This window comes from Schistocerca americana, chromosome 2, assembly GCF_021461395.2.
Source record: "Schistocerca americana isolate TAMUIC-IGC-003095 chromosome 2, iqSchAmer2.1, whole genome shotgun sequence".
Classification (NCBI taxonomy): domain Eukaryota; kingdom Metazoa; phylum Arthropoda; class Insecta; order Orthoptera; family Acrididae; genus Schistocerca; species Schistocerca americana.
Window position 1 is genome coordinate 373,469,366 of NC_060120.1, and position 144,179 is coordinate 373,613,544.

Here is a 144,179-nt window from a genome sequence, read left to right on the forward strand (position 1 = left end):
ACAAGGATCCCAATGCAATTAGACATTAGTTCTCTATATGTTAATTTGCACATGTTTGATGAATTTTATGTTTCAATGACATAGGTATGGAGGCTAAACGGAAAAGTAACGAAAAAAAGCAATGACTAGAACCAGCGATAAGCCTCGACATCTACAATTTTTTTTTTCATCTCGATGCACTTGACGCTCCACGGAAATGCTTGTTACAGGTGTGCCTTCGTTGATGCACTTCACGGATATGCAGACGGGTATCATCGACCTGACGGCACGACATTTCGGCGGTCCTGCTGGCCGCCATCTTCAGGTGATATTGCAGATGCACATTCACGCTGGAACTGAGGTGACATCAGAATCGGCGGCTACTTTATACATAGGGAACAGGCAACTGCACATGCGCGTGAATCTTAAAGGCTTGGACTGTTATAGTGCCGTATCGCCAGGACAATGAAACCCAGCTGCATATCCGTGAATATCGTCAACAGTCATAACGCCGGAAAAATCTACGTAATCACACTCGCCTTTGTTTGTAGATTTACACGGGTATCGAACACAGAAAAACAACATAGCAAGCGAGCAACATACCAAGCAGCTACGCAGCCCGTCGAAAATACGACAGTCGTAACATAAATGAATCACAGATGCCAGGAAAAACTTGAAAGACTTTTTTATCAAGATTTTTGAGTATTGTATCGACATGCTTTCGAGCACTGAAATTTTAGTTCTGAACTTCATGTCCCCCAAATATATTAAATTACAAAAATTATCTGTCGTGTGGTCTCCTTGTAAGACATACACCTATATCTGTAACTCATTTTTATTAGGTTAGCAGGAACAGTGAATGCTACACAGTCCAATCTTTAGTAAGGCACAATTGAAAATTTTGCGTTAACAATAATAACAGGAAAAATATTAGCTGGTAATGACTCACAATGTGCATCAGGAGGGCGACAGAAAATGAGTGTTCAATAGGTGCAGACATCAACCTTCTATGGGATGTGTGTGTTACACTTCACAAAATGGACGTCATCAGCATTCCACAAATGTTCAAAACAAATCATTAACTTGCATGATGCACCGAATGAAAACTGAAACGTCACACTGATCACAAAGGTTCGCACCATCAAGATCGAAAGCTAACTCCTTATGAATTACTAACTGTAAAGGAATTTCAGCTAGGTATCCACTTTTAAGAATGCATAGAGAATCAGATTGGTGTAACGGAGTGATGGGAACTGATGAAATGTGATGCCACGTAACCGAATGCTAAACATTCTGTCGTGGAGCTTATCGTGAAACCAGCTATCTTTTAAGACGTAGCTGCAGATAGTGTGGTAGTATCTTTTATAAATACGAAAATGAAAAACATCCAGGGGCTGAATTTTTTCTTTGGATCCAGATGGTATTAATTGCAATGTCACACACTTTACAGGAGGAATAGTTTGCTTGAAAAGAGTGTGGTTTTTATACGTAGACCAGGAATGAAGCAAAAGCAAGTTGTTTTGATAATCTACTGCCGAACAGCAGTGCTCACACCATTGTTGTAGTTCTCTTACGCCCATTTTCTACTCTTGCTTGCTGTGACGTAAATATTCTCTACTGTCCTTGCAAGATCACAAAAATGGTTCAAATGACTCTAAGCACTATGGGACTTAACATCTGAGGTCATCAGTCCACAAGACTTAGAACTACTTAAGCCTAAATAACCTCAGGACATCACACACATTCAGGCTCGAGGCAGGATTCGAACCTGCGACCGAAGCAGCAGTGCGGTACCGGACTGAAGCGCCTAAAACCGCTCGGCCACAGCGGCCGGCTGCAAGATCACACACACGAGAAATAACCTTCAACTTCTCGCAGCACAATAAATAACTTTCCATCCAATTTACCATCCAGATTAACAGTCGGCATAAATGTTTACTAATACGTTAACTCATTGACGTTGTTAGATCTTGGTGCAGCTGTCTAGGCACCTCTAATTTCCAGGTTCATTTCCTATGCATTTCCTCCCTAATTCCCTTTTGGTTGGATTTGATAATAAATTCTTAACTGAATCATGCGGTAAGTTTGTCTATTTAAACTACAAATTTTAGGATGATTCCTCAGCCTGCTGTGCGTCGTCAAGTTTATGCGTTGTTTGAAATTTTGTTATCATACGTCTTCCATTTCGTAGCGTCGTTTCAAGTTATGCAATTATCCACTGCCTGCCTTGAAGTCACGGCCATCTACACTGAAACCCCAAAGAAACTGGTACAGGCAAGCGTATTCTACTACAGGGACATGTAAACAGGCAGATAGGGCGCTGCGGACGGCAACGCCTATATAAGGTAACAAGCATCTGGCGCAATTGTTAGATCGGTTATTGCTGCTACAATGGCAATTTAAGTGAATCTGAAAGTTACAGTCGGCGCACGAGCTATGGGACACAGCATCTCCGAGGTAGCAGTGAAGTGGGCATTTTCCCGTACGACTACTTCACGAGTGTACCGTGAATATCAGGAATCCGGTAAAACAAAAAATCTCCGACATTGTTGCGGCCGGAAAAGATCCTGCAAGAATGGGATCAACGACGACTGAAGAGTTCAACGTGACAGAAGTGCAATCTTCCCGCAAATTGCTATAGATTTTAATGGTGGCCTATCAACAAGTGCGTGCGTGCGAACCGCTCAGCGAAACATCATCGAGATGGGCCCACTCGTGTACCCGTGATGACTACATCACACAAAGCCTTACTCTTCGCCTGGGCCCGTCAACATCGACATTGGACTGACGATGACTGGAAACACGTTGCCTGGTCGGACGAGTATCGTTTCAAATTGTATTGAGCGGATGGATGTCTAAGGCTATGGAGACAACCTCATAAATACATGTACCCTGCATGTCAACAGGGAATTGTTCAAACTGGTGGAGGCTCTGTAATTGTGTGGGGCGTGTGCAGTAGGAGTGATATGGGACCCCTGACACGCTAGGTACAACTCTGTCAGGTGAAACGTCCGTGAGCACCCTGGCTGATCAGCTGCATACATTCATGTCCATTGTGCATTCCGACAGACTTAGGCAATTCAGATGGACAATACGACACCCGACACGTCCGGAATTCAAAAATGGTTCAAATGGCTCTGAGCACTATGGGACTTAACATTTATGGTCATCAGTCCCCTAGAACGTAGAACTACTTAAACCTAACTAACCTAAGGACATCACACAACACCCAGCCATCACGAGGCAGAGAAAATCCCTGACCCCGCCGGGAATCGAACCCGGGAACCCGGACGTGGGAGCGAGAACGCTACCGCACGACCACGAGCTGCGGGCCGTCCGGAATTGGTACAGAGTGGCTCCAGGAACACTCTTCTGTGTTTAAACACTTCCGCTGGTCACCAAACTCCCCAGACGTAAACATTATTGAGCATATCTGGGGTGCCTTGCAAGGTGCTGTTTAGAAGAGATCTCCACTCCTCGTACTCACGGATTTATGGACAGCCTTGTAGGATTCATGGTGTCAGTTCCCTCCAGCACTGCTTCTGTCATTAGTTGAGTCCATGCCACGTCGTGTTGCGGCACTTCTGCATGCTCGCGGGGGCCCTGCACGATGTTAGGCAGGTATACAGTTTCTTTGGCTCTTCTGTGTTCGTCGCGCGCAATTTTATGTGCGTAACGTCGTAGGTCACTAACACGCATATTCTGTAAATTGTATCGAGCATCTTTGAAACATGCAAACACGACTTTTTGCGCGACTGCTCCGGTCGCAGGTTCGAATCCTGCTTCGGGCATGGATGTGTGTTACGTCCTTAGGTTAGTTAGGTTTAAGTAGTTCTAGGTTCTAGGAGACTGATGACCTCAGATGTTAAGTCCCATAGTGCTCGGTGCCATTTGAACCATTTTGAACGACTTTTTGTAACAAATGCTCTCGTTCCTCCCTTGAATATACGTAGCTTTTCTTGTGCACTATGCGTTCATATTGTTGCGGATTTATTCGGTATCTGCTAATAAGTGTTTTTTCTACTATTCTCCGGATGGTCTTTCATGTACGTAGTTATGTTTAGTACCCGCTCCTTGGACAACGGTGGCCTTTACCGCGGGATTTGTGACTCCCTGTCCGACAAAGATAAGATATTACTTGGCTCGACACCTGTTAGAATGTCACTTTCCCTTGCTAAACAAGTAGCGTCATCATTGTAGTGCTTATGTACGTTCCCCGCGCATTGTAGCATATAGGAGCCGGCCGGTGTGGCCGAGCGGTTTTAGGTGCTTCAGTATGGAACCGCGCTACCGCTACGTCGCAGGTTCGTATCCTGTCTTGGACATGGACCTATGTGATGTCCTTAGGTTAGTTAGGTATACGTAGTTCTAAGTTCTAGGCGACTGATGACCTCAGATGTTAAGTCCCATAGTGCTCGGTGCCATTTTTAGCATATACGATGAAACACATTGGACTGACTCATCTTGCCGAAAGGCAAATATTTCATTCTCTACTGCCCTTGCAAGATGACACACACGAGAAATAACAATAGGGTGTAGAAGTCCTCCAACTTCTCGTAGGACAATAAATAGCTTTCCTCTCTGGTGAAATGTCAACTTCGGCGACTGTTGTTGAACATAAAATTACTCGCCGACTAAGGAGTTCCACTTCGCTCCGTAGCGTCCTGCTTCGTTCACCATTGTATACCTTCAGTTCCGCCACGTGTTGCCATTAGAGGCAATATTGGATCGTAGTCAATATGTGGGGCGTCGAGAGCCGTAAACATCTACATCTACATTTACATCTAGATTTATACTCCGCAATCCACCCAAAGGTGAGTGGCGGAGGGAACTTTACGTGCCGCTGTCATTACCTCCATTTCCTGTTCCAGTCGTGTATGGATCGCGGGAAGAACGACTGCCGGAAAGCCTCCGTGCGGACTCGAATCTCTCTAATTTTACATTCGTGATCTCCTCGGGAGGTGTAAGTAGGGGGAAGCAGTATATTCGATACCCCATCCAGAAAAGCACCCTCTCGAAACCTGGCCAGCAAGCCACACTGCGATGCAGAGCACCTCTCTTGTAGAGTCTGCCACTTGAGTTTGCTAAACATCTCCGTAACGCTATCACGCTTACCAAATAACCCTGTAACGAAACGCGCCGCTCTTCTTTGGATCTTCTCTATCTCCTCCGTCAACCCGACCTGGTACGGATCACACACTAATGAGCAATACTCAAGTATAGGTCGAAGGAGTATTACGTAAGCCACCTCCTTTGCTGATGGACTACATTTTCTAAGGACTCTCCCAATGAATCTCAACCTGGTACCCGCCTTACCAACAATTAATTTTATATGATCATTCCACTTCAAATCGTTCCGTACGCATACTCCCAGATATTTTACAGGAGTAACTGGTACCAGCGTTTGTTCCGCTATCATATAATCATACAATAAAGGATCCTTCTTTCAATGTATTCGTAATACATTACATATGTCTATGTTAAGGGTCAGTTGCCACTCCCTCTACCAAGTGCCTATCCGCTGCAGATCTTCCTGCATTTCGGTGCAATTTTATAATGGTGCAACTTCTCTGTATACTACAGATCATCCGCGAAAAGCCACATGGATCTTCCGACACTATCGAACATCGTTGACCTTTCCCGAGCTCGCACTTAAAGTTCCTTGTCAGTTTCTTTGCTGTCGTTTGTGAAATGACTACGGGAGCCGTAAGTCTTTTAGCAACATAGCGAGCAGTTTGCAGCCACTTGTGCGTGACGTACTGCAAATTTGTACGCCGCCGATACTGGAGGCGAGACCCGCTCCTCGCCCGGCAGCAGCCGGTGGCAGCGGCACTCCGGCCTGCGACACGTGTCTAGTGTGACGCGAAGCCCGGGATCTGCGAGGGCGCAGTAATCTGTGTCCGCGGCAGGCGCGCCGCTGACAGCGGATGGATTAAAAACGGGCCGGCCGAGCCGGCGCTTTACAAGTGACGCCCGCGCAGCACAGTGGAGCCCGCCCGCCCGCCTGCCAGCGCCGCGCAAAGTAATTTGCTGCCGTTGCCGCTGCCGCCGCCACTGTGCGTATAGGCTACGGCCTCTGCGGCCCTCGTTATTTTTCACTTCGTTCATTAAGCGCTGCCGCGAGAGGCGACAACTCCCATTCTTGTGGCGCCTACCAATTGCATCGTGATTCAATACAGCACTATAAAAGAGGGACCGCGTTCTCTGCTTGCCTGGGACATACCGTACGCTGGTTTGTTTGGAAATTACAGCCGGAGAGATGATCAGCAATTAAAAATCGTCACATTATTGTAATACCAAGTGACGCTATGTAGTTCAGTCAATCAAGAAAGCAAACAGAATAAGTAGGCAAACAGTTATATTCGCTTTCAGATTTATCCCCATTGATAAGAATACAAACATTGCCAATGTACACATAGCTATCGGAAACGATCAGCGACGACTTTGACTTTTCATAACAGCGGTGTACTAATGCATAGTACAGCGGAATGTTTCAGTATATTCGAACGAAATGCATTTCAAATAACGGTACCATTGGCATATTTTGAGCTTGCTTTTCGAGGAGGACTGTTACTTGTCGATGATGCAAGCTTCTGAGCTTCGCCCGGCGTATACAATATTCAAATATTAGGAGCTCAAACAGACCTAGGAGCCCGGACAACAGGCATAATTTGTTCCAATTTGTGACACAATCTGCAGTTGGTTGCACCCTGCTCCCTCAATGGCTGCTGGAACAGCCTCCTCAACATGTTGAATGAAATCCACAGGGACATATATTGAGTGGACCTGGTGTCCGTTTCTGTCCTTTGCTGTCATTTCCCTAAAGGATACCATGATTCGCCGTATGTTTGAACTGCCGACGACTAATAGAACCCTATTTTTTGTGTTTTCCTCGTCCAAACACGCAGATGATGTGAGTCCCACTACCTCAGTTTCAGTTTCACGGAGGGACAGCACCTCAAACTTGCTGGTTAGGGGGATCAATATAACACCTAAGTTCTCCCTGGTCCCCGTCCATCCTGTACAAGAGGCGTGGAACTACCACTGACACCCCACTCGCAGTCAAGTAGACAAGTAATGACAGATCCTGTACTTTGTGGACGAGTAATGACAGATCCTGCACTTTATGCAGAGGAGACAAGATCCGCAGGAGAGGATAGTACTTCAGATACCTCTAGTATCGGTATCACAGGTACACTATTCTCGGGAACTCTCCCAAGACACTAATTCGTAGCAGTATCCTATCGTTTGACAGTAGTCATGGCGGTTTACGGCTGCTTACAAACATAAACCGCTGTTTGGGGCTACTCCTCTTTACGGGAAAACTAGATTAACACCATATGTTAGTTGGAATATCAGTCGTAATAAATAAATCACAAAACCGAGTCGTCCCTGATTAGCCGAGCAGTCTAGGGCGCTGCAGTCATGGGCTGTGCGGCTGGTCCCGGCGGAGGTTCGAGTCCTCCCTCGGGCATGGGTGTGTGTGTTTCTGCTTAGGATAATTTAGGTTAAGTCGAGTGTAAGCTTAGGGACTGATGACTTTAGCAGTTAAGTCCCGTAAGATTTCACACACATTTGAACATTTTGAACAAAACCAATTTTGTACGTATTACTCACAGATTTTGCAAAAGATAATGACAGCTCAAGAAAATCCTCAAAAACGCACGTTTATTTGCGCTTATATACAATGAGATTCAGGGGTGATATATTCTTTGGCAGTAAATATGAACCACAATCGCTGACATCTTATGAAATAAATTACGTATCTAAAGCACTTAGGACAGTAACTTACGAAAGTAGCTTACGAAAATATAAATTTGTAAGCGGCAGAAAATTCTCAAACGTATCCTCTTTCTCACGTAATTACAGAATGAAATTACTGAACGATTGTTTTGCACGAGGATAGACCTACTGTCCTCAAAAATTGCAAAAGAGCACAGTTAAGTTCAAGCCTACCACTGACAGTAACAGTGTCTCAAATATGGTCCGAGACTCGGTAAGTTCGTATATTATCATTAAACTGTATGAGATACCCTTATGATCTCAAGCAACAGGTCTTCAACCTGGATGCTAATGTTCGTGGCGCTCTGAATGTCGTGGACGAACAGAGAGTTTTGAAAGAAATCTGTTTGCGGAACTCATATTCATTTTTTTAGAGGAGATATTCGTCCTTCATAAAATTACTAGTACTATACGAGTAAGGTACGTTGTCTTGTTGTCTTGAGTGCACGTGTGACTAATTCGAGAGGCTGCTGTTTTAGTGTCAGTGAAGGAGACGGCCCAGTTAGGGGAGCGGTTGCCTCGGGTTCTTTCATAGGCAGACAGGAATTCGGTATGCGGCCGGTCTGGAGGCAGAGGAAGAGGTAGAGGAAGAGGCAGACGTCAGCGCGGCTCTCCAGAGAGCTTTTGGCAGTCCCGAGTTGAGATGTGCTCGCGCGGCCCGCCGTAGGCGGAAGAGATCGGAGTAAGGGGGGGGGGGGGGGGTGGAGAGGGCGGAAGAGGAAGAGGGGGAGGCGGAGGCCTGTGCTGTCCTGGCTGTGCTGTCCAAGGGGCGGCTCTGTCATCTCCAGGGGCGCCTGGTGGCTCCTCGCCGCTGTATTGGACCACTCCTTTCTGCTCCTGCTGGAGGCTCCAGGTAGCAGTAACGAGATACTGACTACCCTTCTCACCAGCCACGACGACTCTCTCCCTCCACACACACACACCGCACTACACCACACTCATGACACGGTGTAGTCTGGTGTGCCAATTCGGAGAAAGCGAGGTAATTATAGCTGCTTGAGCCGTGCGTGGCTCGTGTTCGTGCCATCTCTTATTTCACACCCTGTTTTTACCGTACTGCTGCCTCGTTATGTTAATTTTCAGTTACTGGTGTCACTGAGTTGCTGCCTTGCCTGCCCGTGAGCGGCAGCAGCAGCGCTTATCAATATAGGCCCTGCCGTTTTATCGTTGGGACTGATATTACTTCCTGGTCGTCGTGTGTCGTCGAAAGGGTTGTAACACACCAGCAGTGCAGTTCGGATCGGGCTATGAAGTCAGTTGGATCGCGCCAGCAGTGGAGTTCGGTCCTGGCAGTCGGACAGTTGGGACGCCGCCGAAGTTCGGTCGGATTGGAGTGACAGTGAGGTTCGGATAGCCATGACTCGCCCGACCGTTGCCTGCACGCATGGCTGGGGATGGTCTTGGTTGATCGTCGGTTGGTCGTCTTACCGAACGACGTGTATTTGCTCGCCGATGTCTTATTGGTTGGCAGTGTGTGTGTCAACCCGTGGTTCGTCCTGTTGATTGCACAGTCACTGCTTTTAGCATAGGTCGCGTTCTTCGTGCTGATGTGTAGCAGTTGGTCGGTTGGCACAGTAGCGTTGTAGCACCAGTGGAGCATGCAGCGCCAGGGAGGCGCGGATAGCCATCACTTGCCGGTGTTTGCCGACACACATGATTTGAGTGGGGACGACTTTGGTTGATCGTCGGTCGGTCGTCTTGTCGGGCGACGTATATTTGGCCGGCGATCGCTTATGGGTTGGCTGTGTGTGTCAACTCGTGATTCGTCCTTGTTTTGCTCAGTCAGCTGCCGTTAGCATTGTCTTCTTCGTGCAAGTGTTCATGAAACTGTGTGAAGTTTATGTGGTTTGACTGACAAGTTATTTAAAAGGTTGTCGGCGTACTGGCTCTGAATTGGTCGGTTGGCATCGAATAGCGAGGAAGGACAGGATAGCCATCACTCACCCGACGATTGCCGACACACATGTTTGAGTGGCAACGACCTTGCTTGTCCGTTTGGGTCCGTTTGGTCGGTCGTCTGATTAGACGACGTGTATTTGGGTCGTCCATCTCTGATGGGTTATCTGTGATCCGTTCTGGTTGTTGTTCCAGTCTCCGCTGTTAGCATCGTTTGAGTTTTGATGCAAGTGTGGAGCGGAACTGATCTTGATCATTGGTCTGTTACTGTCTGTCGGTTGGGTTGTCGTCGGATCGTGAATGGTTGGCCGACTGCCTGTCTCACCTAAGCGAGCGTTAGTGTTTGAATTACAGGCCGACCCTCGAACATCTGAGAGTCTTGGGTCTTGAGCCGATTTTTAGTTTTTCTTTTGTTCTTACGGCCTTCAGTCTAAATTAAAGAACTGTTTCACGTAAGGTCATTGGTATTTTTAAAAAAATTAATGTTATGGAGTTTTAAGTGTTAGGCCTTCAAAATGGTTCAAATGGCTCTGAGAACTATGGGACTTAACAGCTGAGGTCATCAGTCCCCTAGAACTTAGAACTACTTAAACCTAAGTAACCTAAGGACAGCACACACATCCATGCCCGAGGCAGGATTCGAACCTGCGACCGTTGCGGTCACGCCGTAGTGGCCATGCGGTTCTAGGCGCTTCAGTCTTGAACCGCGAGACCGTTACGGTCGCAGGTTCGAATCCTGCCTCGGGCATGGATGTGTGTGATGTCCTTAGGTTAGTTAGGTTTAATTAGTTCTAAGTTCTACGGGACTGATGACCTCAGATGTTAAGTCCCATAGTGCTCAGAGCCATTTCTTGTTTTTTAAAGCCACATTTGGACAACTAGGGCCCTCCACCTGATAAATTTTGTGTGGGTCGTAATTCTCCACTCAATCACTTATCCGGTACCCATGGCCCCGACCGGGCAGCGAAATTTAACAAGCAATTGAGGTCAAAGGCACCGTTATCCAAACAGCACCACGTGGAGGAGGGGCTGCGAGACCTTTTGTCCTTTTTGTATAAGATACAGCTGTGATTACTTCTTGAAAATATATTCATGACATTTCGAAACAGAAAATCATAAATTTTCAATTTTTTGCGAAGAGAGTGAAAAAAGAACGGTAAAGTTAGTGTTGGATATAGTTGTACCTTCACTAGTGCTCCTCGTGGAGATGGTCTCTGAATGTGTCCTCGGAACAGACGTCCCTGGGCAGCGCACTGCATTCTTAGTTTATTACACGAGATAACTTAAGTCGCGGACGTCATGAGTCAATTCACTTCTCGCACAATTGTTCTAATATCTAAGCTTTGCTAGCATTTGTATTTCTTATGAGTATTGATTAATAGACTACTTGAGTTGCGTACCTCTGCGTTAATGTAGTCTAATTACTACTAAGTGGCGTCTAACACTATAACTAGCCACGACCTACATTCTACTTAATAGTTTAAAAGGTTTCTGTTATATTTTTTGTGTGTTACTATTTCATTACTTTGTGAGTATATGTTATGTACGTGTTATTCTTCGTTTGTTTCGTTGTTGGTGTTAGTGTCAGAAGGTTCGTTGTGCTGGAGCCTTCATATGAACTAAACCATTCGTCTCGCTGTTGTCCAACTCGATGTCGACATGGTGTCGTTTATTTGTAGGTAGTGCAACCATATCGGTAGCATATTGGCGAGGCAGCAGCAGTTATGGTGGACTGTGGTGGTGCTCTTCATTACGACATGGCGCAGAGATAATATTAGGATGACTTCACTCTGGAAAGAATCATCGGGAAACTGGAAGAAGGACAAAGTGTGATAAGTGTAGCCCAGGAGTTTGGTATTACACGCAGCACCGTTTCACGTCCGTCGGTAGTACTGTGAATCAGAAGCACTGTGCCCGAAGAGAGGAGCTGGTCGAACCCGATACACTACAGCAGCCACTGACCGTTACACTGTGCAACAGCTAAGAAAGGACTCATGTCAGACTGCACGTGCAGCTGCAACCACATGAAGATGACTCTACTTTCCGAGTCTATCTAATATATTCATAGGCGATTTTATTCAGTTTCGTGATTTTCGAGTTAATAAAATTTCTCACGTCTTAGTCCAGAAACGCAGTATAGTTCTCCTCATGCGTCGTACCTTGTAGTGCTCTTCCAAGAGTCTGTTTTGTAACAGAGATAAATCCAGTTTTAGTGACATTTGTCGAAATCACGTACAAATGATCGTTTTTCTGCTGTGGACCGGGATTATGTGTCACCATGTGCCTATCTTGGAATCCCCGATGCAGTGCAGTACCTCGAATAATTACGCTCAACTAAGAGTGCCAACACTGAGCGTTACTGGAAAGATCATTAATCACCCGTTGCTCATACGGATAACACTCGTCATCCACATGATTTCGCCGCTCTATTTTGTCTGACTAGGCTGGACTGAGTTCGGGGCATTTTCAGTAAATTTCCGTTAATTCTTCATCCGGTAGCTTCAGCCATCATTGGGTTCCAGTTGCGCAGGGTTGTACTATTATTGAAAAATTATTAAGCTTGGAGGGCGCTGGTCATCCGCGTGAGCACTATTGTTACAATAGGAAACAAAGTAAGTGTATCTTGCTTATTGTTTTCCTACATTCAATCCAAATTTCTTGTGTGTACTTTTATGTTTGTCGAAACAAGTTACAGTTAATTTGCTTTTTACCTACAATACTTACCTACTAAAAGTAAAATTCTCTGTACTTTTAGTTCGTGTAACGAATGTCAAAGGTAAAAGAATCTAGCACAGAGATTAGCGGAGACGCTGAAGTATGGCTGGAATGGTTCCATTATCTGAGTGATGAAGATCCTGACAGTTGTATTACTGACTAAGAGAACGAGGACTGTGTACATGAAAGTGGTCATATTCGGAAACAAAACAAGAAGTGTCGTGTGTGTGTGTGTGTGTGTGTGTGGTGTGTGTGTGTGGTGTGTGTGTGTGTGTGTGTGTGTGTGTGTGTGTGTGTGTGTGTGTGTGTGCGTGTGTGTGAGTGTGTGTGTGTGTGTGTGTGTGTGTGTGTGTGTGTGTGTGTGGTTTTGGGATTTTATGGGCGCTCAACGGCGAGGTTATCAGCGCCCTAACAATGATTCAAACACGAAATGACTAACAATTATAAAATGATCAATATGAATCTCAGGAAGAAGTATTTTAAGAGAACTTATTTCCTTTAGGAAAAGTTGGAGTTGGTGAATGGAGAGAAAGTAAATATTCTACCACTGTTAGAGCAAGATCTTCTAGTATTATTACTCATTTATCTGGGCCCAGAAATGAAGCTCGTATAACAAAGATAAAAATGTGTATCATTATTTTATTTTTGTCTGAACATCAAATACGCATTATTCCAACATTTATTAAAATATACACTCATCAAAAAAAGTTTTGAATCAACTCGCTTCCGAGAGTTCTGGAACCTGAACAGAAAACTGGAATAGAGATCAACATAAACATCATAGCCGCCCTTTTTATTGCCCATGAAAACCAAACATTGCATGTTGTACCACCATACAGCTAGACCTTCAGAGGTGGTGGTCCAGATTTCTGTACACACCAGTACCTCTAATACCCAGTAGCACGTCCTCTTGCATTGATGCATGCCTGTATTCGTCGTGGCACACTATTCACAAGTTGGTCCAGATTGTCCCACTCCTCAATGGCACTACAGTGTAGATCCCTCAGAGTGGTTGGTGGGTCACGTCGTCCTTAAACAGTCGTTTTCAATGTATCCCAGGCATGTGCGATAGGGTTCATGTCTGGAGAATATACTGGCCACCCTAGTCGAGCGATGTCGTTATCCTGAAGGAAGTCATTCACAAGACGTGCACGATGGGGATACGAATTGTCGTCCATGAAGACGGATGCCTCGCGATTATGCTGCCGATATGGTTGCACTATCGGACGGAGGATGGAATTCACATATCGTACATCCGTTACGGCGTCTTCCATGACCACCAGCGGTGACGTCGGCCTCACATAATGCCACCCCAAAACAACAGGGAACCTCCACCTAGCTGCACTCGCTGGACAGTTTGTCTAGGGCGATCAGCCTGACAGGGTTGCCTCCAAACACATCTCCAACGAATGTCTAGTTGAAGGCATATACGACACTCATCAGTGAAGAGAACGCGATGCCAATCCTTAGCGGTCCATTCGACATGTTGTTGGGCCCATCTGCACCGCGCTGCATGGAGTCGTGGTTGCAAATATGGACCTCGCCATGGACGTCGGGAATGAAGTTTGCGCGTCATTGCTCACAGTTTGATCGTGACACGACGTCCTGTGGCTGCACGAAAAGCATTATTCGACATGGTGACGTTGTTGTCAGGGTTCCTCCGATCCATAATCCGAAGGCAGCGGTCATCCAGAGCAGTAGTAGTGGGGGGCTGAGCGAGGCATGTCATCGACAGTTCCTGTCTCTCTGTATCTATTCCATGTCCGAATAACATCGCTTTGGTTCACTCTGAGACGCCTGGACACTTCCATTGTTGAGAGCAGTACCTGGCACAGAGTAACAATGCGGACGCGATCGAACCGCGGTATTGACGGTCTAGGCATGGTTGAACTACGGACAACACGAGCTGCGTACCCCTTCCTGGTGGAATGACTGGAACTGACCGGCTGTCGGACGCCCTCCGTCCCATAGGCGCTGCTCGTGCATGGTTTTTTACATCTTTGGGCGGACTGAACAGTCAAAGAGACTGTGTCTGTGATACATTACCCACAGTCAACGTCTATCTTCACAATTTCTGCGAACTGGGGTGATGTAAAACTATTTTTGATTTGTGTACTTCAGCGAAATTCGTGACAACTTATCTAGAGAAAGGAATGACAAAGAAACAGGTGTTAGAGAGACCAGAGCTGTCATTGGTTTATAATATCTGTGTGGATGGGTGAGACATTCTAGGAAACATTTATAAAAGCTGTGGAAAAATGGACTTCAATCATGCTGCTCATGCATGAGTGAAAACCGATTCAGATTGCACTTCACATGGCTGAAGTCCGATAGTATCCTAGACAGAGGTGTTCGCAGAGAGAATGACAAGTCGGTTGCTGTCATAGACGTACTGGAGGTATTTACGAGAAGTTGCAAAAACATTCATCACCTAGTGTATACCTCACTATACTTATGTGTTAAGTATATTATATTGAGATTTAAATAAAACACTCCTAAAGTCATTCATATGCACCCTTCAAAGTGTTCAGATACACCGTTCTTGTTGTGAATGACACCTGTCATCCGCGCGCGTGACTGTCAGAAAATATCACGCGAGTAATGGAGCGTTAAAGAAGTGACTTCAAACACGATTATGAGGACCCCTGTCAAATACTGCTGAGCAGTATGAGGCCCTTAACAGGGTGGATTAGCAGAAGGCGTATAGGAGACTAAGAAGAAATGCACGCTTCGTCACGGGATAGTTTAGCTGGCGCGAGAGCATTACGAAAATGCTCAAAGAGCTGCAGTGACACACGCTACGAGAGAGACGATGTACTTCAAAGAGAATTTCCCAGAGTGCACATTCAGAGGAGCATATTCCTTCCAGCTGCATACGTTTCGCAAAATAACAATGCCGTTTTTCGACGGTGTTTACCCCAATGCACCAACGTTGTGGTTTAACGTAGTGTCAACAACGTCATGAGAACGATTTCAGGATGGATAATAGAATCAGCTGTATTCGTCTCAAGCGATTTGGTGATGACGGACTGAGACAGGGTGGAGAACCACAGAAAAGTGTCGAAGGGGGATGTAAACGGTCGTCCCGCCGAATGCTAGTTCAGTGACTTCCCGTTGTTCTGATATTAATAATAATGTATTGACGGTTACGTATTAATCCATCATGCTGTAGACGACAGTTTCAGTGACGCAGAATGGTTTAAACGTTTATTTTCCGTCACAGTAAGAACACTACCATACTGGCTGACGTAAATAATTATATGTTATCTGGTGTTGGTGACCAGTTGATCTAAACTGGTAGTGAGTAAAGGTTAATTTCATCAATAGTTCTTGGTGGCTCTTAAACGCAACTTTTTTCGAATATTTATAAACCGTCGGATTCCACCTGCACAAAATACGTAAACAAAATGACCGCTACAACGCAGACGTCTGCGCGCATACATCAAGCAGTATCGCCCCATCCATGGAGTCCTCAGTAACCCTGCTTTTCACTGCTGACTGGTCCGCCCCTGGCAGCTGAGTGGTCAGCGCGACGAAATGTCATACTTAATGGTCCGGGTTCGATTCCCGTCTGGGTCGGAGATGTTCTCCGGTCAGGGGCTGGGTGTTGTGTTATCCTTATCATCATCTTTTCATTCACATCGACACGCAAGTCGCCGAAGTGGCGTCAACTTGAAAGACTTGCACCAGGCGAACGGTCTACCCGACGGGAGGCCCTAGCCATACGGCATTTCCATTACTGGCGACTGACGATTCGACACAGGTATTTCTGCATGAAATGTAAGCCGTGGCTCATGGCAGATGTAAGTAAAACAGCCATCACTGCACACTGTCCGTCTTTGTCATTCTTGGCTAAGAAAATGTTACGCTTGTGTATGACGAATACTTGACCACCTTACAATCTCTCCCTACCGACAGCCACTGTCACTGTCTGTCACAGTTCTCCCAATAATGGATGCCTCTCCGGCACTCGAATAATCTACCTGTGCCTTCTGATCACTCTCACAGGACGAACTATCCTCACACTTTCATACGCTCGCACCTACATAGGGTGCAAGAGAATTGCATAATGTGTGTTGTGGCAGATAGAAACGAATGTACACTATATCGCTAGCCTTTTACATTATCAAATAACTTCTTTGCACAACAGTATCCTGCACTGGACAAACAGAGTGGGATAGCACCGTTTTAAACAGACTGGCCTTGTATTGGAGGCCTCAGTCATCATCTTCCCATTCCGAAATAGGTTTTCCGCGAGTTCCCTGAATTACTTCAGGCAAATGGCAGGATGGTTCCTAGTATATCACGGCGGAATATTTACCTCACTCTTGTGAAGTTATACTTGTAGTATGTAAATATCTGTATATATGAATCACATTACTTTTGTTGTTCTTACGAAGATGTGCTGGAAAGTAGTGCCTCCGATTTTTTATGTGGTAACTCTTAAACCTTCTTAAACAAAACAATCTTTATTAACATTCTACGGCTTCATTCTTTATGTTTACGTATTTATTTCCCAATACAGTCACCCTGGCAACGAACATATTTCTCCCAATGGGAGGACATTTCCCTTTGTTGTCGGAGTCACAACCTCACCTCTGCTTGCACCGCTTTATCGATAGCAAAGTGTAGTCTTCGAACGTATTCTTTAGCCCTTCAGTAGACACCCGTTAACGTCGTTTCTTTGACGTTTATAATCAGTCCTGAAGCTGGAGATGCACACAGTGCACCCCAGTGGATAGTCCTTACTGGTGCTGTGTCCGGTGTGCTTTTTCAGCTTTACGACTGATTAAAAATGCCAGAGAAACGACGTTAACAACTGTCCACTGCAGTGAACAGGTGCCACACAGAGTAAAGTTTCGGAAACAGACGAAAATCGGCTCGGGCGAAAGTCGGGACAGTATGGAGGATGATCAGTGACAGTGAACGCAAGACGTCGAATTGTTGCCTCCGTGCCGGCCGGAGTGGCCGAGCGGTTAAAGGCGCTACAGTCTGGAACCGCACGGCCGCTACGGTCGCAGGTTCGAATCCTGCCTCGGGCATGGATGTGTGTGATGTCCTTAGGTTAGTTAGGTTTAAGTAGTTCTAAGTTCTAGGGGACTTATGACCACAGCAGTTGAGTCCCATAGTGCTCAGAGCCATTTGAACCATTTGAACCATCTTCAACCATAATGTTAATCCTTCCCTCACGTCAGCAGCTGTATTTTATGACACGTTCTTCTCTAACACTGCAGCGCCATTTTTTCACGGGCGATGTTTACACTTAAGGCATCTGTGACACGAAAATATAGTATATTTTCCTAGGAGCATGCAAAGTCAAAACAGTCTACGATGATGTACTCTTATGGAAATTCAGACATACACTACGTTGAGATTATCACTGTTGTGTTACGAAACAAGACCATCTGCATACAAGAGGAACAATGCTTCTGCTTACATACTGAAAATAAAAAGATTAACAAACCTCCTCCAGCTATCATTAATTCATGAGACATATTAAATTACTGCGATTTCCCTTATATCCTTGACCATTTCAGTTCTTAACATACGACAGTGTGACAACATGAGAGCTAATGATAGCTTTAAGGATGCTTTTAGGATAAAGTTTATTCAATGTTGATCCATAACAACTTTCGTATTCCATACACATGTGCTTATATCCGAAACCACACACATGCGTGCGCACACATACACACAACAAACACACACACATGGCAGACAGGTAATGAAGGTAAGAAAAAAATCAGAAATTTTTCAATAAAATCATTTTAAGTGTGTCACTTTGACATTATGTATTACGAAAACCGATGTAAACGAAGTATAGTGGAAAATACAGAGCCATTGTTGGGGGTTTGCCACTCACACCAGTACCGTTACTGTTCAAGAGGAGTTCCCACTGCCCGCCATTCTACTGCCGACGAAATTGTACTTTTATTCCACAGTAATTAAATTTTTGAAATAATATGAACAATCTACCCTTTACCACCACCTCTGTCAACAGCTGCTCAATATACAATTTAAGAAAGAAAACTCAGAAAACAGGAAACAGTCCAACGGATGATATTTCTCTGGAAACCAGCAGGATGCACAACGCTAGGCTATAAAGGAAATGTATATGTTGAAAAGGATTTGGAAGTATTTGCTACAAACGTAATGATTGAGAAAAACAAGCAAAAATCGATGTCCCGTCTGTTGCGAATGGAGGAGTCAAGATTACCACTGCATTACCGCCCGACAAGAGGATGCCCTTAAAGACCAACGAAAAGGTGGGAGGACCAAATGTTGTTGCAACAGGTCGAGCAAACTCAAACTGACGACAGAAGGAAAAAAAGAAGAGGGAAAAGAAGAAGAACAAGAAGAAGACGGAGAAGTAGAAAGAGCGTCCTTCAAACATTTTTTCGGAAACAAAGAAATATTGAGATATAGCAAATTGTGTCCTATGATCGCCATATGTCAAACACTTTACGAAGAACTCAGTATAATTACCAAGTATTCCTACACATTCCTCCGGCCTACACAGAGAATCACGAACACTTACGAACAGTCACGTCTAATCTTGGGTTTGGTAACATGCGTGGAATGTGGAATACGCCAGTGCCTTTAAAGATCCCTTTGGCGGGCAAACTCTCATACGTTGACCTTGTACAAGGATAGCGCTCTTAAATAACGCAGATGTCCAGTAGAAGTAAAATCCACCTGCTAATTTGTGTGGTACAGTGGATAGCCCGATTAGTCTGTATGCCACAATTCCTGCCGATACTTTGGAAATAAAGTGTACATGTTGTATCCAACGATTCGCAAAACCCAAACCCTCCCATGGTATTTCCACAAGGTGTAGCGTGAATAATCACTGCAAATCATTTGTTTCCAGTCATCCATTGTCCAGCGGCTTCGCTCTATGCACCACCGCAAGGATCGCTTAGCATTGGATACAGATATATGAGGCTTATGAAGAGCTACTCAACCACTGAACCCCATTCTTTGTAACTCCCTAAACATATTGAGCTCGCTGGACTGCTGGTAACTGTTTGGAAATCGTGAGTGATTCCTTTCGTTGATTTCATGCGACTTTTTTACAACCACCTTCAGCGGTGCTCCGTCAGTATGTGATGTTTGCCTTATTCTGGTTTAGCTGTGCTTTTGCCTGCGCATATCCACTTCATCATCACATCACGAACTGTCGACATGGGCAGCTTCAGAGGAGATGTTTTACGTCTACTTTCTCACAAGGAAAAATAGGCAAAATTCTTTATCGGTACTTCCTCCATGTTAACAAATAATTGACGACGTTAGCCGTGTTTTTCTAAGGTATTAGAAAATTCCTAAGGTATTAGGTCCTTTTTCTTGTCTGCGTCATCTTCACTTTAAGACAGCTAGGCAGCAAGGTGGCCTTTCAAATTCTTCCTCTGCAAGGTCATCTTCCTGATAAGGTTCCAGGGCCATTATACCTTTTGTAGCGATACGTCGGTATCTGTATCTAACGTAAAAACAAAATTGTACAACCGTTGTGGCAGTCTGTTTCAACAATCCTATCTGCAAACCTACTAGGCGAATTTTCAAGGGGTTTTCACAGGTTACTTGAGCGTACTTGGGGTAAGATACAGGCTTTATTTCATCAAAAACGGAAAGCGGAAAAAATACCGTAATTTAATGTTTTATCTAAAATCGCCTGCTTGTCTTTGTAGTTCGGATTTTAATCACCACAACATAGTACACCAAAGAAACAAAAGATGACGCTGTTAGCTCTGTTGCAGACTTAAGACCCAGTATGTAGTACCATTAGGTTTTTAATTCGGTGACAGATGTATTTCCCGAAGTTTACGCCAGTGCCAGAATTAACCACCCCAGTCAAATACAAACTAAAAGCGAATTTACTAGCTTAGGATATATGGATTTACTGATTTGACTTTGCAGACTAAAACGTTATCGACATTGGTTTGCATTCTTTGCTAGAAAAAAAGAAATTATTAGGTTTACTTTGTTTTTTAGGTTCCTACTCATTGTATATTCATTTCGAGGCCTGTTATGTAGTCGAGTCTTTATGAATACACCAGACCGGCTAAAAGACTGAGGACATCGTGGTTTCAAGAATGAAGATCGTGAGGTGAGACTTGCTGCAACGCAAGAACATCTGCAAGCTTACGGGTTCTATTAGTTGCAAGATTTTGTCAGTTATTGCCAATTGTAAGATGGTGGTTGTTTTCGTCAGCAACTGCAAGCTGTTACTTGGTGTGTAAAAGAAAAGGATCTGACTGACAGGGTACCACTGAAAACTAATCCCTGGCATAAATGAAATATTCTTGCATATTGAAACTTCCTGGGAGATTAAAACTGTGTGCCCGACCGAGACTCGAACTAGGGACCTTTGCCTTTCGCGGGCAAATGCTCTACCACTTTTTTTTAATCTCATTTTGTTCGCTGTTTTTCGTTGCATCTGCTCGGGGCGGACGTCGTAAGACATCCGCTGAAGTTCGTTTTTGATCGATTAGCTCAGTTTTTTTTATTACAGAGGGCAGCTAACCCTCTGACCGAACACGCTGAGCTACCGTGCCGGCTGCCATCTGAGCTACCGAAGCACGACTCACGCCCGGTACTCACAGCTTTACTTCTGCAAGGTTCGCTGGAGAGCTTCTGTAAAGTTTGGAAGGTAGGAGACGAGATACTGGCAGAAGTAAAGCTGTGAGTACCGGGCCCGAGTCGTGCTTCGGTAGCTCAGATGATACAGTCTGCGTTCGGCAGGGCAGCAGTGCGCACCGCGCTCGGCCGTCCACGCCGCTGCGCGCGGAGTGTTTTGTTTACTTCCTCGTCAAAGCGTTTCTCAGTCGAACAAGCTGTAATGGCCAACTCTTACAGGAAGAATTAAGTTCACCTTCTCAAACGAATACGCACGACCCAATGCACTGGCCGTCGAACGCTTCCTACGCGAAGACGTGAAGATCCCGCGTGACGAACTCATCGGCATACACCTATCGATCATTAGCAGCGTCGTTTATGTTAAGATGACTTCCGACGCTGCCTGCAACGAGATCATTCAAAGGACGCTACATGGACTAAAATTTCGGCACTCAGACGAAAACGTCAGGCCTGTGGATGTCGACCATGCAGGACTTGGTCTTCGGACGATCCGTGTATTCGAACTGCCTTTCGAGGTGAATGAAGATGACGTCATCGCGGCGCTAAGCCCGTTCGGAAAAGTCCAGAGCCACGTAGCCGAGACATGGGCACAGTTTACGACGTATCCGGTGCTTAATGGTGTGAGACAAGTCCGAATCGATCTCAAACGGCACGTTCCGTCGTACATTTCTATCGGCGGCTGCCGTGCGGTGGTCATTTCCGACGGACAACCTCGAACATGTTCCGGTTGTGGAAAAGAAGGCCACGTCCGTAATGAATGCCTGCAACGCCGCATCACACAACTAAGGCCCGACGATACGAACACCGACAGAACCACGACCACCCTTCCAGTCACCTACGCGGCGACACTGCACGTCCAGCCCTCACAAGGCACCATTCATGAGCGTCTCTCTGATCCGATACACCCGGAGGCGTCCCAGCACCTTGACACCGGCGATGCTGCCCGTGAACATGTCCAACAGCCGGACACACCCACGCTAGAAGATCACAAGGATACCAATGCGAGTGTTCTGGAGAATGAAGACCGCATCATAGCACCCGCGGCTTTTGTACCTGAACGACGTGAATCTCTTCCTTCCTCAGACACCGAAACTCATTGCCGAAAGCAGAAGTCGCCCAAACGACGAAAAAAACGCCGCAAGACATCAGACTCGACCATTGAGCCCCCTCCGCAGGACGAAGAGACGCCACATCACTCCGACGGAGAACACGATAACACTTTCTCCTCTGCCACGGAGAAGAGTCATCCACAAGACGGTGAACCGCCCAACAGAGATCGTGCGCAAGCCCCGCGCCCAGAAGCCATGGAACATAGCACGCCTGTTGTCACCGACGCCATTGAGCCGACTCGGCCAGCGCTGCCACCTCTCGCCGATGTCAAACCTGTCGGACACCTTTCATGGGCGGATGACACGGATTTCCCACCTCCATCTGATGCGGAAATGAGATCTGTTTCTCCGTTAGACCAAAACTAACATGGGGGAAGTTTCTACGGCGTATCCTGCGACTTCTATGGACTTCCAGCATCCACCATAACAATCTTCACCAGCTACGAACCTATCAGCAGCACGGATCTCCCATCAGGCGTACCGCATAGCTACTATCAATACTAATAATATCGGCTCCCACGCTAAACTTCAACTGCTCCGTGGCGCGCTAAGAGCAGCGGACATCGACATCGCCCTGTTGCAAGAACTGAGGACAGCGATTTGGACTGGGTGTTATGGATATGAGACGTACTCCGCCCCTGCAGCTATGGAACACACAGGCGCAGCCATCCTCCTCCGAGAAGGAATTGCAGTTTCCGATGTCGCATACCTCCCAACAGCGCGAGGGGTGGCCATAACAGTTGAAGGACTCAAAATCATAAATCTCTACGCCCCATCGGGCACTGATAAACGGAGGGATCGCTCCCAGTTCTACGCAGAATATATCACGCCTTTATTCCTCGGTCGATACGATCATCTCATCGTAGGTGGAGATTTCAACTGTGTTCTCGAGCGCACAGACCAATACCTCCATTTCACCACATGTCCCGAACTTCGCTTCCTCGTCCGCCGCCTTCGTCTCCTCGACACTTGGCGAGTGGTACACGGCGACCGCCCGGGGTATACACACATCACGAGCCACTCCGCCAGCCGACTTGATAGAATATACATCTCTAACGCTCTAAAATCAGTTCTCCTCGACGCGGAATGTTGGCCGTCTGCCGTTTCGGATCATGACATCTATATCTGTACCATGAACCTACGTCGACAATCTATATGGCGCAGTGCAGGACCTTGGAAACTCAATGTCGCGCTACTGCGGGACCCTGAATGTCGACAACAGGTCACCGACACGTGGCACACCTGTGTTCAAAGCATTATGCGTTACGAGACCACACTGCAGTGGTGGTTGCTATGCGCCAAACCGGCCATCCGACGCACATTGAAACCCAATGCAGAGCCAAAGCCAGGTGGAATCACCATACAAATGATTTCTACTACAGCGCTCTACGTGAACTCAAGGATGATCCTCCATCCCCGGATCGCCTCAAAGAAGCTCAACGGATCAAGGCAAAGATTTTATCCTTGACCAGATGCCGTCTAGAGGGAGCCATTGTACGAGCCCGCAGCCAAGACAGGATTAATGGTGAAGAACCTTCTATGCATCATATTGTTCAAAATGTTCGTCGACGCCGACAGACTTTAATGACAACTTTAGACTTACCTGATGGACGACGGCTGACTTCGCAAGCTACCATTGCGGATGCATTCACAACGCACTATAGACTTTTCTAAACAGAAGTACCTGCCGGTGCAGAGGCCATTTCTGAGGTTGCCCATGAGACACTTGGTACTCTAAACGCAGCAGCTGCAACCCTCCTGACTGCAGAAGTGACCACCGACGACGTCCAAGGCGCTGTGGCCAAGGGGTCTCTGAATCGATCTCCCGGCCCGGATGGTTTACCTCTCGAATTTTACAAAACCTTCCAAGGTTTGATGATGCCACGATGGAGGGACATGTACTGGGAACTTTAGTCCGGCGCGGCGAACCCGCCACCTATGTTCATGGAAGGCTTACTTGTACCAGTCCCGAAACCCGCAGGAGGAACACGACTCGACAGTTATCGGCCGATCACGTTACTCAATTCGGACTTCAAGATTTTCACACGCCTTCTAGCAGTGCGACTCAAACGTGTCTTACGGGACATTGTTTCCCACGAACAAACATTCTTAGGCGGCGATCGTAATATACAGACGGCCCTCAGTGAATATCGAGATGTGATCGCTGCGGCAACACACTCGCGACTGCCAAGCGCTTTAATCTCCATCGACTTCAAACAAGCGTTTGACCGCGTCAATCACGCATTCCTCAACGCAGTGATGGACCGAATGGCAATTCCCCTGACGTTCACGCAAATGATTATGCGGCTCCTTCGTGGAGCAACGTCCAGACTTCTCGTCAACGGCAGACTTACAGAACCTATACGGATTGAACGCTCAGTACGGCAGGGTTGCCCTTTGTCGACGGTGCTTTATGCCACTGCGATGGAACCACTCATTTGCGGATTACGGCGACGTTTGACAGGTATTCCACTCCGGGATCATATGTTCCGCTGCCGAGCTTACGCGGACGACTTGGCCCTCGTCGTACGTTCAGCGGCTGACGTACAAGTTGCGATGCAGTGGATTACCCGTTACAGTGCAGGGGCAGGGAGCGCTATGAACGTGGCAAAATCATGCGCCATGAAGATCGGCCGCGGCCTTCCCGCAGACAGCGTAGTTCCATTTCAACTGGTGGACACCATTCGTTGTCTCGGATTGGTGTACACGCGAGACATTCGCCGCACCTCGGCGATCAATTTTCGGGCGCTGCTGCAACGCATCCGGGCCAACATACAAAATCACCTACTACGTCCGCTGAATATGTGCCAGAGAGTCACCTTCGTCAATACCCATCTGGCAGCTCGGATACCCCATATAGCGCAGATTTTGCCCATCACTGAGACAATGGCGTCCAGGTTAAAGGCGGCATTCGGCTATTTCATTTGTTCTAGACACATCTTCAAAGCCCAGTATAAAGCTCTCACCTTACCGAAGCGGGATGGTGGCCTCGATCTGGTTAATGTGAGAGCCAGGACTACGGCACTTTACACCAATACTACGCTCCGGTTATGGAAAAGCCAAAATGCTAGTTTTACTGGAATGTTGACCACAGCTCGCACCTGTTTCGAGACGCCCACCGACGTCTTTGGCACACATCCCACCTCCGATGTCACATATCGGCCGTTTCTTTTTGGAGTACAGCTACATATGCACCGAGCTCCCCAGGACCAGGAAGACGACCACCCGCGACATCTACCGCCTTCTCCGAAAGTCTCCACCCCGCAACCCCGTCGAAACACATCACCCCCAGGTTTCATGGCCTACAGTTTGGAAAACGATCCACCAACCATATCACACCACTGACACCACCTCTATGTGGTACCTTCTCGTCAACGGCAAGACAGAAACTGCATCGCATCGCACTGGTGGACTCACCCCTGTACCTTAAGTGCAATGTCGAAGATACAGATTTACATCGTTTTGAGTGTGGGCCAGCAGCAGCTGTCTGGACCCTCGTACAGAAGATTATGGCTTTCTACCTCCGAGTACCACCACATCACTTTTCTCCAAAAATGGTTCAAATGGCTCTGAGCATTATGGGACTTAACTACTGTGGTCATCAGTCCCCTAGAACTTAGAACTACTTAAACCTAACTAACCTAAGGACATCACACACATCCATGCCCGAGGCAGGATTCGAACCTGCGACCGTAGCAGTCGCGCGGTTCCGGACTGAGGCGCCTAGAACCGCTAGACCACCGCGGCCGGCCACTTTTCTCCCACTATGATGATATATCCCGACACGACCTATTTTCCATCGGCTAAGTGGCATGCCATCACATGGATCAGTGGCATGGCTGTCAACTACCTCTTCCGGGACGACATCGTCGATCCGGCGGACTTTTGGACACGCCTCCAAGTACATCACCACACCCTTCGCCGGCATCGACACTATCGGGCCACTTTCGCGAACTATTTACAGAGCATTTTCACCAACCCGCCTCAAAGCTGGAATCTCAACGAACCGTGCCAGCCAAGACTGGACGATCCCACGTTCTCCTTCAATGGTCAATGATAGAATGCATTTTGTTCTGCTGGCGCTCCAAAGTGGAGCATGGCGCGGAAAGTATTCCTATTTTATTTCAGTTCTCTTTTCTCCTCCTCTCCTAAGTTTTTTTCTCCTTACACATGTTTATCCTTTTCACACATAGCTCTCTATCTGCAGCAGCCTATTTATTTTCTTTCTCTTGTGCTCCCAAAAAAAAAAAAAAAAATGCTGCTGATGGTGAGACTGTATACTCATTTATGTTAGCAAAAAACATACAAATACAAAAGAAGGCTGTTGCGGAAATATAGCTACCTTTTATGTTTTACGTTTTCAAAGGATATTGTGTTATTTTATGAAGAACGTCGTCTTTTATTTTCATACCCAAGAGGTTTTTATTTGTTTTCTTAAAAAAAATTAGTAGAGCACTTATAAAAAAAGAAAAAAAAAGAAAAAAATGTTGGTAGAAAACATGCCCAAAAAAAAGTGGTAGGAAAAGAAAAAGATGGTAGAACACTTGCCCGCGAAAGGCAAAGGTCCCGAGTTCGAGTCTCGGTCGGGCACACAGTTTTAATCTGCCAGGAAGTTTCATATCAGCGCACACTCCGCTGCAGAGTGAAAATCTCATTCTGGATTCTTGCATATTAATCAAAATACCAAAAAATCTTAATGAGTATATTCAATTTTATTATGATTGAATGTTGATTTTAAACATATCCATGACTTTAATAAGGTGGCAAAGATAATGTAAATCAGAACAATGGGAGGTGTTGCGGTGTAAATAAGAACAGATTTATTCTTTCTTGATATCACATGACAAATAATGGCTAAAGAAATGCCACGCAAACATTTTATCTGACAATCGCCTTCAATTATATGCGGTCTACGGTTAACAAAGTGATCAACTGCACCACACTAACCAGGACTAATTTCTTTATCTGACTTCATTTATGTGAATCTGAAGTATGGTCCAAAAACTACGGTACTATCAAGCATCTACAGTCAACTATTGCACAAAGAAAAATATGATTCCAAATAACAGGGTGCTGAGGAGCATATATTGGAGACCTGCGCCATAGCAGTTGACACTTAACCCTTCTGCGGGTGAGGGCGGCACGCGCTCCCTGAGTGCGGTCACGGACAGTGGTAGCATGTTATTAATGGCGCGTACCCGGAAATATGCAAGTACGCCGTCTCGTGTTTGGCTGATTCGTAACGCAGATACTTCCCTAAGAGCCTCTGAAATCCCAGTGGATTCCAGTGTCCAGGTGGACCCATTTGCTGGTCTGCTAAACTAGTATGACTCCGTGACACGACAACTATGTGTGACGGAATATGTCAAACGTTTAGGCAGCCGACTCAGAACAAATAAGTACACTCACGCACAATTCGTTGCGTGCGTGATGCAAGAAGCAGTACCTCTGATGATTCAGATGATGACTGGCACAGACTCTAATTGGCACACTAGCAAAGGAGAGAAGTCTCACTATCTAGGTATATACCTGACGTTTTCACCAGCGAAGCGCCAGCACAAAAGTCATCTCTTTTCCCACAGCTTTCCTCCGCGGCTTGGTAGCTTAGCACATTTGCATGCTTAGACCACACCCACTTCAGCAGAAGCAAACCACGAGCTAGAGCTCGGCAGTCGAAGGTGGGAGATCGCCTCCCTGCTCTGCATACACAGTTTTCACCAACCAGTGACTTTAAAAATTAAATGGGGGAAAAGGAAAAAAGATTCAACTTTTACGCCATGTCTTTGCTAAAAGCTTGACTCGGATAGAACCACAGCCCTCCATAAAAAAATCGATATCACCACTGTTGCGTCCATTTAGAACTTTCTACAGAACGGCCATAAACGCGCTAAAAGCCTCATACCTTCACAGGTATGTTTTATAACAGAGTCTGGGCACCTGGACACTTCGGCACCACTGCCCTGTCCCATGGAATTCGCAAAAATTCTCAGCGCTCTCATGCACTTTCTACTTAAAAATGGCCCATAATCTGCTTTATTGCTGGCCATCATCTCATACAGTGCGCCGGTCAAACCTGCAGCGATTCCTTGGCCCTAGTCAGCATACCTGGACGCAGCCACCAGCGGATCGGTGCTACACAATCTGTCTGCACTTTGACACCGGGGAACTTGGCTGTCAGTAAACATTTTCAACGGAGTAAGCCCGTCCGTTCCACAGAAAATGGCACCCCTCGGCCCTTAGCCGCCATATGCTTTTACTGCTATCAATTAACTCGACTCAGCATACTCTTCCTATGAACGCAGGTAAAGCCTTCACTAGAGCACACAAGAAAGAGCATTAACTACTGCCAACCATTTTATCATATGAATGAATTCAAATTGTATCAAATGTAGAAACCAAGTAATGAAGATAACCTTCCTTATGAATATTAAGCAGCATGACAAAGTGAGAGAGCCCTGCAATCTCTCACAACCTCACCATTCCTCTCAAATTTATTCTTAGGAAGTGTCACACTTGAAAATGCTTAGCGCGACACAGAACAGTATAAATTGTGACTCTTTAGTTGGGTCATTATCAATGAAATAAACATTAATCAATCTTTGTTCACCATAAACCCCAGCACAATTTTATACCTTGTCTTTACCACATTCAACGAGGGGTCATACATACAATCTCTGCTGGATGCCTGAAACTACTGTCTGTTTACTTATTTCTATCATTTCAACAATGGCCTGCAGAATTTTCCCTGACAAAGGCAACTCAAACTTGTCCTGTTCATTTATTACCCACAATATACAAACCCAACGCAATCTGACTGCTATCCAGTGACAACTTGGTTTCAAATAATTAACGCGAAAGAATGGCCATGAATTGCAAGATATCCTAACAATAAGCCATACTTTTCGTAAGTCACTTACCTCGCAGAAAATTTTCATGACACGAACAACAGGAATTACATCAAGCAGCAACTGCAGTCAGCTAAATAAAAATTTTGTATCTGCTATATACTCTAGCTACCGGGAGGCATTTAGCAAAAAAAAGATTTTGCTGAAGAGCAAAAAAAAAAAAAAAAAAAAAAACCGAGTTTGGTTCAAATGGCTGGTAGCACTATGGGACTTAACTTCTGAGGTCATCAGTCCCCTAGGCAGGATTCGAACCTGCGATCGTAGTGGTCGCGCGGTTCCAGACTGTAGCGCCTAGAACCGCTCGGCCACCGCGGCCGGCACAACGAAGTTTCCGTCGTGAGATCGGCACATTTCTACTCTCAATAATTGTAATTAATCAGCTCTGGGATGAACATCTGTACATCTATAAACTTGATACATGTGACGAAGAAATACTCGTATAGTGAAATTCTATCAATGCCTAACACTGACGACTAGCAGTAATGGGAGAATTACCATAGTGAGTCACAAAAATATCTAAAAAATTGATTGTTGTCTTTAATACTATTATAACTAAACAAAACTTATTCTACTATGCTTATGTTCGGCTGTCACCGACCATTAAACGGTCTGAAGCTGGTTCAGAATAGGAATCTTCCAGCAACGTACCTTCAATATCTTCGTATCTAATATTCTAATATCACTGATGAGACTAGGTCCGAATTCAGTTGCAGATGCGTTTTGTGCCTCTTCTGCTTTTTCAACTAGTCATTGACGTTGGTTGTCATTTCCTCGTCCTGGGTTCGGTCCCCGAATCTCAATTTCTTCGGCCTGTCTTCCGTTTCCTCCGTTGATCATTTGTTCACGTCTTCCATCGTCATTGAAATCGGATCCATGGTTTCGCCATCCGTTGTTTTGTGGTCCGTATCCTTCATTCCTCCTTCCATTTCAGCCTCTGTTGCGTAGAACATAACCATTGCTGTTCCCATTGCAGTCTCTTCGTTGTTCCATTTCATTACTCCCGGAATTTCCCGACCGTGAATGGTTTCCGTAAGGCGTTCCATTTCGTACATTTCCATTCCCTTTCTCTGCCTCGTGATGACTGGGTGTTGTGTGATGTCCTTAGGTTAGTTAGGTTTAAGTAGTTCTAAGTTCTAGGGGACTGATGACCATAGATGTTAAGTCCCATAGTGCTCAGAGCCATTTGAACCATTTCCATTCCTATTATTATAATTTTTATGTTATGGACGTGACATAGGGCCTGCGACGTATCTGTCAAAGTTTCTTTTGTGTTCCCTGATATTCTCTGCTCAGAATGCGTACTGTAATTCGTAAAGAGTGTTACGGAAAGTACTGAGTTCCATATTACACCTGCCAGCTACAACTTGTTGATATGTTGACGGAAATCTGATGTAACAGTGGCGTATGATTTCACCGGAAGAGCATGGTACGTCAAGATACTCCTTCCTGTCGATCATTGCATCAAGGAACTTGACAGGGATTTTGTAGCCTGAACTCTCGAAATCTTTGCCAGAAATCATCTCATACTTTATGCGGTCTTGCGTCTCCTTGGAACCGTAGATATTTAGGAAGCTGTCCCTGATCTCCTGATAACTTCTACACGTCGCTAGTATTCCAGGCATTTTCTCCGCAACTGATCTTTGCAGGTGTCCGCAGATAAAGTCTAATCTTTATTTTAGAGGCCAATTTGGAGGTAAAGAGAGGTCAAATTACGATATACAAATGCATGGTGAGTAAAATTACCCTCATCTCGGAAAATGTCGAATTTTCGGACTTGTAAGAAATGTTGAAAGTCGAATGGATGTGCCGCGCGGGTTTAGCCGAGCGGTCTCAGGCGCTACAGTCATGGACTGTGCGGCTGGTCCCGGCGGAGTTTCGAGTCCTCCCGCAGGCATGGGTGTGTGTGTTTGTCCATAGGATAATTTAGGTTAAGTAGAGTGTAAGCTTAGGGACTGATGACCTTAGCAGTTAAGTCCCATAAGATTTCACACACATTTTTTTCGAATGGATGTGCTCGTTCGACGTCCCCTCATCTGTGCTGCCTCCAGGACTTCGAGATAATGCAACGTTTGTATCACCCAGTCCTCTGCTTGCTGCTAACGGTATGCAGTTACCGTGTCTTCCGAAGATATTTCTGGTTTTGTTTGCATCAAGATATTTCTGGTTTTGTTTGCATCCACGCTGGGCCGCATTTGAAAATGTTTCCATAGCGCCTCCGCTAATTTCTTCTCCATAGGCGTTTTGATAGCTTCCTATTGAGATTTGAGCGAGAGAAGAGTGTGTACTTCTTCAGTCTCGCTCACTGGAGTTGCATTTGTCACGTCCGAACCAGTCCCTAATTTGCGCAACTCAGACTCTAATACGTCCATGGCCGCTGTCGCATGAACATCCGTAGCTTCACGTATTTTCGTGTCTATGCGCTGCTCCGCGTCGTTTTGCTGCGTTTCCACGCTTTCGACCTTCTTGTTCAAATTGATCACTGCAAATTCGTCCTTGCTGTTGTGAGCGTTTACTCGTTTCGATGCTTCAGCCGCTACTAGTTGCTACTGTCTTGGCGTCCTCTGCCGTCTTATTAGCACTATTTGCAATCTTTACAGTTTTGATTGCTTTGGTGTTTACTTTACGTAGGTTTTCCTGTAGTTGATTTCCCCATGACTTGTGTTCCTGTCGCATCTGATTCACCTGAGCACCGATATTTTGATAACTGTTCTCGTCTCGTTATTATCTAGTACTAACTCATTAATTTTCTCCACCATTCGTTTTAGTCTATTAATCTTCCCTTCCATTCCTTTTAATCCATTAATCTCCTCCATTCCTTTTAGTGCATTATCTTCTCCTCCACTCCTTTTAGTCCAGTCTCCATTTCCTTTAGTCCTTCAATTTTCTTCCCCATTCCCGTTAAAAATGCCACCAGATTGAAGGCCTCTTCTTTTTCCTCAGTATTCTGATCGACTGAACTCAGACTTGATTTCTGCAGTGTTGTTTCTGCATCACTGCGTTCTGATACCACCCTGTCTTCTCTGTCCAGATTTCGAATAATCACCTCTGCTTCGATATGTTGTGGTACGCTCACATCTTCTATCACATACAAGCTGACACTGTCCGTCCCCTAAAGATAAACCATATCGCATTCGTCTCCCTGATTTCCTTGCTGCACGACCGATCAGCGCCACCCAATGTGTCTGCACAATGCGACCGGGGGATCTGACTGTCGGCAAACGTTATCACCCAGGTATGCCCGTCTGTCCTGCAGAAAAAAGCTCCCCTCAGCTCTCTGCCGCCATACGCTTTTACTGCTATCAACTGACTCGACTCGGCACACTTTTCCCTTGAATACAAGTAAAGCCTACTGCTACACCTTCACTAGAGGACACAAGCAAGAGCGTTAACTACTACCTACCATTTCATCATATGAATGATGTCAGATTGTATCAAATGTAGAAATCAAATAATGAAGATCAACTTCCCTATGAACATTAAGCAGTATGACACCGTATCAAAAGTGAGAGTGCCCTGCAATCTTTCACATCAGGCTTTAACTCACTCTTAGAAAACTCCTTCTAAAAGCGAGGCGTGATGTTACTCTGATCGAGAGCGCCATGTGTATCTCACTCCTAAGAGCCTTTCACTCACAGAGGATTAACGTTAAAGTTATTTCTCTTGAGTTTAACGTTATAAAAGTGAACATTTGCAGACAACTAGGTTTTTATACCGTTGTTGTTGTTGTGGTCTTCAGTCCTGAGACTGGTTTGATGCAGCTATCCATGCTACTCTATCCTGTTCAAGCCTCTTCATCTCCCAGTCCCTACTGCAGCCTACATCCTTCTGAATCTCCTTAGTGTATTCATCTCTTTGTCTCCCTCGACGATTTTTACCCTCCATGCTGCCCTCCAGTACTAAATTGGTGATCCCTTGATGCCTCATAACATGTCCTACCAACCGATCCCTTCTTCTCGTCAAGCTGTGCCACAAACCCCTCCACTCCCCAATTCTATTCAATACCTCCTCATAAGTTATGTGATGTATCCAACTAATCTTCAGCATTTTTCTGTAGCACCACATTTCGAAAGCTTATATTCTCTTCTTGTCGAAACTATTTATCGTCCATGTTTCACTTCCATATGTGACTACACTTCATACAAATACTTTCAGAAACGACTTTCTGACACTTAAATCAATACTCGATGTCAACAAATTTCTCTTCTTCAGAAACGCTTTCCTTGCCATTGCCAGTCTACATTTTATATCCTCTCTACTTCTACCATCATCAGTTATTTTGCTCTCCAAATAGCAAAACTCCTTTACTACTTTAAGTGCCTCATTTCCTAATCCAATTCCCGCACCATCACCGGACTTAATTCGACTACATTCCATTATCCTCATTTTGCTTTTGTTGATGTTCATCTTACAACCTCCTTTCAGGACACTGTCCATTCCGTTCAACTGTTCTTCCAAGTCCTATGCTGTCTCTGAGAGAATTACAATGTCATCGGCGAACCTCAATGTTTTTATTTCTTCTCCATGGATATTTATACCTACTCCAAACTTTTCTTTCGTTTCCTTTACTGCTTGCTCAATATACAGATTGAATAGCATCGGGGATAGGCTACAACCCTGTCTCACTCCCTTCCCAACCACTGCTTCCCTTTCATGTCCCTCGACTCTTATAACTACCATCTGCTTTCTGTACAAATTGTAAATAGCCTTTCGCTCCCTGCATTTTACCCCTGCCACCTTCAGAATTTTAAAGAGGGTGTTGCAGTCAACATTGTCAAAAGCTTTCTCTAAGTCTACAAATGCTAGAAACGTAGGTTTGCCTTTCCTTAATCTTTCTTCTAAGATAAGTCGTAGGGTCAGTATTGCCTCACGTGTTCCAAACTGATCTTCTCCGAGGTCAGCTTCTACCAGTTTCTCCATCCGTCCGTAAATAATTCGCGTTAGTATTTTGCAGCTATGACTTATTAAACTGATAGTTCGATAATTTTCACATCTCTCAGCACCTGCTTTCTTTGGGATTGGAATTACTATACTCTTCTTGGAGTCAGGGAATTTCGCCTGTCTCATACATCTTGCTCACCAGACGGTAGAGTTTTGTTGGGCCTGGCTCTCCCAAGGCTGTCATTAGTTCTAATGGAATGTTGTCTACTCCCAGAGACTTGTTTTCACTTAGGGACTTTCAGTGGTCTGTCAAACTCTTCACGCAGTATCACATCTCCCATTTCATCTTCATCTACATCCTCTTCCATTTCTATAATATTGTCCTCAAGAATATCGCCCCTGTATAGACTCTCTATATACTCCTTCCACCTTTCTGCTTTCCCTTCTTTGCTTAGAACTGGGTTTCCATCTGAGCTCTTGATATTCATGCAAGTGGAACTCTTTTCTCCAAAGGTTTCTTTAATTTTCCTCTAGGCAGTATCTATCTTACCCCTCGTGAGATAAGCCTCTACATCCTTACATTTTTCCTCTAGCCATCCCTGCTTAGAAATTTTGCACTTCCGGTCGATCTCATTTTTGACACGTTTGTATTCCTTTCTGCCTGCTTCACTAACTGCATGTATGTATCTTCTCCTTTCATGAATTAAATTCAGTATCTGTTCTGTTACCCAAGGATTTCTACTAGCCCTCGTCTTTTTACCTACTTGATCCTCAGCTGCCTTCACTATTTCATTCCTCAAAACTACCCATTCTTCTTCTACTGTATTTCTTTCCCCCATTCCTGTCAATTGTTCCCTTATGCTCTACCTGAAACTCTGTACAACCTCTGGTTCTTTCAGTTTATCCAGGTCTCATCTCCTTAAATTCCGACCTTTTTGCAGTTTCTTCAGTTTTAATTTACAGTCCATAACCAATAGATTGTGGTCAGAGAACACATCTGCCCCTGGAAATGTCTTACAGTTTAAAATCTGGTTCCTAAATCTCTCTCTTACCATTACATAATCTATCTGAAACCTTTTAGTATCTCCAAGGTTCTTTCAGGTATACAACCTTCTTCAACCAAGTGTTAACTGTGATTAAGTTATGCTCTGTACAAAATTCTACCAGGCGGTTTCCTCTTTCATTTCTTACCCCCAATCTATATTCACCTACTATGTTTCCTTCTCTTCCTTTTCCTACTGTCGAATTCCAGTCACCCATAACTATTAAATTTTCACTACCCGAATAATTTCTTTTATCTCATCATACATTTCATCAATTTCTTCATCATCTGCCGAGCTAGTTGCCATATAAACTTGTACTACTGTAGTAGGCGTGGGCTTCGTGTCTATCTTGGCCACAATAATGCGTTCACTTTGCTGTATGTAGTAGCTTACCCGTACTCCTATTTTTTTATTCATTATTAAACCTACTCCTGCATTACCCCTATTTGATTTTGTATTTATAACCCTGTATTCACCTGACCAAAAGTCTTGTTCCTCCTGCCACCGAACTTCACTAATTCCCACTATATCTAACTTTAACCTATCCATTTCCCTTTTTAAATTTTCTAACCTACCTGCCCGATTAAGGGATCTGACATTCCACGCTCCGATCCGTAGAAAGTCAGTTTTCTTTCTCCTGATAACGACGTCGTCTTGAGTAGACCTCTCCCGCAGATACGAATGGGGGACTATTTTACCTTCGGAATATTTTACCCTAGAGGACGTCATCATCATTTAATCATACAGTAAAGGTGCATGCCCTTGGGAAAAATTACGGCTGTAGTTTCCCCTTGCTTTCAGCCGTTTGCAGTACCAAAACAGCAAGGCCGTTTTGGTTAGTGTTACAGAGCCAGATCAGTGAATCATCCAGACTGTTGCCCCTGCAACTACTGAAAAGGCTGCTGCCCCTTTTCAGGAACCACGCGTTTGTCTGGCCTCTCAACAGGATACCCCTCCGTTGTGGTTGCACCTACGGTAGGGCTATCTGTATCGTTGAGGCACGCAAGCCTCCCCACCAACGGCAAGATCCATGGTTCATGGGGGGGGGGGGGGGGTAAGTTCCTTTTATTCCTAACAGTTTACCATTTCGCTTCAAATATGTAAACTTCCCGCCTATGAGCGTAAACGAAGCAGAAGGCCAGATGCTGCGTGTTGCAGAAGAGAATCTTAGTGTCAGATGCTTGTCTCACACCTATTTCTACATGGCTCTCTGATGTCAGTGAAGCAAACGAGCTCTTCGTTCATGTTCAAATTATATTACTTCAAATATTTTATACAAAGAAGCTTTGTAATTCGAAAATAAATTCCACGCATACGCTGTGTTTCTCAGATAGTTTGTAGCAACATTTATTTGTCGTGTACAGAGTACAGATTTATAAGTGCCTTTAGAACTGCAGTTGTGTGCTGGGAGGAAGTGCAAGAGCGCATGCCGCACTGAAGTGTTGATGCCACATTGGTGCATCATAATGGATCGCTCCTGCAGGTCAGTGCAATGGGCATGTGCTGTGCTGGCGACGGCAGCGGCGGGGCGAGGAAGGCCATAGCGGCTGCTAATCTCAGTGCTCTCGATGACAGCTCGTCGCACACTCAGAAGGAGACTGCCGATTGTGGTCCAGGCTGTTGGCTGTAGTGAAGACAAGGCACTGGACACTCATCATGGATCGCACAAGATGACAGCAGATGTGCAAGAGTTGGGCAGGAGACTTGATAGATACACAGATTCCTGAGCTCTGGAAGCCTCGCTATGTAATGGACCATAATCCATGTCTAGGATACTTTGAGTCTGCGTCACTGGGCTCGGTTCATTCTGCTTAAATTCGATTTTGTAGTGGTACTCTCGCAGTGAGGTTACGTGGCGTTATCTCATAGTGCCTGATTCACAGCAATGCTTGCGGTTCTGTCTACTATATTCAGAGGTCTGCTGCACTGGCGGTTCACCTTGTTGATATACTGACTGACACACCAGCCGAGAGATATCCTACCTAATTCTGAGCTTCTCTGGCAGAATTAAAACAAAGAAAGAAGAGTAACTACATACAATAAAATTATGCTGCTGCCTAACGCTTTATAACCTCATGAACTGTTATTCAGCATTTTTTTTTCCCTCAATAATTTTCTTACAACAGCTGAAGTGGTGAAGAAGAACTTCAGTGAAGCTATTGTCTCTCTATTTCTTGCTAAATGTTATTTTCCTCCATTTTTTGAAAACCTCTTTATTTGCCAACCTTTCTATCCGTAGTGTTCACAGAGCTCGCCGCCTGCGCCACACTTTAAAAGCTTCCAATTTTAGGTCGTCATGGTCCACTTATCTGTACAATACCTTGCTACACTCCACATTGAGGTCTTCATAAACTGCATAGCGATTTTGATGTCAGTAAGGTTACCTACTTCTTAAATACTTCTCTGATATGATTAAAAATTAATGTTTCTTGCACCTTCCATCAGGCGAGATAATTTGCCCAAGTATCATTGAAATTATTTACCTGGGTGGGTGTTACATCTATTAGGATTACTTTCGGATTTTTAACCCATATCTAGAGTCTCACACAGTTTTTCACTTGGCCATGTTTATTTTCCTCTTACATTTCACTTATTCAACCAATTGCTTCTGTATTTCTTCTAGGTCTTCGTCAGTCTCAGTTACAGGGCAGTGTGATCTGGGAATCTATTTACCTTTTGCTGTTTTTAACTCATTAATTTTCAACGTTACATTTTGAGGTTAGATCATCGCTTATTGTCGTCTTTAACGTGAAACAAAGTACAACAATGTAAAAAAGTATCGGATACGACCCACATACAATATAGTGTTTGGAGAGCAATTACTTGCTTATGTCCGTTTAAATCCTACAATGTTCAATAAAGCTGATATAGTCTCTCGAATTATAGTATAACGATAGCTTACAAGCCATCCACAGAAAGTTGACATCCCATGGCGTGATGTCTGCGTAACTCCAAATGGGACTGGCTCCAAAACACGAGACAGTTGAAGGAACAGGAAAATGCGGTGTAAGCTGTGGGGGGAAGGGGGTGGGGTACTGGGGAAAAGATGAAGTGCGACAAGGGTAGGAAAGACTTTCTTCACAGAACTCTTTCACATGTATGGGGAGCGTTCTGCACCACAAGCACTGCTGCCCGAAGGAGAGCAGGTGGTTGACTATGCTCAGTTATGGCAGCAAATGACAGCTACATTGTGTAACAGGCAAGAAGAGATCTAAATCAAATAGTGGCAGCGGTTGCAGCCGCATGTAAAAGGACTATAAAGCAAGCAGTCTCCCACTCTGCAGTGGCGCGGTGACTGTACGGTGTGGTCTCTCTGCCCGAAGATGAGTACGTTGTATTATGGTGACTCTCGCACTTAGGCGTCATCGTTAGCGACGGTCCAAGATCGTAGGAACTGGACCAAGGAGGAGTTGGGTCTCCTTTGTGATTCAAGACGTGCTCTCATGTGGCGAGTGGGGGGAAAACATACTGCAATCAGGAAGATTGTCGAACATGATCGTTTTGGTGGTCCAGGTATTTTGGAGGGGGCGGGGGTGCATAATATTGCATGGCCGTACTGACCTTCAAATCTCTGAATGCGGTACAATCGACAGCCGACGTTATTCTGACACTGCCCTCGTTCTACAGGTGTGTCTTTTCATGGGATTATTTGGCCTGACATCATTTTTGTGGATGACAGTGAATGATCACATCGAACAGCGCGGGTGAGGTAGCTCTTTGGACGAAAGAAAATTCCGCGAGTGGACTGGTCTTCAAAAATTGGCTCTGAGCACTATGGGACTTAACATCTGAGGTCATCAGTCACCCTAGAACTTAGAACTACTTAAACCTAACTAACCTGAGGACATCACACACATCCATGCCCGAGGCAGGATTCGAACCTGCGACCGTAGCGGTCGCGCGGTTCCAGACTGAAGCGCCCAGAACCACTCGGCCACACCGGCTTGCTGGACTGGTCTGCCCGTTCCATCGAGCACATATGGGATGCTCCGGGGAGGTATATTGCAACATGTCCATATGCACCATCCAATGTCCAGCATCTGACAACCGTGCTGCTTCAGTAATGGAACGCCGTAGAACAATAACCTCATACCAACCTTGTGGCCAGGATGGAAGCACACTGAAGACCATGCACTGCTGTAGGTGGTGATCACACATCATGTTATGAACTATCTCCGCCGTTTGTCATCTCCAGGGACCCATCATGAATCGCTGTGACGTCAGTGAACCTACTGTCTTCGCGTAAAGTGTCATTTCTGTTAGTCCCACTGCATATTTCCTTCAGTTACCTCCTGTACTACACTGTAGCAGTTCTTTCTATGTATTGTCCAATTGTCATCGAACTACATTACTTGACGTCCTCCCCATAGCTAACAGGTCAGCGCGGCGGTCTTTCACGTCAAGGGGCCCAGGTTCGATTCCCGACTGGGTCGGAGATTTTCTCCACCCAGGGACTGGGTGTTGTGTTGTCCTCATTATCATTTCATCATCACCAGTGGAAGGCAACGGGAATCCACCACTGGAATAACTTCCCTAGACGCTCCTGCTGTGGACCTCTCTGACGAAGCTTCCCCATGATAAGACCTGCTGTAAGGCAGGACACAAAGTGAACCGTATCATCTTCAACTTTGCCTAGGTGTGGTGTGTCGTCTTCCGGAACCTTGGCTTTGCTCTGCCGCGATTCGTCCGTTTGCTTTTAAATTTCGGAGGGTGCTGCGTTCTGGGGAGAGACCTGCTGACGACGAGAGTAGCGAGTGCTGCTGCCGGTGTGAGACGGGGAGTTTAGTTTCCGGTTGTGTGGCAGCGCAATGTTGCGGGAAAGGTGGTATAACTTCCTGTGAACGCACGTGATTGCTACGAGCGTTTGTACTCGGGACGGCGGCAGTCGTTCTGGACGGGCTGTGTGATAAGGAAGCTCGGCGTGGCAACTGTTGACGCGGCGTGTCCGCGTTGCTATGGCGGAACTGGGGCGATTGACGTAACTCGAGTTGGTGCTGGTTGCAACCTGTAGCCGAATGCTTGTCTGCTTTCTGGGCTAACGGTGAGAACTTCTTGACTTGATGTGTCTCACTCAATTTCTGCCTGTGTCGCCGGTTGTGTTGTGCTCTAAGGTCGTGTGCCATGGTGTTTCGCAATTTTAGTAGGCTCAGGCATGCCCGAAATCCTGATTCAATGATCTGCTGTTATATTGTCAAGTGTAGCTATCACTAGAAAAGAGTATTAACTCTCTGTGCCTTAATAACTGAACCTAAAATATTATCTGTGGTTGAAATTTTATTCTGACCCAAGTGCAATAACGATTTTGTGTCTTACAATTTGTTGAGTGGTATTATTATTTAGTACTGGCCGTGACATTTACTAAGTCGAAGATTTACGAAGGCCAGTGGGCGTCATTAACAGTTCCTGCCTAGATAGGCGTTGTATTTTGAACCATGTGTTTGAATGTTTAGTAATTTTTATGTTATGTGTTATAGAGGGTTGCTGTCATGCCCTATGTGGACGATTCGCCACGTTGGTGAAGTTTCTAGTTGTTCTGCTGGTCTGTGCCATATTGCTAAAGCAGGCAGTCCTATCACAGCTGACTGTAAATTTTTCCTAGTGGTGAGGAGCACGGGCTGGTTTTAAGTGCTAACTCACTAACTACTGATATTCAGGCCCTTCAGACCGAGTGCCGACTTCACTACCCCTTTTGGTTATTAATTTTATCATGTTAGCTTGTTTCATTAAAAAAAAACCTTTGGTATATGAATTTGTCTTTTGGTCTTTACTGGTCCTTTGGACGAAGTAAATTAACTGTTGGTTTTGCATTCTTGTAGCATTATCAAAACAGCATTTGTGGTTATATTTGACTGGCCCTTGTGGCAGAATGATTAAAGTCATTCCTTTCAGTAACTTATTGTATTGGTCAATAATTAATCAAAAGTGTTGGGTCCTTCAGACCGTGATTATCTCCTTATGTTGAATCTTAAGGTTGTATTTCTGACATTACAGTTGTGAATGTTCAGCGGCCCCTCAGGCCTGGAATTCAAAAAATTTTACTGTCCCAGTGAACATGTGTTTTTAATGTTTAATAAAATAAAATTGTGTTTCAAACTGTAACCTCATTTGGGTCTACGCTGTCACTCCCTGCAGCCTTTGAGCTCTGCTTACCTTACGTTTTGGTTAAGTTTTGCCATACCACGACGTATCACAAAGTAAGTTACATTACTTGATAGTTACAGATCATGTTAAAGCTACTTTCATCCTTAAGTTTAGCACAGAAGTGTAATTGACAACAGAGTATGCCATTGTTTCTTAGGGATAGCGAACCTCACAAGACCTTAATATCTTTCATGGTATGGAAGATCTGCCCCCAATTGAAAATAGTGTGCTGCCAGAAAGCACGCGCCACTAACCGTGCTGCTGCTCCGCTGCCTGGCGACACTTGAGCAGCGACGTTGTCCACTTTCCCCTCGACACCTCTCGCGAGGCAGACGGCTGGAGACGGCGGCTGTGTATTATCTCGCAGTGTGTATGGAGTGGGGCCCTTACCAGAAGGCGGTGGGCTGGGCAGCATCGATCCGGCAAGCGGGCATCCGTCGAGGGCCCGTCAAGTGTCGGGGTGGCAGGGGCAGCGTCGGCTCCTCCGCCTGGCCCTGACCGCCGTGTTCGAGGGTCGCAGCGCCGCGTCACGTCAGCACCAGGAGGGCTCTGCTGTCCGCTGTCCCCTGCCCACTGCTGTCACCGTGGGAATGAGGGGGGAGGGGGGTCCGCGCCTGCAGCCGACGTGGAGCTGCTGCTCACGATGCCGCCTCCCACGCATCTCGCGCAATTAGCCCCTAACAGAGCCGCAATCGCTACCCTAAATGGCGCGCGTTTCCAGATCATTAACATACCCCGTATGACGTCATACCTACGCATCCTCGGCTGTCCAACAGCTAGCACAGTAACATTACAGGATCTGCTACAATTAACAGCGAAAACTGACGAGTGTAAAAGTATTCGATAATATAAGCAAAAACATTCCTGCAACCCCGGGTCGCCAAATAAGAATTTTTCGAGATAGTTTGGAATGATGTGGGTTGATTCTTACAAAGAAGAAGACAAAAAAATGGCTCTGAGCACTATGGGACTCAACTGCTGTGGTCATAAGTCCCCTAGAACTTAGAACTACTTAAACCTAACTAACCTAAGGACAGCACACAACACCCAGCCATCACGAGGCAGAGAAAATCCCTGACCCCGCCGAGAAGAAGACAGCAGCCAGCCACTATTAATACTGCTATTTATTTAAGTCAATAGCGCCGTAACCGGTTTCGAACTGATAAGTTCATTATCAGACGGCTGTTCACAAGATTTAGAAGAAGCACTTTACATAATTGTCAGTTTTTCGATTTTTATTCCTCCACTGTGGCGAAATATTCTTGGTGTGTTGGTGCCATCGAAAATTCCGCGCCATTTTCTTGCGAAGTTGCAGGATTGTATTTTTCAAATATTCGCAGCACTTATATGGTTTGCACATCACCATATTTTGCAAAGCACCACACACACACACACACACACACACACACACACACACACACACACACACACACACACAAACCACACAGCCCTCTGATGATGAACTTGGCAGTCCGAAACCGGTTACGACGCTATTTACTTAAATAAATAGCAGTATTAATAGTGGCTGGCTGCTTTCTTCTTCCTTGTAAGAATCAACCTACATCAATTGTATACAGCCACGGTCTCACCATGTCAGTTTTAGACAAAATAGCAATTTCGAAGGAGTTTAAAAGCTGCCACAAATGAAACATTACCCTAGTTCGATATGAAACCGAAAAACCGTAATATCTTCATGTCTCTGCCTGTGTAGCTAGCAAACGCCTTCCGCACGTCCCGCCAAGGGGCGTGTGCGCTGTGTACCGCGCGGACGTAACGGCTACGCGCATGAGCTTGCTCTCCTTTCTTTCCCTCCCGTAAATTTAGGATGGCCATACGAGGAAAAGTGCTGCGAATCATGTGGGACGTGGACACTACGAGCATTTGCCGAAATTGCGTATCAATTTTAAGGGCCTCTGTGATTCCTTGTTCTATCAAAAAGCACGGTGCTCCGATTTAGGGGAAGATGGTCTCGGAATTTTATTTTTTACGTCTACAGAATTCACGGGAAAAGCGGGATTACAGAGCCATAATGGTCGGAATGATTGGACGTGTTTCTTTTAAGTTAACCCCGATTTTATTTACAGCGTTTACCAGTTCCAACTTGGCTCAAATTGTTTATGCCACAGATTCCTATCTATCAGGTATAAACCACATTGGTTAATTACGAATATTATTTGCGCCGTTCTTGCCTATTTGATTTTGTACTCAGGATTAACGTAAGTTCAATTTTATCAAGTGATGTTTTGATTGAAGGCATGTCGGGGCTGATATTCAAATTTTATTTGAACGTGCTTTTATAGAACTAGTCTGAGCTGCCATAACTTATATTGTATTGTATGTTGACCGGAGACCAACAACCGAAGGAGAGGCTCCGTCCCCGCCGCAGTGGTCCGCAACCCCATGACGACTATCGCAGTCCACTTCACCCTTCCGCCGCCCCACACCGAATCCAGTGCGGTTCGGCCCCGGTGGATCCCCCCCCCCTCCCCCTCCAGGGAACGTTTCACACCAGAAGAGTGTAACCCCTATGTTTGTGTGGTAGAGTAATGGTGGTGTACGCGTACCTGGAGAACTTGTTTGCGCAGCAATCGCCGACATAGTGTAGCTGAGGCGGAAGAAGGGGAACCAGCCCGCATTCGCCGACGCAGATGGAAAACCGCCTAAAAACCATCCACAGACTGCCCGGCTCACCGTACCTCGACACAAGTCCGCCGGGCGGATTCGTGTCGGGGACCAGGCGCTCCTTCCCGCTCCGGAAAGCCGCGCGTTAGACCGCACGGCCAACCGGGCGGGCTATCGTAACGTAAAAGCAAACCATGCAGATTGGTACATTCTCTCAAGACTGAGATTTGCATTCTTCTTAATATCATGTTCGGCTATTTTAATAAGTCAACTACCACCTATTTATGAGAGGTCAAAAAACATTACTGATGTTTTACGTACATTTTTTGGACATGTGTTAAAGGAAATGTCTTCCTGTCCCTTCTAGTAGTACCTGACATCGTATTGTGATTTCTTAAATTTATTTTGTGACAGAAGCTCAAGACAATGTCACATTTTCAAAACAGTACTGAAAATTGCTCACACTTTAAATGCTAATTCTTTATTGCTGATTTTTTTGTCATCGTCTGAGTTTGTCTAACTCACCTGTTGCAAACAGATAGTTTCCACTATTTGTTAATAAAGTCTTCTGTGGGTGACGTGTACGTTTTTGCGCCCTAGCACCATACCTCTACGAACTCCTCGCTTGCTTACGTATTTCAACAAGCGTATCTGAAATGTTAGTTATTCGATTAGTTTCCCGTGTGAGTGGGGCTAAATTTCACACTCATGTCTCACGCAAAGGGAATGCAACAAATGCATGATGAGGTACCGGCACATTTTGTTGCTGATATAAGACGACATACAACCCTCGAAAGTGGTCTTTATGGACATATGATAGTATCAAAGATAGGCTTTAATTTCAGAAAGAAATTTCTGAGAACGTACGTTTGGAAGGAAATACTATATCGTAGTGAAACATGAAATGTGGGAAAACCGGAATGGAAGAAGATTGAACTATTTGAGAGGTGATCCTGCAGAGTTATGTTGAAAATTAGTTTATTTTTGTGGCTATGCGGCTATAGGGCCCAACTATGGGAGCTTTACGTACAGATCAAGCTTCGTTATGAAAATAACCTAACCATGTCGTACAGTGTAGGCTTTAATGGCCAGTGTCTTCTTCAATTAAAAGATCCGGGCTGGGAGGCCGTCGTAGATGTATAAAACTGCATCCAGACGTTTCGTCTCAGCTGCAGGAAACATCTTCCGATGTCAAAGGGCTGCTGCCACTAAGGCTTGACTGGCTCCCGCATTTACGGAGCGCATAGAATGCACCACCATACGTCACGTGATGGTGACTTTGTGACTGTTTCTGGATGGCATCATCATTCTCGATTAAAAATTACCGATTGTCACTATGTAGGCACAAAGTTGACTTCCATATTTTATCTAATTTCAAACCTTCTTCTTTTCTATTAAAATTATTGTGGTGTTTACGCTATGGATGTCGACTTTGCGCCGTCAGAATGACAGTCGATTAGCTTCAATCGAAAATGCCATCCAGAGTCTTACAGTCGACATCGAGGCCCATGCGAAAGACAGGCCGTTGCGCATACGTCACAGCACGCGGCAGTTCAGATCTTACGAGCGCCAGCAGCGTGCTTAAATGCAAGGAAGTTCTCAATAGCGGACAACAAAGTTAAGACCTTTGATGGGTACTTGTTCTGTGAAATACTGATTTCATGTGGGCCCTGCATGGAGGCGAGCGTTCGAGAAGAGTGCCGGACAAGCCATCTAGTGTGACGTCACAAGTTGGTTGCAGGGCCCGTGTATCTCGTTCGGCGATCGACATGACGTGACGTATGGGGTGCCCTCCATGCGCTCTACGGATGCGAGAGGCCCCCAAGCCTTAGTGGCAGTAGCCGTTTTACATCGGAAGATGTTTCCCGCAGTTGGAGAGGAAGCGTTTGGAAGCAGTTGTATACGTCGACCACGGCCTCTCAGCCCCGAGGTTTTAACCGAAGAAGACGCCAGCCATGAATGCCTGCATTGTATGACATGGTTAGGTTATTTTCCTAACGAAGCTCGATCACTGCGTAAAGCTCCCATAGTTGATTCCCATAGCCCGATAGCCCCAAAAATAAACTAGAACTGACATTAATAACGAGAGAGAGAGGAGCTATACAGCTGTTGCCGTTACAAACATAGGAATTTTGCATCTGTCTCCACCACAGGGCACAGGTTACATATTACTACTTAGCAACAGAAAAGAAGATTAAAGAAGCAAACCACAAATTCGCTTTTATCTCGCAAACAGCTCCTTTTTGGAACCATGTTTGCAAGAAGGATTTTTCTTGTATCATCGTATTATTTCACCTGTGTCAGGGTTTGCTGCTGAACACTATATATTGTGAATAAAATCCAGGAGCAGAACACCCAGTAGTTCCGGAAACAGGACTGTCAGCGATATTCAATCCACGTCAGACCGTTCAAATAGGTCGGCACAGTGAAAGACGTGCTTGCCCACCTACCTACTTCTGGCAGGTACTGGGTACCTGTAAGACTGGCGCTTCATCCGTCAGCCGCTGCAAGAAATGTAAACTTACTACAGTGCAGAGCGACGCCGCTCTCAGCCTACTCTTCTTGATGTACTAGGCACCAGCGGAAGATCGTACGGCGATTGCGTAACCTAACGCTTAAAACTAGCCAAAGAACATACAGTGGTGATAAAAACTTATGGACGAAGGTAACTTTCGCACGATGCGTCACTACCAAGTAACGTACCTCGATGATACTTGCACCATACATTGAACAAAATGCTACAGCATTAGGTAACGAAAGAAATATGCAGATGAAACAAATACAAATGACGCTTTTATTTAAATACAAAAAAAAAAAAATGCTGAAGACATCGCAATTCATGATGGTCTACTTGACATTACAAACGGCTTGAAATGGTTTTTAATTGGATGTGTAATAGTCAGGGACGGCAATTCACGCTCGGCAACGTGCTCCAATGCTGGCCACAAAGTTCCAAGTCTGGAAGAACATAGTTTGAGGTAACTGACGGCCATCGAATAAAACAGGATTACCATATGACGTTTCCTAGCAAGTGTTATAGGTCCTCTACGGTTCCAGATCTATATAAACGATTTAGGAGACAATATCAACAGGCTTCTTAGACTGTTTGCAGACGGTGCTGTCATTTCGCGTCATGTAAAGTCATCTGATGTTCAAAACCAAATGCAAAATGATTTAGACAAGATATCGGCGTCGCGCAAAAAGTAGCAATCGACTCTAAATAAAGAGAAGTGTGCTGTCATCCCCATTAGTACTAAAAGGAATCGACTACATTTCGGTTACACTATAAACAAATCAATTCTAAAGGCTGTGAATTAAACTAAGAGGTTACATTTACGAATAACTTATATTGAGACTGTCACATTCACAACGTTGCGAGGAAAGCCACCCAAAAAATGCATTTTATTAGTAGGGTACTTGGAAAATGCAGCATGTCTGCTACAGAGACTGCTTACACTACGTTTGTCGGCCAGTCTTCAGGAGTATTGCGGCTCCGCATGGGATCCGCATCAGATAGGATTGACGGAGGACGTCGAAAAACTTCAACGAATGACAGCTCGTTTTGCATTATCACGTAATAAGGCAGGGAGTGCCATGGATATGAAACGCTAGCTAGGGTGGCAATCTCTAAACGAAAGGCGTTTTTCGTTGCGGCAAGATCTCTTCATGAAATTTCAATCTTCTCCTCCGATTGCGAAAATATTTCCTTGACGCCTACCTATACATTGAGAAATTATATTCATAATAAGAGAAAACGGAGCTGACACGGAAGTATTTAAGTATACGTTTTTCCCATTTGATTATGAAGTGTGCAGTAATCATGTTGATGAGATAGAATTGAAAATACCCACATCCCAAAGCGAACGTAAGCAGTATGCGCTATGTGTCTTATTTGGAATCTCCCATTCACTTGTGGTGCGTGCTGTTCATTACAGTTACGCCCAATTTATAGTCGTTTTTCGGCAGTGTTATTTGTGCGTCAACAGTGTCTTACACTATCGATAGTTTTGGTGATGAAGAGCTGGCTGATATTCAGCGGTGGTATGGGTCCGCTGAAATTAATTGAAGAGTGGCACAATGACATTATTCCGAGCTGTTACTACAGATACGGCAACCATTTCACAGCAACTTTACATCTCAAGTTAGTTGCGTATTCCGTGTTTTGTGTTGCATGTTTCTGTGACTGAAGGGGGAATTTCGATAGTCACCCCAAGGAAAATGTTGGATTTCTCTGACATCATGTCACAGATAAACTGTATACATCTGTGATTATAAATCCCTATTTTGTAGTAGAAAAGTGAGCTTAAGTGAAAGTCGGCAAAATAATCGTTTTGCTTGGTAGGTAGGGCAAAGTGGACAGAGACAGAGAAAAGGCAACCTGGTTTCCTGAGGCTTAAGTTGTTGAATGGGTGTGGTAGATTACTCTGCTCAGGAAGCTGAAATGCGCACGGGTGAAATTAAGTTACGCATAGGCCACAACGTCTTCGTTTAATGTCAAAGATTTGGTTAACGAGTTCTTCCTCTTGCTCTTGGTGAATAAATGAATCTCCCAAGAATCTACTTTCATTCAGTAGCATCACGGTGTTTCTTAAGAGCCCTTTTTTTATGTGTGTTTCTTGAGACACTGAATATTTTAGTTGTTGATGCCCGTTACATAGCTTGGGAATCACATGACTGTTGTAGCTCTTTTTTAATAGATTAACGGCATCAAAACCTTCGCATATAGTAGGTGAAAATAGCTTTTCACCACGTTATTAATAAACTAGCATCTTAGTAAACGTAATTTATGAAACCCTCTCGTTTTATAATCTTTCCGTTGCCTTAAAACATAGTAAATGCAGTATAAAATATACATTCTGGTAAAGTGGCAACATTCCCACTTTACCCCGTTTGGCGACTGGCTATTAAGCCAGCCAGGCTGGTTGCCATTCCGCTTAACGTTGCCTGAATACGAAATTACATAACCTAGGCAATATAAGAACACGTAATTTCTAACGCAAAAATATAACACTTAACCAGCATTCTAGCTATTAAGTGCCACATTATACATATATTTTTTTAATACTTATAAATGAACTTGTCACTTGCCTTGAATCAGACACAGAGAAAACACAAAATACGAGGGCTATCCGGAAAGTAAGGAACAATAGGTTTCGAAATGGAAGTCACAGTGAAAATCAAAATTATTTTATTTGCAACAGTTAGCTACAACTTCCAGCTACTTATCTTCATAGTCGCCGATCCGACTTAGACGTTTGTCGTAGCGTTCTACCAACTTTCCAATACCCTCGTTATAGAAGGCAGTCGCCAGTACTTTCCTCCAATTCTCTACGCTGGGCTACAGCTCTTTGTCTGTGTCAAAATGTTGTCTTCATAGCCTGCGGTTCATGGGAGCAGAGATGAAACTCAAGGGAGACAATTACGGGCTGTATTGTGGGTAATCAAACATTTCCAATTGAAAACGATGTAGGAGCATCTTCATTTCCCCTGCAGAATGCGGCTGAGAATTGTCTTGGGCCGGCCGGAGTGGCCGAGCGGTTCTAGGCGCTACAGTCTGGAACCGCGCGACCGCTACGGTCGCAGGTTCGAATCCTGCCTCGGGCATGGATGTGTGTGATGTCCTTAGGTTAGATAGGTTTAAGTAGTTCTAAGTCTAGGGGACTGATGACCTCAGATGTTAAGTCCCATAGTGCTCAGAGCCATTTGAATTGTCTTGAAGAAGAAAACGCACAACAGTTATGCGATGTTGGCTGCATAGCTTCAGGCGAAATTTCTCACCAGGCCCTCGTACTTGTGCTCAGAACTAAAAAGAACGACGTAACACGATCGACAGGCATACTAGAGGCACTGCCCAACACACCTGTGCAAAACTTCATCGGCTTTTCACTGTGGTTTACATTTCGCGACCGATCGTTCCTTACTTTTCGAATAACTCTCGTATTTCACTGGAAAGAAGCGCGGGCAGCTATCGCAACGAAACTCGATGAGGAAACCAGAGAGGTCTCTTTGAATAGTTTTAAATGTTCGCCACTGGGCTGCAGCAGTCTCCAACACAATAAAACGAAGTGGCCACTGCACTACAGTCGTCCTTACACTATATTGCAGGCTTTTCCAGTGTTTTCAAGGTGTTCTAACAGATACAAAGATAATTTGGATAGCAAATCGAATGCATGTTAACTAAATTACAGCTTTGAAACGAGTAAAGTTCGGGTTTACCCTTCACAGTTTCCCTCGCTCCTTGTCAAGTTCACATTCTTTTAGTTTTGTGTTTTCCGAAAATTAATGCAGTTCCTGAAACATGCTACTATTGGGCGCGATCTTTGGCAGCCCATCAAACACAGGGTGAATGAATGAATGGCTCTGAGCACTATGCGACTTAACTTCTGAGGTCATCAGTCGCCTAGAACTTAGAACTAATTAAACCTAACTAACCTAAGGACATCACACACATTCATGCCCGAGGCAGGATTCGAACCTGCGACCGTAGCGGTCACGCGGTTCCAGACTGAAGCGCCTTTAACCGCACGGCCACACCGGCCGGCCCAAACACAGGGTGACCTGAAAGTACGTTAATATTCGAAAATTCAATGCTTCACGGATTAATATAAGGATAGAGGTAAAAATTGACACACGTGCTTCAAATGGCGTGGGGTTTTACTGAAACCAAAACAAAGTCCACAGAATAAACAACAGATGGCGCCTCATATGATATAGAAGTAATAGTTAGCATAACTTTGATGTTTAGCAAGGACGATTGCCTTATAACAAATGCTCAAAATGTCGACAGTCATTCGTGAACAATACCTTTAGTCGAGGGACAATGACAGCATGATGGGAAATTACCGTCGAATGTTGTCTTTTGGCATTCCTACTGAGATCGCACGATCGCTGTAGAACTGCGACTTCAGATAGCTCCACAACAGATAATCACACCGATTGAGGCCTCGGAACCTGGGAGGCCAAGCAAGATGGAAGTGGCAGCTCAGCACGTCATTACCAACAAACGATGTGCTCATAAGATCTTTTACACGTGTACCAAAAAGGGGTCGAGCGCCATCCCGCACAAAATTAGTACCTTCCAGCAGTTGTTTATTAGCCAGGCTAGGGATGATGCGATTCTGTAACATATCGGCGTACCCCGCACCCACCACGCAGACATTTCATACACACTTCTCATGCGGCGTCACTGACGTGTTGCTGTCCAGTGCCACTGTTTTTGCACTCGTTTTTGGCATTAGTAAGACCCTATGTCATCTCAGGCATGAATGTCAAGTTTCACTTTCTACATACACTGTACCGCTATTTAGCGCTTTTTCAAATGTAAACGGCTTTTGGGTAACCTGTATGTCTTTTCCATGACGGTCATACTGTAATCAGAAGAAACAGATGGCTCTGTCTCGAGATGCAGGGTGGCCTCGTTGTTCAAAGGGGGTCTCGTAACGAAAATGTTACGTATTATTGTCTTGTCCATCAACGTCCCTCCATCTTGGGCCTTTAGAAGAGGGTTGCAGGCTATTAAACTGTCAAACCAGACATATTGACTCTTTGTTTCCTCGGCATATTCCGCCTTATTGAAAGAAGAAAACTAGTCTCTAGATAAATATCTGAAAGTCTTTGCCAACCTGAATGGTTATTTCCGCAGCAAAACCTATTGAACGCCGCAATATGCCGCATATTTGAATTAAAACGTTTCTGAGCCGTTCATAGTAAATTTTAATAGTGAGCTTCCTGATGTTCAGCAGAGATGTTGTTTAATTTTTTGCATTTTTGTGAAGAAAATGGAGACAAAAACTCGGGTGAACACCCGGAAGATCACTATTAACCATTTACGCCAAGAAAACCAGAGAGATCACATATTAAACGTTTGATTAAAGAGACAGGTAACTGTTAGATACTGAGTACAAATTTGGCACAGCTAGTTTCACTATTGGTAGGACTGTGATTCAAATTACCGTCCTGACATTCTTATTCAGGTTTCCCTTTGTTTCCCTAAATCGTCCGACACATTTGCTGAGTGGGTTTCTTTGGAAAGGAAACGGTCAGTTTCCTTTCTCAGCCTACACTGATCCGGACTTCCCCACCGTCTCTGATGACTTCGTTAGCGACGGGACGTTAAACCGTAGTCTTCATTCGTTTAAAGGAAGACTTGAGTAGTACTGTTCATAACGCTACTGTATCTGTTCCTAACCGCGGGGAGTGGCCGCGTGGTTTGAGGCGCCATGTCACGGATTGCGCGGTCTCTCCCGCCGGAGGTTCGAGTCCTCCCTCGTGCATGGGTGTGTGTGTTGTTCTTAGCTTAAGTTAGTTTCAGTAGTGTGTAGTCTAGGGACCGATGACCTTGGTTCCTTAGGAATTCACACACATTTGAACATTTTTATCTGTTCCTAATTATGTAACGATAATGTAATGTAATGTGGTCAGGAAGCACATTCGTCGGCTGCGGCCCGTCCAGAAAGGCATTCTTAACTGTGCGCTCCATTAACGACGTCGTTTACCCACAAGGAAACCACACCAATTGGCTAGCCTCCTATTGCTCAAGGACGAATTACGGCTTAGAGCGATTGCCTTCTAGGGAATGAAATGTCCGACACAAAATCGAAAAATCCGCTACCAGGAGCACTGGGTGCACATCCCAGAAACTAGGATTTGGCATCTGGTGACCCCAATAGGAGTGAAAAATAAGACATGGGATGAAACTAAATGACTTGTAGCGGTTATCTGAACGAGACTACGCTAATCTTCTCTCTCTGAATAGTTGTTTTTTCTCACTTTGCAGTTCAATGGTTGCCACAATCTTTCTGCGTCTCCCTCTTCCATTTTTTGCGTCTTTCTCTCTCCCACCTTCTCTCTCTCTCTTCCTTTCCTTTCTGCGTCTCTCTCCTTTTTATTTATTTATTAATGTTTTTGGACGAAGACAAAAGGTATCGGTTGCTGACTGGAGGAAGGAGGAGTAGGATTCAAAATTCGAATAGCTTTCAATAAATTATTAAAAGATGGTTTTCTCTTGCGGCTTGTCGTCGTTAACTTCATTGCACAATATTTCGACTGGACACCTGCTAGTCAACACCAGGTGGGCCATTAAATATAGTGTCAAATTGTTAAATACTTCAAATTACATCATGTGGTGGAGATCAAAAAACAATATTTAATATTATTAACATTTTGTGGCAGTGGTTACCTGAGTCAATGGTTCCATAGCTCAGTAACGCATGCACGAATTCATTTGAGACCGCTTTGTGCAGCACGTTGACACTGATGTTATTTGTGTCCTTGCATATCTGAATCTCTGGTTCACAAGTATGTGCTGCCTACTTTTATGTATTCTTCCCATAAGGTATCCCAGCAGGACGAAGCCTGGAGACCTTAAATAAGGAGTACGTGGGGCCCATAATCCAATGGAGACGATTAGATCACCAAAAACTTCACTTAAGAAACGAATTAAGTCATTAGGTGTATGACAAGTGGCACCATCCTACTGCAACCAACAATAACCTCAATGTGCCTCAAGAAGCGAAATAAACTGTGTATACGTTTCTTGGTTCACAGTACCCTTCATTACAGTTTCAAAGGAAATAAGGAGTACTATTCAACAACGTGATACAGTACATAACAATCCAATTTTCTGACAGTGCAAGACGTTTCTGCTTAGGATTGTGTGGACTTCTGGTTGATCAAATTCTCCTTTTTTCACGATTCATGTGTCTAAATATAAGATCATGTCTAATCAGTGGAGAAAACATGGACTAGTTCTATGATTCCATATCTGTAGCAAATGACCAAAAAAATGTACAATACACTAGTAGAGGGTCAGTGAGAGAACGGGCCCAAATCGCTGACTCTGCATCGATCAGCACTTTTTGGCTAGTGTCATATTACAGCTTTAATGAAGACCACTGTCGGCATGTGGCAAGGTCAGCAAAGGAAGGGGAAGAGAGAGGGAGTAGAGAGGGCAGTGATCCAATATGAATGAAGGTTCCATCCTACTCCCATATTGTTCTCTTTGGATAGGGATCATCCAAGTTCCATGCTCTGCGATAAGTAGACATGTGATGAGTTCTGTAACAAATTATTATTATTATTATTATTATTATTATTATTATTATTATTATTTTAAAAAAATTACCCAGTCGATCAGAGAGGGGAAGCATCGTGACATCATCATCATAAGTGACACCTGCGTGGATGTTGACACCGACACTTACACCAGCGCCGCACATACGATACACGCTGTTGGCGCACAAGTATAAGAACACATGGACAGCGATGTGTTCGTCATCAATAGGCGCCTCAATACACGTGTTGGGAGACATACAATGGCTTTATCTCTGCCAGGCGCCTCATATGAGGTGTCAAGGGCAGGCTGCACTGCCTGCCACACAACACACATATGTCCCATCCTCGTCATCACTGCAGAGTATACAGATATGCATGTAATGGTATCGGAGACATGTTTCACTGTATACTATCCAGGTGGTATTTACATATGCCACAGAAATTGTTTAGTAAAATACTTCTTGGGGCTATGGCTGGAAACATGAGTAGGTTCTAGTACATGTACTTTACCATATGGGCACCAAACTTTATATGGATGATAATTGCCTAGGTAACATTCTGTGGGTTCCAGGCAATTTAAAATTTAAGCAATATCAAGGACGTTGTCTTGCTGTCTTTGCAAAAACATCAAAGAGATGCTGCACGACGCCACTTTTATACGGAAAAGTCGCAAAATGTGTGTGTAGCGAGGCCATGAAATCGAAATTCGACAGACACCATCTGTGAATCCGCGAACTAGCACCGCAGCGAAACTGCGGCGTCGATGTCAGCATCGGTGTTGAAGTCTATATTGGCGTTGCACACATCCTTGTCTCTGCAACGCCTCCCCCTCCAATCGATCAGATAATTTTCTGTAATAATAATAATTTGTTACAGATTTGATGAAAAAGTCTTCTCATCACCCAGCTCAGAACTCAAATGATTCCTACTGGTTGAGGGCAATATGGGAGCTGGAAGGGAGCCCAGTTCACATTGCACAACCTCCCCCTCTCCCTCTTCACCCCTCCCCCTCTTTGCCTGATCCTGTCACGAGCCAACAGTGGTCGTCAATAAAGCCGTAATAAAACGATAGCCAAGACAATTATGACGAACGCACAGCCAGCAATTTGGGATCATTGTGAGAGTGACCCTCTACTTCAGCTGGAAGATTTTATGTGTCCTTCAATTCTTACTCACTACAGAAACGACAAGCAACTCTTTCTGAACACTACATTGAGAAACCTGGGACTGGACTGATAAACTCAACCTCTATGAAGGCTAACGCAACAACACATGCGTTCTTCAAAACGGCCGCTCTCTCGGTACCCTTCTTGTACGCAACTGACATTCTTGGAAACGAGCGATTGACCTCATTATTGTTGAATGCAGCTCTTGGATATTTCCCACGAAATTCGCTCACAACACGTCAATACGAACTAGTGGTGAAATACAGTTCAACAATAAAAACTCTCTTCCATTGGGGAAACGATGTGTTTAACAAGCAGTTAATTATACAATACTGCAGACGTCATACGGCCTCTACTCGTCACATTGGTGTCTTCAACTGTTGTCGGTTGCAATCGCTGACCAAACGAAAGCAGAGTGCTATTTAATGACACATTTATTTTCATGGGCATTTAAAAGCCTAAGACTGCTGCGACAACATCTGTGATTCTGGTCACGCCCTCACACTAAGGTAACATATTCCACAATTTAGTTCAAAAATGGTTCAAATGGCTCTGAGCACTATGGGACTTAACATCTGAGGTCATCAGTCCCCTAGGACTTAGAACTACTTAAACCTAACTAACCTGAGGACATCACACACATCCATGCCCGAGGCAGGACTCGAACCTGCGACCGTAGCAGTTGCTCGGTTCCGGACTGAAGCGCCTAGAACCACTCGGCCATAGTGGCCGGCCAGAATTTGGTACCTGTATCAACAGAATAGACCTATTTTGTGCAGAATGAGTAAACCGAGACGCCTGATTTCTGAACGGGTATAGTCAGGGATAGTAGAATACACGGTACGGATTACGAGGTGTATGCACCTATAACGTCAGAGTGAGCTCAACAGGCGCCCAGTAATCTGCAATTGCCGTAACATATTCTGTTGTAATTACGTTTACGAACGAACACAACGTTGAAACTTCCTGGCAGATTAAAACTGTGTGCTGGACAGAGAATCGAACTCGGGACCTTTGCCTTTCACGGGCAAGTACTCTACCGACTGAGCTACCCAAGCACGATTCACGCCCCGTCTTCACAGCTTTACTTCTGGCAGTACCTCGTCTCCTACCTTCCAAACTTTACAGAAGCTCTCCTGCGAACTTTGCAGAACTAGCACTCCAGAAAGAAAGGATATTGTGGAGACATGGCTCAGCCACAGCCTGGGGATGTTTCTGGAATGAAATTTTCACTCTACAGCGTAGTGTGCGCTGATATGCGAGTCTCGGTCGGGCACACAGTTTTAATCTGCCAGGAAGTTTCATATCAGCGCACACTCCGCTGTAGAGTGAAAATTTCATTCTAGAACACAACGTTGCTTACAGCAGTGTAAATTTTCATTAGTGATTAGCAACTGAGTGCAGAGCTAGATCGTAATTATCAGTGTATTTAGGGACTTTTAGAACAGGTAAGAAAATTGTGGTTTTCTGCGCGGTAGCAGTTGATCTGACCATAGCAGACAAGTACGTCATGACTTCAAGAAGCTATCAAGATATTCTTGTGAGCTACTTTTTCAGAGGTGAGAGGACAGAGGAGATTCTGTCACCATCCTTCACCGACCAATGTCTCCTAAACTATTAAGTTTTTAAAATTGGTTCCATTCCTCCTGGGCACCTGGTACACCAACCGGTTACGAATTTCTTTAAATAAGACACTCTCGGTTGCAAAATTTTTTTTATTTACAGGAAATGACGCGTTTCGCCCTTTTGGGCCATCATCAGATTTGCCTAGGGGTTGAAAATGACAATAATAGGCATATGCTGATTAAAATGGGGAAATGCAGTTAACATAAAGACACAAAAGAGGGATTGTTCCAGGCTGTGCAATCGTCTCTGCGATTAACCATAACGTGAACAAATGTAAAAATTAATGTGGAAAATCTACATTCTTCTATTAACCATTTTCTTAGAGGTGAAAAATGACAACAATGAGGCATATGCAGATTAAAATGGAGAAATAGAGTTAACATAAAAGCACAAAGGAGGCAAAGTTCCAGACTGTTCCCGACGTTGAGCGATTTACTTGTGCTCTATACCCCCAGCAAAGGGAAAAGACTAAATCTTTTCGAGGGGATTGAAATTCTGAAACACTCCGATACAGGAAAGTATATTTTATTGAAAGACCAACTGGTTAGCAGAAACCAGTCTCATTGAGACACTATGGCACCCATTATCCCAAACCACCGATAGCATTTACCTTGAGTGTGACGCTGGCTTTTATACTTTTTTATTTCTTATCTTTTGACTGGTTTTATCGTTATGATTAATGTTTTAGCGTCCTTTTAAGTTTTACTGCTTGACAGCTTTTAAAAAATTTTGCACTTTATATGATACCAAAACCCGTGCTAATGTTATGCCTTTTCACCTATTTAACTAACACACTTGCTCTAAATTCGAATTTAATATTCACTGTTTTACGTAATTTGTCTTCCGTATATGTAAGTTACTTACGCAATCGCTTTTTGTAAGTATGTTGGTTAGCCAACGCCATCTACGCTACTACGGTCGTATAATCTTACCTCTACGGCTCTTACGTTTGTGGGGCCGGCTTGGGGGGCTGACGTATCCTGTTACCGACCGCATAATCCACTATTTGTCAGCTGTGCGCAGCGCTTCACGCTGTGTACGCCGGAATACGGTTGGCTCCATGTTACCTAAGAGTTTTCTTGTCCAGCAGACACTGTACTTATACTCGGCACTGTATTCCCTATTCCAGGTTACGTAATGTTTTAATCATCCCATGGCAATAGGAAAATGGTTCCTTATAAAATTTTATCTTATTGACGTATGTGGGTATAATAGAAGAATGTTGTTTTTCGATATTAATTTTTACGTTTGTTCACGTTATGGTTAAACGCAGAGACGGCTACTCAGCCTGGAACATTCCCTCTTTAGAGTTTTTATGTTAACTGCATTTCCCAATTTTAACTTGCATATGCTTCATTATTGTCATTTTTCGCCCCTAGGTAAAACTGATGATGTCCCAAAAGGACGAAACGCGTCATTGCCTGTAAACAAAAAAGATTTTGCAAATGAGACTGCCTTATTTCAGGGAATTAAGTCTGTGATTTTGAGCCGTAATGCGAGCGAAATCTTACTAGGCAATACACGCAAGGAAGAGAGAGAATCTGATACTTGAAGTGCTAACAGATTCGCGGAATCTCCAGATGCGACTGTAGAACTGTCATCTTCTGAGAGGCAAGACATTTATTGTCTACAGAAAAGTGAATGCGATAGCAAATAAGTTGAAGAGATTTGGCGGTGAGAGAAATTTTTGAGAAATGCAGCGATTACGAAGAGGAAAATGTTCCAGTTTCAATGGAAAACGTTGAGCTGTTAGGGATGATAACAGAATTCGTTGCTAATACAGCGTGAACATTAATAAAACCGACAAACTGCAAGGACGGATTACTGTCTGGAAATGGAGGGAAGAAGGTCCTATTAATATGCGTTCGGAAGTGCATTGTTGCCACAGTATATGGCGCTGACGATGAAAGTTCCTCTGGCCATGTGCTGTTAGGTTTCTTGCGTGATGCAGACTATGTGATAGACGCAGCGTGCTGTAAACAGAATCCGGTATCGATATCGAGAACAAGCAGAAACACTGTTTGTGTGGGGCCAAGCAGATGGAAACGGTCGACAGTACAGCTATACCAAAAAAGTATCCCCATTGACACCAACCACATCACACAATATATTAAGCCCTTTTTGGGCGTTTGTGTGATCATATGTCCTTTTAGACAAACGACGGTGCAGGGAAGCGGTGGCCTACACCAGGTTTGGATGGACTGGTTCTAGAGGATACCGGAGCGAGTTCGAGGCAAGTGGTCCGCCTACATGGGGTACAAGCCAAAGCACGATTTTCTGTATCCCCGTCATCTGCAACGGGTACAAAGATTATCAGCAGCGGATTTCCCCCCAGAGGAAGGCTTTTGTCGATGATTTGTGCTCCAGACCATTAAATCATGGATTTATATCATTAGTCTTCTTTACCGATGAACCATTCTGCTGCTTACACTACTCTGCGTCAATCACACAGCCTGGAACACAGGGAACACACACCACATGGGCAGAGGAACTTCCATTCGTCAGCGCCCTCTAACGCGGCAACGATGCATTTCGGGACACATGTTTTTTCTCCATTTCCACTCAGGAATCGGTCCCTGCAGCTTGTCGGTTTTATTAATGTTCACCCTGTAGAGTTAAACGTAAAAATCCGAATTAGCACATTGTAGTGTACTCTATTATTTATTTTTCTTATACTGACAGCCAAGAAATTTTTGTGTTTTTTCGTTGCTGACCGGGGTAATTTTCGTGATCAGTTGATGACGCGCTGTGTGACCCTCTGAACGGGAAGGAGATATATTTCGTGAGAAAACAACTGAGGACTGGCGAATTCATTTTCCTGGAGCATTTTCCTTCTTCTGCATCGGCAGTACTCAGACGCGTTTAACGCAGCTGGAGAAAATATGGAAATATAGTGGTTTTGGTCAATCAGTGGATATTAATTTTAATTTATTTTACTACGATGACGTATTTTACTTTCCAGAGACGAGGTCCGACATTACAGTAGGAAAAACCTATAAATAAAATATAAAATGAGACTATTACATAACGACGACTGTAGGTGTTCACAAGAAATTTTGGTGGCAAAGTATAATGAAAACGGTCCACAGTCCTGCTTTATTTTGAAAATGTACGATTATATTTCACCAAAGGGAATACAGTATATATTACAAGCATCTAGGGAACGTCCTTACATCGTCAGTTGTGTAGGTGTTCTTCCGAAGGGAAAACCATCACAAAAATTAACTTTACTCTTTTCATACTATTATTCCCGAATGAAACACTACGACATTTGTATGGTAAACTAACTGATCACGTAAATGTTTTAGGAAAGAACTGGCTTCAAACAGTTTCACGAGGATCTTTAATGAAGCCAACTGAAAGTTTATGGAATTCATTTTGAAAATGGAAAGAGATTTTCAACAATGCCACGTCAATTTCTCTGACAGTTACTCAAAAGCTTTTGTAACGTCAAAGGGAGCCTAATTGAAAATGGGGAGAGTACAGGAATGGAGGTCTTCGCTGTAATTTGCTTCGTAAGGACACACACTTTCATCAGAATGAAACCTATCCACAAGAAAAAGTACAAAAGTAGTAAGCGAACTGCAAGTGAACAAACACAAAAACTGAAAAGAACTTGGAACATTAACTTTCAAGAGTAAAAAAAGAAAATCTTTAAATACAGTTAAAGAGTTTAAAATGACATTATAGGGGGTTTCTTCGTACTGCTCTGTCACTGATCACTGCATCTGAGCTGCAAAGAGAACGCTGTCTTTTGTAAATGTTGCCAATAATATCGGACGTCTTCTACGTACAGTACGCTTTTAAGGTTCTGTGATGCGTTGTTAAACGTGTGTGGGTGTGTGCCGCATGCCAATAGGCTTCAGTGCACTGCAGGATGGCGAGAGGTTTCACGGTGACGTACAGTACACAGCCTGCCTGCGCGTGACCCCTACGGCATATTCTATTATGTGGGCGCATAGCTATAGCGATTTACTGGTTAGCGCATTCTGTCAGAGACATTCAGTAGGAGTCGCATTACATCTACATCTACATCTACATCTACATGACTACTCTGCAATTCACATTTAAGTGCTTGGCAGAGGGTTCATCGAACCACAATCGTACTATCTCTCTACCATTCCACTCCCGAAAAGCGCGCTGGAAAAACGAACACCTAAACCTTTCTGTTCGAGCTCTGATTTCTCTTATTTTATTTTGATGATCATTCCTACCTATGTAGGTTGGGGTCAACAAAATATTTTCGCATTCGGAAGAGAAAGTTGGTGACTGAAATTTCGTAAATAGATCTCGCCGCGACGAAAAACGTCTTTGCTTTAATGACTTCCATCCCAACTCGCGTATCATATCTGCCACACTCTCTCCCCTATTACGTGATAATACAAAACGAGCTGCCCTTTTTCGCACCCTTTCGATATCCTCCGTCAGTCCCACCTGGTAAGGATCCCACATCGCGCAGCAATATTCTAACAGAGGACGAACGAGTATAGTGTAAGTTGTCTCTTTAGTGGACTTGTTGCATCTTCTAAGTGCCCTGCCAATGAAACGCATCCTTTGGCTCGCCTTCCCCACAATATTATCTATGTGGTCTTTCCAACTGAAGTTGTTCGTAATTTTAACACCCAGGTACTTAGTTGAATTGACAGCCTTGAGAATTGTACTATTTATCGAGTAATCGAATTCTAACGGATTTCTTTTGGAACTCATGTGGATCACCTCACAGTTTTCGTTATTTAGCGCCAATTGCCACCTGCCACACCATACAGCAATCTTTTCTAAATCGCTTTGCAACTGATACTGGTCTTCGGATGACCTTACTAGACTGTAAATTACAGCATCATCTGCGAACAACCTAATAGAACTGCTCAGATTGTCACCCAGGTCATTTATATACATCAGGAACAGCTGAGGTCCCAGGACGCTTCCCTGGGGAACACCTGATATCACTTCAGTTTTACTCGATGATTTGCCGTCTATTACTACGAACTGCGACCTTCCTGACAGGAAATCACGAATCCAATCGCACAACTGAGACGATACCCCATAGGCCCGCAGCTTGATTAGAAGTCGCTTGTGAGGAACGGTGTCAAAAGCCTTCCGTAAATCTAGAAATACGGAATCAACTTGAGATCCCCTGTCGATAGCGGCCATTACTTCGTGCGAATAAAGAGCTAGCTGCGTTGCACAAGAACAATGTTTTCTGAAACCATGCTGATTACGTATCAATAGATCGTTCCCTTCGAGGTTTGTTTGAATACAGTATATGCTCCAAAACCCTACTGCAAACCGACGTCAATGATATAGGTATGTAGATCGATGGATTACTCCTAATACCCTTCTTAAACACTGGTGCGACCTGCGCAAATTTCCAATCTGTAGGTACAGATCTATCGGTGAGCGAGCGGTTGTGTATGATTGCTAAGTAGGGAGCTATTGTATCAGCGTAATCTGAAAGGAACCTAATCGGTATACAATCTGGACCTGAAGACTTGCCCGTATCAAGCGATTTGAGTTGCTTCGCAACCCCTAAGGTATCTACTTATCAGAAACCCATGCTAGCAGCTGTTCGTGTTTCAAATTCTGGAATATTCCGTTCGTCTTCCCTGGTGAAGGAATTTCGGAAAACTGCGTTCAGTAACTCCGCTTTAGCGGCACAGTCATCGGTAACAGCACCATCCGCACTGTGCAGCGAAGGTATTGACTGCGTCTTGCCGCTTGTGTACTTTACATACGACCGGAATTTCTTCGGATTTTCTACCAAATTTCGAGACAATGTTACGTTGTGGAACCTATTAAAGGAATCTCGCATTGAAGCCGTGCCAAATTTCGCGCGTCTGTAAATTTTAGCCGATCTTCGGGATTTCGCGTTCTTCTGAACTTCGCATGCTTTTTCCGTTGCCTCTGCAACAGCGTTCGAACCTGTTTTGTGTACCATGGGGGATCAGTTCCATCTCTTACCAATTTATGAGGTATGAATCTCTCAATTGCTGTTGCTACTATATCTTTGAATTTGAGCCACATCTCGTCTACATTTGCATAGTCAGATCGGAACGAATGGAGATTGTCTCTTAGGAAGGCTTCTAGTGACACTTTATCCGCTTTTTAAATAAAATTATTTTGCGTTTGTTTCTGGTGGATTTGGAAGAAACGGTATTGAGCCTAGCTACAACGACCTTGTGATCACTAATCCCTGTATCAGTCATGATGCTCTCTATCAGCTCTGGATTGTTTCTGTCTAAGAGGTCAAGTGTGTTTTCGCAACCATTTACAATTCGCGTGGGTTCGTGGTCTAACTGCTCGAAATAATTTTCGGAGAAAGCATTTAGGACAATCTCGGAAGATGTTTTCTGGCTACCACCGGTTTTGAACAAGTATTTTTGCCAACATATCGAGGGAAGGTTGAAGTCCCCACCAACTATAACCGTATGAGTGGGGTATTTATTTGTTACGAGACTCAAATTTTCTCTGAACTGTTCAGCAACTACATCATCGGAGTCTGGAGGTCGGTAGAAGGAGCCAATTATTAACTTAGTTCGGCTGTTAAGTATAACCTCCACCCATACCAATTCGCACGGAGTATCTACTTCGACTTCACTACAAGATAAACCACTACTGACAGACACAAACACTCCACCACCAATTCTGCCTGTTCTATCTTTCCTGAACACCGTCTGAGACTTCGTAAAAATTTCTGCAGAACTTATTTCAGGCTTTAGCCAGCTTTCTGTACCTATAACGATTTCAGCTTCTGTGCTTTCTATTAGCGCTTGAAGCTCAGAGACTTTCTCAGTACAACTACAACAATTTACAACTACAGTTCCGACTGTTCCTTGAGCAAAGCCGGCCGAAGTGGCCGCGCGGTTAAAGGCGCTGCAGTCTGGAACCGCAAGACCGCTGCGGTCGCAGGTTCGAATCCTGCCTCGGGCATGGATGTTTGTGATGTCCTTAGGTTAGTTAGGTTTAACTAGTTCTAAGTTCTAGGGGACTAATGACCTCAGCAGTTGAGTCCCATAGTGCTCAGAGCCATTTGAACCATTTGAACCTTGAGCCAAGCACGTCCTGTATTTGCCATGCACCCTTTGAGATTGCAGCCCACCCCGTACTTTCCCGAGGCCTTCTAACCTAAAAAAACCGCCCAGTCCACGCAACACAGCCTCCGCTACCCGTGTAGCCGCCAACTGAGTGTAGTGAACTCCTGACCTATTCAGCGGAACCCGAAACCCCACCACCCTATGGCGCAAGTCAAGGAATCTGCAGCCAACACGGTCGCAAAACCGTCTAAGTCTCTGATTCAGACCCTCCACCCGGCTCTGCACCAAAGGTCCGCAGTCGGTTCTGTCAACGATGCTGCAGATGGTGAGCTCTGCCTTCATCTCGTAAGCAAGACCGGCAGCCTTCACCAAATCAGATAGCCGCTGGAATCCAGAGAGAATTTCCTCAGATCCAAAGCGACACACGTCATTAGTGCCGACATGTGCCACCACCTGCAGCTGGCTGCACCCTGTGCTCTCCATGGCATCCGGAAGGACCCTTTCCACATCAGGAATGACTCCTCCCGGAATGCACACGGAGTGCACACTGGATTTCTTCCCCTCCTTAGCCGCCATATCCCTAAGGGGCCCCATTACGCGCCTAACATTGGAGCTCCCAACTACCAATAAGCCCACCCTCTGTGATTGTCCGGACCTAGAAGTCTGAGAATCATCCTCTGAAACAGGGCAGGCAGCTGCATCTGGCTCAGCCAGTGACAGTGCCTGAAACCTGTTTGTCAGACGCACCGGGGAGGCTTTCTGATCAGCCTCTGGGGACGTCTTTCGCTGCCTGCCACGCCTTGGAACGACCTCCCAATCAACCACAGGCGAGGGCTCAGCCCCACTGTGGGCAGCAACCGGGGCAACCACAGCGGCAGACCGATCTGGGGACAGACGGGACGAGGTTGACATCCCCGTGATACCCAAGTCCGGCTCCCCACAGTGGTGCTCATTGGCAACAGCCTCAAGCTGCGCGACCAAAGTCAGCGCCGCTTGCAGCTGTGAGCGAAGGGATGCCAACTCAGCCCTCATCCGAACACAGCAATCACAGTCCCTGTCCATTCTAATCGATGTTGAACAACAGTTGCTGAAACACGAGTCCGTGCCTAGATAACGCAAGGGAAACACGCAAAGAATGTACACTCCTGGAAATGGAAAAAAGAACACATTGACACCGGTGTGTCAGACCCACCATACTTGCTCCAGACACTGCGAGAGGGCTGTACAAGCAATGATCACACGCACGGCACAGCGGACACACCAGGAACCGCGGTATTGGCCGTCGAATGGCGCTAGCTGCGCAGCATTTGTGCACCGCCGCCGTCAGTGTCAGCCAGTTTGCTGTGGCATACGGAGCTCCATCGCAGTCTTTAACACTTGTAGCATGCCGCGACAGCGTGGACGTGAACCGTATGTGCAGTTGACGGACTTTGAGCGAGGGCGTATAGTGGGCATGCGGGAGGCCGGGTGGACGTACCGCCGAATTGCTCAACACGTGGGGCGTGAGGTCTCCACAGTACATCGATGTTGTCGCCAGTGGTCGGCGGAAGGTGCACGTGCCCGTCGACCTGCGACCGGACCGCAGCGACGCACAGATGCACGCCAAGACCGTAGGATCCTACGCAGTGCCGTAGGGGACCGCACCGCCACTTCCCAGCAAATTAGGGACACTGTTGCTCCTGGGGTATCGGCGGGGACCATTCGCAACCGTCTCCATGAAGCTGGGCTACGGTCCCGCACACCGTTAGGCCGTCTTCCGCTCACGCCCCAACATCGTGCAGCCCGCCTCCAGTGGTGTCGCGACAGGCGTGAATGGAGGGACGAATGGAGACGTGTCGTCTTCAGCGATGAGAATCGCTTCTGCCTTGGTGCCAATGATGGTCGTATGCGTGTTTGGCGCCGTGCAGGTGAGCGCCACAATCAGGACTGCATACGACCGAGGCACACAGGGCCAACACCCGGCATCAAGGTGTGGGGAGCGATCTCCTACACTGGCCGTACACCACTGGTGATCGTCGAGGGGACACTGAATAGTGCACGGTACATCCAAACCGTCATCGAACCCATCGTTCTACCATTCCTAGACCGGCAAGGGAACTTGCTGTTCCAACAGGACAATGCACGTCCGCATGTATCCCGTGCCACCCAACGTGCTCTAGAAGGTGTAAGTCAACTACCCTGGCCAGCAAGATCTCCGGATCTGTCCCCCATTGAGCATGTTTGGGACTGGATGAAGCGTCGTCTCACGCGGTCTGCACGTCCAGCACGAACGCTGGTCCAACTGAGGCGCCAGGTGGAAATGGCATGGCAAGCCGTTCCACAGGACTACATCCAGCATCTCTACGATCGTCTCCATGGGAGAATAGCAGCCTGCATTGCTGCGAAAGGTGGATATACACTGTACTAGTGCCGACATTGTGCATGCTCTGTTGCCTGTGTCTATGTGCCTGTGGTTCTGTCAGTGTGATCATGTGATCCATCTGACCCCAGGAATGTGTCAATAAAGTTTCCCCTTCCTGGGACAATGAATTCACGGTGTTCTTATTTCAATTTCCAGGAGTGTATTAACTAACCTGTACAAATGCCTAACGACTGCGCTACAATCTGCCTGAATTTAAGATTACAGTACCTAAAACTCGAAATTACACCTCCTATACGAAACTCACACGCAATTTAAGTAAGAACCTACGAAGTAAACACTAAAGCGCGATGCTACAACTCTCAAATACTATAATACGCCTGAAATTTATGAATTAAACAATGCAAGTACCCAAAAACACGCAAAGAAATTAAGAATTAAACTATGTAACAAATAAGTAAGCTAGGGGTATACGACTTGCTGCTGCAGCTGCTTATCCAACGGCGGCAGGGAGCACACTGGCTGTGACCAACCGACACTGGCCGTTCAAACGACATTAATGTGAGGAGACAGGAACAAGGAAGTACTAAATCAAATCATCGTCCTCCTACGCATCAGAAATTGACAGGCATAACAGAACTTTAAAAGCGTATTGTACGTACAAGACTTCAGGTATTATGGCAACATTTACGAAAAACAGCGTTCTCTTTGCTGCTCAGATGCAGTGGTCAGTGACAGAGGGGTTAATAGACTATGGGACTCTGTTTATTGTGCTTCCTAACCATGGAAATGGTGGGGAATGTGTCTTAGAAGGGCAAAACCAACACTGTTTATTTTGATTCCTAACCATTGAGAGACTGGACAGTGTGTCCTAGAACGGTACAACCAAGACCGTCATTACTGTGTGATGCAAGATGGCTCTGAGCACTATGGGACTCAACATCTGAGGTCATCAGTCCCGTAGACTTAGAGCTACTTAAACCTAACTAACGTAAGGAGGTCACACACATCCATGCCCGAGACGGGATTCGAACCTGCGACCGTAACAGCAGCGCGGTTCCGGACTGAAGCCCCTAGAACCGCTCGGCCACACCGCAAGAAAAGCAGATTTTATGGAGTAATAACTGAATGATTCACTACTCTTACGGTCCGTACAGACTTGGCGAATGATATTTACCGGGTTCTGTAGCGGTAACGAAATTTAGGGGCGATAAGGTGTCGAATTTGGGTTATCACCTTCAAACAAAGACAGTTTAGGGATGGACAGCAAGTCTACTCAGTGTACATTAAAGTTGTGGTCGATGCAGGTGTTGATTTGGGATACAATTTTTACGGACATGATTAATGTAATAGAGTAAAATTAATTTCGTCTAGGTGCTAGATTTTAAGATAAGCGAAACAAAGTTTTTGATTGATAATTAAGACAAGATATGGGCTCGGTGGAAGCGCGTCCGGGCCGACAGTCACATCAGAAACGATAGAGATCTAACTAGGCCCAAGACGACAATGACCAAGAGCGAGGAGGTGTAGCGGTTAAAAGAGCGAAGAGGTGCAGCGATTAAAAAGATAGGTCTTGTATTCGAGAGGAGCCTTTACCAATTTCCCGTCCATCAAGATTAAGATTTCCAGGGATTTCCTTATATCTTTCAGCACTAATGACGGAATGGTTTTCCTGAAAATGAGACGAGCAATTTTTCTTCTAGTTCTTTCAGATTCAGCTCTTTATCTGCAGCTTTACTTAGGATATTTTCATCAACGAAGTGTACAACGCTAAACTTGTTTACAATCACAGAGGCTTCGAACAAGCCTAGCGACGCCGCATCGCTGACATCTTGACTTGATACTGCTGGCTGCCGATGAGACTGATCTGAATAAATTGTGGGAACTTATTAATGAAGCATAAAAAAACAAAAAGTTAAACTCCACCCGACGGACCATCAAGGCCCAACCGTACCGACCGGACACCGTATCACCCTCAGCCCACAAGGGTACTGGATATTGAGGGTCATGTGATCAGCACACCGCTCTCCCGGCCATGTGTCAGTTCACGAGACCGGGGCGGCTACTTCTCAACCAAGTATCTCCTCAGTTTGCCTCACAAGGGCTGAGCTCACCCCGCTTGCCAATAACGTTCGGCAGACCGGATGGTCACCCGTCCTAGTGCTAGCTCTGCCCGACAGCCCTTAACTTCGGTGATCTGACGGGAATAGGTGTTACCACTGCGGCAAGACCGTTAGTAATTAATGAAGTACAAGGTTTAGTTTTCCGGCAACGACTAGGTCTTTCTACACAGATAATAAATGTTGATTTGCGTTCGTTTCGATATAACCTGGTATTTGTCTTAAACTGCTCAGGGGAACGACAAAACTAAAATCTGGGTAGCCAGAAATGGAATTCTATCCTATTTCTCACTAATACGAGTGCCCTATTCCCGGTACGATATAAGTGCTTGAATCACGCGATATACTTTACGCTCAGGGGTGAAAATACTCATGGAAATAAAGAAGGAATTATGTCATAGATCGCTCTTGCAATAGCTGTCTCGTAGACTGAGATACACTTACTAGGATGGCTCTGATGCTCCTAAATGAATTCAGTACGTCAAATACACATTTTTAGGTAAACCTTCTGGGTAGCATGCTTTTCACATGGTGGCAACTGTTTGGGATATGAGTTTTGCTTTTATTTGCTTGATAATATTTCTAACTTCAGAGCAGCTGGTTCCAGACCAGTGTGTTTAAAGCGTCTACCTTGTAAGAGATGGCTGATGTCTCTTGCTTGGTGCTTTGCATACGGTCCGCACGATGTTAGAACATTGGTCTGGCCTTCTAGAAGAATGGTCAACTCTTCTTATACTAATGCTGTTGTATCCGTAACTCCTGAGGCGAATTCTATGGATAACTGGCTTTAAACATTTTTGGAAGATGACTGCCAACAGCCTTTCAGTAATGTATAAAATGCTTATAAGACTCATCAGCTGTTTTTATTTTAAACCCAAATTCTACCGGTTTCGGTCTTCGACCATCTTCACAGATGAGGGATTAAAATGGTTGAAGCCGCCATATTGCGTTAGTCATTGCTTAAAATGTGTAGTACGTTTCGTGATTATAAATATATGACAAAGGAGTGTAATAACAGGCCGACGTACGCCGCTGGTGGTCATGGAAGGTGCCATAACGGCTGTACGATACGTGAATGTTATCCTCCGACCGATATTACCACCATATCAGCAGCATATTGGCGAGGCATTCGTATTCATGGGCGACAATTCGAGCCCCCATCGTGCACATATTTTGAATGATTTCCTTCAGGATAACGACATCGCTCGAATAGTGGCCAGCATGTTCTCCAGACATGAAGCCTATCAGACATGTCTGGGATACATTGAAAAGATCTGTTTATGGACGACGTGACTGAACTTGTGGATAGTATGTCACGACGAATACAGGCATGCATCAATGCAAGAGGACTTGCTACTGGGTTTTAGAGGTACCGGAGTGTACAGCAATCTGGACCACCACCTCTGAAGGTCTCACTGTATGGTGGTACAACATGAAATGTGCGGTTTTCATGAGCAGTAAAACGGGTGGAAACGATGTTTATGTTAATCTCCACTCCAGTTTTCTGTAAAAGTTCCGGAACACCCGGAACTGAGGTGATGCAAAACTTTTTGATGTGTGTATATTTGGCTGGATATTCAAATTCATATGTTCTTCTGGGTTTCTGCATATATTCCACAACACTTTCGAAAACTGCAATTAAGGGTACACAATAACTACTTCAGATACGCGATGATGGATCGTTTTAAAATGATCTTTTCAAAGTGGAGGTGTAAACAGCACCGGTAATGTTCGCGTGAAATAGTAAAAGTTTCACCATCACAAACGATAAATTATATCATGTTTCTATAGAATTATTTCATTATTTTGCATACGATTTAATGTAACGAAACGTATAGATAAACAGCGAAGCAAGACCATGGATATACAGAAATAGTGGGCATTCCAAACAGTTACGCTACGTCTTCTAATAAGAACCAGGTCAGGTATCTGTCACCCACGGATACTCTGCAGTTCAAGTCAAACGTACGTAATCTGACCTTCTCACGGTGAAACGAACATCTTGGCAACGGTCCAGTCACGTAGTTCGCCGCTGCAAAAGTCTCGTGCGCGAGAGAAGAATGCTATTTCCCGTATCTCCAACGGTGGCTCGAAAAATGAAAAACAGGAATTACAGCCCGGCAGAATGCATGAGCTGTCGCGCAGGTCTCTTTTCTCCTCACACATCTGTGCAAGAATGCCGGTGGCCGCAGCCACGGCGCAATGTGGCGGAACGAAAATGGTGTGCCTGAGCTGGAAAAATTCCTAGAGGACAAACAGCGGGCAAAGAATTGTGTAGCGGAAGGACCGCAGTCTCTGGAAGCACGCACTACGTGTGTTTCCTTTCCCTTTTACACCTGTTTCTGCTGAGTTCTTCGAAAGAACACAGCTGCATTGGTGGCCATATACATAAACCCTAATATGCGCTCCCTTACATGTAGATTATATTAGTTGTCATTAATATATTACACGCAATAATTCCCCATTAACGTAAGAAGAAAGAAAATATGTTATTGTCGTTAGGCTCATAGCGAAAGCTCCGACTGGACAAGATATGGGCGGATGGTCCGCGATGATCTTTTCAAAAGAACCTCCCCTGTATTCACCTGAAGTAATCAAGAGAAACCATGGAACACCTAAGTCTGCATATGCAGATAGGGTCTGGAACCTCATGCAGCACCAATTACGAGCACAGTGTATTAACTACTCAGCCAACCCTCTCAGCCACAGTTGCAATTACTTGGTTCAGTTTTCCACTGATGAATCACTAGGTATTTCGAAGAGTGGTCTCCAGGTACAACCTTATGATCGTTTAAAATAATATTGAATACATACATTGTGTAACGAAATACTGCTTGCATTATGTGTGAATAACAGTTGCATAATGTGCATGAGTTAGAGAAAAACATTTAGTAGAAAGCTATTTAGTCAGTACATTATGAGAGTCCGTGGTTGTTTTGTTATATATGTTATACTCCAAAGAACAGCTACAAACCAGTAACTTAGTGAGATCTTTTTTAATGCAGTTTTCTTTGCCCTTACCAGTTTCGAACATTTTGTTCATCATCAAATGGCTGCATTCTGTTTACTGGACGCACGGTCAGCCACTTGCTGAACGCTTTGAATGCCATCGTGCCCTATTTCAGACTGATAAATAAGCGAAAAGGAAATGAAAACTGATTATCTATTCTTGTTGTAAATTGCGTGATAAACGTACAGCATATGTACTTACAGTGAAAGTGTCTTAGTGGCTTTCAAAGCGTGTATTTTTTCTAGTGGAGTATGAAAATAATAGCTCTCGTAAAAGTATCACTAAGTTGCCTGTATTTCTAATCACAATCACGAATGCATGGACTTGATAGTGGCTCACCATTTGCATTGAACTCGTCGCACAGTGCAGCCACCTAATGATCAACAAAAAGTTCTGTCCGAAGCCCGTAAGTTCAAGAAATCATAACTTTTGCTAAGGAAAAATTTTATCATAACATTTATTAGTTATTTTTATAACACACGACAGTATTTCAGCGATGCAATAGTCAAAGCTATTAAACACCTATTGGTATCTTTACGTAGCGATAAAATGTTGAAAAACGCGTAAAATCTATTTCTGGGAGTCCCAAATGATGATTTTGACTATCGGGAAGAACCTGTTGTTCTCGAGAGACTGTGTAAAAGATTGCTGTACTATCTGTTCTTGAATCCCAGAACTAGTCTTGACGTTTTAACTGTCACCTTGATGAAGTAAAGTTACGCAATTAATTTATTGTTTGTTTGTAAGCACGCGTCTGCTGTCCTGTTACTCTTTAAAATCTTCACGCCACACTAACACAGCACGTTGCTAGAGATATCATAACAAAAAGGCACTGCCCATTGATAAATTGGAGTGTTGTAAGCGAATACACTTTCTACATTTGAATGCGAACAACGCTGCAAAAAAATGGTTCAAATGGCTCTGAGCTCTATGGGACTTAACTTCTGAGGTCATCAGTCCCCTAGAACTTAGAACTACTTAAACCTAACTAACCTTAAGACATCACACACATCCGTGCCCGAGGCAGGATTCGAACCTGCGACCGTAGCGGTCGCGCGGTTCCAGACTGAAGTGCCTAGAACCGCTCGGCCACTCCGGCCGGCAACAACACTACAACAAGCCACAATTGGTGCAAGTGTGCGGTAAAAATGAACTGCCGTATGACACATTGGTTAGGTGGCGGAGCCTCTGTCAGAATGATCAGACAAATCTGTATGACGGAGAATGTAGTGGAAGGCCATCTCTGCGAAGAACCAGTAATCGCGAGGGGAGGCACCGATGTTCGAGCGCTGGCCTATCACAATGAAAAGTGCGGAAAGTTTTCAACACCTTGCACGACGTTTTAAGCACGACGGAAGTCGTTGCCCACTGGGTTTCCCCACTTCTTAGTTCCGTTAAAAGAGCCCGCCGGACCTAGGCAGCAGTGGAAATGTTGGCACTGAGCCTGACAACTCCACATGACTTCGAAATATGCCCAATCGTCAGAGAGGAGTGCCGTCTTTGTCGTTATGATTCTGGTACCCAATCCACATCCAAGGAAACGCCGGTTTTGGTGGGTTGCCTTGGGGTTGTGCCAAGGAACTATCTTCGTCAAGAGAAAATTGTCACAGAAGCACACCTAAATCTTCCGAAGAGAGTCATTTGAGAGATTTATATCGAATAAATTAGTGTGGTGCACCAAACAGTTCAGAACGCTGTCGCAAAAACTACGACAATGCATGACAAATTTGAAAGAACACAAAATCTCAGAGACTGGCAATGTTTTCTGAAGCTAGAATCTTTGCACGGGTTTCTCTAGCAGTTTCCACTGAGACATTTCGTCTCGAAATCTGACAGAAATTCGAAAGAGTTTCACGTCGTACGTAAAGTACACTAGTGGCATGACAAAATCAATATCTTCCCTGTGCGTTACCAATGGTAATATTCCCATGGGTAGCACCACTAAAGCGGAGCTACTAAACACAGCATTCGGAAATTCCTTTACCAGAAAAGACAAAGTAAATATTCCTGAATTCGAATCTAGAACAACTGCCAAGATGATTAACTTAGATGTGGATGTCCTCGGTGAAGCGAAGCAGCTTAAATAACTTAATACACGAAAGTATTCCGGTCCAGACAGTATATCAGATATGTTACTTTCGCAGTATGCTGATATAATATCTCCGTGCTTTGAAGTCAAGTACAACTGTTCGCCCGATGACAGATCTGCACCAGGAGACTGAAAACTTGCACAGGTCACACCAGTAGTCAAGAGAGGAAACAGGAGTAACCCGATGAATTTGACCAATACCACTAACGACGATTTGCAGTAGAATTTTGGAACACATGCTTGTTAAAACATTACGAATTATCTCTTTGGTTTCTGCATATGTTCTGCATAGAGTCTGTTGACACGTAGCATCGGTTCAGAACATGTCGGTCTTGTGAAACACAACTAGCTCCTTATTCGCACGAATTAATGAGATTTTCGTTGGTATGATATCTTTGAACTAAATTTCATATGCCAACTTCCTCCACTGAATATAATAGTATTCAGTTGGACCCACCTGCATACGGAGAAATCATCATCGTTATAAAATAGGAGAAATCAGATCTCGTACAGAAAGACTGAAATGTTCATCTTTCACACTCGCTGTTACATAATGGAGCGGTAGAGAAATAGGCTGAAGGTGGTTCGGAGAATCATCTGCCAAGCACTTAAGTGTCAATTGCAGAAAAGTCATGTACAAGGACTGAATGAAAAGTAATGCCTGCGCCTTCGTTAACTGGGTTTGGATAGGAATATTTTAATAAATCAAACGCAAAAATAATCCTTAGAATATGATCTTTAATTACCAATATTCACTCTTCCACATAATCACCAGACAATTGGATACATTTCTGCCAACGATGAGCAAGTTTTCTGAAGCCGTCACGGAAAAAGTCCGCAACCCCAGTCTCACAGTTCTCTCAAAGTCTTCATCAGAAGCATAATGATATCCCCGCAGATCGTCTTTCACTATCGGGAACAGACGGAAGTCAGACGGTGCTAAATTTGGACTGTATAGAGGATGCCGTACGGTGGTGAGATTCAGTGTCTGAAGTTCTACTGTGGTGGCACGTGAAGTGTGGTTTGGCACAGTCATGCTGCAGGAAAAACATTTCCCTTTTCATTTCGGACCGTTGTTAGCCGTCGTTTCAGAATTCGCAGCGTTGTGATGTAACGCTCTGAATTTATTGTTGTTCCACGATTCAGGAAATCAACAAGGATAGCTCGGTGGTTGCTGTCAGGATGTCCAACTCTTTGTTTGTCACGCAGGTCAGATGTTCCCGCCTCAGCATCTTTAAACTTACTCGCCCAGCGACGCTCAGTACTCACATCAACACAGTCACCATAAAATGCTTTCAATTTCTGGTGAATCTTTTTTGGGGTGACACCTTCTGCTGTCGAGAATTCAGTGACTGCACGTTGCTTAAATAGCATTGACTGACCTTCTGCGAAGGATTCCATACTTTACACTGTAGCAACACAAGCGTTAAATACTAAGGCTTTCCGCCAACTGTAGCTGTAGAGAAGAGGCTTCGGAACAAGCCAGTACCTGCTGCATACCAATGCTACCAACTGTGAAAGAGTTACGAAGGTGGACGCATTACTTTTCAGTCAACTCTCGTAGATGCCGAAGAGGTTACGTTAGGTCATCATGCCCGAAGGTCGTGGCAAGTTGTCCTAAGTGGTGTTTTTGCAGCATGGCAACATTACATCTAACACTGCACGGGACACGGACACGCGATATGCTATCAGATTTTGACCTTACTTCCGAATGCTCATAATATGGCATCGATCTTTTCTCTGACCAAAGAGTCCATTGCGCAACGTTTGTTTCCAGAACGACGAAAGGTTGTGTTTCGAGGTGGAACGTTTCCTCAACAGTCATAGTGCTGACGCCTGTAACCAAGGCAACCATGTCATTAATCGTTGTCTGGCAGATGGGTGACTACATGGAGAAGGACCAACACCATCGCCAGGTCTCGCGGACGTAGCTTGATTTTTAGAGGTGACAACTAAAGCTCTGTTGGCGAATTCTGAACAAATGTGGCTAAACGCAATGATTATACCAGTTCGGACACAAACCGTTACAGTTCTACAGGCTAGAGTAATCGATGTTGGACTATTACAGGGGATGGACAAAAATATGGAAATACCAAAAACACGACATACCATGTTTAATAACGCGTTGTAAGACCATTGGCATTCAAAACAGCTCCCAGTCGTCTAGGAGTGAATAAGTACAGGTCTCGTATGGTTTACAAGGTAATCGTATACCATACTTCGTGCAAAATAGTGGCAAGTTTAGGTAACGACGATGGAGGTGGATAGCGCTCACGCGTCCGTTTATCAAAGCAGACCACAAACATACAATAATATTGAGATCTGGTGAGTATGGTGGTAGGGGAGATGTGATCCTTGTGAGCACGTGAGCACAATGTCCTGGACAATGCGAGTAATGTGAACAGGGCCCTGCCGTCTTGAAACGCAGCAACACCATTGGGGAAAAAAAAACAAAAAAAAGCACTGTACCTAGGGATGGACCTCATCACCCAAAATCGTCTCATGTTCTTTAGCAGTGATGTGCCCTTTCAGAGTGATCTATGAGACCCATGGAATAACAACATACAATTGTCCAGATCACCACCGAACCCTCGCCAAGTTTCACTCTTTGGACGCAAACTCTACCAGAAGTTGGAAGCATTGTTAAACTAGACTCATTCAATCAAATTTCATTCTTCGACTGCTTCACAGTACAGGTTGTATAGAGAGGGCGCCACGTATTCCTGGCATGGGCATTTGGGATGGTGATAGGGAACGCGAGTGGAACATTCAGTTCTACTGCGACTTTTGCAGGTCATCCTCTTAATTGTCGCCACAATCCTCTTCGATGGCTATCTGTCAACGTCTCCGAACACACACTTCCGTCCTCTATGTTACTTAGTGGATGAGGTATTCTCGCTTTCGCTGTATGCGGTATAAATCTTCGATGCGTGGCTCTTGAAACATTGAACAGTTCCGCTTTCTTTGTTACAGAAGCACCTACCATATGAGCAACACTGTGCTGATCATGCGTTATACTCGAAAAGTACTGAGGGCATTTCTTAGATGCCATTCTTTCTCAAATACAACAGTGCTAACCGCAGGCTTGGCTAACATCTTCATTTATATTCAAGAGCGCATTTCTGGTGGTGTTTACATATTTTTGTTCTACATCTGTATGCTCAAGTATCTGATATTGGAACCTTTGCCTCAAAAAGGCTGTTATTTGAACGACAATTCGCAGAGCTTACTGAAACACAAGGAATTTGGTAGACAAATTTTTAACACTTTGTACATCTCGGTGAAGGTATCACCCAGGGCGTCGCCGTTCTTCGTTGGTTTCATGCTTGGCTACCAAGGGGCCACGGCCTATGCAGCATTTTTTTCCCTTCCGTGCTGCATGTCTATTCTCTTGCTATTCTTTTTCCCTTGCCTTGGGGAATGTGTCTGGGGTGTTCTTGGGAATGCTCTGCATTGTCTGTCGCTGATGTAAGAACAGTCTCACCTTTATTTTTCACTCCCTTTTCCTTTCTTTGTTTCCCTTCTCGTCTCGCTCCTCTGCTTCGGTATTTGAGGTTCCTCTTTTTCTTCTTATGGTATTCTCCTGAAGGCCGGCCCACGCGTCTGACGGATAACAGGTGACTGGGTAATGCGTAATTACCAGCCCCAGGTCGACAGGTAGGGTTTGCACATACTCCCTGGTACAAGCCAGGACCAGGGAGAGGTGATTGCCTGAGTTGAAACCTTCCCAGATTGCCGATTGGTCCCTCTGTCAGGTGTTTGGGAGTTGTGACCTGAGGTGTGAACAGTCACCAACGGCGGGTGCTCTCCCCAGTCGGAGGGAGCGCGCCGTCGGAGACGCTGGCAATCATGGGAGATTTCCTCGCGATGAGTCAATCATCTTATCACTCAGCGTCTACAAAACGTAATCGTAATGAGGCTAATGATTCAAAGCCTCTTCCCTCTGCACCACAGTTCCTCGTGGTCTCACGTACTGAAGACAGTCAGTCACCAAGTCCAAAAAGTGGATATCTCGGATGCGTGCTGTAGTCTCTTTAGCAGCATGCATCTCATTTGGCTTATCGTGTTTGTAAACACAGAGAGATAAGCGGTTGCATAACCACCAAGGTCAATGCTCACACAGAGTATCTCCCATGTGGCTGATGTCGTTCTACACAGTATCTGCGTTTGTAATTCAGAAAGGTGTTGATGCAATTGCCGGCTCTGTGAAATCCTGCTCTCGTTTATGGAATGGCACTTTGCTTTTGGAGACCACTTCTAAATCTCAAGCACAACTGCTTGCTGCCTCGCATCTTCCCGTGGTGTAATTTACACCAGGCTGCTCGATGGACTAACCGAGGCCAAAATCCAATCTTATCGCTCTTATCAGGATGCCATTACCGTCCATTTTGTAATGAAAAAGGTAGATTCCTCCTTAGAGGCCACCTGCACTGTCTTTCTCACCTTTGATAGATTGGTGCTTCTGTCTAAGATCGAAGAAGGATTTGAAATTATCAAAGCCCAGCCATAAATAGCGAACTGATGTGCTGCTACCAGTCAGCCAAATGTGCCACCTGTGGTAGGGATGCACACGAGGGCGGTTGTCCACCTCCTTCTTCAGGATGTATCAGCTGCAATGGTGACCTCTCCGCCTCCTCTCGGGATTGTCCCATGCATCTTGATGAGAGGGCTGTTCAAGAGATCTGGGTAAAAAAAAAAGTGCCTTAAACAGTCCCTCGCAGGTTACTGGCTAGTCGCAAACCCTGCATTCCCCCATCTGGTACTTATAGTTCTGTTCTTGTTACCCTTTGCTCCATGAAGATCATTATCACACAGACGCACGATCTTCAATTCAGCTCTGAGGTTGTGAAATCACCCAGTGTCAAGTTAGCGTCGCCAACCCCCCATCCAGCAATGCAATAAGCCATCAAACTCTTGCCTCAAGGGGTGAAGCCACCAGCTACACAAACGGTAGGCCGAAAAGAAGGAGTACTCCCATGAAGACTTCTTCCATCCCTCCAGCCAAACAACACCCGAAACTTCCTCTAACCGGAAAGACTTGAGAAAGTCCATCCTCTTCGATGGTGTTGCCATGTGATACCTTACCCCAGCTGGCCTCTGTGTCACCAGTGCGTACCAACAACCGTTTTTCTGCGTTTGACTCCACAGATCAAACACACAAGCAAGCTGATGCTTCTATTGACCCCATGGAGCAGGATCCTTCTGCTTTTGTGCCCTGTAGTGATTCTTCACCGGCTATCACTCGGCAGCCGTCAAGGTGACACCCCTACATCTCTTCCTCACCATGACTCTCCTCCAATGGAACGTTCGCGGCCTTCGGTACCACAAAGAGGATTTATGGCTGTTCTTAGCATCGCAGCGTCCCCTTGTACTCTGCCTTCAGGAAACGAAATTGTGACCTCACGACAGCTTTGAGCTTTCACATTGTTGCCGATTCCCTTTGACCTTCCCCTGAGGTCGGCATTCCATCTCATGGGGGTGACATGCTACTCATACAGGATGAAATTCATAGTCAACCCATCTCCCTGATTACAAATCTTCAAGCTGTTGCAGTTCGAGTTCTCCTTCCCACTCTGACTTTTTCCCTCTATAGAATTTACGTCCCTCTGTCATTCACTGTCACCAGGGCAGACTTCCTTCAGCTTATCGGTCAGCTACCTCCCCTACGTGGTGACTTCAGTGTACATCATCCCCTTTGGGGTTTTCCCAGAACCTGTCAGAGAGGTGCCCTCTTGCCTGACCTTCTTAACCATCTTAACCTCTTCTGCTTTAAATCCGGAGCACCCGCCTTTCCTTTCTGGATCCTCGCACACCTATTCCCATTTGGACCTGCCCTTGTGCAGTGCCCAGCTTGCCCCTCGTCTTGAGTGGTCTGTTCTTTCTGAAAGCTACTCGAGTGACCATTTCCCATGTGCTATCCGTTTGCTGACTCCTACACCATCTGCACGCACGCCCAAATGGCACCCTCCTAAGGCTGACTGGCAACTTTACTGCTCCCTGGAGACCTGCGAAGAACAAGATATCCACAGTTGTGATGAATAGGTGGAATATCTCACAAACATCATCCTTACAGCTGCAGAGTGTTCCATTCCCCGCACTTACTCTTTACCATGTCGTGTCCCAGTCCCTTGGTGGACTGATGCATGGCGCGACGCAGTTCGTACATGGAGACATGCTCTCCGCGTTTCTAACCGCCATCCAACGATAGCAAACTGCATTCATTGTAAACAGAAGCGAGAAAAGTGTCGTCACCTTTTTCAGGATAGCAAAAGAGCTATCTGGATTTCATTCTGCAGTTCTTTTAACATTTCCACCCCTTCCTTTGTCGTGTGGGCCAACCTCCAAAGGCTCTCTTTGACCAAGATCCATTCCCCAATTTCCGGCCTGACCGTAGATGACGATGTCATCGTAGACCCTATCGCTATCTCCAACACCTTGGGCCACCATTTTGACTCGAGTTCTTCCCACTATTACCCTGACTTCATTCATCAGAAACGAGCGGAGGCGGCTCGGGCGATACCATTTTCTTCTCCGAATCGTGCGTGCTAAAATGTCGCCTGTACTACTCCGTAGCTAGATCATGCTCTCAGTTCATCCCGATCCTCCGCCCCAGGGCCAGACGCTGTCCACATTCATATGCTGTAGCACCTTTCTCTCGTGGGCAAGCACTTCTGCTTAACACGTACAACCGCATATGGGTAGAGGGCACATTTCCCGGACTTTGGCGTGAAGCCACTGTCATGCCCACACCTAAGCCTGGTGAGGATACAAACCTTCCTTCTAGCTACCGCCCCATCCCTCTAACCAGCTGCGTTTGCAAGGTGATGGAACATATGATTCATGCCCGACTGGTTTGGTGGCTCGAGTCTCCCAATTTACTAACGAGTGCACAGTATGGATTTAGAGAGCGGCGTTCTGCAGTTGACCATCTCGCTACTTTGTCCACCCACGACATGAATGGTTTGCAGCGGAAATCCCAGACTGTGGCCGTGTTTTTCGATTTGGAGAAGGCCTACGACACCTACTTTGGAACTGCTATCCTCCGTAGCCTTTACATGTGGGGCATCCGTGGCCACCTGCCCTGTTTCCTTCAGGCATTTTTAAAAGACCGAGTTTTCAACGTGCGTGTGGGTTCTGCCTTGTCGGACACCTTTATCTAGGAAAACGGTGTGCCTCAGGGTTGCGTCCAGAGCAACGTCCTCTTTGCTATCGCCACTAACCCTATATTGGCTTGTCTCCCGCTGGGCATCTCTGTCTCCCTTTTTGTTGACGATTTTGCCATCTGTTGCAGTTCTCCATGGACCTGTCTCACTGAGCGGCATCTTCAGCGATGTCCTGATCGTCTTTACTCCTGGTGCATTGACATAGGAAACTCTTGTTCCACCCATGTGCCTTACCTGGCAGACCGCTGTACTCGGTTCCTCAATGTCCTACGTGTCCTCAATGGTATTTCCTGGGGTGCTGATCGATCCACCCTCCTCCGTTTGTACCGGTCCCTCGTCCGTTCGAAACTCGATTATGGGTGCTTTGTTTATGCGTCTGCACGTCCATCCCTGTTACGTCGTCTCAACTCTATCCACTATCGTGGCATCCGTTTGGCCACTGGCGGCTTTTACACTAGTTTGTACACTGAAGTTGCTGAACTACCATTGATCTACTGCTGTGACTTTCTCCTCAGCAGGTTTCCATGCCGTTTCTCTGCCATGCGTGGACAGCCATTCTATGGCTATTTCTTCGATGATTCCTTTGATCTCCAGTATGCGGCGTGTCGATCTACTCTGTTACCTCCAGGAGTCAGCACTTACTACGGCGGCTTAACTTCACACCACCTGCAACTTTCCCTTCGGCTGTGAACCCTTCACCACCTTGGCTTCGTGTCCTAAGGACACTACTCCAGCCTGGGTCTATCGCCTTCAGTTTCACGACATTCGCATGGAACTTCGCCATAGTATCTTTGTATACACTGATGCCTCTCGGACTGACCGTCGGGGTGTTCCTTCGCCATTGGCATCTGTGTCTTTCGATATCGGTTTGCAGCAAACTGCTCAGTATTTACGGCCGAGCTCTTCGCCTGTATCAGGCCACGGAGTACATTCGGCGAGACAGATTTTTCAATTGTGTCCTCTGCTGAGAGCGCCCGCTGTACACCGCCCATCTCTTAGTGCAGCGGGTCCACGAAACCTGTCGCTTGCTCACTCTTGGCTCAGCCAGTGCGATGTTTCTGTGGGGTCCTGGTCATGTCGGTATGCCAGGAAACGAAACTGCTGACGCTGTTGCCAAGGTTTCAGCCCTCGTACCTCCGCCCGCGAGTTCCTATGTTCCCTCCGATGATGGCTGTGTTGCCGTCTGTCAGGAGGTTGTCATCGCCAATGGTCCACCCTTCACGAGCATATGCTCAGGATTATTGAGCCCCTCCTGGCGGCTTCGACGACCTCCTCTCGGCCCTCCCTTCTGTAGGAGGTTATTTTACCTAGACTGCGTATTGGGCACTGCCTTTTTAGCCATAGTCATTTGATAAGTGGCGCTACCCCACCATTTTCTACACATTGCGCAAAAGGTTTACCGTCCGCCATTTCCTGACGGAATGCTCATTTTTTAACCGTTTATGGCCGGCCGGTGTGGCCGAGCGGTTCCAGGCGCTTCAGTCTGGAGCTACGCGAACGCTACGGTCGCAGGTTTGAATCCAGCCTCTGGCATGGATGTATGTGATGTCCTTAGGTTAGTTAAGTTTAAGTAGTTCTAAGTTTTACGGGACTGATGACCTCAGATGTTAAGTCCCATAGTGCTCAGAGCCATTTGAACCATTTTTTTAACCGCTTACGTCCCCGCTTGGGTTTGCCGTCTGAGTTATCGGCCGTTTTAGCAATGATGCATGGGCTATCGACCGTGTTTTACTTTTTATCCGCCAAAGCAATATAGCTAAGGCCATGTATTTTTTTGTTTTCAACCTCCTTTTCTGTATGGTGTTATTCAGCCCTTTCGCCACATCCTTGTTTTTATCTGTCTTCTCTTATGTCAATTGGGACTGATGTAAAGTCGTTTTTTAACTCCTCTATGTCTCCGTGTTTTATGACTTTGACTTGGGCGCGTATGACTCCAGCTGTTTGTTGTACCCTAAATCAAAACAAAACCAAACTACCGTAAAGTAAGTAATAATAGAGTGCGAATGGAGACATTTCATTCTCGAGTGTAAAAATGAAAACCATATTGGAAAGCGATGGTATCCTGCGCAACGCGCTACAAATTTGGTTACGTAGCCAAAGCAAAAGGTGAATTTTATTTCCACATATATTCCAGTGCCTATCAGACAAAGTGTTGTTGTGTTCAAAAGGAACAAGGGAGCAAAATGGCAAGACAGTAATATAATACTCACATGATACCAATAATCTCTTTCAGTTTAACGGTTAATAACGTTATGTGTATGGCATTATTACATCAAAGTATTTAGCAATGCATTAATAAATATTTAAAATGTAATTCAGGAATAATACATAATTCTTTAAATCTGTCGTAAGGCAAACGGGAAATACTGAAATTAAATCTAGGCTTCGACAGCTTATAATGGCAATAAAGACGTATTTCTTTACAGTTATTTTGTGCTTATACTGAGAAGAATACATTAAGATTGAGATGATAACAGATAGTCTGCCAACCTGTGCTTCTCATTAAAACACGAAACAGTAAGGTAAGACACGCACATGGAAAGATACGACTGAAGGAGAAACGCTACAATAAATCTTAATGTGATACAGCTGATAATGTTACGTAATTATGCGCTCCCAGTTATTTATAAGCGATATCGCCCAGCATAGGAGCAACAACCGACCACACGAGTCCTATCGCTGTATAACTAGGAATAAAACGTGTAAAAAGGATCATAAATATTTTTATGCTTGTACATAAGATATCCGTGTCATTGTCGTTGCCCTGTATTTTGCGTAATTCTGTTAATTCACACTAAAAAAGTTATACCTAAAGACAGTGGTATCTTGAAGTAAGGTAAGAGAATGTGGGTATGGTCATTACGGATTTTAAGAACCGCCAGTTTTTTTTTTCATATCTGTCAATAAATGAAAAATTCGGACACACTATTCAAAACGATCTTTCCCTTCGCCGCAATTTACGTATATTTAACTATCTTTTGAACCTGCAGCTTCGCCAAGGTACGCATAAGTCACATATTTTTAGATATACATCTACGTGATTACTCTGCAATTCACACTTAAGTGCCTGGCAGAGTATTCATCGAACCACCTTCACACTGTGTCTCTACAATTCCACTTTCTCACAGTGCGCGAGAAAAAGGAACAACTCAGCACTTCCGTTCGAGCTCTGATGATGATCATTTCTTCCTATATAGGTGGTCGCCAACAAAATAATTCCACACCCTGAGGAGAAGGTTGGTGATTAGATTTCGTTAGAAGATCCTGCCGCAACGTAAAACGCCTTTGTTTTAATGACTACCACCCCAGTTCACTTATCTGTGGCACTCTCTCCCCCATTTCGGGTTAGTTGAAAACGAACTGTCTTTCTTTGAACTTTTTCGATATGCTGCCCCAATTCTACCTGCTGCGGAGCCTACACCGCACTGCGAAACTCCAGAATACTGCGGAAAGGTATAGTGTAAGCAGTCTCTTTAGCAGATCTGTTGCATTTTCTGTGTTCTATCAATAAATTGAAATCTTTGGTTTGCCTTACCCACAACATTATCTATGTATTCGTTCTAATTTAGTTATTCGTAATTGTAATCCCTAAGTATTTAGTTGAATTTACAGCCTTTAGATTTGTGTGATATATCGTCCAAGCAAAATTTAACGGATTTCATTTACCCTCATTTGGATGCCTTTACTCTCTTCATTACTTAGACTCAATTGCCAATTTTCACACCAAACAGATATCCTGTCTAAACCATTTTGAAATTAGGATATTTTCGATCATCTGATGACTTTGTAAGACGGTAGATGAGAGCTGTATGAGGCCGGCCGGAGTGGCCGAGCGGTTCTAGGCGCGACAGTCTGGAACCGAGCGACCGCTACGGTCACAGGTTCGAATCCTGCCTCAGGCATGGATGTGTGTGATGTCCTTAGGTTGGTTAGGTTTAAGTAGTTCTAAGTCTAGGTGACTGATGACCTCAGAAGTTAAGTCCCATAGTGCTCAGAGCCACTTGACCATAGCTCTATGAGGTCTGTTCAGATCGTCTCCTATGTCATTTATGTACATCAGCAACAGCAGAGCGCATATCACACTTCCTAGGATAACGCCGGATGTTACTTCTGTTTTACTGAATAACTTTCCGAAGTGTGACTTTGATGTCAGGAACTCACGAATGCAGTCGCATTAGTAAGACGGTACTCATTAGGCACGCAATATGATTAGAAGTCGCTTGTGAGAAACAGTTTCAAAAGCCTTCTGAAAACGTAGAATAAGTTTGACATCACCTGTCGATAGCACTCATCACTTCGAGGGAATAATGAGCCGTGGGCTGGCTCAAGTCGTGCTTGTCATGGGTTAAACATTGGTTGCAGTCCTGTGGTTTTATTTCTCCTGTGGTTACCGCGATAATGTTGCTGTCCTCTCCGTGAGTTGCAGCAGCAGCAGCGTGTATCGATACTACTCTACTGGTCATTAAAATTGCTACACCAAGAAGAAAAGCAGATAATAAACGGGCATTCATTGGACAAATATATTATACTAGAATCGACATGTGATTACATTTTCACGCAGTCTGGGTGCATACATCCTGAGAAATCAATACCCAGAACAACCACCTCTGGCCATAATAACGACCTTGATACGCCTGGGAATTGAGTCAAACAGAGCTTGGATGGCGTGTACAGGTACAGCTGCCCATGCAGCTTCAACACAATACCACAGTTCCATCAAGAGTAGTGTCTCGCGTATTGTGATGAGCCAGTTGCTTGGCCACCATTGACCAGACGTTTTCAATTTGTCAGAGATCTGGAGAATGTGCTGGCCAGGGCAGCAGTCGAACATTTTCTGTATCCAGAAAGGCCCGTAAAGGACCTGCAACATCCGGTCGTGCATTGTCCTGCTGAAATGTAGGGTTTCGCAGGGATCGAATGAAGGGTAGAGCCAAGGGTCGTAACACATCTGAAATATAACGTCCACTGTTCAAGGTACCGTCAATACGAACAAGAGGTGACCGAGACGTGTAACCAATGGCTCCCCATACCATCACGCCGGGTGATACGCCAGTATGGCGATGACGAATGCACGCTTCCAATGTGCGTTCACCGCGATGTCGCCAAACACGGATGCGACCATCATGATGCTGTAAACAGAACCTGGATTCATCCGAAAAAAATGACGTTTTGCCATTCGTGCACCCAGGTTCGTCGTTGAGTACACCATCGCAGGCGCTCCTGTCTGTGATGAAGCGTCAAGGGTAACCGCTGCCATGGTCTCCGAGCTGATAGTCCATGCTGCTGCAAACGTCGTCGAACTGTTCGTCCAGATGGTTGTTGTCTTGCAAACGTCCCTATATGTTGACTCAGGTATCAAGACGTGACTGCACGATCCGTTACAGCCATGCGGATAAGATGCCTGTCAGCTCGACTGCTAGTGGTACGAGACCTTTATCAAAGTCGGAAACGTGATGGTACGCATTTCTGCTCCTTACACGAGGCATCACAACAATGTTTCACCAGGCAACGCCGGTCTACTGCTGTTTGTGTATGAGAAATCTGTTGTAAACTTTTCTTATGTCAGCACGTTGAAGGTTTCACCACCGGGGCCAATCTCGTGTGAATGCTCAGAAAAGCTAATAATTTGCATATCACAGCATGTTCTTCCTGTCGGTTAAATTTCGCGTCTGTAGCACGTCATCTTCGTGGTGTAGCAATTTAATGGCCAGTAGTGTAGTACTGCAGTACTATCTTAAGTGTGGCGGATATAGTTTCCGGCTGGGCGGTGTGTGACGAGTCGGTTGGTTGGCGTGGAGCAGCAAGGAAGTCTCCGTCGCGCGTACTCTGGCCAGTGCCGCTGGCGGTGTGCACGCGCGATTGGATTGTGAGGTGCTGCTTGCGAGTGCTACGATGTTCGTCGCCAACCGATCTTGGACATGAAAGTTGAGTCCCCACTTAACGTACTATCGAGCCTCAACTGTTTACATTTCTTAGCTTGATCCCCGGTGTCGCTTTTGAGACATTCCCGCGAGCAACAATGTGTGTGTATTCAAGTCGGCTATGATTCCAGCCATTTTCCTGTGGAGTTTAACTTAATTTATTTCTCTGTTACTGAAGTTGACCAGCGGTATCTTCTACCTTGTGGCCGTTGACGGTCCAGTTACCTGCTCTGTTCGTTGACGTAATTTTAGGCAGTGTATTTTCGTCGTCGTGTTGTTGCTGTCCAGCGCAGCGTGTAGTTCGTCAGCTGAGGTGTTGTTGGTCGTTGTAGGCGCCAGTATTCTGTCTGTCGTTGTATTAAAATCTTGTGGTCATTTTGCTAGTTGCGTGGAGCGGAACTGATTTTGTTGATTGGTCGTTCGGCTGTCTGTGAGTTGGGTTGCCTTCAGACTAAGAAGTCGTTCGACAGGTTGCCTGTCTCACCTAAACGGCCGTTAGTGTTACAATCCCAGGATGACCGCTGGAAACTTCTGAGCAAAGTTCCTTGTGTGTTATGTAATAATTTCCCTGTTTGGGTTTTAGTTATTTGGTTGATGTGTGGCCTTCAACCGAGTATCAATATCTATTAAATTAATGTTCTTGTCTCTCCCTTAAGGCATGAGATTGTTATTACTTATAGGGGCCTTCAGCCGAATTTTGTATGAAATGTTTTAAGATGCAGCCTTCTCCCTTTTAAAATTGAAACTCTTCTTTCTAGGGCTTAAGCCGTTAAATTATTTGCTGAGGTGCGGCCTTCAGCCGAGTTTTAATATCTCTTAAATTAATGTTCTCGTCTTGCCCTTAAGGCATAAGATTGTTATGCTTTTGTATACGGCCTTCAGCCGAATTTTGCTTGAAATGTTTTAAGATAAGGCCTTCTGCCTTTTGATTGAAACTCTTCTTATTGCTTAATATGCGGCCTCCAGCCACGTTCCTTTAAAATTAAATTGCTAAGGCGTTCAACCTGCTTAGATTGAAGATTTAGAAAATATTATTGTGTGAAACCTCCAGAAGAATCTTGTATTTCAATTTCTTGCTTCGGTCTTGTTTCTTGGATTTTGAGTGTGGCCTTCAGCCGATCAACAGTTAATCAAAGGAGGTCGATTAAAGTATTGACTGTTTTGCATCCTTGTTGTAATACTGTGTGTTTATAAATAAAGAATGTATGTTGAGTGCAATTGACAGCAACTTATTTTTTCCCCTTTCCACATCCTAATCCGCTCTGCCTTGCTAGCACAGGCATTTCAGACAGACTCACCATACATGAAAGCCGGAACAACCATCGGTGACATTAAAAGCAAGGGTGATAACATTAAGAGTGCAACGAGAATTCTACTGTTAAATGCTGAGGAGAGTGGGGATAGGAGTAAGAATACATTGAAAGCCTCTATGAGGGGGAAGATTTGTCTGATATGATACAAGAAGAAACAGTTCAATGTTAGAATCAGAATTTAAAAGAGCTTTGGAGGACTTAAGATCAAGTAAGGCAAAGGGGGTAGATAACACTCCATCATAATTTTTAAAATCATTGGGGGAAGTGTAACAAAACGACTATTCACGTAGGTGTATAGAATGTATGAGTCTGGCGACATACCATCTGACTTTCGGAAAAGCATCATCCACACAATTCCAAAGACGGCAAGAGCTGACAAGTGTGAGAAATATGGCACAATCAGCTTAACAGCTCATGCATCCAAGTTGCTTACAAGAATAATATACAGAAGAATGGTAAAGAAAATTGAGGATGCGCTAGATGACGATTAGTTTGGCTTTAGGAAAGGTAAAGGCACGAGAGAGGCAATTCTGACGTTGCGGTTAATAATGGAAGCAAGACTAAAGAAATTTCAAGACACGTTCATAGGATTTTTCGAACTGGAAAAAGCGTTCGACAATGTAAAATGGTGCAAGATGTTCGAAATTCTAAAAAAAGTTGGCGTAAGCTATAGGGAGAGACAGGTCATATACAATATGTACAACAGCCAACGACCAAGAACGAAGTGTTCGTATTAAAAAGGGTGTAAGACAAGGATGCAGCCTTACGCCCCTTCTGTTCAATCTGTACATCGAGGAAGTAATGATGGAAATAAAAGAAAGATCCAGGAGTGGAATTAAAATTCAAGGCGAAAGGATATCAATGACACGATTCGCTGATGACATTGCTGCCTTGAGGGAAAGTGAAGAAGAATTACATCATCTGCTGAACGGAATGAACAGTCTATTGAGTACAGAGTATGGATTGAGAGTAAACCAAAGAAAGACAAAGGTAATGAGAAGTAGTAGAAATTAGAACAGCGAGAAACTTATCAGGATTGACGGTCACGAAGTAGATGAAGTTAAGGAATTCTGACACCTAGGCAGTAAAATAACCAATGACGGGCGGAGCAAGGACATCAAAAGGAGACGAGCAATGGCAAAAATGGCATTCCTGACCAAGAGAAGTCTACTAATATACGTTTTTCGTCGCGGCGAGATCTATTTACGAAATTTCAGTCACCAACTTTCTCTTCCGAATGCGAAAATATTTTGTTGAGCCCAACCTACATAGGTAGGAATCATCATCAAAATAAAATAAGAGAAATCAGAGGTCGAAGAGAAAGGTTTAGGTGTTCGTTTTTCCCGCGCGCTGTGCGGGAGTGGAATGGTAGAGATATAGTATGATTGTGGTTCGATGAACCCTCTGCCAAGCACTTAAATGTGAATTGCAGAGTAGTCATGTAGATGTAGATGTAATATCAAATATCGGTCTTAATTTGAAGAAGAAATTTCTGAGAATGTACGTCTGGAGTACAGCATTGTATGTTAGTGAAACATGAACTGTGGGAAACGGAACAGAAGAGAGTTGTAGCATTTGAGATGTGGTGCTACGGACTAATGTTGAAAATTAGGTTGACTGATAAGGTAAGGAAGGAGGAGGTTCTGCACAGAATCAGAGAGGAAAGGAACATGGGGAAAAAACTGATAAGGAGAAGGGACAGGATGATAGGACATTTATTAAAACATGAGGAAATGACTTCCATGGTACTAGAGGGAGCTCTAGAAGGCAAAAATTATAGAGGAAGACAGAGACTGGAAAACATCGAGCAACTAATTGAGGACGTAGGTTGCAAGTACTGCTCGGAGATGAAGAGGTTAGCATTGGAGAGAAATTTGTGGCGGGCCACATCTAACCAGTCAGACGACTGATGACAAAAAAAATGTTCCTTTTTAATTCTTAAGATGTTGAACTGAAGTGCTTGTGAGCCTCGTCTTCGCAGTTGTTGATGCCTTGATCTTTTTTCTATTTACGAGGCATTTTGCGGCATAACTGCAACTGATTAAGATGTTAGTTACTTCAGCTAAGGTTAAATATCTAGACTGGAAAGTTTTTTGCTGAGATGCTCTAAAGCTTCAATCCTACAACTCAGCACCGTAACAATCTCATTACCACGATAGTTTTTGACCACTTTAAATCTGAAGTAGGAACCGTACTGACACTGGTCATGATATACAAATTGTTTCTATAAAATCATAGATTTGCTCCGTTATCAAGCCACTTGCGTTAGCAGTCCCAGTAAGCACTGGGGACAATATTCAGTAAAGCGTTACTTAATACAATTCCTCATAAATGTCAGCAGTGTCTGAACGCTGTTCCCAGTGCCTTTCCACGCAATATGGATTTATGTTCCTCTACCATTGTGGAATGTAGAAAATTTCCCTTGATAAATTGTAGGCCCAATACTATGATGCTTTTCTTTCCTCCTGATATATTGTAAGGCACTGCTTTTTTACCACTGAAACATGCAGATTCATAGGTAACAGATATCGTCACTGCAGTAGTTTCATAGAACAAAATTGTAAGGGCTTATATGAAATAATTCGCTAATCATTCCTCTTGTCCACCACGAAGAGTTGTGGTGTAACATATCGACTATGTGTTTATGCTTAAGCGAAATTTCCCCATTCCGTTTTTAATTGCTTAACCTAACAACTAAGTGTCATGGAATGTGCCTAACAACTACCAAGTTTCAACTATTACACTTACTTTTAAAAATGAAGGTCGTTTTCGTAGGATAGCTTTTATTTGTTCATTGTGCATACGTACGTAGCAATTCTAACGCAGCTCAACGGCTTGTGAGCCACTGTATCACCCAAAAACATGCTGTGCTGTATGTTATTACAGCGTAACAGCACGGCCCCATATTGCGAACGCAAAGCCCATTTTCTGCCATGACGAGCAAGAGCCTACTGATGCGCAGTTTGCCACGTATACTGTTTCCGTAATTAAGGAAAGACTGTTAGTATTTGATTCAAAAATACATCTTCGATTAAATATTCTATGTTCGTTAGTAGGATTCATCTGATAAACAAAGGATGTCGTCTCGCTAAAGCTACGACGTGCTTTTATACGCCCCGCTTTTGTCATGACAGCCGAAACCAGAAAAGAATGCGATATTTGACGCTGACATTTCTTTCTTTCATTAACAGTACAGAGTAAACCACCGCCTTGAAATTTAAGGTGGGTCAGATGCCTCTGAATCTAATAGCAAAGACTTCTCATTGTCACAATCTTATTGGCATACAGTTGTTAATGCTTCTTTTTTAATAATATAAAGAACATAATATATAAAGATTCCTCTGAGGTTACAGTGAATTGAATGCTTAACAATTGTTGAAATGGTTCCATATAATCTGTTACTACCTAATTGATGAGAATATAATTTATATAATGCAAATCTCAAAGAAAAATAAGAAAAAAGAAAATGTAACACAATGAGAGTGGTGAAAATAATTTGTAGTTTGTAGAGGGAAGAGATATGTTGTATATGATGTGTAATACAATCTAAGCAGCATGTTGGTTAATAACGGCCTTTTTCTACCTATTTCAGATGAGAAGGTCTCGGTAGAACCTCGAGGAATTCTCATCTGAAATGGTTTGTGCTGAGGTTTGTTTACACAGATTATACAGATTAAATGCTTCCAGAATGAGATTTTCACTCTGCAGCGGAGTGTGGGCTGATGTGAAACTTCCTGGCAGATGAAAACTGTGTGGCGGGCCGAGACTCGAACTCGGGACCTTTGCCTTTCGCGGGCAAGTGCTCTACCAACTGAGCTACCCAAGCACGACTCACGTCCCTTCCTCACATCTTTACTTCTGCCAGTATCTCGTCTCCTACCATTCCACACAGTTTTAATCTGCCAGGAAGCTTCAGATTAAATGCTGATTGAGCACTTCATACATGAATTTTAGCTTTACATGAGAAATGCACTTATTTGTGTAACTTGTTAATAGAAATAGAACATAGTTCATTGTTACTTGAATGCATTATTATTTAAATAACTTAATATATTTCTGATATAGAAAATTCATTGATCGTAACTTTGAATAGAGAAGAGAATTTACGTCCGTATGCACACTAAAAGACGAGCAATACTTTACTGCTTGTGTGCAATATACTTTAAACACTATGCAGGATGTCATTGGGGAGGAGGAGCCTCGGAATAAAAGTTCTTCGAGCCTTCTCCTCCCAAGCGACATCACTTTATTACAACAGTCTTAGTATGTGGTGCCAGTGTTTATTTCTCTTGTGATTGTTGTGTTGTTTGTGACTGTGTTGTGGCATGCAATGGCATGCATTGTTGGTTTTGGTCCCTTACATGTTGATCCCTTCTGAGTCATGTACACTTAGTGTTCCTTCCTCGGTTTCGGAATCTGTGGTCGTGTTTGTGTCCTCCGATGTGGTTTGTTGTGTTTTTTGTGCTTGTCTACGCCTCCTTCCATATGGGTTTTGGCGCTTGTATTCTTCGTGCAAAGTGTTCGATACAATATCGGCTACGCTATTTGTTGTGTTCCAGTCATCGGGATTATGTATTATTCTGGCGATGTCATTGTCTTTCTGTATAGGTCTCACTTGTGCTAGCGTGTTGCATAGCAGTGTGACATGTTGTGGTGTCCTAGTTTCTCCGCATACGCATGCTTCATCGTTAGTTAGTCCCATACGGTTTAAATGTACCGGATACGGCCCATGGCCTGTCAGGAAATGGACCATCCCCCGGCTTGGGTAGACATGTTTCAGCTGTAGTTTTTCGTGTACATCAGGAAAGAAAGAGTGTACTCGGCGACCCTTGTCGGATGCATCCTACCTTCTCTGTCATGTTTGAATCCGCCATTGTTTCATTTGTGTTTTGTTCATAGTGTTGGTTTCCGTAATTTCGGTGACTTTATCGAGCCTGTCTCTCTTAAGCCAGAAAAGTGCAGCTGCATAACGTACACTTATGTCTACAGGGCAGGTCTCCATCACAACGCAAAGTGCCTCTAGTGACGTGGTGTTGAAGGCTCCGCTCATTCTCAGGTGTACACTACGCTGACCTCGTCTTGCAGTTGTCTTGTTAGCCTTTATGTTCAGTCTGTGAGCACAAGCACTTGTGGCGAAGCTTACGATGGATTCAGATATCACAATGTGGTAGGTCCTTGTCGTCTTAATAGGTAATTTGTACTGAGTTGTGTTTAATCTTGCTAGTTTGTGCATAACTTTGGAGGTTATCTCAATTGTCAATTTTATATGATGGTTGAAAGTCCGTTTTTCGTCTAGATGCAATCCGAGATAACGTGTTGCTTGCTTCCTCTGTATGCTTGCATTGTCTAATTTTAAAATTGGATTCCTCTGCATTGTCCCCCTGAGCAGTAAAGATACAGTTTTGTTCGGAGCTATTTTTAATTTATTTTCTTTGCACCAATTGTTAATTTTCTGAAGCAGTTGCGTGCCTTTCGTCTCTAGTGCTGCTCTCGAGTTGGCTGACACCACTATGAGCAGGTCATCTGCGTAAGCCACCACCCCTCTTAGCCTGTCGTCACTGTCAAGGGTGTTCAGCAAGGGCTCGACTATGATATTCCAGAATATTGGTCCGCAGATCGAGCCCTGTGAACATCCCTTTGTTATTCACTTGACAACCTTCCGTGTAACAGCCCTCCACTCTGCCACTCTGTCTCTGCAGTAGTCGAGGAGGTTATTGTAGAGGGGAGCTTATAACCTTACTTCCCTTAACCTGGCGAAGAGGGACGGCCACCACAAGTTGTCAGAATCCCCGACTATGTTGATTAGCATGGCGGCCGCCTATCTGTCGCTGATGCTATTCGTAACTGTCAGTGCTTGGTTGACGGCGTCTTCTAGTGATCTACCTTCCCTGAAGACGAATTGATGGGGCGTTAGGCTGAGGAGGTGTCTGTGGGATTGTAAACGGCCATACAGGAGCCTTTCCTGCACCTTGCCGAGTGTGTTTAAGAGACAGATCGGTCGGTACGTTTTGGGGTCTGTTGCCTCTTTGTCTTGTGATTTCCTGATTATTACTACACCAGCAGTTTTCCAGAGGACTGGAATTCTGCCTGTTAGTGGTGCCTCGTTGAACATGTTAGTAAGAAAAGGTGTGATTTGTGTTACTGCTTGTTTTAATGTTTCTGAAAGTATTTTGTCTGGGCCGGGTGCTTTTCGGTTTTTAAGCCTGCTGATTGCTGTCGCGACTTCTTCTTGCGCCAATGGCATGGTTACAGTCACTGATGTATGGTTGTCTCATGTTCTCTCTTAGGTCAATGTGGTGTCGCTCGTCTTGTGTGGGGTCGTCATCTGGAAGGAGCCTGTTCAGAAGATATTCTGCCGTGCTTCCCCATCCTCTGGTCATTGTGCCGCCAGCTTGTTTTAGTCTTGACAGAACTGTCGGTGTCTTAACTCGTTCTGTTTCCGTCTTGAATGGCTGTCCCCAGATGTCGTTCTGTAGCTGTGCATTTACAAAATTGGTGCAGTAGCCTTGCCTTGTCTTTAGTTGTTTTTGGTATTTCTGCTTAGCGTCACGATACAGATCAAGTCTTATCTGTCTTTCAGGAGCTGTCTTTACTTGTTGGTAGTACTTTATTTTGTCCCGTGAATCCTTTCTTAGTCTTTCCAGTTCTGTCAACCACGGTTGTTTCTGTCCCCACCCAGTTTTTGCCCGTGGTATAGCTGCTTCCCGTGCTCTTTGTAGGACCTCTGTCAGTACATGCGTTTTGTAATCTGTACTGCCTTGAACAGTGTGTAGTGACGACGCCTCAACAATATCTCGAACTTTTTGCCATTCGGCTCTTCCTACGAGTAAACGCTGCTGTTCGTGGTCCATATTATGTGTATTGAGATCTCTGTCCGTGGTTATGACGATTGCATTGTGGTCGCTGTGTGTGGCTGTACCTAATACCCTCCATGTATTGACTAGTGGAAGAGATATTGCGTTCCCCAGAGAAAGTTGTATGTTACGTACACCACCGGCGTCTCCGCGGTAAGTAGGTGGCTGACCCTCCGTATTCGGCAGGAAGAGGTTGCATTCACTGACCACGTCAAGTACTAGTTGCCCTCTGTCGTCAGTTCTGTTTGAGTTCCACAAGGGGATTTTGCGTTGATATCAGAATGAGCAGCCTTTTTTTTCTGAGTGTCGTGCAGTGTCTTTTATTTTGTCTAAGAAAGGTTCTGTATCATTACAGCACTAAGTGTAAATAGACAACATGTGCCATACATCCTGTCCGTCTGTTATTTCTGCTGTGGCAATGTGTTCAGAGCAAAACTAGGTGACCTGTGTTACTATGAGGTTTTTATTAACTACTATTATCGCTACTTTCGCGTTTGGTGTTCCTGCTATTCTGATGTAATGTGAGGGGAGCCCTGAAATTTTCTCGCCTCGCGGGAAAGGTTCCTGAACGTAGACTATATCTGCTTTTCTTTCTTCTAAGAGCCTACCTAGTTCCATGTTTACCAGGGTACTCAAATGGTTCAAATGGCTCTGAGCACTATGGGACTTAACATCTGAGGTCATCAGTCCCCTAGGACTTAGAACTACTTAAACCTAACTAACCTAAGGACATCACACACATCCATGCCCGAGGCAGGATTCGAACCTGCGACCGTAGCGGTCGCGCGGTTCCAGACTGAAGCGCCTAGAACCGCTCGGCCACACCGGCCGGCACCAGGGTACTGCCCTGGCAATTTAGTTGTATTAACTTCAGAGGGGATATCTAGTGAAGGAAAAACACTTGGGCCTGCTTTCTATAAAATGCAGAAACACGCGTCCTTGTGCTCTTACGAAGTCATTGTATACTTTCTCTAGGTTTAGGCCCTCTCCCCTTCACGCACATGCCTCCCCTAAAAGCTTATATAGCTCTTTGGTGATAGTTGGGAGATTTTCAACTCTTAGGATCATCCTGTCAGTTTGTTCTGTAGTTGGAAAACAGACTTTATCCCCATTTTCATGCTTAGTTCGTATTAGATTACGAAGAGCTGTTTGAAATACATCATTGTTTTGTAGTTTTCGTAGTTTACGTAATTAACGGTATTCAGCTTGGGGTCCTTGGTTGTGTCTGGCTGGTGTGCTTGACTGTTTGTTCGTTGCTCCTATTTCGAGTAATTTTGTAGTTCAGCACGTCTTTCCTGCTTTATGGTTTATGTTAGCATGGAATTTGATGTGTTTTCGCTGAGCATTTCCCCTGATAGTGACTTGTTTTTTATCTCTGCCGGGCACTTGTTCGTAAAATGTGACTGTTGTATGCCCGTTTCTGGGGTGTTGTGCCGGTGCAGGATGTGTCTTTCCATTCAGCTACATTACTGTTATCTTTTTCGTACTAACTGTGTGCGCTATCCATGTAGACAAAACGAACTGGCGTAATGGAAATGGAAATGAGCGTTTGGCGTCATTGGCCGGGAGGCCCCTCGCGGGGCAGGTCCGGCCGCCATATCGCAGGTCTTATTACATTCGGCGCCACATTGGGCGACCTGCACGCCGGATGGGGATGAAATGATGATGAACACAACACAACACCCAGTCCCTGAGCGGAGAAAATCTCCGACCCAGCCGGGAATCGAACCCGGGCCCAGAGGACGGCAATCCGTCACGCTGACCACTCAGCTACTGGGGCGGACACTGGCGTAATATAGGGTCTACATTTGGTTGTATCACATTCTACTTGTTGCGCGGGTAGTGTGCAATTGTCTTTGTTTGTGTTTGCCTGTGGTGTTGGGTTTCTCGTGAACTCAGTGACATCTGAGGCATTAAATTAGTATCAGTACCTGAATTTGGGGGTTGTAATATCCCCATGTGTTGCCGCTGGACAACAGCTCGCCGCTAGCCTCTCATCCTAGTCGACGGCGATTTGTACCTTCGCCTGTTTGTGTCATTAGTTACGTCTGTTCCTGCATCTGTTAGTGGGGTGGGTTTCTGACAGTTATGGTAGTACTTCTTATTAATGGACGTTGTACAGAACATCGTATTCGGTGCGCTCTATTTGTCTTTCGTAGAGCTGTTTATATGTATAACAGTCTGGCCCCCTGCCTTACTGCATGTTCTGTTTCTGTGTTTGCATGGTATACAGCCTACAGGACTCTCCTGAGAGTGAGATCTGACCGAAGTCTAAGTTTCAACGTTTCAGCTCATTGCAAAGACGTTCCGTTGGATTCAGGTCTGAACACTAGACAGGCCAGAACATTTCATGGATGTTATTGTCCAAAAATCACTGTCTCCTAAGTGCTGCTTTGTGACAGGATGTCTTCCTTTAATCCGACCTGGTTGGGACCCCAAACACTCGAGCAGTCCTCAAGAATGGTTCGCACTAGCGTTGTGTCTTTCCTAAGACTCTACCAATAAACCGATGTCGACCATTCTCCTTGCCCCCTACAATCCTTACATGCTCGTTACATTCCATACAGTTCTGCAGCGTTACGCCTAGATATTTAATGGAAATGGAAATGAGCGTTTGGCCGGGAGGCCCCTTGCGGGGCAGATCCGGCCGCCTTGGTGCATGTCTTATTACATTCGACGCCATATTGGACGAACTGCGCGCCGCATGGGTATAAAATAATGATGATGACAGCACAACATCCAATCCCTGAGCGCAGAAAATACCCGATCCAGCCGGGAGTCGAACGCGGGCCGTTAGGACGGCAATCCGTCACGCTGACCACACAGGTATCGGGGCGAATTAGATATTTAATGGACATGACTGTGTCCAGTAGCACACTAATAATGCTGTATACAAACGTTACGGGTTTCTTTCTTCCACTCATCTGCGCTAATTTAAATTTTCCCAAATTTGGAGCGAGTTGTAATTCATTACACCAACTATAAATTCTGTCTAAGTTATCTTGTATCCTCTTACAGTCACACTTCTCGTACACTACAGCATCATCATGTCCAATCATTTATGTACACAGAAAATAACAGCAGTCCTATCACACTTGCCAGGGGCACTCCTGACGATACCCTTTTCTCTGATGAACACTCGCTGCCATGGATTACGATCTGGGTCTTATCACGTAAGAAATCTTCGAACCAGTCACACACATGGAAACCTATTCCGTACGCTCCTATCTTTGTTAACGTTCTGCAGAGGGGCAGAGTGTCAAAAGATTTTCGAAAATCTAGGAATAAGTACTCAGCCTGTTGCCCTTCATCCAGAGGTTGCGAGTATGTTACGCAAAAACGGGCTAGCTGCCTCAGTTAAGTTTATTAATACTAGAACTGAAAATATGTTGAAGAATAGTTCCACATTTAGCGCTTTCTTAAGTGCAATAAGTGAACGATATCCTCATACAGTAACACCACCTCCTCGGTACTTAAACGATGGCACTAGAAGAGAGGGCAGCTAGCGTTTCCAGGCCGTCGTCTAAATGGAAACCTTCCAACATGTTGTCACATGGCATAGCGTAATTCATCGTTCAGTCGTTTTCAGTGATCCACTATACAGGGGCGTCACACTCTACTCGTCCTCAATCATCGCATAGCATTAACTACAGAATGAGTTGCTTCGTGACTATTTACCCAATTCCTTTTTAATTCCCTGTGCACAATCATTGTAGTAACGGGACTTTGGTAGAACTTTGGAACTCAAGAGTAATTCCTTCCGCAGAGTTCATGCGATATTTGCAACCACACTCATCAATGCCCGACGGTCCCTGTCCGTTAGTACGTAAGGTCTGCCTGGCGTTGGTTTAACTGTGTTTGATCACGCGCGTTTCCACTTCATAATCTCATCTTCTGGGCACTTTTAGAAGCTTTAGAAGAATTGGAACGTGCCTCATGGGTTTGTTGCTCAACGTTCAAAGCCACTGAGCTCTCTAATGGTCAATTGCACATTTAATAGGCTTGTCCGGATACTTTTCAACACACAGTGTACAACACAACTACGTGGGCTTCTGCGTACAATTAACTGGTGGAAACCTCGTTTGAATACCTTGAACCTTTCCTTGACTTCCGGAAGGCGTTCGATACAGTTCCGCACTCTCGCCTGATAAACAAAGTAACAGCCTACGGAATATCAGACCAGCTGTGTGGCTGCATTGAAGAGTTTTTATCAAACAGAACACAGCATGTTGTTCTCAATGGAGAGACGTCTACAGACAAAGTAACGTCTGGTGCGCCACAGGGGAGTGTTTAGGAACCATAGTTTTTCACAATATATGTAAATGACCTAGTAGATAGTGTCGGAAGTTCCATGCGGCTTTTCGCGGATGATACTGTAGTATAAAGAGAATTTGCAGCATTAGAAAATTGCAGCGAAATGCAGGAAGATCTGCAGCGGATAGGCACTTGGTGCAGGGAGTGGCAACTGACCCTTAACATAGACAAATATAATGTATTGCGAATACATAGAAAGAAGGATCCTTTATTGTATGATTATATGATAGCGGAACAAACACTGGTAGTAGTTACTTCTGTAAAATATCTGGGAGTATGCGTACGGGACGATTTGAAGTGGAAATATCATATAAAATTAATTGTTGGTACGGCGGGTGCCAGGTTGATATTCATTGGGAGAGTCCTTAGAAAATGTAGTCCACCAACAATGGAGGTGGCTTACAAAACACTCGTTCGACCTATACTTGAGTATTGCTCATCAGTGTGGGATCCGTATCAGGTCGGGTTGACAGAGGAGATAGAGAAGATGCGAAGAAGAGCGGCGCGTTACGTCACATGGTTATTTGGTAAGCGTGATAGCGTTACGGAGATGTTTACCAAACTCAAGTGGCAGACTCTGCAAGAGAGGCACACTGCATCGCGGTGAAGCTTCCTGTCCAGGTTTCGAGAGGGTGCGTTTCTGGATGAGGTATCGAATATATTGCTTCCCCCTACTTATATCTCCCGAGGAGATCACGAGCGTAAAATTAGAGAGATTCGAGCGCGTACGGAGGGTTTCCGGCAGTCGTTCTTACCGCGAACCATACGCGACTGGAACAGGAAAGGGAGGTAATGAGAGTGGCACGTAAAGTGCCCTCTGCCACACACCGTTGGGTGGCTTGCGGAGTATAAATGTAGAATGTAGAACCTTTCGCGAAATGAAAAGTATCATACGCTGGGGTAACAAAATCTTGGGAGACTAATTAATATCGTGTCGGACCTTTTGCCCGGCGTAGTGCGGCAGCTCAACATCCACATGGACTGAACAAGTCGACGGGTGTCCCCTGCAGAAATATTGAGCCATACTGGCTCTATAGCCGTCCATAATTGCGAAAGTGTTCCAGAATTTTGTGCACTAATAACCTCTAGATTATTTCCCATGAATATTCGATGGGATTAATGTCGCGCGATATGGACCTCCAAATCATTATCTCGAACTGTCCAGAATTTTCTTCAAAACCATCGCGAATAACTGTGGCCTGGTGACATGACATCGTTGTTTGGGAACTTGAAGACCGTGAATGGCAGCAATTGGTCTCTAAGTAATCGAACAGAATCATTTCCAGTTAATGACCGGTTCAGTTGGACCGTGCCATGAAAACACAGCCCACACCATTGCGGAGTCACCACCAGCTTGCACAATGTCTTGTTGTGACAACTTGGGTCCATGGCTTCATGGGGTCCGCGCCACCCTCGAACCGTACCATCCGCTCTTACTAACTGAAATCGGGACTCATCTGACCAGGCCACGGTTTAAGAGTCCTCGAGAGTCCAACCGATATGGTCACGAGCCCCGAGAGGCGGTGGAGGCGATGTCGTGCTGTTAGCAAAGGCACTAGAGTCGATCGTTTGGTGCCATAGCCCACCAACGCCAAATTTCGCCGCACTGTCTTAACAGATACGTTCGTCGAATGTCCCACAATACTCTCTGCGGTTATTTCACGCTGTATCATTTGTTTGTTAGCACTGAGAACTGTACACAACAGCCGCTGCTCTCTGTCATTAAGTGGAAGCCGTCGGCCACTGCGTTGTTCGTAGTGGTAGTGAGACGTAACACCTGAAATTTTGTATTCTGGGCACTCTCGCCACACTGTGGATGTAGGAATATTGAATTCTCTAACGATTTCCAAAATGGAAAGTCACATGCGTTTGGTTCCAACTACTACTCCGCGTTCAGTCTCTGTTAATTCCCGTTGTATGGCGATAATTACGTCGGACATCTATTCGCATTAATCAGTTGAGTACAAATGACAGCTCCTCCAATGTACTACCGTTTCATACCTTGTGCACACGTGCATTTCGCTATCCCATGGGTTGTGTCACCACGGTGTATATCTTATGTCTGATTCTTTGTTTTCTGGTTTGATGGCTGTAGATTTAATCCCTCTGTAAATGTTGACACAGTGAATGTTGTGAGAAATTTTCTGAGTCAAAAACGTTTAGCACTTTGTTTCCCTTAACACAAAGTACCGTTTGCTGATGACCGCCCGGTTAGCCGTGTGGTCTAACGCACTGCTTTCCGGGCGGGAAAGCGTGCCGGTCCCCGGCGGATTAGTATCAAGGTCCGATGTAACAGCCAGTCTGTGGATAGTTTTTAAGGCGGTTTTCCATCTGCTTCGGTGAATGCGGGCTGGTTTCCCTTATTCCGCCTCAGTTACACTATGTCGGCTGCGCAAGCACTTTCTCCACGTACGCGTACACCACAATTACTCTACCACGCAAACATTGGGGGTTACACTCGTCTGGTGTAAGACATTCCCGTGGGGGGGGGGGGGGGGGGTCGATTGGGAGCCGAGGTGGGGTGAGTGGACTGCTATAGCCTGTTGTGGTGTTGTGTGCCACTGACGCTTACGGCGGGGACGAAGCCTCTCCCTCCTTTCTAGGTACCCAGTTCAATACAGTACAATACAATACAATACCGTTTGTTGATAGGTATGGAGTTGTGCCGTGTTGTGAGGCTTGCGTTAATGCCGTTCATAGCTTGACATCTTGTAATAGCGATAGTGGCGTCTCGTTTTCTTAGTGTGTTCACTGGCGCCACTGCGTTTGCTCCCCTTGTCTGCCCATGATTGGCAGCACCAACGTTTATCGATAGGTCGATAGCGCGTACTGTGGTACCATCTGTGTAGCGGCCTCTAGTATTTCCGGGTCGATGTGTTTCGAGCTAAGGGAGTTGGGACGGAGCAACAGTGAGGTCCGGACAGCCAGTACTCGCCCGATCGCTGGCGACACACATGCACTGACCGACGGAAGGATGTGGTCACGGGAGTGTACGACCACGTCAAGGAGTAGTGCAACTTTCATCTGTGTGTGTGTGTGTGTCCCCGTCGAAGTGACCTCATGGCAATAAGTTGTCAGTCGACAATTTCTACTGGGATCTTTCCCGTCCCTCACTTGAGTGGGTACGACCGTTGGTTGGTCGGTCGTCGCAGCGGACGGCGTGCATTTGGTCTTCCGACCGCTTCTGGCTTCTCTGTTTTTGTGCCGACTTATAATTTGTCCGTGTTGTTTCATAGTGACTCGTTTTAGTATTGTGACTTGTTGGTGGAATTGTTTACAAGGATCTGTGTGTATCTTGTGGTTTTGAATGAGCAGTCATTTTAGTGGTTCTGCATACTGGATTTGGTGAGATGGTTGCGAACGGACAGCGGGTCTGTGCAGCGCAAGGGCAAGCTGGGGCCGTTGGTGTGCTGTCACTGCCGGATCGAGTGGGGGGGGGGGGGGGCGGCTCTGAGCACTGTGGGACTTAACATCTGAGGTCAGCAGTCCCCTAGAACTTAGAACTACTTAAACCTAAATAACCTAAGGACATCACACACATCCATGTCCGAGGCAGGATTCGAACCCTCTACCGTAGCGGTCGCGCGGTTCCAGACTGTAGCGCCTAGAACCGCTCGGCCACTCCGTCCGGACGGATCGAGGAGGTGTAGCTGCGAGAGCGACGATTTCGTTGCACACCGAACACTGAATGTTTAACTTGAGTGAAGAGTTAACTGCTAATGCTACCTCGAATATTCTGAGAACTCGCCTTTGGTCGGCGGGTTGTTGCTCCCAGGGCCGCTGAACCTGGCGGCAACGAGTGAAGTGTTTCGAGGCGGTGAAATATTGCACCCGTCTTTCTCTATTTGTTATTCATCATTGAAGTTAGTATTATTCTTATTAGTGAAGTGCAACCAGCTGTACTTTCTGCCTTGTGGCCGCTAACACCCAAGTTGCCTGCCCTGGAGGTTAGCGTACTTTCTGGCGGTGTACGTTTCCTCGTCATGTTGATGCTGTCCGACACGGCGTGTAGTTCGACAGCCTCTTGTATTGTACTGTGCATTTTTTTTTTTTTTTTTTTTTTTTTTTTTGGGAAGTCTACCTTGGTTCTAGCGTTTCCTTCGGCCTCAGGTGTTTTCTGAAGACGTAGTGCTGTCTGTCTTTTCGCCCTTGCCTAAAAATATTCCATAGTTCTACCGGTGATCGGACGCTAGGTGGATTGGTTAGTCGGTCGGTCGGTGCTTAAGCTGCCCCTAGTTCTAATTGCCATCCTGTTACGTGAGAACAACTCTTGGCTGCCTGTCTCACCTTACCTTATGTTCGAGTTACCTTCCCAGGCTGACCCTTGGAATACTTTCTGAGAACCGCTTGTCCTGATTCCTTAGATTGTCATTTTTGTTTTATTGATATTTGTAATTTTCTAATTATTATTGGTGTGGCCTTCAGCCGGACAATAATTTCACTTCTTTGTCGATAAGGACTTCAGCCGTGTTACAGTAAGTTTTTTTAAGGAAAATTGTTTTAAAAGCAAGTGATTTATTTTAAAAATGCTATTTCGAATTGTTTCCCTGACTTCTAGTTCAGGCCTTAAGCCGATTGTTAGTTGAAATTGTTTGAGACCTTCAGCCGAGCAGTAATTTCACCTATTTCGTGATAAGGCCCTGTTTTAAAAGCAAGCTATTTATTTTAAAAGTGCTACTTGGAATTGTTCTCACTTCTAATTCAGGCCTTCAGCCGTTTGTGATTTAAAGTTGTGCGTGGCCTCCAGCCGAGCAATAATTTCACTTCTTTTATAATAAGGCCTTCAGCCGTGTTACAATAAGTTTTTTTTTTGCAAACTTATTTTAAAGGGAAGGTATTTGTTGAGATGTGTGCTATTTGGAATTGTTTTCCTGACTTCTAATTCAAGCCTTCAGCCGTTTCTTATTTGAAATTGTATGTGGCCTTCAGCCGAGTGATAATTTCACTTCTTACAGTTACAGTGCTACAGTTTGTTTTAAAACGAAGTATTTATCTTAACATGTGCTATTTGAAATTGTTCTTCTGACTTCTAATTGAGAGCTTAAGCCGTTTGTTGTTTGAGGTTATTGTTGGTGGCCTTCGGCTCTAAAATTGTGGAAGTTTTTTTTCTGTGATAAGGCCTTCAGACGTCATATAGTCAATTGAGGTTTTTTTAAGAAATTGATTTAAATTTTTGATTTCTATTAATAAAGATTAGGTATTTGTTGTGCAACTGATAGTAACTGATTACGGTCCCATCCACAATCGTAACCTTATCCTGCCCCATCCTGAGAAACCAGCTCAAAGGAGTATTGTTGTTGTGTGTGGTATACAGTGCAGTAATTACGTGTTTCTCTCTATAAATGTTTCAGTGTAATTAGTACTGGTATGGAATGCGATAATATTGAAGCGACCTAAGCTGCTGGTGGGACTTCGTAACCAGCCCAGTAACATGCAGGTCAGCCGCAGCTGCATTAGTGCTGGCAGAAGCTGTCATCGGGCAGCCAGAAGCCACAGCGTTCTGTCGTCGCTGGCTGACCGTATTGCTGCATGGCGCGGTACGTGCCGGCTGCCCACCTCCTGCACACACACACACACACACAGACACATACACACACACACACACACACACACACACACACACATACACACACACACACGACTGAAGGGAGTGTAAATACGCCTTACTCAGCTGGCAAACTAATTCCGCATCCCGCATTCGACGGCGCAATCTGCAGTCCAGAACACACCGGCCACTCACTGCGCAGTGTCGTCTACTAGTTGGAGCCACTTGTCTAAAGCTGGCAGACAAAATCGATGCTTCCATCTGGGTGTGCCGGGGGGAGTATTTTCAGTGGCTGCCGTCACCTGATACACCAGCCCGTCTCCCAGGGTCCAGGGTTCAATTCAGAGAGACTGTGCGCTTTCTGACAGACGCCAGGGGCGAAAACCGTACAACCGCGGACTGCTTTGCGTTGCCTGAAATGACATGCTACGAGGATCGTTAAATACACTACTGGCCATTAAAATCGCTACAGCCGGCCGCGGTGGTCTCGCGGTTCCAGGCGCTCAGTCCGGAGCCGCGCGACTGCTACGGTCGCAGGTTCGAATCCTGCCTCGGGCATGGATGTGTGTGATGTCCTTAGGTTAGTTAGTTTTAAGTAGTTCTAAGTTCTAGCGGACTGATGACCACAGATGTTAAGTCCCATAGTGCTCAGAGCCATCTGAACCAAAATTGCTACACCAAGAAGAAATGCAAGTGATAAACGGGTATTCATTGGACAAATATATTGTTCTAGAACTGACATGTGATTGTATTCTCACGCTATTTGGGTGCATAGGTCCTGAGAAATCAGTACCCAGAACAACCACCTCTGGCCGTAATAACTGCCGTGATACGCCTGGGCATTGAGTCAAACAGAGCTTGGATGGCGTGTACAGGTACAGCTGCCCATGCAGCTTCAACACGATACCACAGTACATCAAGAGTAGTGACTGGCGTATTGTGACGAGCCAGTTGCTCGGCCACCATTGACCAGACGTTTTCAATTGGTGAGAGATCGGGAGAATGTGCTGGCCAAGGTAGCAGTCGAACATTTTCTGTTTCCAGAAAGGCCCGTACAGGACCTGCAACATGCGGTCGTGCACTATCCTGCTGGAATATAGGGTTTCGCATGGATCGAATGAAGGGTTGAGCCACGGGTCGTAACAGATCTGAAATGTAACGTCCTCTGTTCAAAGTGCCGTCAATGCGAACAAGAGGTGACCGAGACGTGTCACCAATGGCACCCCATACCATCACGCCGGGTGATACGCCAGTATGGCGATGACGAATACACGCTTCCAACGTGCGTTCGCGATGTCGCCAAACACAGATGCGACCATCATGATGCTCTAAACAGAACTAGGATTCATCCGAAAAAATGACGTTTTGCCATTCTTGCACCCAGGTTCGTCGTTGAGTACACCATCGCAGGCGCTCCTGTCTGTGCTGCAGCGTCAAGGGTAACCGCAGCCATGGTCTCCAAGTTGATAGTCCATGCTGCTGCAAACGTCGTCGAACTGCTCGTGCAGATGGTTGTTGTCTTGCAAACGTCCCCATGTGTTGACTCAGAGATCGAGACGTGGCTGCACGATTCGTTACAGCCATGCGAATAAGATACCTGTCATCTCGACTGCTAGTGATACGAGGCCGTTCGGATCCTGCACGGCGTGTCGTATTACTCTCCTGAACCCACCGATTCCATATTCTGCTAACAGTCACTGGATCTCCACCAACGCGAGCAGCAATGTCGCGATACGATAAACCGCAATCGCGATAGGCTACAATCCGACCTTTATCAAAGTCGGAAACGTGATGGTACGCATTTCTCCTCCTCACACGAGGCATCACAACAACGTTTCACCAGGCAACGCCGGTCAACTGCTGTTTGTGTATGAGAAATCGGTTGGAAACTTTCCTCACGTCAGCACATCGTAGGAGTCACCACCGGCGCCAACCTTGTGTGAATGCTCTGAAAAGCTAATCATTTGCATATCACAGTATCTTCTTCCTGTCGGTAAATTTCGCATCTGTGGCACGTCATCTTCGTGGTGTAGCAATTTTAATGGCCAGCAGTGTAATTGATGCGACAAATTTTTGTTTTTCTCGAAACAGTACGATTTAAATACGCCATATTGCTGTCAAATTCTTTGGCTATAAAACCCTATTCACAACGAACTCTCCATTCATTTCTATGGCCTTTATCACGTTAATTTGAGAGAAGTGTGTTCGCATCTTTTTGACCACAGAAACGCTGTAATTATTTCTTAATCTTCCTAACAGTATTTCAACAGACTTTGGAGTAGATAGGTTGACTGTCAGGGAGGATATCTAAGACGACTGTAGCCTCGGCTTCGACAGGAGGGGGGGGGGGGGGGGGGGGCTGTTCTGAATTCCTTTGAATGACACATAGCGTGTTGCTACTCCATGTAATGCTATTTCGTTTCTGGTCCAAAATGCTGATCCCATGTGTCATTGCCTGTGACTGTTTCGGAACTAATCGTCACTGCCAACCTCATAACGAATAAACAATCCGTTACAGATGTTCCTTCTCTCCCTTTTATGCTCTTCATTTACGAATCGAGGAACGAAGCGAGCACAATCCTTTGATTACGCTAACTAGTGAACAAGTGTGTCAGCAGTACCACAACAAATGTCAAGATGAGGACTCAGTTGCTTAATTCATATTCGTCAATCACCTCGAAAGTGTGTCGGCATGTCGCAACATTGCAGGCGTCACGTGTGTGCCCAGCTCCTCATACAAGAAAGCGATAAGTATAATTACTATGAACAGTATACCCATGATGGTGAGAGGAGCTGGGCTGGCTAAGCAGGCTGCTCTATAGGGGTGTAATCTGCTGCTGACTGTAAAACAGTGGATAAATAGTGATAGCCCCATCCCCTGCCTCCAACATGACACCGTCACTGGCCAATGGCTATCAATCGTCAGTATAATTAATAAAAACTACCCCTAAAATACACTAGTTTTGTCCATTAAACTAAAAAACGGGATTAGTTATTCATTTCAAACTAAAACTTTATATAAGACAGTAAAAGTGTGGATAAGAACTTGGTCAATCTTGGTACTGGTCGCGTAAGCGCTGGCTGATCTCTGCAGGTGATGGACAGTTAATGGGACGCCAGCTTGGTAACTATGGAAACGACATTTTACTTCGATTCCTCTACGTACCCCACATGTTGTGAAGGCTGGCTGAAACAACGGACGTCATTCATCAATCGTAGAGACGATGCGAAAATCAATCGTACGTCGATCATATATGAAATTAAACGATAACACCGTAATATGCAGCCAAAATGCGTTTATACGCATGAAATTATGTGGTGCCTCTATCATAAAATGAGCGTAATTATGTCGATAAAATAACCTTGACCCCTACTCCCACGTTCCCTTGCAATCCAACATCGGACCGCTGTCGCATTCGAAAGCTCCACAAATCTGGATATTGCACGATTCGACCAATCGGACACAACTTGACCCACAATTTGGTCACTTCAAACTTCATCAGATGATGGTAACTGAAACGACCGCTAAACCTGCTGGGCAGAACAGGTAATTAGGATTGTGGAAAGGGCCAAATAAGGTTGGGGTCAGTTTCACCTTCTAATCGTAATTTATTGTAATTTAATAACACATTTACAACCAAAGCGGCACATAACCGAACCTTTACCAAATGCAACTCTTTCACGGATGAAGGCCTTCAAACTAGAAATTTTAAAAACCAACAAGATAAAAATCCAATTAAAGTAACAATAAAATAGAAAAAAAAAACATCTCGCTGCTAGGTGGAAAGCCTCAAGGCAAGGTAGATAGAACAACCATATGGAAGGTGCAATACCAATGGCTGAAGGCCGCAATTAAGTTTCAAAATTTTAAAATATATTACCATAATCTTTTAAAGGGAGAAGGCCGCAATGTTTAAGCTTGAAAGATAATTTTAAGTATACGGTTACAATACTGAAATCCCACAATTTATTTTACAAAAAATGTAAAAAATAACCGTTTTAAGTAGCTGGAAACAGATAATTAAACACCGATGGGAAAGACAATAAATACAACGGCACTCTGAAGCCTCCGGGGAGGTCGGTCTTCCCCCGTTCACTTAGGCGAGACAGGTGATGAGCCCAACTACACTTGATTCGTCGGAACCCAATCAAGGGACAACCACGGACCGACGGACAAAACGACTTGTTTGCCACCAGTCGGTACATGAGAAGTCAAACACAAATTGTTACGGACGTAATTATCGACAATCAAATATGTACAAACACTCGGTGTTGCTCACAGGAAATCCTCCCCAACAGCGAACCACCGAAACGAACCACAGCATGAATGAACGAGGCCTGGGTACTTAAAACACCTCTCAACTTTGACGTCCTGGTCGGTGAACCACGAAGCTTGTAGCGATCGGAAAGCTCCACACACGCTCCGACACTGCACAGGAACCGGCAGCGGAGCCAGCGACTGCACCGCGCGCAGATATCTTCCCTGGTCCGCAGCAACCGACCAGTCTGCCAGCTGGTCCGTCCCGTCTGCAATGCTGGTGCGACTCCCACTCAGTTCCAGACACACGACGGCGGAAATACTGGCTCGGACCAAGCCTCGCAGAGGAAACATGCCCACTGGCTAACCGACATCCGTGCACCAGGAAAGGATCGACCCAAAATCCACAAGATGGTAATTGAAGGGGCCCAGAAGCGCTCAGAGAAACAGTTACACGTCGCCGGATGAGACGACCGCTCTCTCAGAGCAACTACGCCGACAACATTTAAAATAATAGTCAGTGGGACTAACGCCAACTACACACACAACCTGACAAACATTTGCAGGAAGACCTGAACGATATAACAGCAATTAAGCACTCACGAAGACAAATCTGGAGTCGATGCACACACACACACACATAGCCGGATCATGATCGATCGGCAAGCCAAAACGCGTCGTCTGGTAGGACGACCGACCGACGAAAAAAAGAAAAAGAAAGAGAGTCGGATAGAGCGACTACCATGTAAGCAGGAGATCCCGGGTTCGAGTACCGGTCAGGGTATACTTTTTCAACTGTTCCCGTTGATATTTATCAACGTCTGTAAGCAGCTAATGGCCTGGAGTTCATTGTAATTTCACGCTTCTATTTGGTTGTAATTTTAGACCATTGGTATATTTGCAATACTGTGTTGCGCAACAGAACGAAGCGTGTTGTATATCGTTGAGATTATGTGAAGTACAAACAGTTTCAGCGCCTAATTTCTCGGACCACACCTTCCATTACCAAAACTATCGACCTTTCTAATTGTTGGAAGAAATGCAGAACCAGATATAAAAAAGAGAGGACACTGCGTTAAGTAGCTTCAGAGACTGAGGAGAAATATGATACCATCCATGTGATGCAATACCGAACGAATGCAACACGAAAAACACTGATGAGAAATAAAGATGGACCAGTACAGATTAGTTCGCGTGAACTGAAATGTTACATATTGCATATAAATTAGCAGGAGAATAAAGGGTAGTACTATATGACACGCTATCTTCGAACGTAGTTCGTTCACAAGTAACTGATGCGTGGTTCACTGTGAGCTTATATTTTACTCAGTTAGGACACAGAGGACTTTGTGAATTCCGAAAATAAACCCTCTGACTCCTAAAAATCCGTGAATAAAAAACAGCGCTTCTGTAATTAACGTACTCGTGATGTTCTGTTCCCATGAATAATACCAGATAAGCGGATACATTAAAAATCAACAGTGAAAAATGCTCAATAATCCTCTAACTTTCGATTAAAACATTCATTACTTCATAATCTTTAGAGCCAGAATTTCAAAATATAAATTCAACTTTCGGGAAATATTTATCACCGACTGCTGTTTAAGTGACCTAGAAAGCCAGTAACGTGTGTAGAGTAAATTGGTGCATCAGAGCGTACGGTTTGGACGGCTTAGCAAATGTCAGTAGCTATTAGGGTAAAAAGGCTTGCATTCTGCGGCTAGAAAGCAATTGGGAATTGAGTATTAAGGGCTTTGATTTCCACTCCACGCTTAGTGGCGACTTTCGCAGTTCGACTAATAGGTGGCTTACGATGATTTTACCAACGGGATTACCACTATATCTAGTTAGATTAACTCCTACGATTCATGACTGATTTTGTATCACTGTGTGAGATGCGTCTCAGTGAGAGGTTTCAGAGTAACAGCGGGGAAAACTCACATGAACTTGTTTATTATTTCACAATTGCAGCGGAGAGCGGCATCTTATAAAATGATTGCATTCTTTAGTTTTCATTGCAGAAAATGTATAAATTTTACTACAAAATCATCAAATTGAAATAAAATTGTCGTACTTTTATTCAATTTATTTATTTTGCTAATTTGATATCATCTACATTTGCAAGCACATTTAACTTTAGAATTCGATTAAAGAGACCAAAGTATCTTATCATACTTTTGTATAATTTCTTTTTCTACATCTAGAAAGAGTACAAGGCTCGCTGGATGAGGGGTGCGAGCAGGCGCTGGCCTTTAGAGCGCCCAGTACAATTCGAAGCTGTTCTGTTGTGTTTGGCGCATTTTGTCAAAGGGAGCCTAGGACGATGGCAAAAGTCGCCAGCGAAATTTTATGGTCTGATCACAGGGCAAACATTCCTAAAGTGAAATGGTGACACCACATCCAGTCCCCTTAGCAGGGCAACTACTCACGAGACAAAACTCTGTGGAAAGAGGACAGAATGCAGCGTCCGCCTTGGGAATGGTCGGTTAGAAGAATTTTAAGATAGCGTGAGCGCTCGCCAGCATACTTCAGTAAAAATACAGAATGGGAGGCCTGCAATTAGGTACGCTCTATTCCATGTTAGAGCCGATGCTTAAAACTGGTATGGAAGCGGATTTTCTGATGCTAGAACACGTGCAATTGGGGCATAGATGCGGAACAATGCTTGTATTCGTGTTCTAACATATTTTCTGGCTGCTCCACTTGGAGTAATATGGACATTTCACGAAGCGAAGATAGAGGAGACCATTAACCTGTGGGCGGCGTGCAGAAAAGACACTATGGCCGTGGGAGCCTGAGAATACTTCCCCCGTGGGCGTCGTAGAAAAAGAGGACTTCGGCCAGCAGAGCCGTCAATTAAACGAGTCGGCTACGGGAGCCTAATTGGACAGGTTCCGGACCAGTCAGCGTCCATTCGAGACAACGCACTTTGTTAGGTACAGATGAGATCCTCGGAGCTGCGGGAGAGTAATTCCATACAGGAGTTTGTTCACGCATGTGATCTGTTTTTAAGAGGGAGAGCCGATGTACTTGCAAGTTTAGGGGCGACCAAACAATGACATTCAGGTTTGTTCAGTTTTGTTAGGTTCCCATGCCCGTTCAGTTCCTCAAAGGGAAATTCGCGGAAATCTTTCCTCCACTTCCTCCACTTTGCCAACCCTAATTACTTTCACCCAGCTTGTAGTAGCTAAGTTTATCAATCAATGTAATTGTTACTATCGAACTTTGTCTTTGATTGAAAATAAACATTTTACCTTTGTAAGTTCTACAATTCAAATGTCTACAATTTTTGAGATGTCATGTTATTAGGGGAAGTAATGTGATGAATCCGATACTGAAGGAGACAGATATGAAGTACTCCAATCAGTAAGCCTGGCCATATAACAATATGCATTTAATTCCGTTGCGCACAGATTATAGGTCACTGTTTGGAGGGTATTTTTCTGTGCTGACATAAGTTCCGGGATAGAAATTTATGGTAAGTACTCCCAATGCCTCATTTTGATCACCACACTTCCCAATTTTAGTTATGAGCTACGTACGAATATTAACAAGTGGATTACAACAAGTGCAGTGTCTGAAAGGTCTACGTGCCACATTAAAAAAAGAGCGTTTTAAGTGCTGTTGTGTTCTCGGTAGACTGTAGACTGTTGCAGATCTCTAGACATGATCCAGGTGTCAAACCATGGAGAAAGTCTTTCAAATATGAGTTAGTAATCGGTGCATAGCATTTCTTCCGATCTATGCTTGCCTCTGCAATTCCAAAATTTAAAAGATATGAGAAATGGTTATTGTTGTCTTTAGTTCCACTATTTAAGATGTTGGTAATTTATATCTGTACTCATTTTACCAGAAATAAATTAATACTGTTTATGGCGCTTGGAACAGAAACGTTCTTCCTGCTGCTCTGTCGAAAATTGAAGTTTTTGAGACTTTTTCTTTGTACAAAATACAAGCTGATCCTTGTAAACACGAAAACAGCAACCAGCCATTGCCAATTTACACAAATAACACCGCTACCGCTTTCTAACCAACAGGTTTCTCTTCAGACAGCTGTTCACGTTTATAATTACATTTGTTGCTGTTTACATTAGTTGCTGGAAAAAGCAACCGACAACGAATGTAAACAACCACAAATGTAATATAAACGTCCACAGCTGTCTGTAGATTAGCTTGTCGGTTTGAAACCAATAACGGCGTTATTTGTGTAAATAAACAGCATTATTAACAGTGTTTGGTTGCTGTTCTTTCCCCTACTTGCAAGATTCAATTTGTAAAAATTGGCACCTAGAAACAGTCAATTTCTTGTTATGGTCCTCAGAACGTTCTTAGTAAAGCACTAATTTTGTAATTTGCGTCATCATTTTTGACAGGTGATGCGGTGAACACATAATTTTGTAGTACCAGTAAACCTTCTCAATTTTTTCTATACATGTCTGTTATACTCACAGGGAAAGATACATTGTTTTCCGTTATCCTCAGAAATGTGAGATTTGGTACTTAGAATATATTCACTTCCCACTTCACAATTATTAATCTCAGCTGCGCAGTTTCTGTTGCCTGGTAGATTGGAGATCAAGCTTATAGTAGTAAGCGTGTATTAAACGTCATATGTGTCTCTGCACCGTACATACTACATTACTGGCATATATTCTATGCTTTTAAGAATCATTCACCGTAGCCTGCAAAGATTATTCTCATGGACACAAAGAGATGGCCTCTCTTCCGTAGGCGTACTGTATTGGGTAACCATTTCAGCTGTTTAATTTTGTGTCGTATTCGCCATTAAATTGTAGAAAAAAAAGAGAGCATTTGCTTCTACTATCGTATCGGTTTTAACCTTGACAAATGAAATCCTTTTGCAGGTTAAGAAATAATTGTATACTTAGTATGGCTGAACTGACACACTAACCATTTCAGCTGTTTAATTTTGTGTCGTATTCGCCATTAAATTGTAGAAAAAGAAAGATCCTTAGCATTTGCTTCTACTATCGTATTGGTTTTAACCTTGACAAATGAAATCCTTTTGCAGGTAAAGAAATAATTGTGTACTTAGTATGGCCGAACTGACACACGCTATCACCCATCCAACAATGCTGTATCATTTTGACTTTGGCCCTCATTTCTTCCAGCTGGAGGTGCCGCGAGGAAGCAGCAAACTGCTACTGAGGGCCCGCTATCGACAGCCAGTTGCGACCACTTGTGAATGACGTGCCAGGCGCGTCAGTCTAAATTAGGGCGGGCGAGGCGAAACCCGTGTAGGCAGAGAATGATCCGGGTTGCTCACCCGAGCACCATTACGGGCCTCATCACAGAGGGGTCGAAGCGCGACGCCGCTGGGATGGAGTCATTACGGGAGACAGCCCTCCGCCATATTAGCTTGCGGCACCCCTAGCCACTTCACTGCGATCCAGTAATGAATGCGAGGGTCGTTCCAAAACTAATGCCTGCCACTTACTTTCATCGATTCCAAAAAGGTATAGAAAGCACAGTAACTAAGTCGAATAGAGCAACATTTTAGCTACATTCTGTCAGTTTTATCGTTCTGTATCTCAACTTTGTTGAACACCCGTCTGTCCTTGCTTTAAGACCCTTTCTTCTCACGGACGGGTAGAGGTATCGAGTTTAAATTTATGCCAAATACTTAGGTCTATGGTTTCTTGGTGGTGACAAGAATGTCAAGCTTCTAACTTAATGCAGTCTGAACATATGGCCGTTCATGTCGTTAACTTTGATACTCGGAAACTCACTCAGTTAAACCTATCTACACTGTCCAGTCCTATTAGTGTCACCACCTATCAAATGTCTAAACAGCCATCTCTTGCAGCGCATGCCTATGGGCATGATTAAGTCAGCGACTACAACGGAAAGCCGGCCGCGGTGGCCGTGCGGTTCTAGGCGCTCAGCCCGGAACCGCGTGACTGCTACGGTCGCAGGTTCGAATCCTGCCTCGGGCGTGGATGTGTGTGATGTCCTTAGGTTAGTTAGGTTTAAGTAGTTCTAAGTTCTAGGGGACTGATGACCACAGATATTAAGTCCCATAATGCTCAGAGCCATTTGATTTTTACAACGGAAAAATAAACATATGAGAAGAATTAAACTTTCAGGTAATGAATAGTCATATCATAAAAGAACGCCAAGATGACTTCAAAAGAGTTACAGGTGGTGTTACCAAGTGAATTTGAAAGTAAACTGAAGTCAAAGATGGAAGTTTTTAATCGTTGGTCTTTGTCTAACACCTTCTGCCACTATTGTTTAGGTTAGATTCTAACAGCTACATCTGTGAACCAATAAAAATTGGAGGCATGTTATGTGGAATGTTCCTTTCGAAATGGTCTATACTGCCACCCACTAAAGTTCTTCTATTCTTCCCGAAACCACCTGTGTGTGTGTGTGTGTGTGTGTGTGTGTGTGTGTGTGTGTGTGTGTGTGGGTGTGGGTGTGGGTGTGTAGACAGCTGATACATTTTTTCTGGAAAAATTGTAGTTTGGTAAATGGTCGGCATGAAGCTGTAAACGAAAACAGCAACGGAGTGATGTAAGAGGAATAGCTATGGGTTTATTATGGTAGAAACAATGTAGTTACTTTGGAAAAAAATCACCGCTCTTCCTCTTATATTACTCAGGTTCTGCTGTTTACTGATACCTAGTGGTATTCGGTAATTTGCATACTTTATAGACGCACCCTATAGTACCTGGTTCTGCCTGTTAATATAGAACACATTCCCGAAGATTGTCCTTCATGAAATTTTGTTTTTGTGGGGATCCACAGCCTCCAAACGCTTCACAACAGAAATAGTAGTGCGTAATAGGCTGTAACGTAGACGATCTTTATTTGAATCGAGATATAAGCTAGATTCGGCGACTCTTCATTTTCAACCACATCTGTAATATTACATATTAAATGTCATCACTCTCAAATTATTTTTCACTATGCGTAGAAAGTAGACGTCATAAAGATGGAATCTGGTGAAAAATAATTTGACAATTTCGATATGTAATACGTAATATTATACATTTGCTTGAAAATGACAAGTAATCGGAAGTAGCTAATCGCATGATTTAAACAATGATAATCTACATCACAGCCTACTACAGACATGTTTTATTTTATTAAGTTCTCCTTCACGACAGTATTTTGAAAGTACGGTGTGTGTAAGCCGTGTGCTCGCTCACATAAATCCCTTTGCTTGCGAAACGTCATTATCTAGCTACGGTTTTCGTGGCGTCTCGATAGGTGGCGGCCTTGTGGTACTTCGAGCTTGATACAACTGCGTGCACAGTGGTGGGGACTGATGTTTGGGAAAGAGTAACACTGAATTTCAATCTGAGCTAGCTAGCCATGGAGGTCTCATTGCGCATGGCGGCTGTTCATTTTGAAAGGCGTGCATACGCCTACTGAAGGGTCGCCCCTCTACTCTCCCTGTATAATAGCGGACCTTGAGATCGACTAGATGTGTTTCTTGGGGCCTTGATTTATGGCTCTGGCCACATATGCTGTCCTTAATTCTGCTAGGATTGAAGCAGGAATAGTGGTGATCACCATTCCCTGTGTGCGGTGAAGTGCCCGCCGTCGTTCATGAAAAGCCTGAGCTTTGCTACTGAATTCCGTTTGGTGTTCTTGCCGTAAGCTGATTTGGCTTATACAGCTGGCCGTTGTTTTGGACCTAGCCCTTAAAGTGGATCAGCATCTCGTTAATAAGAACGTGCCCGTGTTAAATATTTAGTCGACTATAACACAGCTGCCAACCGGTGTGGCCGTGCGGTTCTAGGCGCTTCAGTCTGGAACCGCGTGACCGCTACGGTCGCAGGTTCGAATCCTGCCTCGGGCATGGATGTGTGTGATGTCCTTAGGTTAGTTGGGTTTAAGTAGTTCTAAGTTCTAGGGGACTGATGAACACAGATGTTAAGGGTATACGGAACGCCCTATGCTTACAATGTTAAATTGAGCTAAAAGTTAGGAACATTTTATCATTTGTTATTTGGACGATACTCTTGATTTTTTCCCACAGAACGCCGAGATATGTTCTGCTTTTATGCTTAATTATTATTTTTGAAAAAATAATGTATAGTTTTTCAGATATTTTATTTTTTGTAAATGTTAAAAAAACTTACACATTTTAACAAGTATTTTAAAATTTACATCCATTAATACAAAATAATTCCACATATCTTTTAATTCAGATATATTAGAAGGTCTTAAGGAATAATTACAGAAAATTTCATCTTTCTACTATAAATAGGCCCTGAGAAAATGCACCTTATACACAAAAAAACTAAAGTTACAGGAAATTAGCTTAGCAAGATTATTCTTTATATATATATATATATATATATATATATATATATATATATATATATATATATGTATAGACGTACACTCCTGGAAATGGAAAAAAGAACACATTGACACCGGTGTGTCAGACCCACCATACTTGCTCCGGACACTGCGAGAGGGCTGTACAAGCAATGATCACACGCACGGCACAGCGGACACACCAGGAACCGCGGTGTTGGCCGTCGAATGGCGCTAGCTGCGCAGCATTTGTGCACCGCCGCCGTCAGTGTCAGCCAGTTTGCCGAGGCATACGGAGCTCCATCGCAGTCTTTAACACTGGTAGCATGCCGCGACAGCGTGGACGTGAACCGTATGTGCAGTTGACGGACTTTGAGCGAGGGCGTATAGTGGGCATGCGGGAGGCCGGGTGGACGTACCGCCGAATTGCTCAACACGTGGGGCGTGAGGTCTCCACAGTACATCGATGTTGTCGCCAGTGGTCGGCGGAAGGTGCACGTGCCCGTCGACCTGGGACCGGAGCGCAGCGACGCACGGATGCACGCCAAGACCGTAGGATCCTACGCAGTGCCGTAGGGGACCGCACCGCCACTTCCCAGCAAATTAGGGACACTGTTGCTCCTGGGGTATCGGCGAGGACCATTCGCAACCGTCTCCATGAAGCTGGGCTACGGTCCCGCACACCGTTAGGCCGTATTCCGCTCACGCCCCAACATCGTGCAGCCCGCCTCCAGTGGTGTCGCGACAGGCGTGAATGGAGGGACGAATGGAGACGTGTCGTCTTCAGCGATGAGAGTCGCTTCTGCCTTGGTGCCAATGATGGTCGTATGCGTGTTTGGCGCCGTGCAGGTGAGCGCCACAATCAGGACTGCATACGACCGAGGCACACAGGGCCAACACCCGGCATCATGGTGTGGGGAGCGATCTCCTACACTGGCCGTACACCACTGGTGATCGTCGAGGGGACACTGAATAGTGCACGGTACATTCAAACCGTCATCGAACCCATCGTTCTACCATTCCTAGACCGGCAAGGGAACTTGCTGTTCCAACAGGACAATGCACGTCCGCATGTATCCCGTGCCACCCAACGTGCTCTAGAAGGTGTAAGTCAACTACCCTGGCCAGCAAGATCTCCGGATCTGTCCCCCATTGAGCATGTTTGGGACTGGATGAAGCGTCGTCTCACGTGGTCTGCACGTCCAGCACGAACGCTGGTCTAACTAAGGCGCCAGGTGGAAATGGCATGGCAAGCTGTTCCACAGGACTACATCCAGCATCTCTACGATCGTCTCCATGGGAGAATAGCAGCCTGCATTGCTGCGAAAGGTAGATATACACTGTACTAGTGCCGACATTGCGCATGCTCTGTTGCCTGTGTCTATGTGCCTGTGGTTCTGTCAGTGTGATCATGTGATGTATCTGACCCCAGGAATGTGTCAATAAAGTTTCCCCTTCCTGGGACAATGAATTCACGGTGTTCTTATTTCAATTTCCAGGAGTGTATGTATATAGTAAAGACACCGTGTATTCGCTCCAGCACAACAACATATTAATACACAACTAGCTAATTAATTGTTTACTATTGTCTAACGGCTATGACCTCTAATAGACAATGAAATACTGTATTTGCGTGTACTGAATAATAAAAACTGTTTGCATTACCGTGTCGTGTCTCTGTAGCTAGTGTTCCATTAAATACGTTCAGTAAGCGTGCGTCGAATAGTACTGAATAAATGACAACTTTTATCTTTCTACATACGTGTTGAAAGAAGTTTGAAATGAGGAATAACATTTGAACTGTGCTGTCGTAAAGCTAGACTAATGAGATAACGAATGGTGGAGGTCTAGGAATTGCGAGGGAATAAAAGATAAAGTAGGAAGTCAGCGGTACCGGCACAGAGAACAGCCCGAGTCCTGCAAAACACAGAACAGAAGTTCTCATTAGCGACCGGACAAAACAAAGATCAAACTTTGTTTATTCACTTTCTTAATTGTGTACCGCTTCCTTTTGTGCCTCATCAGATATCGCAACATCCATGGCGTCTCATTTACAGACACCACCACTTCCGTCGTAACGATTTCTTTGAGGAGAAACTGCCACAAAGTTAACAGGAGGCAGCATCGTTAGGGAACACCAGGAAAATAAAAACCACTACCACGTGTCAACTTCATTCTTCTTTTCTTTTGCAAATACTTTTTACTTCTTGCAGATTTTTTTGTCTGCAACTGTCAACTGATCCTCTAATGGAAATATAATATTCTCAAATTGGTCATGTATTGCATGAAGGATATATTATGAATTTAGACAATCCCCAGAAGTCATTAACGATAAAAGTTAAACTAATATGAATGTAGGTTCTACACTTAAGTTTCGAAGTCCAGCAGTATTATCCTAGGCCGGTAAGTTTCAAAACACTGCTGCCAGCCAACACACATTCCCGGCGCGGGGTGGCGAAAGTCGTTGACAGAATTATTCAATTTCGGAACCCTTCACCCAAAATTGTCGTTCTGTGTATTTTTTTTACGTTAGATGGTGTTTCAATAAATCCCACACGAAGTAGGGATCAGATAAAATTTTCGGCTTGTGGCAAGTTACGCCATGGGTAGGTGTTTCCAGGGCTTAATGGCACCCGTTACAAGAACAGAGTGTGGCAGAGTACTGTTGTTGATATTGTTCATCGTAATACGAAACTTGAAAGGTTGACGATGTAGGAGTTATTGAGCAAAATACGTTCAGGACGAAATAATAAGATTAATCTAGGTTGCTGTCTGCAACTGGAGGATGGCATAGATGCCCTGCAGTATGTACGAAGCCGTCCTGAAGATACTGACAAAATAGCCAGTCCGAAAAATGCAAAGCCACTGTAATCAAATAAATTTATCGTTTGATTAAAGAACATGCAGAGAGGTATGTATATCATTGAACTCGATGTGCTAGAGTCGACGGAATAATTTCGTTATTGGTTTAGAGTTAATAAAGGAGGTTCCTTGGAGTCCTACTTAGTGCACGCTGTTACATCGTATAGACCGATGTAAGATCGCCATATTTGTAGTATTAAGTTAACTATCAACAATACTCATGCTTTTGAGTTAACAAGAGTTACTAATTAATGAATATGTACCTTATACACTGAAGAGGCAAAGAAACTGGTAAACCTGCCTAACATCGTGTAAGGCCCTGGCGAACGAGCAAAAGTGCAGCAACACGACGTGGCATGGACTCGACTAATGTCTGAAGTAGTGCTGGAGAGAACTGACACTAAGAATCCTGCAGGGCTGTAAATAAGTCCGTAAGAGTACGAGGCGGTGATCTCTTCTGAACAGCACATTGCAAGGCATCCCAAAGATGCTCAATAATATTCATGTCTGGGGAGTTTGTTGGCCAGTGGAAGCGTTAAACTCAGAAGACTGTTCTTGGAGCCACTCTGTAGCAAATCTGGTGTGTCGCATTGTCCTGCTGGAATCGACCACGTCCGTCGGAATACACAATGGACTTGAATGGATGCAGGTGGTCAGACAGGATGCTTACGTACGTGTCACCGGTCGGAGTCGTATCTAGACGTATCAGGGGTCCCGTATCACTCCAACTGCACACACCCTACACCATAACAGAGCCTCCACCATCTCGAACAATCTCCTGCCGATATGCAGGGTCCATGGATTCATGAGGTTATCTCCATTCCTGTACACGTCCATCCGCTCGATACAATTTGAAAGACAGTCGTCCGACCAGGCAACATGTTTCCAGTCATCAACAGTCCAATGTCCGTGTTGACGGGCCTAGGCGGGTCGTAAATCTTTATGTCGTGCAGTCATCAAGGGTACACGAGTGGGCCACTGGCTCCGAAAGCCCGTAGTGATGATGTTTCGTTGAATGGTTCGCCTGCTGACACTTGTTGATGGTTCAGCACTGAAATCAGCAGCAATTTGCGGAAGGGTGGCACTCCTGTCACGTTAAACGATTCTCTTCAGACGTCGTAGGTCCCGTTGCTGCAGGATCTTTTTTCCGACCGCAGCGATGTCGGAGATTTGATGTTTTATCGGATGCCTCATATTCACGGTACACTCGTGAATTGGTCGTACGGTGAAATCCTCACTTCATCGCTACCTTGGAGATGCTGTGTACCATTGCTCGTGCGCCGACTATAGCACCACATTGAAACTCACTTAAATCTTGATAACCTGCCATTGCAGCAGAACTAACCGATCTAACAACTGCACCAGACACTTGTCTTACATAGGCGTTGCCAACCACAGCGCCGTATTCTACCTGTTTACATATCTCTGTATCTGGATACGCATGTCGTTACTAGTTTGTTTGGCGCTTCAGTGTGTATCACTACCTGCCTGTACAAGCTTATCCTGTATCGCAGCAGCCTGATACCGTTGGGAAGCGGAAGTTTGGAGATGTGACGATTAATCAGCATTAGCATCTTGCCATATGCATACTTGCATATATTGTTTTAGAACGTGCGGTCTATATTGTTTAGCCGAGCGGTCTAATTGCGCTACAGTTATGAACGGTGCGGATGGTCCCTGCGGAGGTTCGAGTCCTCCCTCGGGCATGGGTGTGTGTGTTTCTCCTTAGGATAATTTAGATTAAATAGTGTGTAAGCTTAGGGAATGATGACCTCAGTAGTTAAGTCCCATAAGATTTCACACACATTTGGGCATTGTCTATATTGTTTGTAATACGAAGTCCGATTATTCTTCCCGTGCACTGCGACAAATTCCATCGCACTGGGCTGTATTCTAACATGTTCAACAGTCACCCAACTTATCGCTCTCCCATAGCCATCTCTGCACCCGGATTCGTCATATCAGAAGAATAATGTTAACAACAAGCGGACTGAGGTTCAGCGGGAGTTCGTTTTCTTAAATCCAAACTAAACTTCATAATTGTCACTCCCGCTGCAGCCTTTGCGACTTGTGTCATCTCAGAACAATTAATATTCTGAAGCAAAAGGCAATCTGTTATTCTACATTTATTTTTAAATTATTTACGGGTTAAAAAACTCGCAGATACGAAATTTATCCAAATAATACACTTTAAAGTAAACGTCGAAAAAAAGTTTTCACTCTGATGCCTGAAAGTTGGAGGGAAGAAAAAAGTACTTTCCAAAAAGCTGGCATCACAAATATCGAAAAGAAATTGACCAATTGTAGAGTCTGATGTACGACGTGAATGCTGTAGAGATGAATGAGAATGCCATCACAAACGCATTGTGAACTGCAGTTTCCATTGCGATGATACTGCTTCTCGTGTTCAGTACCTTAATTCCTTAATGTATCTCCACGTTTACTAAGTAGATCTGTGGGTTTTTCTGGTGCCATTCTTAGGTGGATGAGGTAGCCTATGGAATCTTCAGCAATTGTTTCTTTCGACAAGGTCGTTGAATGCCAGCCATGGCGTATTCGGTTTATCCCGTAACGAATCTGAACGTGATTGTTTAATCTCAATTTCAAATATTTCAAGCTGACAAGCACGAAACCCACCGCTACTAAGCATAGTTTTCATTTTTGATAGAAAAATGGTGCTCAGATGTTCACAAAAAGTTAATAGGAGATTTGGGAGAGGGAACCAAACACAAAAAGTCGAAAATGTAGTGTTCGCTGATGTATCCGTGTAGACAGCCATCTATGAGACTAGTTTCACAACGCTGGTTTCAAGAAACGAGCTTCGCGACCTACTGTCATTCTGTAAACCAGACTTCACAGTCGTTGGATTAGTGCTGCACTACCATGAAAGATCTCCATCCGGATAAATCTCTCTTATGTATTCGTACAAACGATTTCAGCGTGGTACACTGGACAGTTACGGAGTGCAGTTTGTTGACAAGGAGAGGATGCAACTTTCAACTAGACATATACACTACTGGTCATTAAAATTGCTACACCACAAAGATGACGTGCTACAGACGCGAAATTTAACCAACAGGAAGAAGATGCTGTGATATGCAAATAATTAGCTTTTTATAGCATTCACACTAGGTTGGCGCCGGTGGCGACACCTACAACGCGCAATCATGAGGAAAGTTTCCAACCGATTACTCATACACAAGCAGCAGTTGACCGGCGTTGCCTGGTAAAACGTTGTTTTGATGCCTCGTGTAAGGAGGAGAAATGCGTACCATCGCGTTTCGGACTTTGATCAAAGTCGGATTGCAGCCTATCGCGATTGCGTTTTATCGTATCGCGACATTGCTGCTCGCGTTGGTCGAGATCCAAAGACTGTTAGCAGAATATGGAATCGGTGGGTTCAGGAGGGTAATACGGAACGCCGTGCAGGATCCCAACGGCCTCGTAGCACTAGCAGTCGAGATGACAGGCATCTTATCCGCATGGCTGTAACGGATCGTGCAGCCACGTCTCGATCCCTGAGTCAACAGATGGAGACGTTTGCAAGACAACAACCATCTGCACGAACAGTTCGACGACGTTTGCAGCACCGTGGACAATCAGCTCGGAGACCATGGCTGCAGTTACCCTTGACACTGCATCACAGACAAGAGCGCCTGTGATGGTGTACTCAACGACGAACCTGGGTGTACGAATCGCAAAACGTCATTTTTTTTCGGATGTATCCAGGTTCTGTTTACAGCATCATGACGGTCGCATTCGCGTTTTGCGACATCGCGGTGAACGCACATTGGAAGCGTGTATTCGTCATCGCCATACTGGCGTATCACCCGGCGAGATGGAATGGGGTGTCATTGGTTACTCGTCTCGGTCACCTCTGGTTCGCATTGACGGCACTTTGAACAATGGACGGTACATTTCTGATGTGTTACGACCCGTGGCTCTACCCTACCTGCGAAACCCTACATTTCAGCAGGATAATGCACGACCGCATGTTGCAAGTCCTGTACGACCCTTTCTGGAAACAGCAAATGTTCGATTGCTGCCCTGGCGAGCACATTCTCCAGATCTCTCACCAATTGAAAACGTCTGGTCAATGGTGTCCGAGCAACTGGCTCGTCACAATATGCCAGTCACTACTCTTGATGAACTGTGGTATCGTGTTGAAGCTGCATGGGCAGCTGTACCTTCTCACGCCATCCAAGCTCTGTTTGACTCAATGCCCAGGCGTATCAAGGCCGTTATTACGGTCAGAGGTGTTTGTTCTGGGTGCTGATTTCTAGGGTGTGTGCACCCAAACTGCGTGAAAATGCAATCACATGTCAGTTCTAGTATAATATATTTGTCCAATGAATACCCGTTTACCATCTGCATTTCTTCTTGGTGTAGCAATTTTAATGGCCAGTAGTGTACTTTCTAGTGTAACATCACGTTGCTGACTGTAAGAGAAAAGTGTGTTTGACACTTTTCTCTCTGACTTAACCTCTTCAGTTCTAAGTTTAGATTTGCTAAATAAAAATTGGTATTGATGTTCAATGATTGTTCTGTGGCACTGAAATGTAAATGCATAGGCCGTTGCCGAATTAATGCCAGTGCTACACACAAAAAATATGGATTGCTGTATTATTGTAAAGAAGGAAACGATCACTTTTTCATCAGCGTAGGGTATCTTAGCATACTTCAACGTGTTCTAAATGAATTCTAGTCTAAAATAACTTAAAGCAGACAAAAATTACTTTTATTTCTCGAAGATATGCTGCCTCTGCGATAAACCAATTTGTAAGCAGATGCAGTAAAGCGGATCAACAAGTAAGGATCTACCTATCACACGAACGGTAAAAAAATATATAAATAAATATATAAAAATAAAAACTCTGTTTGTATAAAGTAATGATAAATTGAATGTTTTCAGTTTCTAACTCCTCGCCACACGATGCTACTCCCACATTGGCCCTTTCCCCCCTTTTTTTTTAAGAAGGTTAATGTTATGCATATTATTTGTAGCACAAAATACTCGTCTTTTTCCAATGTCGCCCAGTTGAGCTAACCAATTGGACACCCATAATGTAAAGTATATGCTACAATCAGGCACAGCGAGTTTAGATTATTCCCTGAGCTAGAAAAAATGAAACTGGGATGTAGTGTATATATTGCGTTAGGACTGAGGAGGTTAACACGCGCAAGCTAGCAAGCTTTACCTTCTCTTGTCTCATATCGTTGTTGGAATGCCGTCGTATCGTGCAGACGATGCTTACAATAGGGAGCATCGCGGAGTGAGTGGTGGGTTCAGTGTTAGAAGGTTGAATCTGGATGAGTTAACTTCTGGGCAGAGTCACGGCCGAAGGACCTACGAAAGTTAGCCCTTTCAGTACAAGTTATGAACCCACCATTTTCCAGTTCCTTTAAGTGCCACTGCCTTTCGTATGAAACCACCGATTCTATGTACATATATTTATTAAATTTTAGGTCAATTTTTAATGTTATGTAGGATTACAATTTGTTTTAGGTGTTATGAGTTCATGGAAGGTCCGAGATGTGAAACTGTGTCCAGGAAAAATGCGAAATAGCTTTCATATATATCTCATGAAATGATTGTCGGTTGAAAATTGAATGTCTCAGTCGTTCCAAAGTTTAAAAAAAATTGATTGTTTACTTTTTGCCCTTTTCTTGCTGTATTCGATGCTTACAGCGACAATAAAGGTTAACTCTGTGAAAAATTTCCATATTGAATTCCAAAGTAAAATCAGTTCCTTAAACTAACTGATTGTTTTCTTTTTTGCCAGTTTCTTATTGTATCCGTTTCTCATTAAGATGATAGATTTCAACTGTATGGAAACTTTTGAAATTAAATTTTTGTATATTGTTGGCACTCAAAGGGCTAAAGTGGTTATTATTTAAGCAGCTTCAGGAAGAACATACTAGTTCCTGTTCCAAAGAAGTCACATGCTGAATGTTAGTTTAGTAAGTCGTGGCTACAAAATCCTGAGATGAATTGTTTCCTAAGAGATGGATAAAACTTCTGGTAATGGACTCCGGGGGAGATCAGTTTGTATTCCAGAGAAATTTAGGAACTCAGGAGGCAATACTGACCCTACCACTCATTCTAGGAGTTGGGCGCAAGAAACTCGAACTTACGTTTACAGAATTTGTAGATTCAGAGAACGCTTTTGGCAATATTGGCTGGAATACACTCTTTGAAGTTTTGAAGGTAGAAGATAAAATACAAACTGAAGTTATGGTAGTCATGAAAGCGAGGCGGTGGTTGAGAAGGTAGAGAAACAGGATTGTAGCCTGCCTCAGATCAATCTGTACAGAAGAAATGAGGACACTATAAATTATTCACAAACGGCAAACGACTTGGAAGATCAGTTCAACAGAATGGTTAATGTTTTGAAAAAAGGATGTAAGAATAACACCAACCAAAGTAAAAAAGGGATCTAATTTAAATCAGGCGATACTGAAGAAATTAAAGTAGTGAATTGGAGTAAAAGTAGTAGGCGAGTTTTGCTATTTGAGTAGGCGAATAACTGAAGAAGTGGAGCCCTCGACGCGCGCACTTGCATGGTGACCATCACAGAAACTTTTTCTATTACCTTTTCGAAAGGTTTAGTAATTCTATCTAGGAATCACGTGATGTGGGCTTGTGATGATGTCCGTACGGCTGGATGCGATCACCCACTAACACGGTCCCACTTAGGATATAGTAAACAGAAAGCGATTGAAGAAGAATAGCAGTCAAAAGGGGGGGGGGGGGGGAGGGAGTTGAGCGCGATTCGAGAGGGTAGTAGTAGGGCTTCTGGCGGGTTTATGCAACCAATAGCGACAGTTCTTGATACATCGGTGTTAGGAAATGTTATTATTACACTGTACGTAGGTTATCGTTGTATCCTCCTGGCCGGAGTGGCCGAAATGTTCTAGGCGCTACAGTCTGGAACCGCATGACCGCTACGGTAGCAGGTTCGAATCCTGCCTCGGGCATAGATGTGTGTGACGTCCTTAGGTTAGTTAGGTTTAGGTAGTTCTAGGGGACTGCTGACCTCGGAAGTTAAGTCCCATAGTGCTCAGAGCCATTTATTTTTTATCGTTGTAGCTGGCCAACGATGATGTCTCCCGGGCCAGCTTCAGCATCAGCATACCTGTAACAAGACAAAGAAGTCATCAGAGAGGTCAATCCGATCATAAAAACGGCTTCTAGGTGTACAATCTAACGATGGGCAAAGCATAAAGGATATAAAATGCAGATTACCAATAGCAAAAAAAATCTTCCTGAAAGAGAGAAAGTTGTTAACATGGAATATAAATTTCAATATTAGGAAGTCTTTTCTGAGAATGTTTGTCTATATTATAGCCACGTATTGAAGTAAAATGTGAACGATCATCAGTTCAGAAAGGAAGATAACATAAGCTTTTAAAATGTGCTGCTATCGGAGAATGATGAAGATTCGATGGGTAGGTTAAATAACTATTTGAAGAGGTACTGAATCGAGAAAGGGTAAAAAGAAAATATAGCACTTCTTGCCTAAAAGAAGGTGTCAGATGAAAGGACACATTCTGAGGCGTCAAGAAATCCTCAATTTGGTCGTGGAAGGATGTGTGCGGGGTGAAAATTGCTCAGAAATGAAGGTATACTACAGTAAGAAACTGCAAATATTAGTCGGTTGTAGTAAGTTGTGCAGAGATGAAGAGGCTTGCACAGAAAAGATTATCATAGAGAGGTGCATCAAACTGATCTTTGGACTGAAAGCCACGATAAGAAATCGTACTATCATATATGTGTGTGTACACATACAGTGCAGAAAAAGAAAAATTAGTGCACCTGGAGAGACGACGTCAATTTTTATGCGGTAACGACGTATGCCACCTGGGTATAGAATATGTACCAATAATGGTTTCAACGCCGTTCGCCAATAGATATCGTAGAGGCTTAGCGACCAGAGCGCCACCTGTGTCTAACCTTTAATAGTGAATGCTCGCAACAGAAAAATAAGTTTGTTACAGACGTGTGAAGCAAGCAAGCAATCATGCCACGGAGATGCACTTGTGCTTCCTACAACCACTTAATGAGTCTGAAAGCGGTGAAGTGGTGACCTTCTGCGGGCGAGATATTTCTTCCAGAAGATTGCCACAGAAGTTGGACGTGCTGCGTCAGTTGTGCAACGATGTGGTATCAGTAGTCACGTAAACATTCTCACACCCCTAAACGAGGTTCTGGACGTTCACGCAGTACAAACACCCACCGGAATAGTGGTACTGTAAGGGCAGCAATGACAGGTTGTACAGATACCACAGTACAGATTAGAGGGCTTGTGAGCCCAGACGTGTCAACATGAACTTTTGCGAACCGTTTATTAGCAATTGGACTACGGGCACGCACGTCTCTAGCCTGTCTTCCATTCACGCCACAGCATCGGCGTCCATGACTAGACTGGTGCCGACAGAGGATGACTTAGAACATGGAATGGCGCACCATGGTCTTCAGCGATAAAAGCAGACTCTGCCTGCACAGAAGTGTTGGTCTTGTGGGCGTACGACGTAGAGCTTGTGAGCGCTGTCTCGAAGAGTGCATTCGTTTAAGATATACCGACCGCATCCCACGTCTTATGATCTGGGGTGCGATAAAATACCTCTCACCTTTGCTGTTTCTGGAGGAGACTATAACCAGCGCTCGGTACGTGCAGAATGTTGTTAGAACCATTCTTATGCCGTTCTAGCAACCGGAAGGTGATCTGTTGTTCCAACAGGATAATGCTTGCTCTCATTGCACGTGGAACTCAACGTGCTCTCCAAGACGTACAGCAACATTCCTAGCCAGAACAATCTATGGACTTCTCTCCGATCGAACACCTGTCGGATATGAAGGGACGAGAAGTCCCTTGTGCTACTCGTCAGCCAAATCTCACAGAACTGTGGGAACAAGTCGAGCAGGCATGGCATAAAGTAACACAGAAAAGTATTCGCCATCTGTACGATCAACTGTATGCCAGCGTCAGCGCCTGCATTGCCACCCGTGAAGGCTACACCATATACTAATATCAGTGATTCGGCATTTGTCGACATCTGGTTCCTCGGAACCGTTTGTGCTATGGATCTGTAAATGTAATCATTTCACTGTTGCAGAAAATAATCTTGAGTGATACAGAAACCTTTAAAACTGTGCATTAAATTTTTCCCCGCAATATACACATATAGTACTTGATTTGTGACTGTACTCGACGTAATGCCGTGCCGTTAACTGTGATGAAAAAAAGTGTTAAACTGCTGTAACGTTTGAGGAAGCCTAAGTTAAAAAGAAACCTTCCTCTCCCCCGCAAAGCGATAGTACCGTAATCTCTTTTTTTACAAATCAAGCAATATACACTACTGACCATTAAAATTGCTACACCAAGAAGAAATGCAGATGATAAACGGGTATTCATTGGACAAATATATTACACTAGAACTGACATGTGATTACATTTTCACGCAATTTCGGTGCATAGATCCTGAGAAATCAGTACCCAGAACAACTACCTCTGCCCATAATAACGGTCTTGATAAGCCTGGGCCGGCCGAAGTGGCCGAGCGGTTCTAGGCCCTTCAGTCTGGAACCGCGCGACCGCTACGGTGGCAGGTTCGACTCCTGCCTCGGGCATGGATGTGTGTGCTGTCCTTAGGTTAGTTAGATTTAAGTAGTTCTAAGTTCTAGGGGACTGATGACCTAAGATGTTAAGTCCCATAGTGCTCAGAGCCAACCATTTGATACGCCTGGACATTGAGTCAAACAGAGCTTGGATGGCATGTACAGGTACAGCTGCCCATGCAGCTTCAACACGATACCACAGTTCAACAGGAGTAGTGACTGGCGTATTGTGACAACCCAGTTGCTTGGCCACTATTGACCAGACGTTTTCAATTGGTGAGAGATCTGGGGAATGTGCTGGCCAGGGCAGCAGTCGAACATTTTCTGTATCCAGAAAGCCCCGTACAGTACCTGCAACATGCTGTCGTGCATTACCCTGCTGAAATGTAGGGTTTCACAGGGATCGAATGAAGGGTAGAGCCACGGGTCGTAACACATCTGAAATGTAACGCCCACTGTTCAAAGCGCCGTCAGTGCAAACAAGAGGTGACCGAGTCGTGTAACCAGTGGCACCCCATACCATCACGCCGGGTGATACGCCAGTATGGCGATGACGAATATACGCTTCCCATGTGCGTTCACCGCGACGTCGTCAAACCCGGATGCGACCATCATGATGCTGTAAATAGAACCTGGATTCATCCGAAAAAATGACGTTTTGCCATTCGTGCACCCAGGTTCGTCGTTGAGTACACCATCGCAGGCACTCCTGTCTGTGATGCAGTGCCAAGGGTAACCGCAGCCATGGTCTCCGAACTGATAGTCCATGCTGCTGTAGATGGTTGTTGTCTTGCAAACGCCCCCATGTATTGACTCAGAGAACGAGACGTGGCTGCACGATCCGTTACAGCCATGCGGATAAGATGCCTGTCATCTTGACTGCTAGTGATACGAGGCCGTTGGGATACAGCACGGCGTTCCGTATTACTCTCCTGAACCCACAGATTCCATATTCTACTAACAGTCATTGGATCTCGACCATCGCGACCAGCAATGTCACGATAAGATAAACCGCAATCGCGGTAGGCTACAATCCGACCTTTATCAAAATCGGAAACGTGATGTACGCGTTTCTCCTCCTTACACGAGGCATCACAACAACGTTTCACCAGGCAACGCTGGTCGACTGCTGTTTGTGTATGAGAAATCTGGTGGAAACTTTTCTCGTGTCAGCACGTTGCAGGCCTCGCTAACGGTGCCAATCTTGTGTGAATGCTCTGAAAAGCTAATAATTTGCATAACACAGCATCTTCTTCCATTCGGTTAAATTTCGCGTCTGTAGCACATCATCTTCGTGGTGTAGCAATTTTAATGGCCAGTAGTGTATTTACTGGAGAATCTTATGCGTTACGCAGAATTACATTAACTTTACCAAATGTCGCGTCAATACCCCTTGTTAGCGTGAACTACGGCAAGCTGCATAATTTATAGTTGACCTTAATACGCTTATAATCAGATTCATACTGAACCTACGTGAACGAACTGTGGCTTCTCTAGAATAAAGTGATATAGATTTGTGGATTATATAAGTTTGGATAAGAAGTGTCCTTTTTTTCATTAGCAATAAACTAAATCAGTGGATATCGTATTCCATTGTAGAGAATCCTTGTGAACATTGGTTATTGCCATGTGGCTGTTAATCACGGGCACACCGTGGGCAGTAAGCACAAAGTTTCACATTTTGCGTGACGTGATTGGTTTGTAAGTCGTGTCCTTTCGAAAGATCGGGTTCCTTATTAATTTAATCAACTGTAGTATTTCCAGAAAGGATGGTGAGCTTACACAATTAATTATATAGTATGTAAAATTTTAATGTTGGACCATCGTTTCATTGAGATATGCCAAGTGGAAACCCGATACCTGCATAAAAAGGAATGACTCGCCCATACGGTGTTCCTTCTTATGGTAACAGTGGTCACGGTTTCCAAAAGATGTCTCTTCAGTTACAGAACCGCTAATGAACACTGCAACACTGTTCATGTAGGATGCTCATCAAGAAACATGTTGTCAGAACTGAGGTTCACTTTTTCCTCGGAGTGGAGAGTCGAAGTCCCTTTTTTTCTCATAGGGAACCGTGATGATTGTTTTTATTTAGAACTGCAAGTGCATGAATCTGGACATACGTCGAGTGATAAGAGGCACTAAGTAGGGAGTTTACAGTTTAGAAGTCCGTTCGACGAGTAGGTCATTAAAAAGGGAACACAAGCTGAGATAGAGACGGGGACCTAACATGGTGACAATTCATTTGGACAAACTGATCAGTCGGTCAAAGCGGAACTGGTTTTTTAAAGTGGATAGCACGAAATAAAATTTAATGAAGCTAGGTTTTATCGAAGGCAATTAATTATGATGTACGTTTATATAGAGGGACAACAGAAATATGTAAATTCAATGATAATTTTTGCAGCTAATAAGTAGGACTTTTAATCGAGTATAATGTCATCAACCAGATACTTGTACTCGTATTATCACCCATTCGGGATCAACTGACTAATATACAGCTCATAATGGTCTACAACTTTATGGCCCTTTCAGCTTTCTATAGAATTGCGGTTTATCTCCGAAGTCGGGCCGAAACGTTGGTGTACGTTTTATTCGTGAGCCTCCCAGTCCAGAAATTTTAAATAAAGCTGACATCGACCGTGACAGCTCGCATGGTAGTGTTGTAAGGAATGTCATCAGCTTTCGAACTATTGAAAGTATTACAGACATTCTACAAATTACAGTTTTTCATATTCAGGTATGGCAGCCTTTTGTCATAAATTCCAGGTATTAATGAGGTATAATTAAATGCGATGTGTGACAAGGTGTCATAGCGTAGACACCAGCGCAATGAACACCATTAACGGAACCGGGTATTTTGCAGGCCAAACAGTTTATAAAAGTCAACCCTTCTATCAGCAGGAACTTGAACGTCTCAACGAACATACTCCGGTGCCTCCCAGGAACTATCAGAGAAGGACAAAGGCTGAAAATAACAGCGAGTCTTTAGACAGAAACTTGGTCCCAAGAATAAATTGAAATAGCTTCAGCGGCCTAGTGCACCCGAGGTTTTCGGAACGTTTACCTTGGTCACAGACAATCGTCGGACTGGAATCACCCTTCCAAAGTTTTCTAATTCGAACTTGACTTCCTCCCGTCGTCAGGAAATTCAAACAACTTACGGGAATATTGTCGGGTGACGTCTTCGGCAACCACCGGTACTTCAACAAGAGAACACTCATATTGTAGCCACGACTGCAATGGTAGGGCTCTGTGCAGGAAAATGTAAATCCTCGGTAAGAGATGCTACGGTGACAAAGAACTGAAATGCAGCAGCTGAAAGACAACATAAATATCGTAAACAATTAGAGCAACTTCACATCAAAAATTACCATCGCCAAGAGTTATCCGAAGTGAATATTACTTACTAACGGGTGAGCAAGTAGCAATAACTATCTCCCTTTTTTGTTTGATGAGGAACAGGGCGGAATTCCACGCAGAATCTAAGCAGTAAGTTCCGTCCCTTTTTATCAGGTCACTCGCTAATTTAAGCTCAACAGCTTCTTTAATAACACTATTCCAGTAGCTGGCAATGCACACGAGAGTCTTCGGTGTTGTCACATTCCATAGAATGACCGGCACCGAGGTAATATTATGCAATAGCAAATTTACTCCGCTGTTATTAGCGTGTATGACGCTTTTTCTCAGTACACCGGTCAACCACGTTCCTGAGCTTCTGAACAATGTATGACTGGCCACAACTGTATCGCATGCGGTGGACACACGCCTTATGGAAATCAATCTTTTTTGAGTCATCAATCTTCTGGCTAGTCTGAAATGGCCAACGGAGGATTGAATTTTTCTCCTGTTCCAGCCTTTTCATCTCATAGTAACACCTGCAGCCTACGTCCTAAGTTATTTTCTCGATAGACTACAGTCTATGTCTTCCCCTACGGTTTTTACCCTCTACAGCCCTATCTAGTACCATGAAAGGTATTCCTTCATGCGTTACATCTTATGCGACTAGCCATGAGAACAGAGACAGGTAACCAGCTCAGCTGCTAGTGACAGTTGAGTCTTGGCCGCCGTAATGACTCTACGAGCACATGAACAGTCGTCAGACTAAGCGGTCTGCTGTTGATCTCAAGGTAGGGTGCCATGAAAGGGCAAATCAATTATGATCGCAAATTGTGATATCATAATTGTGAAAGTGGATCTCCTCGCGTGATATTGTAATAGTTCACGAAGGCTGTGTGATAGAGATTCGTGTCTGTAGCTGAATAAACACTCTTTAAGTAACTTACAGAATTCTCGGGTGTCCTGCCGGATCATGTCATAGGTACTCCATAGTGTCACGACAATCAGATTGTTGCCATCTTCAGGTGGTCCCTGATGACTGCTGCTCCGTTCCAGTTGCCCCCCCCCCCCCCCTATAGCAATCCGTGCGGCCGCCGCAGTAGATGGTGACTTTGGTGTGGGTAGCGGCGCCTGGCTTCGAAAACTGGTCTCCAGTGCCCACACTGTCGCCGACGGGTGTGGACCTCACTGTACAGGATTACCCATCTTTTTCTAGTCTAACTAAGAGATTTCACGACTGACTTAGCTGTATCTTTATTAATTAAGTCATCTTGAACCCTCATTTCAGTGGCCTCTTTAATCATGGAATACCACCACAATCACAGGACGTCTCTTTTGTTGTGAAGCCCCATCTCTTCAGGTTTTCTCTGGAGCGCCCAACTCCTGATCGTAATATGTTGAATGATTTCCACACCAGCCAGTTCTCATCGCTTCCAGGTGGTAGTTCTTCAGCTTCTGTCATTCATCTGTGCAGGTGAGGCATCGACTTCTTACAAAACTCCAGCTTTGTCTTCAGTGGTGAAATGGTGAGCTTCTCGGATGTCGTCAGAAAGCTCTTTCGCTTTAAAATCTGACCTGTCAAAACGATTGTACTCCCATTTCTATATTCGTAGTATGTAAGTGCACATATTTTGTAGTAGACCCACTGTAATAGCTGTATGACGATTGAGACACCATATACCGTATCATGCCGACTACATATAGCAAATAAAAACGAACACGCCCTGATCCCTAATCGAACCCCTGAACACTTGCATACCAACCCAAAACGCTGGTTTACTTCACCAGTTGCACAACACTACTCCAATATGCTGACAGGGGTAGTTACCAAACATGTGAATACAGTGTTGCCAGATTGCCAGTCTTTAACGTCCATTTAATGATGAAAATATGAATAGGATGAACTTCCGTGACAGGCATTTTTGTATTGCTAGAATATGAGGAATCGCGCTGCTAAGTCCGAGTGCGCGAATTTTTCCTCCCCCTGTACCTTTTTGTAAAGTACGTTGGTTAAGTCAAGAGACATGCTTGGCACTGTTTTTCGATCTAAAACTCACCATTGTTGAATTTATCAAGAAAACAGGAGTGCAGGAACGAAAATTAGAACATAGGAACGGACTGCAGTTCGCCCATTTTAAGTGTACCTGACTGCACACTGCCCACACTGTCATTGCAAGGTGGGAAACAGCTTCTTTCTCATTTTATGGGTACGCATTTATAAAGAAAATAGCGGTTTAGAAGGGACACATTCTGACTACCATAGTCAGTTTCCCAAGCTCATCTCCGTTAAAAAAACACAGAGTTTAAAGAAGTCATCGTAGCCTTGAAAGCATTACAAGGAACGTGTCCTAAACGTTTTGAGTATACTACCCCTGTTTTAGAGACGGTTTGCCGTTACAGTTGAAAGCCACACCCCCGCCCCCCTCTATCCCCACTCTGCATGCACAGATGTAGCTTAGTGACCTACAAGTTAATTCCACTTTTGATAGCAAATCATTTTACGTTAAAACTTCCCAGGACGTTTACATTGCTTTCCTCAGGTAGAGTTTCATAATGAGGTTGCAAAACTGCTACAATATTTCTATAGACGTATTTGTGTGGAAGACCGTTTTCCGATTGCAGTCTGAGTGAAGCTGTCTTCCTCTGTCCGTATTCCATCAGTTTGTACTAGATTAAAATTGTATTATGTCTTCAGTGCGTCGAAGCAAATAACACTGAAAACTTGATTTTTTGTGATCTTTGTTGCTGAGAAGTGTGAAACATAAAATCAAGTCGTACGCCCTGCACTGCCATATAAATGCGACGTGCTCGCAGTTTACCCCTCTTTCCCTCATTACGCATAGACTGTGTGGTGTGGTTGTGGGGGAAGCGCGCAGTAAGGCTAAGCGCTACGGCACTCGTGCCAGGGCACGCCTACATGATCCTTAAATGAGGCTAGTAGTGTCAAGATTTTTTGAGGCAGACGAAATAAACATTTAACATTATGTCACTCCAAGTCCTGCTGATTTTCCTGGTCTAATTGCTGGCAAATATGATGCACCCTGGTGATTTGTGGTGTTTCTTCTTCTGCTGTTGTCTAGGTACAGCCTGTGCAAACGCACGCTTTATCTGCTTGCTGATGTTCCCACTTTTTCGGAATGTCGTCTCAGGATGCTGCAGCGCAGTTGGTCAGTTGGAAGTGTGTCTTGGTCGCAGATGGATCACGTACTGTGAAGGAGTGTGTATAAAAGGCTTTCATTTTTGTAATTGAGGTGACTAATGGACACATACAGTATATCAGCGCGCGTATGTTTTGTGCACGAACTATGTCCAAACCTTCCACCAGTTTTTCGTTTCATTAGAACATGATGAAACGGGAGGACATCACACGGTTCCATCTCCAATGTAAACTGTATTTTGGGGTGCAGCGAGTTGGAGTGATCGAAAAATTCACTTCAGCAGTACCGTCCATGCGGCCAAACGACAAACGTGTCATTCACGTAGCGGTAGGAACAAGTTGGTTTTAGTTATGCTAGTTCCAGGACTTCCTTCTCGAAATCAGCAATAAAGAACTTCGTCACAACTGGCGACAGGAGACATCCAATGGTGACGCGTTCCGTCTTTCATAATAATTTCCATCGAATAGAAAGTACTCGAAGTGAGCAAAAACTCGAAGAGTATTGTTAGGTTGTTGTCGAATTTCTTGCTTTCTTAAGGTAATTTCTCATCTAAACTACCATTCATTTAATTGCAAACAAACAAAAAACTAGTTTTAGCACAAAACAGCGGTCTTTGGAACAGTAATGCACAATTAACCGTAACCAACATCATAATTAGCAATCAGTTAATAAGCGTGTACTGGTATAATATAATAACTATCGTCAAAAGTATGGGATTAAAGTTCCTGCTCACACTTAAGGTAACTAGTCGTCAATTAATTTGACATACAACAGCTTCGCAGAAAGACAACTTTAAGTCTCGAAATGCGTAAAAAAATTTGGAAAGCTCTACGCATGTTGAAGAGTGTGTTCTTCCTACTCAAACTATTCTTGTTCTTCAGTTAAAACGCACGACAAAATTGTAAGACGTAGTCTTACCAAATTCATTCAACAGGAATGAAGAATGAAGTTCAAGTGCAAGTAAGCTGCCGAAGTTAAACAGAACGGATGAATGGAGTGCGACACACAGTAAGACAAGAATAATAAAAGTTTTGAACTTGTAAGATCTTGTTTGGTACGAAATAAATATTTCAGATATTTGTAAATATTTCCATACTATTTTATTGTTTTTAGGGTTCCGTGCCTCATGCTATAAAACGGAACCCTCATAGTGTCGCTTTGTAGTCCGCCCGTCTATCTGACTATTAAAAATCCTTAGTCTCGGGAACGGGTGTATCAGCTTCAAATGTACCCCACATATTAATGTCTGTGGTACCTTGGAGGTGTAAAACATTTAAGCTTTAATGTCACTTTCGTCAAAGACACGGCAATTTATGTCACATGTCTTGATATTGGCAAACTCAACAACCAAAACCTATAGAGTGCTTTCCGTTGACCTTGTATCATGAAATTAGGCAAGAAGCAAGATTTCACAGTACAGGTAAAATAAAAAAAATCTGAAACTCGTTGAACTGTGACTATATCACGTGAAAATACCTTTTGTCATCTGAACATACACTGCATTCATTATCCGTTAAAAGCATAATTAACGAACATTACTACATTCAAATACAAAATGTACGCTGTAGTCATGTTTTACTAAGTAATTAAAAAGAACGTTTTATTAAATCTTCTCTCTCTACATATATGAACTGAAGTCCCCTGATCGTTTCTTTTTGTATGTCCGGGCAAGTATGAGGAACTACTGTAGAGATTTTGGTCCGTCTTGGAATTCCCAATATCAATAGCTTGCCAGTATCTGTACCGATGACAGGCAAACATCTTTGACATTCTCGGCTCCCAGGATAGATGGACTATGTATACAGGTTAAGTCCGGAAGAGCTAGACTACTGGGGACAGAAGGACCACTGGCGTATTTCACAAACGTGCCGGTGGACAGCAGCTTCCGCTAGTTGCGAGAAAGGTCTTTTGTTGACCAACGAGGTGCAGAAGTGTTGCTGTCATGTTTGTGTTAGTTCTGCAGAAAAATCACATTCTCTATTCTGGTAAACTGGAAAGTTTTATCGCGTATTTAAATAATTTTAGTGTTAATGCTTACTCTGCACAATATTGATGCAGTTTTATATTACGAGCTTGACAAATGTGTACGAATGAAACTAACTTAAAATGACCACCGAGTTCTCTGCCTACAGATAGATGTCGGGGTGGCCCATTTCCCCCAGACAATCGGGAGAGATGAACCAGCTTTATTTAGGAGAGATGCACTACTTGTGAGAGGGATGAGGCAGAAATAAATTTAGCTTCATGGCATGTGCAGTAATCACACTGAAGATCGTCGTGGTCCGAGACTATGCTTATTTGTCGAATGATGTGTCTGTGCCAACAAATGGGAAAGCAGAATCTCATACACAGAGCAACCAACCATTTCAAAGCTCATCAAAAGACACACTGATCTCAAGCACGTCAAAAGAGCAGTATTATGTGCACAAGTCAAATTCTTTCACTGACACGGCTTCGGACCCCACTCCTACGTAGCCTAAGACTTTCAAGATTACCACCTCAAAACCGACTACTACCAAGCCAACACAGACAAAACGTTGGAAAGAAATATCACCTGTTCCTTCTATTGACAAAACCATGAATTTTAAGCGGAATGCAGCAACTGTATCCAGGGTAAAAAACTCTGCTGAAAGTACTGAATTGTAAAGAAGTAAGAAAATAAAGGAAACAGAAAAAAGGCACAAAATTATCACCAAAGGAAAACAACAGTGAAGAGAAAAACAGAATGAGGAAGCCAAATAAGACAAATACTGTAAACATCTCTTCGTGTTCATCAGCTGCAGACATTATGGGAGATTACGGAAGTTGCTTTGATGAATGAGATGTTGTCTATGCTGAAATCAGTTACGAAACTAATAAAAATGACTATTGGGTTCAGTGTTTTGACTGGTCACGATGATCAGCATTTGGTATAAAGTGTAACTGCTGTGGTGAGAGAACGACAAGCTAATGCTTCATCAAAACTAAAAAATCATTAGAAAAGGCCATGTTCATTTAAGATTCATAATAAACTGGTGAATTTGTTTTGGACAAAAATTTTTAGTAGAATTATTCTGTATTCATTAAAACATATTCCAAACACAGATATGAAGTTTTAGCTGACTCTTTTCAACATGTACAGTACCACGGAATCTGAATCGTTCGAAACTTTGAAATCCTACGCTTTCGCAAATCAAATGAAATGTCGTGCAGCTAGCATTTCATATGGACCACCTCTCGCAGTGTAAGTAGGCTGTTTAGGTTTTTTTATTGGTAACGCCACCTGTGTGCAGTCTGTGGCTAGTTTGCATTGTTGTCTGCCATTGTAGTGTTGGGCAGCGGCAGCTGGATGTGAACAGCGCGTAGCATTGCGCAGTTGGAGGTGAGCCGCCAGCAGTGGTGGATGTGGGGAGAGAGATGGCGGAGGTTTGTAATTTGTCATGAACTGCTATATTTATATATGATGATATCAAGGTAAATACATTGTTCGTTCTCTATTAATATCTTTCATTTGCTAACTATCCCTATCAGTAGTTAGTGCCTTCCATAGTTTGAATCTTTTATTTAGCTGGCAGTAGTGGCGCTCGCTGTATTGCAGTAGCTTGAGCAGCGAAGATTTTTGTGAGGCAAGTGATTTATGAAAGGTATAGTTTAATGTTAGTCAGGGCCATTCTTTTGTAGGGAATTTTGAAAGTCAGATTGCGTTGCGCTAACAAAATATTGTGTGTCAGTTTAAGCACAGTCTTGTATAATTGTTGAAAGGGGACGTTTCAGCAGTACACTGAACCATTTCACCAATACAACTGTGGGTGAGATGAACCACAAACGTATATTTTGACTTCATCATATCTCTTATATTTTACACGATATTGCAGCGCCTGTATTATTCTGATTACGCATGGTTGACGATATATAGAAATTTGGGTCAGGTTGTGAGTCGTGCACGGATAGCCAAATGGTAAGGCGACCGCTCGCGATAAGCGGGAAATCCGGGTTCGACTCCTGGACCGGCACAAATTTTAATTGTCTTCATTTCCTTCTACAGCTGATGGTTGTTCTTATTCGCAATTGTGAATTCATTTAATCTTTTATTTTAAATGGCAGCCCCTCAACAGTTAATGTACTTACGTTTGTATGTTACTCTATACGAACATGTTGCCAGAAGCCAAAAACAAGTTGAAAAACGCGCAATTTTGTGCTGAAGGAAAAAAAGTGTTGGAACTCTCCCGGATTAGCCATACATAATTACGTTCCTACGGAACCCTTAGTCCACGTGTACTTTTCTCACATCGCAAATTTTTTCAACATGGTTCAAATGGCTCTGAGCACTATGGGACTTAACATCTGAGGTCATCTGTCCCCTAGACTTAGAACTACTTAAACCTAACTACACTAAGGACATCACACACATCAATGCCCGAGGCAGGATTCGAACCTGCGACCGTAGCAGCAGCGCGGTTCCGGACTCAATCGCCTACAACCGCTCAGCCACAACGGCCGGCCTGCAAATTTTTTGTTTGGAACTTTATATGAGGTGTATTCTAGTATCTATAAGACCGAAATCAGACTGCTACTGTCAACGGACGGCTTACCCAGTATTATGCACGGCTGCAGACTACTGCTGAATACACCTACACTACTGGCCATTAAAATCACTACACCACGAAGATGACATGCTACAGACGCCAAATTTAACCGACAGGAACAAGATGCTGTGATATGCAAATGATTAGCTTTTCAGAGCATTCACACAAGGTTGGCGCTGGTGGCAACACCTACAACGTGTTGACATGAGGAAAGTTTCCAACTGATTTCTCAAACACTAACATCAGTTGACCGGCGTTTCCTGGTGAATCGTTGTTGTGATGCCTTGTGTAAGGAGAAGAAATGCGTACCATAACGTTTCCGACTTTGATAAACGTCGGATTGTAGTCTATCGCGATTGCGGTTTATCGTATCGCGACATTGTTGCTCGCGTTGGTCGAGATCGAATGACTGTTAGCAGAATATGGAATCGGTGGGTTCAGGAACGTAATACGGAACGCCTTGCTGAATCCCAACGGCCTTGTATTACTAGCAGTCGAGATGACAGGCATCTTTTCCGCATGGCTGTAACGGCTCGTGCAGCCACGTCTCGATCCCTCAGTTAACAGATGGGGACGTTTGCAAGACAACAACCATCTGCACGAACAGTTCGACGACGTTTGCAGCAACATGGACAATCAGCTAGGAGACCATGGCTGCGGTTACCCTTGACGCTGCATCACAAACAGGAGCGCCTCCGATGGTGTACTCAACGACGAACCTGGGTGCACGAATGGCAAAACGTCATTTTTTCGGATGAATCCAGGTTCTGTTTACAGCATCATGATGGTCGTATCCGTGTTTGGCGACATCGCGGTGAACGCACATTGGAAGCGTGTATTCATCATCGCCATATTGGCGTATCAGCCGGCGTGATGGTATGGGGTGCCATTGGTTACACGTCTCGGGTACCTCTTGTTCGAATTGACGGCACTTTGAACAGTGGACGTTACATTTCAGATGTGTTACGACCCGTGGCTCTACGCTTCATTCGATCCCTGCGAAACATTTCAGCAGGATAATGCGCGACCGCATGTTCCAGGTCCTGTACACGCCTTTCTGGATGCATTCTCCAGATCTCTCAGCAACTGAAAACGTCTGATCAATGGTGGCCGAGCAACTAGCTCGTCACAATATGCCAGTCACTACTCTTGATGAACTGTGGTATCGTGTTGAAGCTGCATGGGCAGCTGTACCTGTACACGCCATCCAAGCTCTGTTTGACTCAATGCCCAGGCGTATCAAGGCCGTTATTACGGCCAGAGGTGGATGTCCTGGGTACTGATCTCTCAGGATCTATGCACCCAAATTGCGTGAAAATGCAATCACATCAATGAATACCCGTTTATCTGCATTTCATCTAGGTGTAGCAATTTTAATGGCCAGTAGTGTAATTCCTGAGGGAAAAACGTATAAGAAAGCGTGAGTCAGTGTTTGCTGTCACAAGCTGGCAGAGATGCGACGCCACGAGAGACCGCGGCTTGGCGCCCCCAGGGGCCCGGCGGATGCAGTATGCAAGCCGCCGCCTTGTTTGGGAGACGCGCTGGGCGGCGGTGGCGTGCGGGGGCCCTGACAAGGCCCGGCTGCTCTACTATGCCCTTAGAATCCCGCACCCCAGTCACGCCGCACGCTCCTGGCCTCTGCCGGCGGCGGAATATGCGCGGGCCCGGGCTTTATCGGCTCCGCGCTGCACTAGCGCGCTGATACGTCCCGCATCTGGTGTCACCGCACAGTAGTAGACCCAGACACATCTGGCCGGCAGTGATACTGCTCTAGTCCTATGTTGCCGAAACCGTAAGGGATGTGTGTGTGTGTGTGTGTGTGTGTGTGTGTGTGAGAGAGAGAGAGAGAGAGAGAGAGAGAGAGAGAGAGAGAGAGAGAGTGGGGGGTGCGAGAGAAAGAGAGGAACAGAGAGAGAAAGAGAATGGATAGGGAGATGATGAAGAAGCTGCGAGGGGAGGAAATTAGTCACATGAATTGCATTGAGGCGTCACAGGAATCAACCACATGTTAAGAAAAATTTTAAGAAATTGTCTTTGATACTTGTCAGTAGATGACACTTTGTGCCGCTTAGGGGCTCAAACCTGGATTCTTGCCTTTCGAGGTCACTACTCTTTCCAACTGAGCTTCGCTGCTTTTAGTACCTCTCTCCTACTTTACGAAACTTCGCAGAAGCCCTCTTAAATGTTTTGCTGGAGAGATGAGGTTCTGGGTTAGATTCCTGTTCCAGTTGAGGCGTTACTTTCGTTTTGCCTCAGGTTACAGTAGGAAGTGATTATGTTTTCTATATCGAGATATAAGTTTTCTTTGATTGCTAGCAGCTTCAATACTTCGCTGGGTGAAAGGAATATTTGACGCTTTTGTTTATTTCTTTTCATCATTTCACAAAGAGGTCACACAGCGTTTGTATGTATACTCCCTGTGCATGGGTATGAATGGAAGTCAAATGTAGCGGCAGCATGGACCAAAGGGAACAGTTTAAGGGAGTAACAGTCATTGCCAACATTACAAGAATAACGGCAGGTAGGCCAGAGCAGCAAGCAAAGATGAAAACAGGCACGAGGGTAGGTTACAAAGTTGGTGCGGGGGTGAGGTGAGTCTCCCCACCACCGCGTTTGAATAGGAACGTTGGTCGGATTTTGGCGCGTGGAGAGCACGGTGGGACCAGCCATGAGACGGACCGGAAGCGGGAGCACAGTAGCTCGCAGATTTGGTGAGATAGAAATGAGGTAATATGGCTAAAAATTCACGACAGGGTATGCTCATAGCACGCATTCAACGTACCTTCATCGGTACAGGTTACGGTTTTAATTTATTTGCAATAGTTTTCTCTGAAATGTGTGTGTGAAATTTTGCTTTTTGGTAGTGAGCATACAATAGGAACCACCAGTTCATGTAGCTCTTTCCCGAGTTATAAGCTTCACTTTTAGCTCAATGAGTGCAGATTGCGTATCGGATGGTAGATCGAGAAATTTCTGTCGCGAAATTTAATTGTTTTTGGTACTTTCTTTGTGAGTTCAGTTCTCACTTCATTTTGGCGCCAATAGTACATCATTTTTGCCCAGAATCTTTTCTCTGATAGAGGTTAACTACCTTCAGCAGTGGCCTACCTTAAATTTCTAGTGGTGTAATTCATTCATGACGATAAGTGAGTCTTAAAGAATGAATGACGATTTTCCCCCTAAAGACGGTGTGGCCCACTTATGTATTTTTTGTGTTATTATGAAATTATGTGTTAAATATTTTTTGTGTTATTATGAAATTATGTATCACATATGAAATTATTCGTGTAGTGTTTTCGTTTTGTCATTGTCCTACCCATGAGGGGTAACGCTGATTCAGATATAAGTTTTGTAACGAAAGAAAAATTGTAATGTGTCGGCTTCTAAAGTTTTCATCAAAGTAGAAAATAAATCTATTAAATGAGGGTCAGCATTTCAGTTAAGAAATATTCCCCCAGCCACCTGACACATGAAATGGGTAGGATGTATCTTATTTAGTTCGATTTTCTAAAGTTAAGGAAAGACAGAAATAATCTGCAATGTGAATTTAGACAGGCTACCAGCTGCTATAAGACGGCTTTGAGTTCAACCACCCCAGAACGTGTTACCTTTGAGAAACTCGCACCAGTTTCCGTTGCGCATATTTCCAAACTAATTAATTTGGTTATCAAGTTAATCAAATAAGAGTCACAATATAGACACCATTTATTATAGGCCTGGTATATTAGCAGCCAGGACGCAAAGTCGAGTACAATTCTCTAAGGTAAAGCGAGGAGATGGTCACACAGGTTTAATATATATATATATATATATAT